At 30.8% G+C, this 144,179-nt stretch overlaps 13 protein-coding genes, 2 long non-coding RNA genes, 1 other non-coding gene and 1 pseudogene across 17 annotated transcripts; 9 read left to right on the forward strand and 8 right to left on the reverse strand.

Moving 5' to 3' along the window:
* The first annotated feature begins 2,160 nt into the window (after positions 1 to 2,160).
* Positions 2,161 to 4,159, forward strand: LOC108831356 (NAC transcription factor 29-like). The gene is made up of 4 exons (XM_057008418.1): positions 2,161 to 2,413; positions 2,855 to 3,123; positions 3,219 to 3,961; positions 4,129 to 4,159. The coding sequence occupies exons 1-4, from the start codon at positions 2,161 to 2,163 to the stop codon at positions 4,157 to 4,159; spliced, it is 1,296 nt and encodes a 431-aa protein (XP_056864398.1).
* Positions 4,160 to 14,269: 10,110 nt separating this feature from the next.
* Positions 14,270 to 16,005, forward strand: LOC108831358 (uncharacterized). Its single transcript, XM_018604908.2, has 2 exons — positions 14,270 to 14,300; positions 14,950 to 16,005. Exon 2 carries the CDS (start codon positions 14,955 to 14,957, stop codon positions 15,948 to 15,950), a length of 996 nt encoding a protein of 331 aa, XP_018460410.1. The 5' UTR covers positions 14,270 to 14,300; positions 14,950 to 14,954; the 3' UTR covers positions 15,951 to 16,005.
* Positions 16,006 to 21,686: 5,681 nt separating this feature from the next.
* Positions 21,687 to 22,587, reverse strand: LOC108831359 (uncharacterized). The gene has a single exon (XM_018604909.2). The coding sequence runs from the start codon at positions 22,170 to 22,172 to the stop codon at positions 21,837 to 21,839; it is 336 nt and encodes a 111-aa protein (XP_018460411.1). The 5' UTR covers positions 22,173 to 22,587; the 3' UTR covers positions 21,687 to 21,836.
* A 133-nt stretch (positions 22,588 to 22,720) lies between these two features.
* On the reverse strand, positions 22,721 to 24,491 carry LOC108831354 (14 kDa zinc-binding protein). The gene is made up of 5 exons (XM_018604904.1): positions 24,333 to 24,491; positions 23,873 to 23,930; positions 23,405 to 23,494; positions 23,146 to 23,263; positions 22,721 to 23,044 (listed from the first exon to the last, which is right to left on the reverse strand). Exons 1-5 carry the CDS (start codon positions 24,446 to 24,448, stop codon positions 22,977 to 22,979), a joined length of 450 nt encoding a protein of 149 aa, XP_018460406.1. The 5' UTR covers positions 24,449 to 24,491; the 3' UTR covers positions 22,721 to 22,976.
* Positions 24,492 to 41,485: 16,994 nt separating this feature from the next.
* Positions 41,486 to 43,012, forward strand: LOC108838749 (probable WRKY transcription factor 70). Its single transcript, XM_018611629.2, has 3 exons — positions 41,486 to 41,993; positions 42,258 to 42,359; positions 42,535 to 43,012. The coding sequence occupies exons 1-3, from the start codon at positions 41,662 to 41,664 to the stop codon at positions 42,905 to 42,907; spliced, it is 807 nt and encodes a 268-aa protein (XP_018467131.1). The 5' UTR covers positions 41,486 to 41,661; the 3' UTR covers positions 42,908 to 43,012.
* A 7,213-nt stretch (positions 43,013 to 50,225) lies between these two features.
* LOC130510813 (uncharacterized) lies at positions 50,226 to 51,729 on the reverse strand. Its single transcript, XR_008944576.1, has 2 exons — positions 50,660 to 51,729; positions 50,226 to 50,418 (listed from the first exon to the last, which is right to left on the reverse strand). It is a non-coding gene; the product is annotated as an uncharacterized LOC130510813 (long non-coding RNA).
* Positions 51,730 to 56,166: 4,437 nt separating this feature from the next.
* Positions 56,167 to 60,849, reverse strand: LOC108830124 (WRKY transcription factor 55-like). Its single transcript, XM_018603726.2, has 3 exons — positions 60,392 to 60,849; positions 57,147 to 57,278; positions 56,167 to 56,819 (listed from the first exon to the last, which is right to left on the reverse strand). Exons 1-3 carry the CDS (start codon positions 60,745 to 60,747, stop codon positions 56,513 to 56,515), a joined length of 795 nt encoding a protein of 264 aa, XP_018459228.1. The 5' UTR covers positions 60,748 to 60,849; the 3' UTR covers positions 56,167 to 56,512.
* A 7,360-nt stretch (positions 60,850 to 68,209) lies between these two features.
* Positions 68,210 to 68,281, forward strand: TRNAG-UCC (transfer RNA glycine (anticodon UCC)). The gene has a single exon. It is a non-coding gene; the product is annotated as a tRNA-Gly (tRNA).
* Positions 68,282 to 71,205: 2,924 nt separating this feature from the next.
* Positions 71,206 to 72,529, reverse strand: LOC108830125 (two-component response regulator ARR17). 2 transcript variants are annotated; one of them, XM_018603729.2, is made up of 5 exons: positions 72,098 to 72,529; positions 71,925 to 72,010; positions 71,739 to 71,816; positions 71,541 to 71,611; positions 71,206 to 71,443 (listed from the first exon to the last, which is right to left on the reverse strand). In XM_018603729.2, the coding sequence occupies exons 1-5, from the start codon at positions 72,186 to 72,188 to the stop codon at positions 71,347 to 71,349; spliced, it is 423 nt and encodes a 140-aa protein (XP_018459231.1). In that variant the 5' UTR covers positions 72,189 to 72,529; the 3' UTR covers positions 71,206 to 71,346. The 2 variants fall into 2 exon arrangements, with proteins under 2 accessions (XP_018459231.1, XP_018459230.1); XM_018603728.2 differs by having other exon boundaries at positions 71,541 to 71,614; positions 72,098 to 72,527.
* A 2,892-nt stretch (positions 72,530 to 75,421) lies between these two features.
* Positions 75,422 to 76,430, reverse strand: LOC108830127 (uncharacterized). Its single transcript, XM_018603731.2, has one exon. The coding sequence runs from the start codon at positions 76,264 to 76,266 to the stop codon at positions 75,583 to 75,585; it is 684 nt and encodes a 227-aa protein (XP_018459233.2). The 5' UTR covers positions 76,267 to 76,430; the 3' UTR covers positions 75,422 to 75,582.
* A 368-nt stretch (positions 76,431 to 76,798) lies between these two features.
* On the forward strand, positions 76,799 to 78,068 carry LOC108830128 (40S ribosomal protein S26-3). Its single transcript, XM_018603732.2, has 5 exons — positions 76,799 to 76,936; positions 77,018 to 77,110; positions 77,185 to 77,269; positions 77,358 to 77,491; positions 77,818 to 78,068. The coding sequence occupies exons 1-5, from the start codon at positions 76,934 to 76,936 to the stop codon at positions 77,893 to 77,895; spliced, it is 393 nt and encodes a 130-aa protein (XP_018459234.2). The 5' UTR covers positions 76,799 to 76,933; the 3' UTR covers positions 77,896 to 78,068.
* Positions 78,069 to 85,536: 7,468 nt separating this feature from the next.
* Positions 85,537 to 89,317, forward strand: LOC108830120 (protein HESO1-like). The gene is made up of 10 exons (XM_057007664.1): positions 85,537 to 85,660; positions 86,342 to 86,413; positions 86,861 to 87,164; positions 87,264 to 87,443; positions 87,526 to 87,618; positions 87,721 to 87,903; positions 87,995 to 88,097; positions 88,188 to 88,373; positions 88,463 to 88,818; positions 88,910 to 89,317. The coding sequence occupies exons 3-10, from the start codon at positions 86,943 to 86,945 to the stop codon at positions 89,198 to 89,200; spliced, it is 1,614 nt and encodes a 537-aa protein (XP_056863644.1). The 5' UTR covers positions 85,537 to 85,660; positions 86,342 to 86,413; positions 86,861 to 86,942; the 3' UTR covers positions 89,201 to 89,317.
* A 5,410-nt stretch (positions 89,318 to 94,727) lies between these two features.
* Positions 94,728 to 95,713, reverse strand: LOC108830126 (mitogen-activated protein kinase kinase kinase 20-like). Its single transcript, XM_057007841.1, has one exon. The coding sequence runs from the start codon at positions 95,598 to 95,600 to the stop codon at positions 94,728 to 94,730; it is 873 nt and encodes a 290-aa protein (XP_056863821.1). The 5' UTR covers positions 95,601 to 95,713.
* Positions 95,714 to 102,854: 7,141 nt separating this feature from the next.
* Positions 102,855 to 103,765, forward strand: LOC108830122 (mitogen-activated protein kinase kinase kinase 3-like; annotated as a pseudogene).
* An 18,755-nt stretch (positions 103,766 to 122,520) lies between these two features.
* On the forward strand, positions 122,521 to 123,877 carry LOC130511040 (copper transport protein CCH-like). The gene is made up of 3 exons (XM_057007825.1): positions 122,521 to 122,681; positions 123,099 to 123,174; positions 123,349 to 123,877. Exons 1-3 carry the CDS (start codon positions 122,673 to 122,675, stop codon positions 123,744 to 123,746), a joined length of 483 nt encoding a protein of 160 aa, XP_056863805.1. The 5' UTR covers positions 122,521 to 122,672; the 3' UTR covers positions 123,747 to 123,877.
* A 4,667-nt stretch (positions 123,878 to 128,544) lies between these two features.
* On the forward strand, positions 128,545 to 130,036 carry LOC108834523 (uncharacterized). Its single transcript, XR_001946846.2, has 3 exons — positions 128,545 to 128,672; positions 128,780 to 128,845; positions 129,768 to 130,036. It is a non-coding gene; the product is annotated as an uncharacterized LOC108834523 (long non-coding RNA).
* A 7,074-nt stretch (positions 130,037 to 137,110) lies between these two features.
* On the reverse strand, positions 137,111 to 140,566 carry LOC108839262 (uncharacterized). The gene is made up of 5 exons (XM_057008799.1): positions 140,336 to 140,566; positions 139,784 to 139,906; positions 139,520 to 139,693; positions 139,324 to 139,415; positions 137,111 to 137,472 (listed from the first exon to the last, which is right to left on the reverse strand). Exons 1-5 carry the CDS (start codon positions 140,411 to 140,413, stop codon positions 137,379 to 137,381), a joined length of 561 nt encoding a protein of 186 aa, XP_056864779.1. The 5' UTR covers positions 140,414 to 140,566; the 3' UTR covers positions 137,111 to 137,378.
* Between the last annotated feature and the right edge of the window lie 3,613 nt (positions 140,567 to 144,179).

Below are 144,179 nucleotides of genomic sequence, written 5' to 3' on the forward strand. Positions count from 1 at the left end.
TTACATTAATAAATACAACAGACTAAACCCTATCATTAACCAAATTGTTTAACAAACCAGTAGTAATTAATAAAGTTTAAGTAATCATTATAGCAAAAAACAAAAATAATGAATACTTAGCTAAAATAAACAACATGGTAAGGCGCATGCGCAGGAGCAGCAGCAAAAACAACAAGATCTTCTTCGTCCTTCTCCATTCGGTGAGTTATCTGAAATTTTTCATCTTCCAAAGCAAGAAACATCAAGACTTGGTGGTGGTTCCACACGAGGTCACTTTCTCAAGTCCAATGTGTTCTCAGAAGGGTCGTAGGGTCGAATAGTATCAAGGTTGGAATTCCATTATGAGAGTTAAAAAGCTACGTCGAGATCCTCGATTATTATAAACTTATTCTTCTTTTTTCACTTTTTGAGACATTTTTTCTTGAAATTAAAAGAGAGTTTTACAGTAGTCTAAAAATAAACAAGGCCAACTCATCAATAAGAAAATATCTTACGGAACAAAGTCAGCGTTAAATTTTGTTTTTTGTACAACTAAATTTTCTCCAAAAACAAAACCCTTTAAAAAAGAAGTAGTCATGAACTAAAACAGAACTAATACAATTTACTTAAAATGAAAGAATACCTTGTTAAAATGCAAAACCTCAAAAACAACATGGTGAAGCACATGTGCAGGAGAAGCAGCAAAACCAACATGGTATGGCACAGGTGCACCAGCAAAAACAACAACAATATCTTTGTAGTCCTTCTCCACTCAACAATTTGTCTCTAATTTTTCATCCTCCAAAGCGAGAAATCTTTCCCAAGTCCAATATGCTCTCAGAAGGGTCGAGAGCAATACCGGTTTATTAGAAGAGATCTTAAAGGAAAGAATGAGAGTGTAGAAAAACATTTGATTATCTATGTAATTTTGGTGTAATTGTTGTTTTTACCTTTTCATTATAAACAAATAAATGAGATGATATTTTTAGTATCAGAAGAATTTGATTATCTATCATAACGAATTTATTTTTATATTTTTATTATAAGAAAATAAGATGAAATTTGTAATATCATAAGCTTTTGATTATCTATCGTAACAATTCGATCTTGAAAAAAAAAATCTAGTTTCGATTGATTAGTTAACCTAGTTGAGAATCTTGTATATTTTATCGTCGAGGTTGGAATTCCGCTATGAGGGTTAAAATGCCACGTTGAAACCCTTGATTATTATAAAGTGTTTCCTTGTTATACACTAATTAATTTTCAAAAACATGCCAAACACTGTTATACTTAATACGACCGAATAATAGTTTTTCAATGACACCTGTTTCATTTTCTTAGTCAATATTTATGTAGAGAAATTAAATTTAAATACACAACTATAACATATTTAAATATTAGTTTTTTATTTTTAAAAACCTTAAATTAGTATCCCCACGAATGGGGTTGCTCTAAGGCAATCATTATTGGTGTGTTTTACACAAATCCTTAGGTGGTGGGAGGTGGTGAGGTCCCACATTATTGGCAAAACCAAAGTTAAATGTTATAGAGAGTTGTTTGCACTATTCGCGGGCTCCACCGATGCGTAACGGCCCGCAAATGGTTGACTTTTTTTTACAGACAAAAAAATTAAAAAAAAAAAAAAATTTAAAGACATCTACCGATAATGATGCCCTAAGGCGCTGGAGATGATACACGTGTCAAAAGCATTCAACCAACAGATTACTGTTAGAGATAAGAGTTACTGTTAAGTGAGTGAGACTGCTCTTTCTCAGGTGTGGTAAATAGTTTCAGGTTCTAAGTTGTACATGGTTTGCTCTCTCTCTGAATGAAAAATATTTTTTTAAGCTTTAATTTAGATAAGAATGAAACTGTTAAGGAAAATTTCCTTTCTTTCTTTATACAACCGTCTCAAGAATATTATTTGGAAAAGAAAACACTATTCAGATGATAATGTAATAAAAACTAACATAAACTCAATTGTAACAGGTTCATAAACTCAATTGTAACAGGTTCATAAACTCAATTTTAAATCAATTTTAACAAAGAAAATCATATCCATTCACACGTATTTGGCATCCGTATAAATAACAAAGTCACTAACCATTGAGATTAATCAAAGCTTTCGTTGATAAAAGTGAAGACAGTATAAGTTGCTACTCTAGACCACTCTCCGTGAAGATGACTCCTCAGAGAAACAAGTGCAGAGAAACGCAACAACCCTGTCCACAACACGACCCAAACATGCAGCCCTCTTCTTCTTCTTCGGCCTCTTCGTCTTTAGCGTATCCACCGGGTTATAGGTTTGTACCTACCGACGCAGAACTCATATATTATTACTTGAAACCCTTCTCACGAGACAAAAACAAATCATGCCCAAATTTTCCCATTCATCACGCCAACATCTACGAATCGAATCCACAACAACTTACAGGTATGTCTCAGTCAGTGCTGGTACACTTCTTTTAGACGCCCTATATATAAAATATATTCTTCTATATAATTCTACATAATATCAATACTACAACCGGAGTAAAAGCAAACCCTTCAATGCTTGGTTTGACTCTTGGTAAGAACTTAATTGCTATTGTCAAGCTAGAAGAACATAAAGGGTCCACAATATTATTGAGAATATAGTTAATCAATATATTCTTTGATAAAAAGTTCAAAAAAAACAGTCATAATAACTCTTCAAATATAATTTTATAAACTGTTCGTTAAGATATAAATAAAATTTTATATGAAAAGTTTAATTAAAAAAACTATGTATATTTGATGTTCTAATCATTAGTTGAACTCTCTTTATTTACAAAATATAGTTGCTTTAATTTGTTTCTTTTATGTGTGAATCAATCTTTCTTTTGATTTGAAACAGCGGAATACAAGAAGGGTAATCTTACGGAATGGTTCTTTATATCCGAGAGGACAAAGATTAAAAGAAATGGCACGAAACAAAAACGTGGTGATCATAATGGAGGATACTGGCATGCAAAAGCAGCTACCAAGACGATTAAAGCTAAAAAACAAGGCATAGTTGGCTACAAAACAACACTGAATTACTACGTTGGGAAACAACCAAACGGAGTAAGGACGAACTGGTTAATGAAAGAATACTGGCTTGAGTCTTCTGACCATAACAATACGGTATGTATGGTTTCTTGTCTCTCAAGTTATTCAGATTGTGATAGTTTTATATTTTCTTAACCTTGTTTTTTTTTTTTTTTGGTATGTGTATGAAGGTGGATTATGCTATATGTAAGATTTATCTGAAACCAACAGCAAAAGGGAACATGGAAGAAGAAGACGTTGAGGATTTAGAAGAGGAGTTTGTGCAGCCAAGTAATGTTGAGTATCAGCAACCGCAACCGCAGTTTAGGCAACCCGAACTGGATTCACATCAACCGCAACGTCATGATATTGCGTATCAAGAACCGCTCCAACCACAGCCTCTTAATACTATCTACCATCATCAATCTCATAATACTGAGTCAGAGTTTGAAGAACTGCACCAACCACAGCCTCTTAATACTATCCATCATCATCATCAACAGCAACGTCATGGTAGTGCCTATCAAGAACCGCACCAACCACATCCTCTTGATAGTATCATCCCTCATCAATCACAACGTCATGGAATTGCAAATCAAGAACCGCACCAACCACAGCCTCTTGTTACTACAGATCATCATCGACCGCAACTTCATGATATTGCCTATCAAGAGCCGGACCAGTCACAGTCACTTGATATTATCGTTCATCATCAATCGCATCAGGTGCAGTTGTGGCAAGCAACACTTGGGTCACATCAAACGCAGCCTCATGATATTGCGTATTATGAACCGCACCAACCGCATCCTATTGATACAGTTCAGAATCAGCTCCCACGGTTTTGGCCAACCCCTTTGGATTCATATCCACCGCATTGTCATGATATTCAGTACCCACAACCGCAGCCTCTTGATGTTACTGAGTATCAATTCCTGTATCAATCAGGTCCATTAACAACGTATGAAAACATGATTGGGTCTTGTACTAAAGAAAATTCAAATGGTGATATCAAGAAGGTATGTATGTTTAAATAGGGTTTTCAAAGTTATCAATTCTGGAGTCCTGAACTAATTAAATTCTTGTGTTTATAATGTGTAATAGGTGGATCATGATGCTCTCAAGAGTCATTTGACGCCAAGGGGAATAAAGAGAGAAGCAGAGGAAGAAGAGGATGAGAAGCGGAAGAGGAAGAAGAAAGAAGGAGGCGTTGAAGCATCAAAAGAGGAGCTTGAGCAGCCGATCAACTCTCATCAGAACTCAGGCGATGGTGATTCTTTTTTTACTGGCTTCATTGATACACACCTACTAGATATAGACATAGAGTCGTCCATCGATCGCTATCGTTTGAAGAAATCTTCAGACAAGGACTGAAGAACATTACACACTCATCTCATCTGTCTATGGAGATCTGCTCAGTTCTTTCTATTTTTGTTAACTCTTTATCAAGCTTTTTGGATAACAATGGTTTATTTATGGTTTTTGTTATCAGTTGATCTGTGTTTTCTTTATCACACTGTTCTCCAGAACCAAAAGATATGTACTCTTCCCATCTTCATTGCTTTTCTAAACTTGATATTACACTAACTACACTAGTGTCACATGAGAAAAACATTAGCTTTGACTGTCATTAGTTGAGCAGCAAAACATATAGTGAAAAAAATTTAGTTAACAAAAGAAAACATATAATGGAAAATCGCATTTTAAATCATCAAATTAGCAAAAATTTGCATTTTAAATATTCGAGTTCAACAGTTAGCACTTTAAACAATAAAGCAGTTGTAGTAAAATATTAAAATTTATGTGTCTAACAAGAAAATTAATTTCACTGTTTAATATATTACTCAAAATAATTTTCACTGTTTAAAGTGTTGGCTGTTAAATTTGAAAGTTTAATATATAAGCTTTTGCCAACTTAATATTTTTAAGTGCAATTTTCTAAACATATACTATAGCTACATAACATACAAATGTACCTAGACATTGGCATTTGTAAATAACCAAATCCAAGCTGAATCTAAGGTATTATTAAGGGAAAATGGCTTATTTCCCTACGAACTAGTTGTTTCCGGATTTTTCACACACGAACTTTTAAGCCATGCCAAAAACTATACGAACAACAGAAATATTGCTTATTCCCTTATGAACTAATCATTTCCAGCTTTTTCACACACAAATCTTTAAACTTTGCCAAAAACCACATGAACTACGCTATATTTTGAATTACATACACAAACTATCAATTTTAAGCTAATTCCCCTAAAATCGTAAATTGTGTTATTCAAACATTAACTTAGTTTATGACAGATGTATAGCCGGTTTAATTTGGGTTGATAAAAAAAGATAATACATCATTTTGTTCTTTTTTTTCTTTTTGTCAACTGCTCTTCTTCTTCAAAAATCGTCTTACTCTTCATCATCAATTGGGAATAAAATTTATTATTTTGTAGAAGATTAAATGTTTTACATGATGCATAAAGAAAGACGAGCAGTAAAGAAAGAAAAGCAGTAACACAGCGGATTGGTAAACTATTAGTTGCTACTCTTCTTTTTTATGTATCATGTAAAACATTTAATCTTCTACAAAATAACAAATTTTATTCCCAATTGATGATGAAGTGTAAAACGATTTTTGAAGAAGAAGAGCAGTTGACAAAAAGAAAAAAAAAAGAACAAAATGATGTATTATCCTTTTCTATCAATCCAAATTAAACTGGCTATACACCTGTCATAAACTAAGTTAATGTTTGAATAACACAATTTATGATTTTAGGGAAATTAGCTTAAAATTGATAGGTTGTGTATGTAATTAAAAAAATAGCGTAGTTTATGTAGTTTTTGGCAAAGTTTAAAGATTTGTGTGTGAAAAAAGCTGGAAATAATTAGTTCATAAGGGAATAAGCAATATTTATGTTGTTCGTGTGGTTTTTGGCATGGCTTAAAAGTTCGTGTGTGAAAAAATCGGGAACAACTAGTTTGTAGGGGAATAAGCCATTTTCCCGTATTATTAACGAAAACTCAAAGTGAATTTATATGCAAAATAGATGCCAACCCCAAAATAGATCTTAGACAAAGTTACAACATATTTATTGGTGGTGCTTCAATAAAGATGTAAGTTTTTTATTGTATGTTTTATAACAGTTGAAAATCGACTGATTCATTTACTAGCTCTTTTAAGAGAATCAATAAATTGGATTCTCTAGCAAAGATTACTTATAGATCATATTTTGAATCTGATCAATGTTATACAATAAAACCTAAAAATACAAGTGTAAAATAACTCCTTAATGAAATATTTTGGTCATTTTCTTCTTGTGTACTATATTTGTGACAAAAACTTTTTTAGTATTATCCTAGGTTAGGTAATTTCTCTATAAAAATGGTACAGCAAAAAAAATTAAAGCTACAGTTAAAAAATTCATTGCCTAATTTCTAAATCAGAAAACATAAAACCCACAACACTTCTCAACCAACCCCGTAAACTCCTAATAATGTTTAGAAGGTTGAAACCTGAAAACTCGATCCACCCGAATGCTCAACAAGAATTTTAACAACCGTCACCGAATAGTTAAAACCGGAATCATATTAATTACGGTTTACAAGAACCGGATCTATTTGAAAAGAAAGGACCGAAACTTCTTTACCAAAACCTAAGCAAAGTTTGGTAACACTCGTCGACGTCACTAGCAGTAGCTCCTCCTTCTTTTTACAGTAAGCTTTCCTTGATTCCCTTCAGACAATGCAGACAAAGGAGACACTTTGGGGTTAAGATTGGTCTTGTTTCTTCGCACTTCCTTCTACCTCGAGTCTCTTTGAAATGTCTGATTTGGTTTTAAATCTGAAGTTTTCGTTGCCTGGGGTTTAGGGTCCTTATCATCTGCAAGCTAAGAATTGAATGTCCACACCTTTATGCAATTGATTAGATAAATTTCAGATTTTTTTCTTCAGTCTTATTGCTTAAAGTTTGCTTCTTTCTGTAGTTGGTGAAGAAAATGCAGAGTGAGGACTTTTATCTATCTGAAGTAGAGAAGTCGCGCGCCATGGCCGAGATGAATGAACGAATGAATAAGGTGCTTTACTCTTTAGTCTTTTCTAGTACTTTTAATTCAAAAATGCTCTTTTTCTTTCCATCTTGGTGAATGTCTGCTTGCCTGAACGTTTTGTAGCTTTGTGGTCTCTTCTTAAATTCACTGGTCTAGTGCGATTGATATTTGGTTTTCTATTGTTCTGTTTTTTTTTTGCGGTGTGCAGAAGCGAAAGATTGAGGAGGTTCTGTACCCTGCTGAGATTGTTGAACAGCTGAAGAACAAAGATGTTCAGATCAAAGCGTTGGAAAACGAAAATGCTAGGATGTTGGCTCAATTGGCCGAAGGCCGAAGGTTAATGGCTGAAAGGCAAAGGTTACTGGCTGAGATGGAAAAGAAGTTCGGCAATGACTTTCTCTAAATTTAGCTTTTTAATGAAAACTTTAATGTATTTGCTACTTTATCTATGAATTCTAAGTAGTTGTATTTTATAAATATTTTAAATTTAGCTTCTTAAATTTGTCAAAAAAATAATTTTCACCGAAATAACGATGGAAAATTTCTTGACCAAAATTATTTGTTGGTAATTTCCTGACAGTAATTATCGACATTATATGGATCACTATTATTGGGAATTTTTACGACGAGTCTGGTCTGACGAACATAATTTTGACGATGATGTGTTTGTACAAATTTAATCTCATGATGATTTTGGCGGCTATCTAACCCCTAAATAAGAGAAGCAAAAAAAAAAGAATAACCTTCTAAAGATAAATTATTTACGAGTGCACCATTTTGCATATGTGTCACAATGACAATCTTTCTCAACCTCTTTTGATCTTTGCCCTTTCATAATTAGACTATTTACTAAATTTACCATTGGACTAACATATCGTATTTAATGTTTTTTTGTTTTGAAAAAGTATTTAATGATTATTTTGTAACGATTTTGCTTAATGACTATGGAATCTTTCACATCTAATTAATAGTAACATTTCTTTTACACATACACTAGGATAAGACCCGTGCTTTGCGCGGAGTGAACTTATAATTACGTTATTTTTATAAATGTAGTTTGTAATTTAAAAGTAATAGAGGAATAGAAAAATTGACATTACTAAACATGCGTTATAAAATACAAAAATAAACTGATCTATTGTTTAAATATATATGGGTCTAAATAGCAAGAAAGTTTCGTCAGACATCCGCTTCCCGTTTCAGAACCGAAATCAGAATCAAGAACTTGTGGAAGCTTTTCGAATCTCTTTATTAATATATTAATACACTTCCAGAAATATTTTTTTAAAAGTGTGATGTAAGCTTACACTTCCTTTTTGGAATTACTTTTAATTTTCAATAAGTAAAAAAATATAATTTTTTTACATTTTACATAAAATTCAAAATTAACAATATTGAAATAGAGAGAATACAAATTATGCAAATATCAAAACTAATACTATATATGATATTTGTGCATAATAATTAGTTTTATAATAGATATTGCATATATATATTCAAATATATTGTAACATATATTTGGAACTATTAAAAATAATTAATCTGAAAATATTTTTATAAGCTTAATTTTTTAGTATTTTTATAACTAAAATTCGAAGTCAAGTAAATGAAATAAAATTATTAAAAATGAATAAGATATTTTTATTTTGAATAAAATATGTTTAGTCATGATTTTTATGTTATGTTATACTCTTTCATATTAAATGTTGTTATATAGAAATTTTTTTGTTGCAAAATAAGTGTCGTTTTAGCATTTCAGTGTAGCATTTATTAACTTTATTCTCGTGTTTATTTTTGTATTGGTTGAAATATGAGTACGTATATGAGTAATGATGTTTTTATCTTGAAAATATACAAAATCAATTGTTTTCTTAATCCGTGTGTGGAAATCTAAAACGATATTTAATATTTAATATATATATATATATATATAAGCATATACGTTTCTAACACATAATTGCTTCCTAATGTTTTAAAAATATCTTACTTCTATGCTTTTCTATGATTCCGTTTTGAGGTATTCACTTTCGATTCCATCATTATGGACGTTGACAGTAATTGTATAAAATCACCAATGAATTTTATAAATTTTACATATATAACACTATCATAATTTTTTTAAAGTGGCTTATGAAATAAATCATTGAAGCCCATATTCAGTTTTTTTGTTGGGTGGGTTTATTTAAAGGTCCATTCTTTCAGATTCAGCCTATATGCATGTCCGTTTCTAACGTATAAAATTGTTAACTAAGCCTCAAAATGTTGACAAAAAATAAACTAATGGGGTGTATTCAACTAAGAGTTTAAGGTGATTTGTATTAAAATGACAAATCCACTGTTATTCAAACGTGGATTTTAAAAAACACTTTAAAATCCAGTGTTATTGAACTTGACATTTTATAAAACACTCTGTAATCCACTGTTATTGAACAAAATTTAAGTTAGAGATTTTAGAGTGCTTTAAGTATTTTTAGAGTGTTTGAGGGTAGTTTTTTAGTTATAAAAATAAAAATACAAATCTCACTGTTTTAAATGAGATTCTAGAGTGTTTTAACAAAAATCACACAAAATTCTCTAATTCTCCTGCAATCATCTAAAAACTCATTGAAAATCAAATCACTTCAAATTTCAGATTCAATACACCCCCCTTAGCTTTTCTCGCTAAAATCGAAAAGTTTAGAATGTTGTATAACGTATAACGTGATGATGTATAAAAAAAGATTTAGGTGATTGATGCAATAGGTCTTCAAGGAATGATAATATATGTAACTAAATGTATACAAAACAATTGCGAAGAACTTTCCTATACTAACAAAAAATAATAGTAACGAAGAACTTTGGAGGGATTAGAAGATGTGATGCAAATATATTCATTGTATAGGAATTAGGATTTGCCTTAATCATTGCCCGCACATGCGGACATAAATTTCTTATAAATAATTATTAGTTTATGTCTTATTAATCTAAAATCAGCATAATAAATTATTATTTATGTTTTTAAATAGTTAAATCAAACATCAAAATATTTATATATGTCAAATACTTTTAATCAAAATATATACTTATTATTGTGTTAATTTTTTTTAAAACACTCATATCTTAGAGATAGTTTAGAAAATATATTTAATTTTTTTGGTTGACTAATATTTAATAATAAATTATTTTGTATCTTAATTTTTTTTACCTTAATCATTGCCCGCACATGCGGGCATAAATTTCTTATAAATAATTATTAGTTTATGTCTTATTAATCTAAATCAGCATAATAAATTATTATTTATGTTTTTAAATAGTTAAATCAAACATCAAAATATTTATATATGTCAAATACTTTTAATCAAAATATATACTTATTATTGTGTTAATTTTTTTAAAACACTCATATCTTAGAGATAGTTTAGAAAATATATTTATATTTTTTGGTTGACTAATATTTAATAATAAATTGTTTTGTATCTTAATTTTTTTTTTAACTTTTATAATAAAATATTGTTTTCAGATAGGCACAAAAAAAATAATATATATAGAAGAAATTTTTTTTTTTGATAATTCTAAAATATTATTTTGTACTCAATTATTTAATATAGCATATAACATATAAACTTTATATCATTAAAATAAATTAGTGAATAGTTAGAAACTAATAATAAATTAATAACCTATCTAAAAGTCTAAAACCTAATAAAAATATGACAAATAAGAAAAGCTAATATAACATATAAATTTAATATTAATAAAATAAAATTTTGTTTTTATTTATATAGAATATTCATCAAAGCTATTATTTTAAATTAATGATTTAGTGACTCAGCTCAAAACAAATAATACATCAATGATAATTTAGCTTAAATTTAATAATATGACAAATAAGCAAAATTAGCTAAAATCATGGAGAACATGACAAATAAGCAAAATCACTTCATAAATAATAGTATAGATTAGGATTTTCCTTAATCATACTGAACTATATTATGGGGAAAAAACGAATCCAATAACATCTTTGACGGATAGATTACCATATATTTCGTTGGTAGATATTTGCATTGAATCTTAGATTTGCGTGTTCACAAAGCTCATTTTAAAAATATTGTATAAGTCTTAATGAAAATTTATCTTAGTTTCTTAACTTTGATATCTTTGCATTGAATATTAAATTTAATTTGCGTTTTTGACCAATCACAGTCTTAAAATATTGCACAATTTTATGAGTTCTTTTTGTTTCCTAATTGAGTTATTTATTTTTGGAGAATTAAATGTTAATAACTTTTTTTTTGAACTATGGTGTCGAAACCTTTTGGTGAGTTGTTAGACTTTGTAAGTTTGGAATTTGGATAACTCATGGTAAAAAATTCTATATCATTTGATAAAATAAATTTAAATTTGGAATTACATAAACACGAAAGAAAAAATTCCATAAAAGTTTGCGTTTTGACCAATCTCAACCTAGAACATTGCTCTTTGTTTTCTAATTTTGAGTTATTTATTTTTCAAGAATTAGGTGAAATTAACTTTAAGTTCTTTTAATTTATATTATCGAAATCAGTTGGTGAATTGTTATATAATGTAATGCAGCCGAGGGGATTTTTTTAAAAAACGATGGATTTATTAGTTTTGGTCTTTGAACTCATTTCAATGGAATATGAGTTTGTACTCATGTGTAAAAGACCCCATGGAAATATAGGTTTATATTCATGTGTGAATGTGCGTACGGTAATTATTATAAAACTATAAGATATGATGTCGTTCAACATGTATTATTTAAAGTTGTACTAATGGCATTGTTTGTAAATAATCTAGATATGAATGGGTATTTTTAATAAGAGGTGGAGAAGAACTGTGGTGCCGACACATCACCAAAATGACATCATTGTAAATATATTACAATCTAAAGGTTAGTTTTTCAAATTGATCCTCTTTTAATAGTAAGGGGATGTTTTTTTACATTCTGTAGCTGTCATTAAAAGAAGAATTGGACGACGAAGTAAACTAAAAAAAGGAATATGTATGTGTTATATTTACATTTATTGTGATGTCGATTATAGGAAGTCTTGCTCATCAAGATTTACTTGTACTTGGTCTCCAAGCTAAACCCTCTCATTGTATCACTATATAAGGAATACATTATTCATGGAATAAGACACACCAATTCCTCTCTTCTCTTCTCTTCTCTTCTTTACTTACAACACGTTATCAGCACAAAGCTCTAGCAAGCCAATAGGTATAGATTTTTCTTTTACAGTTTCAGTTTATTTCTAATCCTTCTTCAAATCATGTTTATTATCAATTCATGGTTTGTAAGAATGGATTCATATCCAGTATGAGCTTAGGAGCACATAAATGAAGAATATAGCCATGCTACAGTGATACCTTTTTGCTGGATAATCATAAGGAGCACATAAATGAAGAATATAGCCATGCTACAGTGATACCTTTTTGATGTGAAAGGTTATGTTTAAAATGGACAGTTCTCTCCTTTGTAACGCGTGCGCGTGGAAAAAATGTACAAAATGAAAAAATGCGAACCGTAAACTATACTATATTCAATATAGAATGGTCGCATTATCAGACACACAAATGGCTTCTAATTACAATATGTTTTAAACTCCCAATTTCTTGTTGCACAAGTTCCAACTGGTGTAGAGAAGTTTTTGTAAACCCTAAATCCTTAACCCAAACCATATACCCTAAACCCTAAACCCAAACCATATATCTTAAACCTAAATCTAAACCCTAAACCCAAACCATATATCCTAAACCCTAAACCCAAACCATATACCATATATCGTAAACCCTAAAACCAAATCCTAAACCCTAAACCCAACTCCTAAACCCTAAACCCAAACTATATACCCTAAACCCTAAACCCAAACACTAAACCCAAACTCTGAACCCTAAACCCAAACCATATACCTTAAACCCAAACTCTAAACCCAAACCATATACCCAAACCATATACTCTAAACCCAAACCCTAATCCTAAACCCTAAACCCAAACCCTTATCCATTATGTGACTATGCTATACATATTATAGTATGGAATACTTGAACACACCCACAAACTTTGTATATATGAAATTCTCTAAAATTTCATTATATAGAGAGAGATGATGAACAGCGACGGTGTTAGAGGACAAAACAGTGTAACTGATGAAGTAGAGAGTAAGAAAGACCAGGAGGTAGAGAAAGAGATACAAATTACAAAAGAAGAGAAAATAAATGTATCATACTATACTATAATTTAAAACAGTATAGATAACTTAATACATAGAAATATCACGATGTAAATCAGCTATAGATTCAGAATAAATGACAGCGATATCCTACCACGATAAATGAAAATGAGGGGGGAGAAACACTGCAAAAGAAGAGAGGGGGAGAGGAAAGAGGAGGAAACACTAAGAAATTATTTATATTCTATGTTATCAAATAGAATAGTACAACACAATAGTAACTGTTTATCTTCTCCAAAAGTTTTCTTCTCTAGCCGTCGTCATTTCTACTTTTTCTTAATGACTCTTGCTCATAATTTTATTCTTCAGATAAATTATATATGATGTGATACAGTTCTGTTCCATTTGTAATTCTTACCACAACAAACAGACTACTAAAAAATACTGTCTATGAACAAAAAAAATCATTTGTGCAATGAAACACACGCGCAGAATAATTTTGTCATTAATACATAATATACAGAGAATATTATAGCCATCAGCTTCTTATGGATATAGAGTTAATATTTTTTCTACTATGTACATGGCTCCAAATTTCCCTTATTTAAAGTTGTACTAATTGCATTGTTTGTAAATAATCTAGATATGAATGGGTATTTTTAATAAGAGGTGGAGAAGAACTGTGGTGCCGACACATCACCAAAATGACATCATTGTAAATATATTACAATCTAAAGGTTAGTTTTTCAAATTGATCCTCTTTTAATAGTAAGGGGATGTTTTTTTACATTCTGTAGCTGTCATTAAAAGAAGAATTGGACGACGAAGTAAACTAAAAAAGGAATATGTATGTGTTATATTTACATTTATTGTGATGTCGATTATAGGAAGTCTTGCTCATCAAGATTTACTTGTACTTGGTCTCCAAGCTAAACCCTCTCATTGTATCACTATATAAGGAATACATTATTCATGGAATAAGACACACCAATTCCTCTCTTCTCTTCTCTTCTCTTCTTTACTTACAACACGTTATCAGCACGAAGCTCTAGCAAGCCAATAGGTATAGATTTTTCTTTTACAGTTTCAGTTTATTTCTAATCCTTCTTCAAATCATGTTTATTATCAATTCATGGTTTGTAAGAATGGATTCATATCCAGTATGAGCTTAGGAGCTTTAGTCGACAATATTGATCTACCCTTGTTTCAAGGAAAGAAAATCGTTTGATTTAAAGAGATCTTGTCGATGTTTATAACTAATGCTTAATATGATTATATTTTACACTCGCATGTATTTTCTTTACACCTTTACGCAATTGTTCTTGTTTCAATAATTATTTTCTTCACCCTCGATGTCACACCTTTTATTCACATGCATACGGCTTCATATTGGTAGCATTAGTGTTAATATTAAAACGGCTGCATCAGTCCTTGCGTATAAAAGTCAAGCATATAAATTAATATTTTCATAGTTTCATCTTTACAGCTGTGACTTAGATTAAATCATGTTTAGATTAAACCATGTTTAAATCATGCTTTATCTTATTTCATCTTCTCGGCCGCATACCATACTTTGCACATTGATTAAATCATGTTTATATCCTACACGTGAGTCTATTTTCCACATTAACACATATAGAAGTATATATTTATATTTTCTTCTTTTCTTTTGTTTCTATTTAAGAAATTTGATTATTATTTTATTGTTTCAGTGAACATGTCAAAGTTTACTAGTCTTGAATTTGAAGTTCTTGATATCACTGGAAACAATTACTTGGCTTGGGCATTAGATGCCGAATTTTCCCTTAGTGCAAAGGGACTTGAAGCTACAATCCTAGAAGGAAATAAAGCTGAAAGCCAAGATAAAGCAAAAGTTATGATACTCTTTCGTCATCACCTCCATGTAGATCTCAAGAATGAGTACTTGACGGTGAAAGATCCGCAAATCCTTTGGAACAACTTAAAGGAAAGGTATGACCACCAGAAAACTGTGATTTTACCTAAAGCTCGGTATGAATGGACACATCTGAGATTACAAGACTTTAAGTCCGTAAGTGAGTACAACTCAGCCTTGTTCAAAATTACCTCCAAGTTGGAGTTATGTGGAGAGAAAATCACGGAAGCTGATAAGTTAGAGAAGACTTTCTCTACTTTTCATGCAAATAATCTTGTCCTGCAGACACAATACCGTGAAAAGGGATTCCAGAAGTATTCCCAACTTATATCTTGTCTCCTTGTGGCTGAGCAAAACAATGAGCTTTTGATGAAAAATCATGGACTATGTCAAACTGGTTCTGCTCCATTCCCTGAAGTGAATGTGACTAAACAGAACAACACGGGCCGCAGAAATGGCTACACTCGTGGACGCGGTCGTGGTCGTGGACATGGTCGTGGAGATACACGTGGACGTGGATATGGTCAAATTCGAGTCCGAGGAGTTTCTTTTAAGAACTCTAACTCTCACCAGAAGTGGGAAAACAAGGATGGTAACAAACAAGCAACTGAATGCTACCGATGTGGAAGTAAAGACCATTGGGCTCGTACGTGCCGTACACCAAAGCATCTTGTTGACCTGTATCAAAAATCAGTGAAACAAAAGGGAAAGAATGTGGAAACAAATATGGTGTACGAAGGTGGAGAGGGAGACTTTGATATGGTTGATGCCACCCACCTTGACATTTCCGATTTTCTCATTGACGAAGAGAAAAAGTGATCAAGCAATAACTATTAAAGAGATGCTTTGTTTTTATTTATTTATGAGCTTTTAATTATTTGGCTTTTGATTTTTATTTATTATGGTGTTGTTTCTTTTGCATTAATGAATTTAATATATTTTATTATTTTATGAGATTATAATTTATTTTATTTATTTACTTGAATAGAAATGGATGGTGGAGATTTATGCTTGGCAGATAGTGCAACTAGTCACACAATTTTGAAAAATAAGAAATATTTCTCTCATTTGATAAATAGAGAAGCAAGTGTGAGCACTATAACAGGAAGTGCAAAAATAATTGAAGGTTCTGGAAAAGCAAATATAATACTTCCTATGGGAGCACAACTTGAAATAGTTGATGCATTGTATTCCCCTAAGTCTCAAAGAAACTTATTGAGTTTCAAAGATATTCGCCGAAATGGATATCATATTGAGACAATGAATGAAGAAAATATTGAATTTCTTCATATTACAAGTATTATCCATGGCTCTAAGAAAGTAGTAGAAAGACTACCAGCATTCTCCACTGGATTGTATTACACTAAGATTAGTACAATTGAGGCTAATGCCATTGTAAACCAGAAGTTTACTGAAAACATTACTGTTTGGCATGACCGGTTAGGCCATCCCGGTTCAACAATGATGCGAAAAATAATCACAAATTCATGTGGGCATCCACTGAAGAACCAGAAGATTCTTCCCAATGATTTTTCATGTGCTGCTTGTTCTCAAGGAAAATTGATCATAAGGCCTTCACCAGCCAAGATAATTCATGAATCAATAAACTTTCTGGAACGTATTCAAGGAGACATTTGTGGGCCGATTCACCCACCATGTGGAACCTTCAGATATTTTATGGTTCTTATTGACGCATCAACAAGATGGTCACATGTTTCTTTGCTATCAACTCGCAACCTGGCGTTTGCGAGACTGCTTGCTCAGTTGATCAAATTACGAGCACACTTTCCAGATTTTCCCTTAAAGGCAATTCGCCTAGACAATGCTGGTGAATTCATGTCTCAGGCTTTTAATGATTATTGCATGTCTATTGGAATAAGTGTTGAATATCCTGTAGCACATGTTCACACACAAAATGGTTTAGCTGAATCGTTAATTAAACGTCTTCAGTTGATTGCTAGACCATTGCTTATGAAATCAAAACTCCCAGTCTCTGCATGGGGGCATGCTATATTACATGCAGCAGCATTGATTCGCATAAGGCCAACGAGTAATCATCAGTTCTCCCCATCACAATTGATTATGGGTCATGAGCCAAATATTTCCCATCTTAAGATATTTGGATGTGCAGTGTATGTTCCAATTGCTCCACCACAGCGAACTAAAATGGGACCTCAAAGGAGGTTAGGAATATATGTTGGATATGATTCTGCATCAATCATTAAGTATTTAGAGCCATCCACAGGGGATTTATTTAAGGCCCGATTCGCAGATTGTCATTTTAATGAGTCTGTTTTTCCAACATTAGGGGAAGAGAATAAACAGTTGGGAAAAGATATTAACTGGAATGAATTATCATTATCTTATCTTGATCCTCGAACTAAAGAATGTGACTTAGAAGTCCAAAAGATAATTCATTTATAAAGCTTAGCTAACCAGTTGCCAGATGCATTTACTGACCCAAAGAAAGTGACCATGTCACATATCCCAGCTGTAAATGCTCCAGTGAGAATGAATGTCCAAGAAGGACAAAATCAACCTGCTAATGAGTCTAAGACACGCCTGAAGCGTGGTAGACATGTCTGTTCTAAAGATAAAAATCCTCGAAAAAGAAAAGGAGCAGAAATTGGCAATAATGAAACCGAGGTAATAACTACGAATGAAAAATCTCCAGAAGAGAACATGACACCCAAGGAAATTCAGGTACCTGATAATGAAGAGATCTCAACCAACTTTGTCATGTCTGGAATAAAATGGAACCGAAATCAAATCGACGTCGATGATATTTTTGCATACAAAGTAGCAGTTGATCTTATGGATGAGGATTATGAACCAAAATCTATTGAAGAGTGTACACGAAGAAGTGATTGGCCAAAATGGAAAGAAGCAATAGATGCTGAATTAAAATCTCTTGCAAAGAGAGCAGTTTTTGGACCTGTAGTCCGTACACCTAAAGGTGTGAAACCAGTGGGTTATAAATGGGTTTTTGTACGAAAGAGAAATGAAAACGGTAAGGTTGTGAGATACAAAGCACGTTTAGTTGCTCAAGGATTTTCACAAATACCCGGAATTGATTATGAGGAAACATACTCTCCTGTGGTGGATGCTACTACATTCAGGTTCCTTATCAGTCTGGCGATAAAGGAAGGACTTGATTTACGCTTAATGGATGTAGTCACAGCTTACTTATATGGCCCACTGGATACTGATATTTACATGAAAGTCCCTGAAGGATTTAAACTGCCTGAAGCAGAAAATTCTAATTCTCGAGAAAGTTATAGCATAAAGTTAAATCGATCTCTTTATGGACTGAAACAGTCAGGACGTATGTGGTATAATCGTCTAAGTGAGTATTTGTTGAAAGAAGGCTATAAAAACGATCCCATCAGTCCATGCATCTTTATAAAGAGATTTGAAAAAGGATACGTTATCATTGCAGTGTATGTTGATGATTTGAACATCTTTGGAACTCCTGAAGAGATCTCACATACAATGGAATACTTGAAGAAAGAATTTGAGATGAAAGATCTAGGAAAAACAAGATTTTGTTTGGGACTACAAATTGAGCACCTCAAGAATGGAATCTTAGTGCATCAAGAAACTTACACAGAAAAGGTGGCTGAACGATTTTCTATGGATCAAGCACATCCTTTGAGTAGTCCAATGGTTGTAAGATCACTCGATGTGAATAAAGATCCCTTCCGCCCTAGAGAAAATGATGAAGAAGTTCTTGGTCCTGAAGTACCATACTTAAGTGCAATAGGGGCATTAATGTACCTTGCCAGTTATACAAGACCTGATATATCATTTGCAGTGAATCTATTGGCAAGGTTTAGTTCATGCCCAACTCGTAGGCATTGGAATGGGATAAAACATATACTTCGTTACCTTCAACGTACGAAAGACATGGGTATATTCTTTCCTAATCCATCAACAGAAGATTTGATTGGTTTTGCAGATGCTGGGTACATGTCTGATCCCCACAATGCTAGATCACAAACATGATATGTGTTTACTTGTGGTGGAACTGCTATCTCTTGACGTTCGATGAAGCAAACCATTGCAGCTACTTCTTCCAATCACGCAGAGATTTTAGCCATTCATGAAGCTAGTCGCGAGTGTGTATGGTTAAGATCAGTCATTCAACATATACGAGAAGATTGTGGTCTATCTACGGGGAAAGAAGACCCTACAGTCATGTATGAGGACAATGCTGCATGTATCGCTCAACTCAAAGATGGATATATCAAAGGAGACAGGACAAAGCACATTCTACCAAAATTCTTTTTCACTCATGATCTGCAGAAGAATGGTGATGTTCGTGTTGTTCAAGTTCGTTCAAGCGACAATCTGGCTGACTTATTCACCAAGGCGCTACCCACTGCTACGTTCAAGAAGTTGGTTCATCTTATCGGATTACGTCGTCTCAAGGATCTTGACGTCTGTACACATGAGGGGAAGTAATTGCGCGCTGCACTCTTTTTCCCTTAACCATGGTTTTTCCCATTGGGTTTTCCTGGTGAGGTTTTTAATGAGGCAGCATCTTACGCGCATAATAGACATCAAGGGGAAGTGTTATATTTACATTTATTGTGATGTCGATTATAGGAAGTTTTGCTCACCAAGATTTACTTGTACTTGGTCTCCAAGCTGAACCCTCTCATTGTATCACTATATAAGGAGTACATTATTCATGGAATAAGACACACTAATTCCTCTCTTCTCTTCTCTTCTCTTCTTTACTTACACAATGTAAAAGATTTTGGAGCATCAACTATGATTTTTGTTTTATAACCAGAACATGTGCATGCTCTTGGTTACATTACTGACTCAACAATATATACATGGCATCGTCGTCGTTAATATGTCGATTGAAAAACTGACTAAAAAAAATTATATAACTTAACTGACTCAAAAGAGACATGTGATTTATAAATTTATGGCGTATTTTTATTAGTTTCCAACTTTGTTATGTTATCTAATTACATTATTTTTTTCTTTATTAATATTGAAAAATATCTACGTAAGTGAAGAAATCCAATTTGAGTTAAGAAAACATAATCATATTACTAATGAACACTATATTCTCTGTATGAAATTAATGTTTATCAAATATAATTTTTGATGTTATAAAATATAATATAACAACTTATATTTCATGAATTGTTAATAATTTTTGTTATTTTAATAATAGTCTCATCCTTCGCAAAGCGCATGTCTTAATCTAGTATAAAACTAAAATGTTATATCTAGGGCTGGGCAAATAATCCGAACCCGAAAAACCGAACCAAACCCGATCCGAAAAAGTAGCACCGAACCCGAACCAAAATTGATTAAATATCCGAACGGGTTCAAAATTTCGGTATTTAAAGAACCGAAACCGAATCCGATCCGAACCGAAGTATTTTGGGTACCCAAATGTATCTGAAATAAATTTATATACTTAAATATATAAATTATTTTTATATATAATGTATATTAAAATATTAAAAATATATAAGATATCTTTAAGTTTTCCAAAATACTCGAAAAATATATGCAAATAATCAAAAATAAATGTTTAAAATAGTTAAAGTATACTGAAAATACAAAAAATAATTAAATATCTATTGATTATTTATCCAAATATTCAAAGAAAACCAATTTATATGTTAAATTAAGGTATTTTGACATATATGTTATGAAAATTTATATGTAATATATTATCTTTCTTATAGATTTTGAAAATTTAAAGTATATAATGAATTTTGAAAATTTAAAAACATTTTAAATGGGTTATCCGAACCCGAACCGAACCCGCAAAGATCCGAACCAAACCCGAACCGAAATTTAGAAATATCCGAATGGGGCTGAAATCTTTGACTCCGAAAACCCGAAACCCGAATGAACTGAACCGAAACCCGAATGGGTACCCGAACGCCCAGCCCTAGTTATATCAGTACTTCAAAGAGTACTTTAAAAAAGGTACCAACTCTTGTAAACGCAAAACTAACTATTTGAAGCTAAAATAATGTTATATCAGTACTTTCAAGAGTTTGCTTACATACACGTCCTGTTTGGTTTTGTATTGTTCTCTGTTTTTGCGGTGGATAGAAGCGAAAGATTCAGGAAGAATCAGGTAGCACTGCTGAAGCAGCACCAGTTTCCGCCTAGGGTGATTCGTAAGTTTAAGACAGAAGAAATCAATTAAAAACGAGATATCTCAGAGCAAACCTGGACTCTCCACTGATGTCCTTGCATCCGTTAGTACTTTCATTCATCTTATTTCTTGAAATTACAACATGTCTTTATTTTGTATTTTATGGTTTGGTATATCTATTATCCTCATTCAAGTATTCGGTGGTTCTTAAAGATTAAGAAGTGACATGTGAAGATACTGGGATTTGATTTAGCAGATGATAAATGTTTGATTGTGAAATGTACCATTAGTTTCTACATGTAAACAAATCTTGATACTTTTGTTTTCTTTCTCTTTAGCAATCTTGTTCTACTTATCTTATTAATTGATCAAACCAAATCAACCAAGCAAAATAAAAAAAAAGCAGCATTAACATACACAATAGATGCCCAAACACATGAGTTACAATGTGTACCACATGTATAAAAATATACCACACCATTTTGTTTTTTGCGAATAACAAAAAAAACAGTAACAATCTTAAATCAGACCATATTGATTTTCATGATGTGAACAACACAAAAAGACTAGTAGTCACTGAGACGACTAGAAGGAAGCAAGGGCTTTGGTAGATGAAGTTGCGTAGCAGCTGTTGCACCTTGGCTTGTGGCAGATGTGCGGTGAAGCCTGCAACGGAAGGACCCTTCGTGCTTTGTTGGAGCACAGATGCATGTCTTCCCCAACGTGTTGCTGTTACCGAGCAGGCCAAGCGAGTCCGTGGACCATGACTTCCTCATTGACAATCCTGTCTTGCTTTTGTTCTGGTCTTCTTCATTCAGCACACGGCTAAACGGATTCTTGGTCTTCAATGACTCTCTGCTGCTGCTGCCTGTCAAACTCTTCCTCGGTTTCGCCTCCTCCATCAATCAGATCGTTAACTTGGAACGGGAACCTATGATGAGAGATGAATTTGTTTGAGATGACTTGATCAGATGGAAAGAAACATTTCTTTACCATATAAAAAGAGCAAAGACGTGACTACCAAGTTCTTGTATAATAATTATTATGTGTAGATGTTCATTAACACGTAGTGGAATGTTTACAAGGTCAGTTCATGCGTGTTTTGTATTCCTCAAAGATGGCTCTCTGTTTTTCTCAATACAATATATTCACAATTTACAAACTCATACAATAACCACAAAAAGGTTTTCTACGATCAAAGTGTATATGCAGTACAAGAGTATTTAGAGAAAGGCAACTACATATATGAAAGAAGGAAAACTTCATTTTATTAAGAACATTCAAAAAATTATAAAGAATTTGAAAAAAACTCTTACGCTTATAAAACACTTTAGGCTTGGTTTACAACTTTCACCAAACTTTATTATTTATAAAAAAAAATACAAGGCCTAAAGAATATTACAAGGCATATTCTTTAGTTAATTTTCTACAAGTAGTTATTATACCAAGATTCTCCATTATTGACTCATTTATTCAAAGCTTTTTTACCATTGAAATGTTTTACAAAGTCAACAATAAAAAAGAGGATTCTACAAAAGAGAACAGTCGAATATTCTCTTCATACCATAGACTAAGGTTTAGATTTCAATCATAAAAAGTTATGTCCCAAGCCTTTTATTCATAAAGACAGAAGAAGACAATAGCAACTCAGGGTAGGGTTCCTCTTATAACCAGGACAAGAATCACTAGTAGATGATGATATCTTTTTAGCCAGGAGGCCAGTTCATTTGGCGTCCTCCGATGAGATGAACATGAATGTGATACACCGACTGACCTGCAAACCCCAGAAGAAGGTGATTAGCATCAATATTGATGTCCCTTGGTTTTATCTGAATATATGCTTATGTAAGTAGATATATATTAAATAATACATACAGCCTTGAGGACCATCATTGATCACAATTCTGAAACCCTCATCTAGGCCTTCTTGTTTTGCTACAAGCTTGGCAGTGTATAGAAGGCGGCCCAAGATGTCGATGTGCCTCTCCTCAGCCTGCAAGTAGCATTGCAATACGTTATTAGCTTGTGTTTTTTAATGAGATCAAAGTTCATCAATTCTCATGCTTTCTAGCTTTAATTCTGTCTGGATTGGTTTGAGTGGTTCAACTTGGAGAGGTGTAAGTGAATCAGGTACCTTAGAGAGGCCAGTTAAGCCATCCCTCACTTTTGGAATGAGGAGGATGTGAACAGGACCCTGGGGAGTTATGTCCCTAAAAGCCAAGACCTGCATAATCATTCAAATAATTTGAGAAAAACAAGCCAGGACCAGTGCTAATGAAGTATGTACAGCTACTGAAAAGGTCTAACAGTGGTGAGAATCTATTCAGAGATTAATTGAAACCATGGCAAACAAAGTTAAACAAAGTAATGTCCAAAGACTAAAAAGCAAATACAAGATCCGGTTGCTGAGAATAGAGAGTAGTGGCATGAGGATACTGGAACAAACACTAAGTTCCTTAAGAGGCAATCAAATCTCAATTACTCTGATCCTAACAGTCAAGAAGAGACCACCTTTTACTTGAAATGCATAACATACAAAAACTTATGCCAGAAGCTGAGGAAGTATATACAGAAAAAGAGTTAAGAGAATATTAAAAGGCACCTTGTCATCCTCAAAAACAACGGTGGATGGAATGTCTTTACTGATGATCTTGTCAAATCTGAATGTTCCAATAACATAACCAAGAAAATAAATGTTAACATCAACTCAGCACAACAAAAGACAGTTCAAATCAAGTCTTCCAAGAAAGATGATAAAAGCAGAGAGAATCTCTATCTCTATCTATGACTTGTGCAAAACAGTTTCACTCTCTCTATGCACAAAACGACAACTAGTCTACTCAATCATTTACATCAGCTAATAGAAAGTGTTCGGTCGGAAATAACTAACTTTCACAAACTACAATACACTCAAAAGATTCAATTTTTTTTACTCTATCGTTATTAGATTGCATCCCAAACAATCTCAGTTTCAATCTACGATCCACGACTAAGTCTAAGATACGCGTAATCAAAACAAAATCGACCAGAGGAAGAAGAAGGAAGAGAAAAAAGGGCTTTACATGGTGGGGGAATCATCGGAAGGAGTGGCGGCTAAAGCAGCCTCTTTCTCTGAAGCCATGACGGGTGGTGATATATGAGAAGAGAGAATCGCTACTCGGTTTTGGTGTTGGTTCATGTGAACCCTAAATTTCTTTATACCGTATCCCTCTTCGACTGTGCAAACAACTTCATCACGACGATCTGTTTCTTCTAACCAATGATATCTCGCCACGTCATAGAGGCTTTTTGTCTGAATCTCATTTTTGATCGTGTGCAACTGTGCTTAGTGGGTTCCCGAAGCCCACCAGACATGGATAATTGAATAATAGATGTTACAACCGATGGTCCAATTTGATCATTGGTTGGTATAGTATTTCGGGTATCGGTTCGGTTTGGTTCGTTTATTTTGGGTATCGGGTAATTCGGTAGGGACTACAAAATCCATTTACTACTTGATTTTTTCGGTTTGGTTCGGTTCGGATAGTAAAAGTAAGAACCCAAAAATACCCAAAAAATCTGGTTTTCATTCGGTTCTGGTTTCGGTTCGGTTATTTCGGATAGTTCATATAATTCGGGTTAAATATCGGGTATTTTAGATAAAATATCAAATAATTAGGATAATTATAATAAAAATCTTGGATATTTCAGATTACTTTGGGTGTTTTAGATAAAAGTATATGGATGCTTTCGCGTAATTCAGATATTTTGTAATAGTTTAATTTTCTTAAAATATTTTTGGATACTTTTAATATATTTTTAAATTATAGATACATATTTACTATTTAGTTATGTTATATGTATACAATTAATATTTTTATATATTCGGGTACCCGTTCGATTCTCGATTCGGTTCCGGTTCGGTTATTTCGGATATAAAAATATAGGAGCTATTTAGATATTTGAAGGTTTCGGTCCGGTTCTGATTTTGGGTCTTTCGGTTTGGTTCCGATTCGGTTCTTTGGTTCTGGTTACAAAAACTATAGACGTTTACTAACATTTTAAGTACGAAAATAATAAGTAAATCTCACAGTTAGTTTAGCATATGGAGTTGCATTGAGTTTATGTTCCACTAGGCTGAACATTTCAAAATATTCTTCAGGTGGTTATATTACAGATAAATGGACAAGACAGTCAAGACTATGCATCCCGATCTCATGTCTTTACCATTGGACGAGGATAAACTGTCTAGAGGATGGATCAGAAAGGCTAGAGAAATATATTCAATGTGTATATAAGTTTTTGGGTGTGTTTATCATTCATCTCTGCGGAGTTAGAGGCATTATTAAGTCTCTTGCCAACTAGCAGATGCAGGTGAAGACCTACATGCCCGGTCTTGAAATTTTGGAGACTATATACGATTTAATAAAAATTTCAATAAAATAATATTTTTATAAATTTAAAAGTTTATTTCTATGTAATTTTTTCAAAAAATTTTGGTGACCAGCCAATGTTTGTAACCAAAGTCAAGTTTGCAAACGCCACCACATTTCGCCTAGAATAGCGTTTGGACCTGCATAGGAACACATCCAACTCACACTGCCATAGAAATACAAACAAACCCTTATGACACTGGGATGTGCTTATTGGCCAAGTGTAGACACCAAAGGCCAAGAGTGCACTCTTGAAACCGTATCGACACTTTATGCAATCGAGAACCGATAGCAGAACCTATGACTCGCAAGATCACTTTCCAGTGTAAAACGAGAGAGCATGAACATGAAGCACACAGACACACCATTGATGAAGATGACTGTCACCATCCACCAGATGGACCAGAACGAAACCAAGCAAGGAGATCCACAATGATGAGTCTGTGAGAAGCAGCAAAGAAAGCCATAGACGACTCCTTCTGAACTAACCACAGAACTTGCACAAGTCTGAACAAGATTAAAGAACATCATCTCCTACTGGATAATTCACATTTTTCACAAAAGATAATTAATTGATTATATTAAGTTAAATGGGATAATAGAGTCCTCATTAATTTTAAGTAGAACCCAATTTATTAAATAGGTCTTAATAAAACAACTCATTTAAAACCTATTAAACTAAATAGGTGTAAACATTACTATCAGTATCTTTACTTGAAAGCATTTTTTACGGCAAAAAAAAATATTCTAAAGCATTCCTTAGCTTTAAATCAATATTTATTTTTTGGGTATTTTCCACTGAATTTCCTTTTTAGCCTTTTTCTCACTTATTTATCATGTTCCCCGACCCATTTTTTTTCTAATGAGAATTTTATCCTTGTAGATATGAATCATATGATATATATGAAGCTTCCCCCTAATTTTCCTTGTTTATATTTTCCTTCTGATCGCAACACAAACTTATTTGGTGAAAAACGGATCTTTGAACGATTATTGGTCCCGGCCGCACACATACGATACCCCACTGTCCACTTCTGTTATTATATAATTCTTTAAAATATGTAATATTTAATATGAATTGTCACATTCATTCTTCAAAAAATCATATTAGATGTTCAAACCAAATCATCATTTGTTTATATTTATTTTACTATTATTTAAATTATATCAGCTGTTTTTAATGTATATTAATTCAATTGATAATGTCAAAATCTCCAAAAAGACTTTATAATTTCAAATATAGAGTTTTTACTCTTTAAAAAAGTATTCCAAAACTTCAAATTGAAGTTTCACTACTTGAAACTTTTACTTGGAATTTTATATTTTAATATTTGAAGTTTTACTACTTGAAAATCTTTTTATTTTCACTTTGGTTCTTATAATTAATTACACATCATATTTATGATTTTTAAATATTTTATATTTTATTGTTTTAATCTTTAAAATTTTTATATCTCATAAATATTTTAGATTTACTTTTATAAATTCAGCATACTAAATGAAATAGAAAACTCTAAAATAAAATTTATATTATTTTAAAACTAGAAATAGACAACATGATTACAAAAATAAAATTAATATTTTTTTGAAAAGGTACATGAAAACATAATTATTACACAACTTTAAATATTAGGTAAATTTGCTCCAAATCCCCCAAAATCTCTAAAATATTGTTCAAATTTTTTTGTATAACCGAAGATGGAGCATTAAGAAAATAATTTTTGAAATAATGTGGTATCGTGCTTGTAGTTTGATATTTAATTATGTATTATATATTATATATTTTATAATTTTAATTTATATGTTATTGTAAGATTTTATTAATTAATATTTTGTAATATTTTATATATGTGCTAGTTAATTGTAAAAGTTTTATAGATTTACATTAATTACGACAAATATAAAGAAATAGAGTAAAATACAAATAATTTTAAAATTAAGTTTAAAGTTTTGTTTTGGAATAAAAACACTTTAAAACTTCAAATATAGAGTTTTGTAAACTTTAAAATAGATATTTGTTTGGAGATGCTCTAAAAATATCCTTATTGATAGTATCTTAAAAAGTCTCTTGCCAATTAAAAATGAGATAAGTACAAAAATATGAGGAACGTTGACGGCTGGTCTTGTGGTTTACCTTGTCTTTTTTTTTTTTTTTTTAAAAAGAGAAAAAATATGAGGTGTGCACAAAAAGGAGCAGAAAAAAATATGAGAAAGAAGAAAAAGAATGAATTGGAGAGATACGTATCTCATGTGACAAACTCTAGAAAAATAGAAAGATTTGTTCAACATGTATCTTTTTTTAATTGATCTAATTTTATATTTTAAATTAAACTAAAGTATTATAGTATCTTGTATTATTTCTATACGTATGAGAGACTGTGGAATCAGCCCTTTTATTTTGCTCTAAATCAAGTAGTACGCGTTACTATATATATGAAATAGGTAATGACATTATTACTGGTAAGTCGTAAAAGTATAGTGCAAGCGGCAACATGCAGAAACAACGTCTCATTAGCTGGGGGTGTTGTCTTGTAGTGATTAATCCATCGATGTAGCTATCTATATATAGCCCCCCTCATTAAATTATTTTTGCGTACATATATACAGACACAATAGTTGTCTACACAACTTGATGACGAGTTTTATTTTATTTTTTCTTGAGAAAGGGCAGAACGAGTTTTATATTTCAACGAATTTAAGATGCAGTCCTAAAATAATACTATGTTGACAATTAAATTAATAGGTGGGGCATACTCAAAACTGTCACTGTTAAAATGTTTATAAACACCTTCTCTTATTGACTTTTCTCCCGTCATCATCCCTTTGAAGAACAGTATATACCTTGTCAATTATACAGAACTTTAGTCAACAATATTCCCTCCGTTTCTATATAATTATCACTTTGACATTTTTCACATATATTAAAAAGCGACAGAAATATATGTAAGTTGTTATTAATTACACTTCTATAATCAATAGTATTTGAGATAAATAAAATTATTTATAAAATCAATGTAATTTGCAATTTATTTTCAGCTGAAAATAAGTATAATTTTCGTTGAAATTATAAAGTGACATTTTTTGTTTAATAAAAAAAAATATTAAAATGACATTTATAATGAAACAGAGTGAGTATTACTGACTGATAATACAAAAGCTAATATTATAAAATATACAAGATTTGGGTTTTGATATTAAAAAAACATATCGTTAACGAACATATTACTATAGTTTAATTTCTTTTCCAACAACATAAAAAGTTCAATTAAGATTATATACACTAACTTGATAATTTTGTATTTATGAGGATGACAAAAAACGGTTATTGTCGCGCACTGCATGTAATATAATCCGCCTGTTTGTTGTGCGTTGCATAGATGAATCCTGAATGATTGAAGCTCTTCTTCAGAAGCTTAATCTTCTAGGTGTTTTGCAAAGATATGTTATCTGATTCTGAAACCATTTTCCCGAATTAAAAATAATTCGTTGCAAATGTTACATGAGATTATGCTACATTTCTCATATTTTCTATTGTCCAGATGAGAGATTTTATTTTCGAATAAAGGGGTGGAGAATAGCCTTCATATTTCTTGCCCACATTAATACATCAAAACTTTATAATATACTATACCACGCTTGTTCCTAGAAATTTTTTCATGTCTTTTCATGAACCATCAATGGAAGCACCATTTGCCTACTATTTTAGGTAAAATTACCATCTTGTCAACTGGATAATCCTTTGTACTTTGCTACATGTGTCTTATGCCAAAGTGTTGATTCTGCTTCTACCAGCTGAAGAATATCTTTGGGATTAGTATTTTTATTATTGAAAACCATATTATTCTTTTATTTCTAGATGTACCACTATATCCAAACAAATTAATGATTTTCCATGGTAGTTCTCCAAAATAGATAGTCTATATTTGCAAAGATTGATGGCAAGGAGAAGTTTTCTCGGTTTGAAGGGATCTTTAAGATAGTTTAGATTTGGATCGCTGTTGGACTTTCAAAAATCACATAGTTTATTAAATTCATCCACTACTCCACGTCTTGCACAATGAGTGTTACATTAAATATCTCTTTCCCGTAGGTTTTGTCTTAACCGAAATACATTATGGAACTATTTTCCAAATGAAGTGCTTTATCTTGGGTTGACAACGAACTTTCTAAGAAAAACTTTCGAAATATTAACATATGTCCCATACACTGAAGGTGGCCCCTTAGTCCGGATACACCTTTTAACTTGATAGCCATATTTAACCGAGTACTTTCCATTATTAGTAAAGTGTCATCAATCCTTGTATGTTATTTGAGTCCAGATTAATGGAATGATTTCTATGATTTTTGCATTGCATGAGTCCACCAATGCTCAATGTTATATTGACTAGAGAATCCACTATTAGGTTATCAGATCCTTTCATAATTTAGTTTATCGGATCCTTTCACAATTTAGTTTATCAGATCCTTTAACAATTTAATGCTGTGAGATTTCAAACAAAGTCATACATTGAAAATTTAGACAAGGAGTATCTAATATATAAAGAGAAGTCCAACTTTAATTAGTATAAAGATTTTGGGAAGGAATCCAAAAGTAAATCAATGTGAACTTGCTTTTAAGGCCCAAAGTGGATAAGATCATATTAATCAGACAATCAAAAGTTGGACATGGACTTTAACAATCTCAACAAGTGGTATCAGAGCGGTTTGACGAGAAATCTACAAAAGACCAAAAATAGCCTTCGAGATATGAATGTTACCCTTCGAGTTAGGAATGAGAGGTATCTGGCAGATATCAAGTCGGAGGATCCTAGAAATTCAGTTGTGGGACCGGAGATGAATGTGGTCTTTAGTTTGAGAGGGAGAATGTGAGATATCAAACAAAATCTCACATTGAAAATTTAGACTAAGAGTGTCTAATATATAAAGAGAAGTCTAACTCTAATTAGTATGATGCCTTTTGGAAATGAATCCAAAAATATATCTATGCAGGTTTGCCTTTAAAGCCAAAAATAGACAATATCGTATTAATCGAACAAAACAAAGTTAGATATGGACATTAACAATCCCAACAAATGCATTATGAGAACTTTTTCAAAATAGAAAATGCTCGTCTAAGAGAATATCCAAAAATTAACTATATATTTAAATTTCCAAAACTTCATATTTAAAATTTAAAGATGTTCTTCTGAAAGATGAAAATTTTAAACTAAACTACAAAACTCTTTTATATTTTATATTATGGTCTTTATACTTATAATAATTAATTTATTTTTTAATTATATAAATAAATAGCACATATATAAAACACTACATTAATGTTAATTAATAAAAAATACACTAAAATATAAAAACTGAAACACTTTATATCTGAAGGTTCACTATTTAAAATTTCAAATTTGAAGTTTCGAAGTTCTTTTTTGGAAAGCCAAAAAAAACTTCATATTTAGTGTTTTATAGTGTTTTATTTTTAGATGTTCTAATAAATTAATGTTGTATACATCACATCGACTTAAAATATGTAGTTTAAAATGATGAATTTTCCAACTGTTTTATGTTACACTGAACTTTGGCTTGACAACCAAAAAGAAAGTTGACACACAACAACTACACTTTAAGAGCATTTATAATGGATCTAATTTTATGAATCTGCGCACCAATCTGGATAGAAGTTATTGGCTTTTGGAGGGGTACTATATGGTAGCTATCCCTCAACGTTATTTCCTAAATTTGTCATTTTATACAATAAATTTCTTTTTCTTTTACAATAATTTGTTCTTTTAACGATATTCTTACATCATTACATTATTGTAGCTATTGCTCGATAGTTACTATTATAGTTGCTTTGTATTCTGAATTTGTAGATCGGTGATCAAAAGTTTGCAGCTCAGTTAGTGTACTAGACGTCACAATAACAAAAAAAAATCTAAAAATCAAAGTAGAATTTTGGCGGAAAAATGTAGCAACTAAAAAAAAATTGAGAATGATCATATGCTCGTATACTCTGAAACGAATACAAACCTTAATTAAGATCAAATGACAAAACATGAGGATATTTTTTCCAAAAAGAAAACAAAAAATATAGATATATATATATATATAGCACACAGTATTTAGCAACTAAACTTTGAATAGTAAAAATATATATAATAATGGAAAATAAATTTCTTAACAAATTTATTTTTTGGTAGAAGTTATGTTTATAGTGGCAGATTGATAAAGAAACAAAATATCTGACTTTCTTCAAAAAAAAAAAATCTGAAAACCAAAAAAACTCCTTTTGGATTTTTGATATTGAATTTGCATAGCAACTTGTTGTCACGTGGCTAAATTTTTTGTGGACTTCTAAAAAAAACTACAGTAATGAAATATTCTCGAACAGTACGGTGTTAAAAAGAAAAATGAAATTTCATGTTTACGTAATTATAATATAAAACTCTATTGAAATACCTACATAAGTGAAAGTGGCATTTATGTCAATTTTATTTCAAAATCATTGTGTTAAGTGTTAACTCATGCGAATTTACAACACAGCTAAGCATAACATATGTGCCTGCATAACCTTTTTTTTTATCAGCAAATACAGACTCATATAGACTCTGTGAACCAAACTGGAGGATCCGCATCCATGTGAACGACATAAGACGATTGATTTTTTGCACTACGTGTTAGACTGTCCGCCTTTTTGTTATTCGTCCTTGGTATATGAACAACCTCTGAAGCAGTGAAACTACTCCGTAGACTCCTTATATCTTCCAAATAATTTGCAAAAGCTGACCATTTATCAGGTTCCGAAACCATCTTCACCAACTGCGAGCAATCCGTTGCAAAAGTAACACTAAACTGCCTTAAATTCCGCCTACATTCCATTGACCAGATAAGGGCTTCAATCTCTGAGTGTAGGGGAGAAAGACTCGCCCTTGTATTCCTTGCACCCATCAAACCCTCAAAACCTGCCAGAGTACTATACCACCCCTGACCGGAGAACCTGTCATTTTCCTTCCATGATCCGTCCGAAAAACAACAGCGACCTGGAATAGCCGGCATTTGTTGTACCACTAACTCAGTAGTTTGCACCGTTGATTGATTAACAGTATTTTGCGCATCAAGCCAGAAACGGGATTCTGTTTCGGCTAACTTAAGGGTTTCCCGTGGATCAATATCCAAGTCGCTAAACACCTTATTGTTTTTCGCCTTCCATATGTACCATAAGACCCAAACAAAATGATGATCTTCAATAACTGGAGGGACACGCCAGAATAAATAATCCATATTCGCAAATAAAGAGTTTCTCGGAAAATTCGTTGGATTTGATGGAATCCTCGATAGAGCCCAAACTTGTACTGCTGGTGGACATTCAAAGAATACATGGTTGATTGATTCTTCCTGATCTCCACATCTAATACATCTATTATCGCCTTTTATACCTCTTGCTGAAAGGTTCTTCATAACCGGTAAACAATAACATCTGCCATAAGAAGTGTCTCATTTTTGGCGGGCATCATATTTTCTAACAGTGAGCCTTTAATGGAGTGATAGATGGGCCTAATTGAGGTAAGACTCTTTCCCTATCTGGATACACACGTTCAATCTGATAATCTGATTTAACAGTGTATCTCCCATTCTTAGTGAAATGCCATCCATCCCGATCTGTTACCAAAGTTCTGCTGAGTGGAATACTTAAAATCATCTCTACGTCCTCAGGGTCTACCAGACTCTGTATAGCTTGAATATTCCATGTCCTCGAATGCTCATTGATGAGTGAATCAACCATTAGATCCGGAAAAAGATTGTGATTATTTTTATTTGCTGGTCTCGGGCGGGTGGATGGGAGCCAAGGATCATTCCATACTGAAATGGAAGATCCTGATCCCACCCTTTTGATAAGTCCTTTGCTAACCAGAGATCTAGCTGAAACAATACTTCCCCAGCCGTGAGACGACGAGTATGAACGTATAGGTTCCAAAGGCGAGGCATTCCTGAAATATCGTCCTTTGAAATATCGTGCATGCATAACCCTAAAATTGAAAAACGTCTGCGAAGTATAAACTTATTTTACTATTTTGTTATCATAATTAAGGACTAGATTATGACCCGCCCTTAAAAGGGCGGGTTTATTTTTTGTTTTAATATTTTTTAAAAAATTTAATTTTTATATTTATGTTTTAATCATATTTTTTGTTTTTTGTATTATATTTCTTTTATAAAATATTTTAATAGTTTTATTCAAATATTTGGATCACACCTATATCAATAGGTCATGTTCCTGTTTTAATAGTATTGATTGATGCATATATATATAAATACTTAATTTCAAATTAGATTAAAATTTGAAACCCGGTTGAACTGGTTGGAATGGTTGGACCAGTCTGACCACTGATCCAAATTTAACCGAGTCAATGTCTGGTTTGATTCTCAAAACATAGATAAATATTTTATGTTGAGTTAAAGTTATATTAAAAAAAATTCTTGTATGATTTAAATATATGATTAATATTATATTATTAGTATATAATGTTGTTTTGAGTTATATTTTGAATCAGTTAAATAAGTGATGGGCTAACAAATTAATATTGTATTCAACTGATAGATTTGGGGAGATTGTAACCTTAATATATTTAATAATGGTAATTGGAAATATTTCTTTATATACTTAAAATTGATAGCACTGTTTTACAAAATTATAAAGAATGGTGGTTTTTTTGGCACAAGAATGGTGGTTTTTAAAAGTGAATCACGCATATCATATTCAAAATCTTTCCTTTATTAGTTAGAGAATATTTAGGTAGATAAATTATTAATGATAATTTTCAATAAATAGTTATTAAAATTCAGTGGCATGTAGTTGTAATTATTTAGGAAGAATTAAGGTTAATTACTAAATGTACTTTAGTTTTAATAGTTTAGATGGACACAAAACAAATATCCAGCAGAATTTTAAAAATATATGTGATTCGTTCTGTTCCGTATTAATTTTTTGATTTGATTCGTTTAGTAACCTTTTAGATATTCAGTGGACAGATATCCGAAAAATAGGTTTTTTTATCGGATATCCTATACGAACCGTCGATCAGATAAAAAGAAATAAAAATATTTTTTCCTTTTAAAATTTCATATTATATATTCCAAAAAATGCCGGCCTATTACAAAAAGGAATCAGATATCCTGTACGAACCGTCGATCAGATAAAAAGTAATAAAAAAAAAATTTTCTTTTAAAATTCCATATTATATATTCCAAAAAATGCCGGCCTATTACAAAAAGGAATAAGGGCGTCCATAGAGGGAGGCCTAGACAGAGCCCAATTAGAGTAGCAATCAAACCCAAAAAATTACAAGATTGCTAGTTAGAAAGAAGGGAAAGGACAACCTTCTCAAAACACCTGAAACCATGACGAGAAGAGAGTGAGCCTGGGGAGGTGCTGCTGGTTCCGGGAGAGAGGATCAAGCCGAAGCTGAAGGAGCTGCTTGATCTCCACAATGATGGCATCAGATTGACGTGCTGGCCCTTGATGAAGCCTTGAGTTGCGTTCTTTCCAAATATGATAAATGGAAGCTTGAAAGAGGAGCCGTATGATGAGCAAGATGTTTTTGTCCTTTGTGGGGTCTTGCAACCATCTCAATGCATCCTCAAAGAGAGTCGGCGGAAAGAGATGGAGCCTGTTACAAAAGAAAGACTACACAGCAGAAGAAAAGGAGCAGTCGAAGAACAAATGTTGTCTGGTTTCATCCCCCGCATTACAGAGAATGCAGGTTGGCGGTACCAGGAGACCCCAAGCTATCATTCTATCCCTGGTGACAAGTCTGTCACGGGCAGTGATCCAAGTGATGAAAGCGTGCTTAGGAATATGTCCAGTGAACCAGACCTGCTTACACCAAAACACTGAGTTACTTTGTGGTTGAAGAGTCTTCCACGTTTCTGATGTAGAGAAAGTATCCTTTGGAGACCCCGAAGCTGTCTTCCATAGATACCGATCATCTTCACTCGAGTTTATTATGGCAGAAGGATTTGGCAGACAACGTTTAAGAAAGAGAATGATTGGTTTCGACTTCGGAAGCGAGAAACCACCACTCTGCTCCTCTTATAGCCTATGCAACGGAAGCATCAATAGACAAGCCCGACATAGCTGGAGCCGTTGGACCGAGAAGATCAATCAAAGGACCCATCCCCAGCCAGTTATCATATCAAAAGCTTGCTGATATTCCTAAGGCAACCTCACACACAATGAAAGGCCGAACAATAATTTTCAACTTACATAGGCTTTTCCATATCCAACTCCCACCAGCAGAGGTGTCAACCTCCCAGAAATTAGTGTCACCTATATTTTAAAACATTTAATAACCAAATAATTAATTTAGTGAATAAAAATACTAAAAACTTACAAAGAAATATAAACTATATATAATTATATATATGTGCATATATATATTATAAATCAGATCGGATATCTATTTTTAAAAATATAAGTATTTGTAATTTGTTTTGTCTTTGACAGATATTAAATTTTCGTATTTACTTTATTTCATAAAGTAACGGATATCTAGATTTTTGGATCGAATCGAAACGAATAACGGATTGAACAAAATTTACGGATATTTTGCTCACCCCTAAAATAAATTACCAATCAACTTAATAAAACTATCACCAATCCTTTGTTAAAATGTGGTTAGAGGACAGCGAGGGGCCACTAGAGCAACCAGACATCACTAAGAGCATTATTAACGGTTGAAACACCACTAAAATTCTAAAACAAAAAATAATAATTCTGTTTTAAGGGTTTGGTTCTGTGAAATCAATTGAAACATTATTAGATTGACATGTGTTATTTAAGAGTTGCTATGGGTTCTTAAAAATCATGGGTTTAGAAAATTAGCTTTCTCTCTCCAATTTTATTCATTTATTTTTTCTTTTAATGATAGGAATTTCATTAGCATCTTCGATGTTCTAAGCGAAGAGAAACTCTATGATAATTCATTGAGATAGTGAAAGAGTCTTTTTTTTTTGTTTGCCATCTGAAGAGTATTTCATTTATACTAAAGGGGTACAACCATAAATATATCACTAATGTTTGATCCGCACACCCGTGCGAATGTTATTTTTTTGGCATAGATATTAAATCTTAGTTGTATAATCTATTTTTTTTTTTTTTTTTCTTCTTGTTAACTTCAAAAATAAAATTTTGATGTTTATTGATCAATGACACGTAAAAGTTTTTCATTTTAGGATATCTATGTCTTTGTCGCTTACTGAGACTATGATTTTTAAATTTACTTCCAAAATTATTTTGTCATGTTTATATATTTAAATTACTCATTTAAGAAAAAAGATTTTAGATAAAATACCATAAATACCAAAATTACCGAAGAAAGATGTATCATAATTTTGTTTCTAAATATTTGTTCATATTTGTCATGTCTCCATTTTCTTTCATCTCCAAATTTCATATGATTTGAAAATAAAGGGATTAAAAATAAATTTAAAAGTTGTTAACAATGACACATCTGTTTTTGATTGAATTAAAATATTAAAGACACACTTCTAAATATTTTGATAAACATTTAACATTTTTAATTCTTATCAAATTAATATTTTGGAAAACATATATTTCAAGCCAACTCAAGCTATAAAAATCAGAAAAAATCACCCCAAAATTAAAGTAAGTACTATTTACTAAAAAAATAATATCTTCGAAAACATATCCTACGACATAATTTTGTCACAAATTTTTGCTTTTATGATTTATATTTGTTTAGGAAATGAAAATTTTCAATCTTTTATGTTTGCTAAATATTAAGTAATTTAATGTAGCACATATAATTTTTTTAAAGAAACAATATTTATTATCTATTTTCTAATTTCATTTATTAAAACTATTTATGGTTAAGAAAATGAGTGGCATTCCCTTGTAATTTTTTGGAAAAGTTTGGGTTTTTTTAAATTTGTATTCATGTTTTTGTAGTCTACACGATAGTACGACAAAATGTATTAAAAACCATGCTAAATAAAATAGTATGCCTTTTCATGAAATCAGCAGATTTTTTTATTTTACTTAATCAGTCTAATAAATCTAGATAAACTGTGCCGACAAACAAACGCTTTTAAAAATATGAAAAGTCCAAAATTCAGTTATGTCATATCACAACAATTTTCATATCGATGCCAAAAAAAAAGAGAACAATTTTCATATAGGAATAATTGATCGTAAACTTTTGTCCATATATCTATCTGAACTAGTTAGATAAAATTATCTCGTATACGATTGAGTAAGAGCAAATAGCAATGAGTAGTTGTTATACATAGAAGTACTATTCAAGATACGACAAAAAAGGAAGGTGCTATATAATTTATTATATTATCCTTACTATTATCTAAGTGATTTTTTCGCAACGTTACTCCCACAATAAAAATTAGAACGGTTAATATTGATATTATATTTAATGAAAAAAATATAAATTAGCTCAAAATTAAAAGCAAAATTTAATTTATTTGATTAGGAAATTAATTAAAATTAATAATAGTAAGAATTATCAAAAAACTAAAAATATATTTTAAAATAAAAATATAATTTCTATATATATTATGTAATCAATTATAGAATAAAAAGTTATCAATAATATTAAGTTTTAAAAAAATTCTTATGTATTGTGTTGTATTGTCTTAAAATATTTTTTCAATTATAAAAGTTAAAAATAAGATATAAAACAACGTTAAAAGTTAGAATGATCAAAGTCGATGATACCCTTAATGAATTTTATATGTAATTAATTATATAATCAAAACAAATTTTTATTAATAATATTATTTTAAAAAAAAGATAATTCTTATGTATTATGTTGTATCTTAAATAGTTCAAATTATAAAATTTAAAAATAATATATAAAACAATTTATAATAACATATAATAATTAAGTGGCTAAATTCAATATTGCCTTTAATGAATTTTTTATATAATTAAAAACTATTTAGTTAAAATAAGATATAAAACAAGGTTGAAAATTATAGAATAAGATATCCTTAATTAATTTTATATGTAATTAATTATATAGTCATAAAAAAAATATAATAATATTTTTAAAAAAATAAGATAATTCTTATGTATTGTGTTGTTATCTTAATATATTTTCAATTATAAAATTTAAAAATAAGATCTAAAACAATTTATAATATTTAAGTGGCTAAATTCAATATTACCTTTAATGAATACTATATATAATTAAAACTATGTTTTATTAAAAATATTAGATTTTTTAAATAATATAATTATTATATATTGTGTTGTTATCTTAAATTTTATTTTTTCAATTATAAATGATTTTGACCACTCTAACTTTTAACATGAAAGCTCGATTGCGAAAATCATTTCACAAAGAATAGTATAGATAAAGTAATTAATATTTGTAAGATTAATTCGCACATGCGGGCAAAACACCTCGTTATACTATTATTTGCGGAGTAATTTTTCGCAACGAATCTCTCACGTTAAAAGTTAGAGTTGTTAATATCAAGAGTACCCTTAATGAATTTGTATATATAATAAAAAAACAAATTTATATTAATCAGATTATTTTTTAAAAAATAAGATAATTCTTATATATTGTGTTGTTATCTTAAAATCATTATTTCTGTTATAAAAATTATAAAGTAAGATATAGAACAATTTATTTATCTGTACTATTATTTGAGAACTGAATTTGCTTATTTGTCATGCTCTCTATAATTATAGGTTTAGTCATATTTTTGCTTAATTATTAATATTAATTAATAAATAATTTTAGTGATTTAACTGATAATTTATTATTATCTTGAAAATAGTTAAAATATCCTAAAGACAATATCATAGCCAAAATAATACACTATAATTTAGTAATATTAAACCGACTCAATATATATATATATATATATATCACATAAGATAAAATAATCATTTATCTTTTAAGATAATTTTTTTAGGACAATCAAAATCACTTATTGTTATCACTTTTGAAAAAAAGTTGGCAGAAGATTCAAAATTATTTATACTATAATTTGCAAAATATTTTGTTCGCTCTCAAGTTTAAGTTTAGAGCGTTGAAAATCTTTATTATTCTTAATAAATAATTAAAATTAAAAATAAATTTCATTAGTTTGGTATTCATCATTATCTAAAAGATTCTATATTATATTATATAAAATTACTTTACATCATTTATTTTATAAATAAATATAATTTAGGTATAATATGAATATTTTTAGTTTATTTTACGTAACAAAAAGATATTTTATTAAAATAAAAAATATTGAATATAAAAATTAATATTTAATTAATTATTAGATATTTCAAAAGCATGAGAATAATTTTATTTTAAGGTTTTTGAATTTATAGTATATTTGTTTATAATTTTTAGAAACTATTAAGCCCGCAAGTGCAGGCAAAACACCTAGTATATATATATATATATCATATAAGTGTTGGATCATATAAGAGTTGGATCATTTGGCATATATTACTCAAATTTACATGTTATATATTATTTCTATTTTTAGATTTTGAAAAATTTAAATTATATATAAAATTTTAAAATAATTTAAACGAGTTATTTGAACTCAAACCGAACCCAGAAAAATCCAAACCGAATCATAACTAAAATTTATAAATATCCGAATATGGCTGGAATTTTTTACCCAAAAAATCCGAAACCTCCAAAACCTGAATAGAACCGAAGTGAACCCAAATAGGTATCCGAACGTTCATCCCTATACAATTAGTAATAGCAAATAGAGTAATTGTTACAAATAAAAATACTATTCGAAATGTGACAGAAAAAAGGAAGGTACTATACAATACATATACACTCAAGTAATGTAGTCAATTACTATATCATATAAGAGTTGGATCATTTAGAAATGATAGGAAATCCTTGATTAATACAAATTTCGATACAAGGCTTAGAGCATCTCCAACGTATTACTCCAAATTTTACTCCAAAATGGTGCAACTCCAAAATGGGGTAAGGTTTTACTCCAATGTATTACTCCATGTTTTACTCCAAAAATAGTTAATAATTGTTAATAATATCTTATACTTATTAAAATTTACCAATTAACCCCAACTATTTTATGTTTGCAAAAATGATTTAAATATAATTTATTTAAATTAAAATTTATTATTAAAAGGTACAAGAAATCATAAAAATAGAATAAAACATAATATATAAGTTGGTTCAATAATAAGCATTAGAATTTTTCTCCGACAAATGACCGATTAATGCATTTTGTAATGGAAAAAATGAGTTTCTTTATCTTTGATATTCCTAAATCGAGTAAGAAAATTTTGAAATCGGACATTTAAATAACTTATTTTATTTTATGTTATTTTTATTTTATATTATTTATGTTGTTTAATTATGTTATGCATTTTATGTCAAATTATTAAATAATGAAATATCTTATTTTTAATGTTATAGTATCATTTTAAAATATTATTTAAGTAAGAAATAAAAACATTAAAATTTTAAAAGACCATTTCATAAATAAAAAAAAGTTCAACTCCAAAATGGAGTAATATGTAAGATTACTCCATTTTAGAGTTGAAAATGGAATGGGTTGGAGAAGATTTTACTTCAAAATATTGTTTAGAGTAGAAAATGGAGTAGGGTTAGAGATGCCCTCATAGAAATGATTGAATGACTCTTTATCCCATTCTCATCAAGGAATGAGTGATGTCATCGCCCGGACGTCACTCGAGCAGACGTCACGATGCTCCTCTAAGCAAATTAAAAGAGTGGATAAGCTTATCCCACACTCTCTGTCTTTGCCCATCTCTCTCATCCTTCACATTTCCTCACATTTTCCTCTCTCTAAAAACTATCAAAGAATAATATTGCACAATTACAAGTATCCCTCTCCATTATATTTAAACACACTTATCTTCCCTTCAGTCATACAACCGACACCAAGAGAGGAAAAAATAAAACCCACCAAAACTCCCTCATATCCACCAAAAATGGATATTGCTAGTAATAACAAAGCAATAATGCTTGAAGTTATAGATCAACTCGTTCAAGGCCATGAGTTGGCCACTAAGCTTCAGCAACTCCTCTCTCAACACGGGTCAGGTCTTGGTCCAGCGGAGGATCTCGTGGCTAAAATCTCGGGGTCTTTTAGTGACTCAATCTCTGCTCTTGATTCCATCGAACACATCCCCTCCTCTCTCTTCACCGCCGTTGAAGGCTCTCAAAATGCTTCCTGCAACAACGACGGCAAGCTTGAGGACTCCGTTGATAGTCGGAAAAGATTGGGACCCGTCAAGAATAAAAGAGGATGCTACAAGAGAAAGTAAGTTATAACGTCTCTCGCTTACTTTTTGTTACTTTAAAATTCACAAACGCAAGAACTAGAATCCTAGCTAACTATAACACGGCGTGGTATTAGTAAAACCCAAAGTTTTCAGCGCACGTCTCCTTTTTTTTTCTTTTTTTTTTTACCATAGTGATAGATTCTTATATAACCCTTTGTGATTCTATTTTGTTTATTTTGATCATACAATTATTACATAAAACGCCAAATATTTTTATTTATATTTTACTACGTTGTGAACAGGAAGAGAGCTGACACGTGGACTGTAGAGTCAACTCTACTTGAAGACGCATTTTCTTGGAGGAAATATGGAAAAAAGGAGATTCTTAATGCCAAATTCCCAAGGTTGTTTTTAGAGATTTTACCCTTATATATGAATATACATGTGTATGTATAATATCTATATGTGACATGTCCACGAGAATTATAACACATGGAGACATTTATTTCTACAATTGTCTGGATTATTATTTGTGATAGACATTTGATCTAAAAAAATTTTCTCATTAATATTTTGCAGAAGTTACTTTAGGTGCACACACAAATACACTCAAGGGTGTAAGGCGACAAAGCAAGTGCAGAAGCTAGAGCTCGAATCCAAGATGTTCAGCATCACATACATCGGAAACCACACGTGCAACTCGGACGAAGTAACACCCAAGTGTCCTAGTTTGACGACCTCGGTGAATGAAGAGGAAAACAACCATCATAATGGTTCGTCCACGGAAAGTGACTTGCAATTGGTGTGGCAAGAAATGTTGGTGTTTGAAGAGGAACATAATCATCATCATCATGAGGCTATTTATGGTTGTGGTGAAAATAGTGCATCTATTAATGGTTTGGATACCACGGATCTTTGGAGTTGGCAGCAATTATCTGTTCAACCACAATGAGCAGCTCTCTTACTTAGAACCACGTTCGAATCTAGCTTAATTTTACGTTATTATTGTCTACAGAATGGAACATTTATATTTTCATTATATAGCTCTTTTCTTATATTCTCACTTCTTAAATTAATTTATCCTTCTTCCAATTTTCTCTGAACACCATTATCATTCTTCGTGTTATTCAAAATAACCGAGTATACGAGAATTTATGGGGTACCACTCTACCAATGTTACTCTCTAATTAGTGCATGCATCAATAGAAGTATTTGAACACTAGGATAGGATAAGACAATTTATATGGAAATTATTTTAGAAATATTGTATGAAAAATAAAATTTATATTCTTGATCAAATTAATATTTTGGCCCTTAAGCAATTTTTTAGCTTTTGTTAATTACATAATCTGTTTATTGATAAACTGATCCAATTTTTTAAAAAAAATATTTTAGGTCCAAAAATAACTTATCGCATAAGAACCTAACATTTAGACTGAAAATCTTAGACCTACTATTTGGTTACAATAAAACTAAGTCAGCTCGGTTTTATATATAAAAAAAAAATCAATCTTATCTATGTATATGATGTATAATTAAATTTAAATGATATTAACGTAGATATATAGTATACTTTTAATAAGGATATTTATTAAATGAGGTTTTCAATCATATGATTTATGATTATTTGCATATTTGTGTAACAAAATTTTACACCAAAGAATTGTTTTTAATATGAGATATTTAGTGGTTTCAATAATTTGTAATCATTTAGAAAAATGAAGATTTCAAAATTAAAGTATTAAATTTTCAATAAATGTTCAATGCAAATATCAAAATATAAGTATGAATTTTCATATGATGTATAGTTTAACTTAAACGATATGAGATATATATATATAAACCTATTAAAATAAATTATTTATTCTTATGGTTTTATAATCATTGTATCTTATTACATAAAAAATTTAAACCTTGATCACAAAAGTCTATGTGAGACTTTTAACAGTTTTAGTAATTCATACTCGTTTTGAAAAATTCAAAATACAACATATACAAAAAATCTAAAATTTTATTATATGTTTAATGTAATTGTGTAATTTATTTTAATAATAAAGAATTAAAATGATAGAATGTATACATTTTTAGCAAATATTATCTAATCATTGGTTGCCATATATATATTTTAATCATTTATTTAAGGAAAAATAGATAAAAAATTCAATTTGATATATGAATGGTCTATAATGGCACTACAAAAAAAGAGTGGTTTAACATCATTTAATTTCAATTTTTGCATTACTTATAAGTGATATAAAAGAAATTTACATCGGTTAAATAAATGACTCTAAATGTGGTGATGCAAATAATATACATCATTTTTCTAATAACTGATGTAAAAATACCAAATATTTTCATCAATTATTATAAGTGATGTCAAGATATATCAGTTGTAAAAAATGATTTTAACAGTTAAATCAGTTCTTTAAACTGATGATAATATTAACATCAATTCAAATAATTGATTTAAAGGTTTATATCATTTAATGATAACTGAAGTAAATTTTTTATTTTTAAAAGTAATTTTAATAATTATATCGTTTACAGTTATTAATTAAAATATTAATATTATTTTTTTAATTAATTTTAAATTAATATCGATCTATACATTTATGTCAATGAATAAATAAATAAAAAGATTTTTCATTATTTTTTTTCTTTTTCTTCATTTTAAAGAAGATACAATATGGAAAAAAAATATATAGCAAGCCTCCAAAAACATGAATAGGATGAATTCAGCAAAAGAAAACGATAAAAAGTTAAATTTTCCACATGAGAATTCTTCAGTCAATATTTTTCTTCTCCTTCAATGTATGTTCTTCTGTTGATGGTGTTCTTAAATTGATAACTGCTCCTGAAACAAAAACAAAAAGAGAATATCAGATGATCTGGTAAGAATCACTACTAAATAAAAAAAGATTTAAAATTGTAAATGGAGAAAGAAGAAATACATGTATTAGTACAATGGAATCGTGGGGGTAGTAGACAGTGCGGAGTCGAATGTGAAAATCACATAGTTTCAGAATTGTAAGGTGTCATCATTTGCTTTTGCATATATAGAAGACATGAGGCTGTGAAATTGAGAAAGAACTTTTTGTCTTAAGTGGTCATTTAGTTTTTGACTTATAAGAAATATAGAGATATGAAAAACAAGAAGAACACTTATAAATTGTTACACTGGGAGATGAACGAGAGTTTGAAAAAGAAGAAGAAGAAAAAAAGATTTGTTGAGATTATAAAAGAAAAAACTTCTTTTTAGCAAAACGGTTATAAATAAGATCCACTAAGTTAAAGAAACAAAACAAAAACTAAATAAAAAAATCGTAACTTCTTTTCCTAATATTGGATTCTTTGAAATTTCAGCTAATTTGTATTGATTTAAATTAAGTAAATATTATATAATCTTTCTACCTGATAAATTCAGATAACATAACATCACTTTTATTAAACTGATGTTAAACAAAAATATGGCTATATAATTTTTATTAGCATCAGTTTTTTATTGATGTAAATTTTGTATCATCTTCATAAGTGATGTTAACCAAAATAATAAAGGCATCAATTGCTTAACTGATATAAATTTATAGAATAAAATCATTTTTATCTAAATGATATAAACTAATAAATATTACATCATTTTACTGAACTGATGTAAAATTAACTAATATTAACATCATTTACAAATAAGTAATTTAAAATTATATCACTTATTTTTGTGATACAATTTAACTGATGCAATTCAATTGTTTTTTTGTAGTGTGGACATATTATATAATATAACATTCTCTAGTAATTTAATTTTGGACTAACAAAATTCTCAATTGATTCTCGAGCTGCCACATAAGCAAAATTAGCATTTCACTTATGTGACAACTAAGCCTGACATTTTTTTAATTAGTACAAACTGCAGATTATAACTTTTTAATATTTCTCCTTTAGTATATAGGGGATTATGATAAATACATATATGAGATTATATATATATATGTAAACAATCATGGATATATTCAAATAATAATAATATTATTATTAATATTAATGGAACTTTACTAACATAGATGTGTTATGTTAAGCATAGAGCTTTACTGCTTAAGCTGGGATGTTTGATTGCTAAAAGGATTCATGAAACAAGAGAAATGCATATATATATATATATATGTTTAACTACAGTCATGGTTATATTGTAAGTGTAATTGTAGTACAAATAAAAAAACTAGATTTTGACCCGCGTTTGGGAAGCGCGGGTTTGTTTTCAAAATTAAATAATTTATTTTTAATTAAATATTTTTATAAGTTTGTGTATAGGTTTGACACATTTATCTGAAATCGCGACATGAATCATACGAAAATTAAAAAAACGAAAAGTAAAATAGAACTGAACATTACGATTCATAAGTAACTGAAAATATCATATATCTCTCACACAAAATGTTTTTACACCGAACCGAAAATCAAATGAGTACCTAAATTTAAAATTATTTGAATGATTAAATATTTTAATCTGAACACCCGATTTAAACTGAAAACCCCAAATTATCATATAAAAGTTATAAAATGAGGTAAAGCTATTGTTATTGAAAATATTATTGGCAAATTTATTTATATGTATATTAACTATCAAGCTATACAAATAAAAAACCAAGTATATAATTTTTTCTTATATGTTATTAGTTAAGAATCTATACTAATAAAAACATATCATTGTTTCTAAAAAAATATATTATATATCCAAAATAAAATTAAGTTTGAGACATATGATTCATTATTAAAATATATTATAAAGACACATAAAACCAAAGCATATTAAAAAACAGAAGTCTGATCAATGGCAAGATGGAGATGGAGCTAGGTTCGCGGGTCAACCCGCTTCGCCAACCCGTGGGTCAGATATTTTTTTGACTCAAAATTTTTGACCCGAATGACCCGCTAAAAAAGATTTAAAAACCCGCACCCATCCCGTCTAGATTTGTGGGTAACCTATGGGACCCGCATGTTATATAAATTTTAATAAAATAATTATTTTAATTATATTTTTGTAATAAAATAATTAAAATTATATATTTATAATTAAAAATAGATATTTATAATAAAATTATATAGTTTTCCAATATTTCATATATTTTACAAAAAATTTATTTATTTTTTTGAAAAAAAATTACAGATTAACGAGTACTCGCAATTCAAATTCGTTCGACCGATACCCGCACCGCTTAAAACCGACTCAATCCACACCCGGATACGCATGTTCAATTTTTCAAACCGACTGATCCGCATCCGGCAGCGGGTCAAACGCGGCGGGACCCGTTGGTAAACACTCAAATTCCCAGCTTTAGATAGAATGTAATGTTTCGTAGTTTGTAGGTCAGTAAAATGATATAATTTTTGTATATTGGGATATATCAGCCACGTTATAATCTTTTGATTAATGGGACATGTTTAGACGTCATTGGTGGCCATTAGGATTGATATAAGTTTTGATATAATGTTTTAATAGTTTGTAAATATACGGTGTAATGTAATTGTTTTATAGTTAGAGTAAAAACCGGGTATAATATATATGGTATAATGTAGTTAACGTAACGTTACAAAATATATGGTAAGACTAAAAAATGGTAAGTCTAATGAAAAGGTGCAATAATCTTATGTAAGTAGATTTCTTAACATTTTTTCTCTTTTAATAGTATAGATAAGTTATTATTTAAAAATTTAAAGTATAAAAATTATTTGATATTTTTAACTGTGATGGGTTGAGTAAATAAAACACAAATTTAAATTTGAAGTATTAGTAGTCTGTATATGCAGATATTAATTCATTGGACTAATTAGTGTATATTATATATAAGTAAACATATGTCGGTGATAAAGGTTGTGAGGATCCCATATGAATGTGTAGTAGAATTAAAACTGAGCGACTCAGATACATTTTTAATTTTATTACGAACAATAAATTTCAGTATAACCGTATTTGGTAACAAAAAAAGAAAATAAGATGTAACTAGAGATTGACCCGCCCTCAAAAGGGCGGGTATATGTTTCGTTTTTAATTTTTTCATCTCATATAATATGTTTGTGTGTTTGTATAATCATATTTTCGTATGATATGCATTTAATAGAATATATAATTTTGTAAGTATATTAAATAAATCAATTTTCATAAGCATGTATTTGTGTCATATACGTTTGGGAAATTATTTTTAATTGTTATTCATAAAGTTTGCAAGATGTGATATTTTTTGTAGTTTCATATACGTCAGAATTTTTAATTTCCCACATTTTATTTCTAAACTTAAGTAGGTGTTTTATTAAAAGATATAACAAATTATATAACTTTTTTCTTTAGAAAGGCTAGTATATTTTTTGTTTTATTGATTCCATTTAAAAGGTGGTTATAAAACGTATATTAGAAGTTATATAGCGATAATTATGGATTCCATTTAAAAGGTGGTTATAAAACGTATATTAGAAGTTGATAGGGATAATTATGGATTTCATTTAAAGGGTGGTTATAAAACATATATTAGGATGCAGTTAGAAAAATATATGTTTAAGTATGTAACATAGAAAAATAATTATTGGACACAACTTCATATCAATTGGACATGTTGAAGAATTAATAGAATAGATACTCACATCAAACACCCGTATATCAATTCGAGAGTGTGGGCCCTGCACGTTCTGTTTTATTCTGTAGAAGCGCATAATCAATATAGAATCTTGGTTCATTAGAATTATATGCAAGACCAACCATTAACTAAATTACTATTATACCATTAACGAGAGTGCAATAATCTTTCATAAGTATTTCCTCCGTCCCACTTTAAGTGATGTTTTAGGATTTTTTATTTTGTTACATTTTAAGTGATGTTCTCACTAATCTAGGTAGAATTTAATATGATTTGAATTTTATGACCAATTATAAAATACTGTACTTTTTTATTATTAGTTAAACTAGTTTTATTTAATGTATTTTTACGTTATCAAGATATACTACATAAAAATATGTGTTTTCTTAATCTATGTGCAATAACCTAAAACATCACATAAAGTGGGACAGAGGGAGTAGATTTTTTCAGAATGAATATATTCAAATAATAATAATATTATTATTAATATTAATGGAACATTACTAACATATATGTGTTATGTTAAGCATAGAGCTTTACTGCTTAAGCTGGGATGTTTGATTGCTAAAAGGATTCATGAAACAAGAGAAATATATATATACATATATATATATATATATATATATATATATATAATATATATACAAATATGTTTAACTACAGTCATGGTTATATTGTAAGTGTAATTGTAGTACAAATAAAAAAATAAAGAAAATGAATAGCTAATTCGGGAATAAACCAGTATTGGTTAAATAAAAAAAATATATACAAAATCTAAACAAAATCTAAACAAAATCCAGTGATCTCCTAAACTTCTATCAGATACAATAGCTAAACAAATACAGTGATAATTATTGCCTAAACCTTTATCAGATACAAAAATACAATATGTAAACTACCACTACCAGAAATAGTTTTAATTTCTAACCTTAAATTTCGTTGAAAAATGGTCAGAGACACTCTATTTTGACCAATTTTTGATCACATAAAATCGTCCAAAAAGTTGTGTCAAAAATTGATTATGGTCAGAAAATAGTCATAAAATGTTTGACCGTATCAGTTGGTCAGAAATGTTATCAAAAATAAATGTCAGAAAATTGTCAAAAAAATAATTATCCATTTTCTGATGAGTTTTTTTATCACTTTTGTGTTGATTTTTGTTATTATTTAATAATGTATCAGATTATTAATTCAATAAATAGTTATATGAAAACAGTAAAATTTATTGAAATTTTGAATAAACATGAATAAATGTTATTTGAAACAAAAAAAAAAACATTTTAGCAGCAGAAGAAAACATACTTTAAAAACTATACAAAAAACAAAATATAGAGCATTCGTCTTGTCCGCCATTACTTATTTCCTTGGCTCTTCTTAGTCTGGTTTTCTTCATGGCCTCGAGACTTAACATATCCATCCTTAGTTATGCTTAGACAAAAGATAATAAATTAATTAAAAAGATTAAAAAGTTACACTTAAGAGTATTCTTGCTCGAGCTAGCTACTCCAATTAAAAAGCTAAATCAATTTTTGTGAGGTAAGAAAGAAAACTTTTTTTTAAAAATAAAAAAAAGGACTCGAACCCGGGCTAAGCGAAGGAAGTCTTAATCCAGCGAAATGAACCACTAGACTAAGGATACAAGAAAGAAAACTTGAAAATCCAGATTTTGGTATACTGATCAAGTTCGGATCTATATTCCATTACAAGTTATGAATTCTTTTCCATAAAATATCAGTCCTTTAAACACAAAACATGGATCTAACTTTGCAAAGAATAGATGAATAATGGCAGAAGCAAGACTGACGATGACAGCAGCAATCCTGAAGGTTCTAAATCTGACCTGCAAGGAAGGAAAAAGATGTATTGATGATGGAGTAGCAGTGAAAAAAAAAAAATATATAATATATTTGATAGTGCCGCTTGAGGAGAAAGGTGAATAAATGAGAATGAAAAAAATAAAATTTGAGATCTAGGTTAAACTAAATATCGTCAGAAAATGGTAAGAATTTGGTCAAAATTTCTGTTCATTTTTCGACTATTTTTTCTTTTTTCCAACTGAGTTTTCATTGATAACCTTGTACCTTACAAGGGTGGAATACTAATGCTGGTGGAATACATGAACTTCGCCGGAAACCAAGCCCAAAAAAGGGAGACAAGAGTCTAAAGAACATACAACGAATGATAAACTGAAACATCAATTGTATTCATTAAATAGCCGGAAGTCTTGCAAGACACAAAGCAAGAGAGTATGATACGATGAAAAGCAGGAACCTTCAATCGAACCACCCGTTCACGATGACCACAAACACCCTCTAAGACAAACTCATGCGAAAACCATAAAGAACCAAAACCCGGGAGAAATCACTACTCAACCACACCTTTAACTGTACACTTAAAGCCTCAACCTCATTCTAATGCTTCACCACGAAGAAGCTACCGAGGAAAACCAGAGACCAATGCCAAACAAGAAACCACACTTACTCACAGGGAAATAGGAGGACTCTTCTGAAACTGGGAGATGAAATGATTACCTGAAACCAACACTTCTTCTCGACAAACCTTCGACTGCTCTCCACACGCCACTACTCTCATACTACACCGTTGCTAGAACAAAGACAAACTAAGCCAATCTCTGAACTCCGTGACAGATTAGTCGAGATCAATCTCAACAGACAAGCAAGGAAATCTCAACAAAGAACGACTACGAAGGTGAGGAAGAATCTGAGACTCCATAGAGGTTATAAACACACAACCAGAAAAAGCAGAGGACACATACTCCTTAGGCACAAGGCCAGCGACAGAACAAGTAGATCTAGAAATCAAACGAGAAGTAAACTCTGAAGCCGGCTAGAAACAACCAGCACACGTCTTCATCATCTAGAAAAGAACCGCCTTTAGCCACTGGATTCTGAAAACAAACTTCACGCGCAACCACACTCCTCTAGGCTGAGCCCTTGACACCCATCAACCAAGTCGGATCTTTACCACCTCTTCAGAGAGCATCAAGAACACCCAACAATAGAACTAAGAAATTCGACGCCGGTGCTGTGAGAGCCACTGAAATCTACTTTTTCTAGAGAGAGGACACAGATTTTTATAGAAAGAGGATGTGTGGTTTATTATTTTTTGACTATATGTTTTGGTTGAAAAGTTCTAACCATTTTCTGACTATTTTTCTTACTCATCACAAAATAATTAAAAATTGGTCATAACAATTTTTGACCAGTTTTGGTGGTCAGAAATGTGGTCAAAATATAATATATTTTCTGACCATTTTTTGATTATATGGTTTGGTTAAAATATTCTAACTAATTTCTAACCATTCTTCGAATTCATCCCAAAATTGTTAGAATATGTCCATAATTATTTTTGGCCATTTTTGTTGGTTAGAAATATGGCCAAAATGTGATATGTTTTCTTGTAATGTGCTATCAGTTTTCTTGCTCTCATCAATTAGCGAGTATATATATTCATCAAGTCGTCAACATGTTTTCACCCAATTTAGCATCTAAAGAAATAAGTACTCTGAAAGTTTGTTTATGATAACTTCAACACCTTAAGTAACCACAATGTATGTACAACTGGATGAATTAGTCATTTTCTAAATTTTTTTTAGAAAACTAATTTTTTTTTAAGATCACTAAAATTTTTGTAAGTTGGTTAAGATACTCTCTTGTTATGTAAAGAATAAACATTTTGAAATATTTTACCATTTTACATTTATAAAAAACACTATATAGAGAAAATATCTTAATACACTATTAGTATGGCATTACTTTTTTCCCTTAATATTACTAAAATTAAAAATCTCATTTTGAAAAAGAAAAAAATAATGTTATAGCTACATTCATCAAATACTAATCTTAAACCCAAAATAACTCCTCATTTTTATTCCTCTTAGTCGTACAATTGCATCTCTAATCATGATGGTATGTAAATACAGTTGAATCTATATATGCATTTCTTTTGTTTCCTGGTTCTCTTTAGCAATTAAATATCATCACATAAAGATCCATGATTATCTACATATATACTTATGAACTTATGATCATAACAAGCAACTATTTTTGTTGATGCATTAAATAGGGAGTAACATTGGTACTACTAAGGAAACAACAACATCCATTAGTAGACAAAACTATAATTAATTTTACTATGAAAAGTTTGTTCTGTCTTTTTTCTTGATTTTTCACATTTGGATCAAGGTAGAAACTCGATTTGAAACCTGAAAGTTGTAGTTAATCAATTTTTAACTACATATATATTTAGTATGAAATTTATAGTGGGAAATCAAACATATTTATTCTTCATAGTAAATATATACATTTTATCAGTTAAAAACTGTCAATATTCTTCTGTTTTGATAATATCTTTGTACATAAAAGGCATATAAAACCAGTTAAATATTTATTTTTCAGATATACTTTAGTTTTTCATCTAATTTTATTATTAATCGATTTGACTTGTATTAATTATCAAGTAAAATTTGTTAACAAAAACGGTCAACAACTCAAATTCATATAATATATATGTTGAAAGTAAAGTCATATATACACTCATAGAAAACTTAAATTCAAGTTTTAATGTAGAACTAGATTTTGACCGGCATTTTGAAACGCATAATTGTTTTTCTGTTAGTAATACTATTAATCAGCTTGTTAGTGCATAATAGACATGAAAAATCTATCTGTCAACCCATTTGTACTTGCTAAATATATTTTGACCTATAGTAAATGAACACATTACATGAAAGTTAACATTTTCCCGCATATATAACCAATGGATTTGTGACATGTACATTATATAGCAAATAAAAAATTAGACATGTATATATATTAAACTTAATTTACTGTTTAATTTTTATCATAGTAGAAAACAAAATATGACTCATATATATATATATATAGAGTAAAGGAAATATATATAGAGTATATATATAAAGTATATCCCAAAACATATGGTAAAATGAGAATTTAGTTTTCAAAAAATGTATAAATAAAGCAGTGCTGAATACATGTAATTATAGTTAGATATGATATGCGAAATATTGATTTGGAATGTATAAACCAAACAATGTTTTGTTTATATTTATTTTTTGTTTCAAACTAAAAGACAATATTCATTTAAATCAATATGAAAAAACAATTAAATTTTGTTACCATTTTGAAATATCTTCATAATCCGAGCAATATTTATTTTAAAATTATATACTTAACATCACCGATTTTGTTCCGATAAGATTAAGAATATTTCCATATTTATTTGGGTTCAAATCTCGTCATAATGAAAAGGATAGTTGATAAAAAGAAGAAATATTTTTAAATCTATAATATTATGAAGGAATATTCTTAATGAGTTACCTAGTTGTAGAGTTTATCTCAATATTTATTTATTTGTTATATTTCTAACAAAAGTATTTTTAAATTTTTTTATCTGTTTATAATTATTTTTAAAAATATTTTTTAAATTTCTTATAAAAATTAAGTTATATATATTTTATTACATATTTATTATATAAATAAAACGAAAGTTCTATAACTTTTAATTTTGTATTTGGTGAACTATTATAAGAACTATATTTAAAATTTAAGTTTATGATGTGATATTTTATATATATATATATTATTTCACATGTTTGTTTTATAATATAAAATGAAAGTCCTACTGCACGATATTTACATGAAAGATAAGTTATTAATAAAAATGTTGTCTTCTTTAAAGATTTTGAATGCAAAGTTGTATGTATGTTATGTTGGGTTCATGATTTTATGACCCATTATATAATAGCAAATTACTATATAACATTAAGTACTTTCATATTTGCTTAAAACTATTTTTGTATAATATTAGCAATAATTACTTTTATTACATAGTCAAATGAAAATAATAAATAAAAAGTTGAAAATATATTAATGTAATTGATAAACACGATATTGCCATAGTTAGGCATGGGCAAAATTAACCAGAACCGGAAAACCGTACCGTACTGAAGCAAAATTATCCGATCCGAAACCGAAATAAAAAACATAATAGCCGAACGGTTCCCTATCTTAAAATATTGCGGGTATCCGTACCGAACCGAAACCGAATTGATAACCGAATGGGTATTTTTGGGTACCTGAAATATAATACATATTTAAAAATATTACTTATACTTAGATGTTGAATAAATAAATATTTAAATTATGCTATAAATCCAAAAAAATATTTAGTTACATTTGAATTAAATACTAAAATATTCAGATTTCATTAGGTATAATTTTAAAATTAAAAAATATTTTATAAACTTTAACGTATTTTTAATTAAGTTTTCAAGTATTTTTGGGTAATTCAGATACTTTTTATTTGGGTAATTCAGATACCTTTTTATTTGGGTAATTCCGATAGATTGGTTACTTTTGGGTAGATTGAGTACAAAAGTAACCAAAACCAAACCGGACCCGGTAATTTTTGGGTGGTTAATAGGCGTAAGTATCCGATCTGAACCGAAACCGAACCGATTTTTGGGTGGTTTCTATTTGGTTACCTGAATTCCAAAACCGAAAAAATCTGAAATCCAAATTAACCGAACCGAAAACCGAACGCACCTAGCCATAATTACCACCATAAGTGGCAACATTAATGAATATTCATTTGGTAGTTTCAAATAATTACCGTAATATTGTTATTGGAATTAAAAGGAAGAGATAATAAGGAAATATATATATTTTGTTGGAAAAAAGGATTTCGTGGCAAACTTTAATTAATAAAAAAACAGAGGTTTAAATAAAACAGTGGCAAAGATCTGTAAATATTTTCAAAACATAAAGATACTTAAAAAAGAATATTATATTTTAATAGTATAGATTGTTACTTTCAGCCATAGAACTCATGTTGAAACTTAATACTCTTTTTGTTTTTGAATAATCGTCACTTTGACATTTTCATACAGATTAAGAAAGTGACGAAAATATATGCAATTTGTTATTAATTACACATCTCTGACCAATAGTTTGAGATAAATAAAATTATTTATAAAATCAATGCATTTTACAATTAATTTTAGCTGAAGGTAAGTATAATTTGTATTAGAATTGTAAGATGATACTTTTTGTGTAACAAGAAAAAAATGTTAGAACGACACTTATTATGAAACAGAGAAAATACTATTCAATCTTCAACTATGAATCACATTTTGTTAGTACTGTTAATATTTTTGATCCTAAAAACTGTAATAGTCAAACTTTTGATTTCTCTTTGTAAGAAGGTTTTCATATTAAATTGCAGAAAGGAAATAAAAATTTACAAACCTAAAATAAGCTAGTTAATCTTGGCCCAGTTAAGGCCAATGAATATTTTTAAAGAGACACATATCATTGGAACTAAGACTTTAAAAGCCCAGATGGTTGATGGGTTAGCCTAGAGAGGGATTGATAGCAGCGTTCCTTGAAACCCAGTGTAGAGACAGAGTTGTTCGTCAGTTTTGAGGCAGAGAGTACCGAAGTTGAAGTCAAAAACTTAAACTTCTCGATTTAGAAGAACGGTTGAGTGCTGAAAAAAAAAGAAATAATAGAGAGAAGAAAAAGAAGAAGCTTTTCTAACTTTGAAGACATCACTTTGTTCTTTAGAAAAATTCACATTTGAAGAGTCACTAGCTAATCTTATTAAAGACCAGAGATCGTTTGCCAGTCACCAATGGAAGTAACCAGCAACAACAATCAAATATTTTGTTTATATTGTTGCCACTACAATTAATCATTTTGATACTTGTTATATGTTGTTGACCGGGTTTTGTTATCGTATGCAAATAACATATTACTCGGTAGCTAATTTACACAATGATAACCCTAACTCGATAGATACTAGGAAAAAAAAGAACTTTGAACCATCTAAAAATTAAAATTAATTATTTTAACACAATGCGCATGCCTAACTCGTAAAACCTTGTGTTTGTATCACGTATCCCAATCGCTGCCGCTTCCGTTAAAGAGGCTACGGTAGTCAAAGTAGGATTCGTCGAAAGGAACAACCGAGTCCACGTTGCCGAACAAAGCTTCGGCCATGTTAACTACGGTGGAACCGTAATGACCGTCTGTTGTTGCGGTGGCGGCTGTTGATGAGATAGGGGAAGTGGTGAAGAAGTGACACGTGTGTGAACTTCGGTAAGTGACGCAGAACGTGTAAGGATCTTCGTCGAGCCGTTGCACTTGCTTCTTCGCCGGACACTTGTATAGTTTCTCGTGGGTGCACCTATAGTACGCCCTAAATTTTGTTCTATATTGGTTAAACTGATTTATTTTAAAAAAATTAAAAAGAGAATAAAACTAAGCAACTAAACGAAGTGTAAGCCCACGTCCTAAGAAAATGTGATTTTTTTTCTTTAGTTAACTAACCAGTAACCAAAAGTTCCCATGTTCAAGTTCCCTCCATATTTGATTAAATGGATTCAAAAGTATACTAACAAAACCATTTTTAAAAGATAAATAAACGAATGTACTACAGTATTAGTGTATTACGTAAATAACGAATCATTTTGTAATTAGTGGATATATTTACCGAGGAAACTTAAACTCTTTTGAGAAAATTTACCGAGGAAACTTAAAACCGAGAATTTCCTTCTGGCCATATTTACGCCAAGTGTGATTGTCGTCCGGTGGAGTGTCCATGTTCCCCATCCTTGCCGCCGCCACAAACACCTTTTCTTCTTCTACATCCTTCTGCCTATATATACATCCACATTGCATAACATATATGTCAATATTCACATGTCCGTAATTCATATCGAAAACACTATCTAGGGAAAAGATGAAAACTATTAGCGTAATATGAGTTTTAGGGGTTGAACCTAATCAATGGTATTTTATTATAATATTTTGTTATTTCATATTTCATATCTTTTAAAAAATGAAACAAAATAATAAGTCTTCGCCAATTTTAACATAAAAAGTAATAAAAGTAGTAGTTATTGCTAAAAAGAAAATTATTTTTAAATATTTTTAACAATTTCAACAATATACTAAATCACTAACTTTAAACACTAAACCATAAATTTTTAGATAAATCTTAAACAATAAATCATAAACATTAAACGCTAAATCTTAAAAACACTAAACCCTTAATCATAAATCCAAAATCTTCGAATAAATCTTAAATTCTAGGGATGAACGAAAAAAAAAACTCTTTTATTAATTTCAAAAAGTTACTATTGACATAAATGAAATGAAATATTCATTCCATCAATTCTATAAAAGAAAATAGATAAAATGTAAAGAGGAAAGATTCCATAACAAATTTGTTATGAATAAACAGAATGAATTTTATTCCATTTTTAATGTATTTCATTTGTATCATCTCCTATATATTAAAGGAGAAACATTTAAAAATTATAATCTATAGTTTGTACTAATTAAAAAATGCTCTGCTGAATTGTCACGTAATTGAACTGTTAATTTTGCTTACGTGGCGGTTTAAGAATCAATTAAGTTAGTTCAAAATTAAATTGATAGGGAATATTATATTATATAGTATGTCTATTATAGATCATTCATTTATCACATTTAAATTTATTATCTATTCTTTCTTTAAATAAAACTTGTGAAAGTACCTAATGCGATTAATATATATATATATATGACAATTAAAATTTTTAAAATAATAAATATTTGCTAACAATCTGTATATTTTTTATCATTTTTGTTTATTCTTTATTAATAAATAATTACACAATATAATAAAAATTAGATTTTTGTATATGTTGTATTTTGAATTTTTCAAAACCAGTATAAATTACTAAAACTATAAAAGACTCACATAAACTATTGTTATCAAGGTATAATTTTTAATGTAATAAGATACAATGATAATAAAAATATATGAATAAATATTTTATTTTAATAGATGTTTATATTAATATATATATATATATCATATGAATAAAACCATGTGAATATATATATATATATATACTAATATATATATATACTAATATTTTGATATTTGCATTGAACATATATTGAAAAGGTAAGATTTAATTTTAAAATCTTCATTGTTTTAAGTGATTATAAAATATTGAAACTACTAAACATCCCATATTACAAAAAACGTTGAAGTAAAATTTTGTTACACAAATATACAAATAATCATGAAATCATATGAGTGAAACCTCATTTAATAAATATACATATTAAAAGTATATTATATATCTATGTTAATATCATTTTTATTTAATTATACATCATATACATATATAAAATTGATTATTTTGATATACTAATTTACCCTAAAATGATTGTGAACAAACAAGAGTGAATGTTTAGTTTATATGCGCACGCCAATTTATTACATAATACTAACTGATTTCTTAGTTATTTAATATATAATTATTATTTTATAATTTCATAATATGCAGAAAACATAAAATAAGTAATAATATAAAAATTTTGTTCTGCACAAGATGCAGATCTTAACGTATGTATCTTTTTAATAATTTTAAATATTAAATATTTCTAGATTCCATGCCAAAAAGAACAAAATGAGAATAAACTCCAAAATCAAAATTTATATTGAGCAATAGCCAAAACTAAAAAAAAACGACATAAAAATAGAAAAATATTGAAGATATATAGGATTAACACGTAAATGTAAACTTCTTATAATTATAATTAACTTTTAAATTTCTAAATCATGATATAAAATCGAGGTGACATAGTTTCATTATAACCAAATAGTAGGTCTGAGATTCTTTGGCCTAAACCCTAGGTTTTTATGCGATAAGTGATTTTTTGACTTAAAATATTTTAAAAATGGAATCATGTCATCAGTAAACAAATTATGTAATTAACAAAAAAATTAAAAAAAATTGTTTAAGGGCCAAAAATATTAATTCAATCAAGAATATAAATTTTATTTTTTATACAATATTTCTTAAATAATTTTCATATAAATTCATCATGCGTAAGTCGCATATTTTATCCTAGTTTCATTTATTCTAAGTCTACCAATTCCTTATTAGTTTACTAGTTAGAGATATACTACGTACACTTATTCATTTTAACATTTACACCCCACAAAACAAAGACTTATTCTACGTGTTTAGTACTTAGAGCATTTTCAAAAACAACTTGAAGTTTAAGGGTGTTGCTCTCCAAAAAACAATCTTCGAACTCAACTTATTTTACAACTCAATCATTCTTATTAACAAAAGTTAACAAAAATCATAATTTTTTTACTAACACATTATTAATTGGTAAGATAATACATTTTAATAGCATATTACATCCATTTCGAAATAATAACTGAGTTCTTTTATTTTTATATGCATATTACGAGCTTAAAGTTGTTAAATATTGTAATTTAGTTGATATAATAATTTTGTTTTCATATAATTTTATATTTTTTATTTTCTCTTTATAATTTATATTAAATGTAATTTTGTGATTGTATTGTTGTGTTTAATATTTCACTTACTGTAATTAATATATTTGTATTTTTCTTAAGATAAAAGAAATTAAAGGACTAAAATGATAACTGTTAAAGTTAGTAAAATAATTTGAAAACATATAACTGTATAAAGACTTAAAAGTAAGGAGTTCCAAATTTGAAGTTTTGAAATTGCATTTGGAGCTTACAAAACTTCATATTAAAAGTTGTGAAATTGTTTCTGAAGATGCTCTTAAGCGGTTAAGAACTAGATATATACAATCAACAACAAAGAAACTAGTATGAATTTTATATGCTCATTTCTACTCTGTTGCGTACCAAGTAGAAGTCTTAGAATGTTATATGTGTTTCTTCCATTACAACGTAAAAGATTTGATGCTTAATCTTTTACGTACCTTCTTCGAGGCCTTGGAGTCGAAAATGAGCAACCAGGACCTGAATCTATATTCTTCACGCCTTGCATCACTCCTTCCCTTAAACTGTAGTCCTGCATCAGACCATGTTCAATCTGCTGCATCATAATCTGGTCCAAATCGGACATTGAAACTGGTTTTGGTTCAGGCTGATTCAGTACCAAAGAGTTCCTCCTCGCAAGAAGGATTTTTAATCGCTCGTTGGCGTCTCCGAACAGAGTGGAGACTGAACCGAGAGAAGTAGAGAGAGATTCTGGCGACTCTTGTGCTGATAAACTGAACTCGAGCTCCTTAACCAGATTGATTCCGTTGAAGATCATTGACATTATCTCCTCCATCGTTCGATTATATTTTTTTTTGTAGTTCGACCCTTTTATATACTTATTGACATATATGTATGTGTAATACTTATTTCTTTTTTACCTAAATTAGGTTTTTGCTTTTCCTTGTGGCCTCTGAGATGTTTATGGGACATCCACATATATAGACACTGGGGACACATATACACAGCAAAAGTTAGATTATATGTTGATTCCACAATCTTCGTTGAAAAAATCAAAGATTATAAAATATTTTTGAATGCGACGTACGTAATGCAATCTCCAATTACAAAACTGAAGCTCGTCTCAGTTTTTGTTTGTGTTGACAAATGGCAAAATCACAGATTAAGCTAAACATCTCTCCATGACAAACACGTTTCTAATCACTTTCTAGATAGTTGATCGATATGATACGAATATAATAAGACTATAAGAACATGTTAAACGATGGTGCATGCACTGACAGTATGTTTCTTATCGTCCGACAATTTACTAAACCTTTTTAGAGGATAAGTTTTTTGATTAACGCGGTTACGCGGAAGAAAAAGAAGCAGTCACATTGACTAAGTCACGGTTTTCTTTTGAATTTCCACAGACTTCCTGTATAAGTTTTCATTTTTCAACGTTAAAAAGGCATTCGTGGAAGTCTAAGAATAGATTTGGGATTTGAATGTTGAAATAATTGCGTGATCAACATTGGCTATTATAATAAATTTTTTTTTCAAGCCTAATATACTCTTGTTCTTTAACTAAATCATTACTATTTCATTTATGTTATCTGTAACTTATATTGACAAATTAGAAAACGTAATACAAACTTTTTCCCTGCCGAGACCGAATGCCCCACTGCTGAATGCAAGTGCCTTGCTCTTTGCAACTGGAGGGATTCTCATGACCCACTATTTTTTCAATTTCAGCTACAAATACGTGTTCTAAAAGCAGTGTATGATCGTTAAACACATCAGTGGCTTTACATAATATAGGTCAATGATAATATCATATATAAATATACTAGCTAGGTTCCACTACTTAACAGACGAAATTTGTTTCTAAATTGCGCCAAAGTTAATTGAGCTTACTTAGAGCATGCCCATCAGCAAACTCTTCTTTCCCGAATTCTAATGATTTCTTTTTATTATTTTAATTTTTTTTTTCGTTTGACTTTTCTAAAAAAGAAAAAAATATATATATATATATAATAAAACTTATCGCGGACCGCCACATGGCGTGAGGTCCGTAGAATAGTCAAGACTCGGGTTCACTGCGATGAACTTCTCTCACCCAAGTTCTTCACTCCTTCATTATTATACTATTTTTTTTTTCGAAAAACGTGTGACCCCCTCTCTAAATCTTCTAATGGGGGTGCTCTTACATCCCTGTGGACTAGGTAGGTGGAGGCGGATCTACATGGACGAAAGGAATGTCAATTGACACAGGTTAAATATAATTAAATGATTTGTAAGCTATATGTTGTAGTATGAAACAGCTCCGTTGGTCAATTTGACCTTCCCCTGCCACCCCTAACCTGAGTTTGAATCTCTTTTCTGCACCTTATGTTGTTTTTTTAGTTTAAATTAATTATAGTTTGGGTTTTTTGTTAGACTATGAGTTTAAGTATAAATTATGATCCATCTAGCTCCCTCCGTTTCACTAGAGTGTTGTAAAGTGTTGCGCATTCATTACACAACTATTACAGTAAATAAATTACCTCCAAAATTAATTTTATATTTAAGGTTAGAAGAACCTAAAAATAACTTTAAAATATCTATATTTGCATTTTAATTCTCGATATTAACCAAAACTGATAAAAGTTATCAAAACATTTATATAATAAAATATACATTAAAGTAATACTAGTGACAACATTGACTAATAAAACCGATGCTAAAATAAATAATAACTCAAAAACTTAAATTAAATCATTAATTACAAATAAAGTATCAAATTACTCAATATAACCACTTTGTAATGCTTTTATATATAAATCAATTAATAAAATTTAAAATAATATATTAATTTATTTAACAGTTATATATCAGTTATAAACTAAATCAGTATTTACATCTGAAATATTAATGAAATGTAAAAAGTTATAAGGTAAAGTGATAGATATTAAAGTTTTAAAAATTCAAGTAAAAGGTTTTGAACAAAAACCTCAAATATAAATTAAATAATGAAACCTCAAATATAAGATATTACTATTTAAAACCTTAAAATTTGAGATTTAAAGCTGTTTTTAGAATACATGAAATCTTATATTTGAAGTTTTAAAGTTGTTGTAGATGCTCTAAATATGAAAAAAATAATAAGAATTTTTTCTTTTGTTTTTCTCAAATGATTTTTTTTGGCTCTCTTGGTAAAAAGTGAGTTCAGTGGTTGGTTGGCCTGATTAAAAGGTATTTCCTTACATAAAATGTCACAAGTGTGGAAAAGGATCGGTGCGAGAGAGAAAACCTTAGCCGTCAAGAGAGAAAAAAATAGATTTTTTAATAGTTTCAAGCCGATGGCAGGAGGCTTCAACAACTCTGTCATCGGCTTGCTTGATTCGTTCTGTTTCTCTTTCTTTGATCTGATTTACTTCTGGTTGTTTAGTTTATTCGATTGCCAATTTATTTTAAATCTGGCAAAGTTTTTTATTCTTCTTTTGTATGTTTCTTCCAATAGAATTGGAAAAACAAAGGTTTCGGTTCAATTGAACCGTTTAGAAAAAGTAATTGACAGATCTACTGCGGATGGTGGCTACGGGTCTTACCGGCTTCAATCGTTGATGGTTTCTCATGTGATGGTGATGGAGTTTTTGCTGCAAATTATGGTTACTTCAAAAAGCAGTATCAAATTCTATGGAACGGTAATCTCTTTGACTTTATTATCAGCAATAGAGCAATATAAAGAGTTGTCTTATCTCAGTGGCTCCTACTGGAGTATTAAAAAGAGAGTGACAATCGTTCTCAATTCAGTCTGAAGCGTGGTGTTTTTGGATCAATACGAAGATAGTCTCCCTTGAGATTCAGCTATTCCAAGAGTTTTTTATGTGAAAATCTTTAGTCATCCATACGCAAGATGTGTGTTATTTTACTTTGGATCCCTACTGGTGTATCCTTTTTCTACTTTTGTTTTGATAGTTTTCATTGTTTAGAACAATTTGCCTTAAAGGCTTAATAATAAAATCCAGCGTTAAAAAAAAAAATGTCAAAGTGCTAATATCTTGTAGAATATGAGTGGATTTTGCGGGAAGGAGGCATTTGATGTAAGATTAAGTCAAGATACGAAAAAAAGTTTGATGTAAGATTAAGTCAAGATAGTATGGATTATCTGTTATGGAGATAGCTAACCAGATCCATTAGAATAATATGTATATATGTTATAAAAAATTGTCCATTAGAATAATATTGATATATATGTTAAAAAGAATTGACGAGTTAGATTGGTTGGGCGGCCACAAGTAAAAAAGAAATATTGTAAGTAGAGTTATACTTACAAAGATGTGCCTATATATCGGAATTTTTAAATCGGACCAGAAGTTAACCTGGAAAAGTTTTGGGTGCTGGTTCAATATAGTTCGATCGGATCAAATCTAGTTTAATAATCTGGTTTAATATATTTTAGAGTCAATTGGGTGAATATACCCAAATCACCAGCAAATTAAGAAACTACCCTAAATAGAGAAAAACTCGGATTTACTGTAGATATTTTCATCCTCTTTTCCATTTTACCCCTGCCCTAAAGTTTCATATGTTTCTCTTTCTTTCCCAGATACATATATCTTTCATATATCTCTCATTTATCTCTTCTCCCAATTTTCTCAACCCTATTAAAATAAAAACTTCTCCTAAATCAATTGATCTTCTTAATATCCCATCTACTCCATTTTCTCCACTCTACATCTTCGTCACTGTCATATCAATAATGTCGATGTTGAATATACCTGATAAAGAGAAGAGAGAAAATACAATATAAAATAATGATAACATTTTTTATAACAGCTAACCTGACATGTATCAGTTAATGGAAGCATATTATATAAAATGTAACTGCTAAGTTTTGGCGTGCAATGTTATATGACTTGTTAGACCAGAAACAAATTTCGTATCATTTAACAAACCATGTATGTTAACAATAGACATTTAACACTAACCTGAAACATTTAACGTTAACTGTTAAAAATATATTAGTTCAATAGATAATGATTAAGTTAACACGATAATATTTTTCTTACCATTTAACAAAATATATACCAGGTGTCAATATATACTTTTAAGATCTTGGCAACCAATTTAAAACAACGATAACATGTTTTATAGCAGCTAACAAAGCATGTATCAGTTAACGGAAGCATATTATATAAAATGTAACTGGTAAGTTTTGACGTGCAATGTTATGTGACTTGTTAGACCGGTAACCAATTTCGTATCATTTTATTAAATTATGTATAGACAATGTCAGCTACTTATTAATATCTTATAAATCATTGTAATTTTTTAACATGTTTTGTAACAGCTAACCAAAAAATTTACCTGCTCACTATACTCACCTCCATCATTTTCGTCGTGGTCTTCACCAAACCATCAACTTCCGAGATTTGATTCCCGAGTTCTGAAAAAAACCATCTATGTTTCGACTGGAAAAATGGATGAACAAGAAAAAGGAGTCTCCAATATAGTTAATTTCCTCACCAATTGAATTAATCCAGCAAGTAACTGAAGAGCCAGAAAATGCTTTGGAAAAATCTTAATCAATTAGAATCTGTCTAATTGGAGACTCTTAATTTTTAGTAGAGATGGAGATGAAATGGAAGAAGAATAAGAGAAGAGAGAAGAAGAAGAAGAAGAAAAATATTGTTTGGTGAAGAGACACGAAAGAGGGAAGGAGAGAGAATGATGAGATCATTTGGGCAGGGGTAATATTGAGTTATAGATTTGTCAATAATAGTGTTAGGGTAGTTAGCTAATATTAGTTTTTTGTAGGTATATGGAGCCTAATATCTCTATATTTTAAGCATATAAATTTAAAAGTAATGTTAATAAATTTGATATATTAAAATATAAATATATTTTAAACATAAAAGATTATAAATATAAACTAATTTTATGTTCATATGGATGATTTATTGATTCTTCATAATTTTGGTGGTCTTATCAGTTTAATAATTTTGAGATTCAATCCAATTATAACCGATTCATGATCAAACCAGTTAATAGATTCAACCTAGTTATATAGTCGGTTCATGGTCAAATCCGGTTCAACCATGTGGGTCAGTCCGATTTTAAAAACACTTGCTATATATACGTATCTTATATTTTGAGATTTGGGCAGATGAGGCCTTAATCCCCACGAAATAGGCTTTTCATATTAACAGTAAAATCTATCGCTGAGTTAGACTTTGGAGACCAATGTTTCATTGTTTTTAATGAAACACCCTTCGTTTATTCATTGGCTTCTCTATTTAAGGATTTTGGACATCTAGCCCTTATATTACAGATATAACATATGGTTGAAGCAACTTCTTTCATTATGTTGATATATCATTATTCTTTTATTTTGCAACACACATTTAATTGATAGAAAGGGTTAGAGAGGAGCATTAAAGCTCTCCTCAACTACTACAGGTTCACCTACAAGCAGTGAGTTCTTTGCCAACAACCAAGTTTTTATCCCTAGGGATCCAAGCAAAAGAAAAAAATTCAGACACAGCATAAAGAGATACAATATCCGCAACCACACTAAGTATCTCGGCAATGACCATCTCGGAGTTGATGCACTTTATAAGCTGAACGGAGTCCGCTTCAAATCTCAGAGCCTTTTGATCCAGTCTCCTGCAAGTCCGGATAGCTTCTCGCATTGCAAGACCCTATGCCATCAGAAGGTAGGTCACAAACTGGCGTCGCTCCTGGAACTCCTGGTTTTGGGGCGTGGAGAGTAGCTTCCATCCTAAACCTGCAACATTGTTGGTCGAGCACCAAGCTGCGTCAGACCTCACAACCAAAACATTAGCCGGTCATGGAATGATCTGGTTTGTAGTTTTCCTAGCAGCAGAAACCTCTGTTTTGCTGTTAACATTCCATTCTCGTGCATGTTATCATTATTCATTTCAGGGTTCTTGCAAACATTTCAGGTTATGGAAAACAAAATGATTAAATTTGTGATATGGTCAAACCAGTTAATTGGTTTATGGTCAAACCAGTTAATAGATTCATGGTTATTCACTGGTTAACCATGAATATGGTCAAACCAGTTAACCAGGTTATTAACTGGTTCATGATCAAACCAGTTAATAGATTCAACCTAGTTATATAGTCGGTTTATGGTCAAATCCGGTTCAACCATGTGGGTCAGTCCGATTTTAAAAACACTTGTTATATATATGGATCTTATATTTTAAGATTTGGGCAGATGAGGCCTTAATCCCCAGGAAATAGGCTTTTCATATTAACAGTAAAACCTATCGCTGAGTTAGACTTTGGAGGCTAATGTTTCATTGTTTTTTATGAAACACCCTTCGTTTATTCATTGGCTTCTCTCTTTAAGGATTTTGGGCATCTAGCCTTATATTACAGATATAACATATGGTTGAAGCAACTTCTTTCATTCTGTTGACATATCATTATTCATTTCAGGGTTCTTGCGAACATTTCAGATTATGGATAAAAAATAATTAAATTTGTGATACAAAAAAGTTGTTTCTGCATAAGCATAGTTTAGAAACTATTTAATAAAAGACTGTCGTTCTTAAGGATGATGGGAGAGTAGGTTCAAGCATGGCAAGTCTGTTCTTCTTATGGGCAACATTTCAGCAGATCTTCCCTGATCACCTCAAGATTGCAATCAAACGTTGTTTTTTTGTCCGAGCGGATCATCGACTTCTTCTCTCCTTATGTTGCCATTAATTTCCCAGAGCAGTCATCGACGTTTACCTTGGGTCCAAAGCAACCTACAAAGCACAAAAGCTTAGGGCAAGTCAAGTTAAAGAGAGCAAAGGTCTAGTCTTGAAACGTGACGAGATTAAAGTCAGAGACATATTCAAAGATTTAATTAATGTCTGGTGGGAGATTATGGCTGGTATTGATGGAGACAGAAGCCACAAGCTTACTTTCCATAGACACACATGGATTGGAGATTGTAACCGCAACTTATATCATGTGATGGAAGAAGGGAAAAAATCGAGGCCAAGAACAAGAAGATGAGGCTATTCACCAAAAAAATTGTGATTCTAACAAGTAAAGCTTGTGGAGACATATTTGATTTTGAGCACCCTGCGAATTTTCAGACATTGTCTATTGATCCGAAGAGGAAATTTTGAATGATCTTGAGGCATTTAAATATAGGAAAGAGTATTATAAGAAGATTGGAAAATCTTGGTAAATGGGCCACCTATTGTATGAACCACTAGAGACTTGTAAAATCTACCATGACTGCGGCTATGGTGATTTAACTATAGTATTGTTATTTGACTTTAGTGTTCTGTAGACTTAATTTTCAAAAAGCGTCTGTAGTCCAACGGTTAGGATAATTGCCTTCCAAGCAATAGACCCGGGTTCGACGACCGGCAGATGCATTATTACACTTTTTTCTTTCAAAAAAAAAAGACCTAACGTGTAAGAAAAGGAAGACAAAAAGAGACTTGTTCAGAAAGAAAGATGATGGAGAGAAAGGACAAGAAGATCAAAATTCCAGTAGAGTCACACTCTCTGGGCTTTTGAACTTCACAGATGGAATATGGTTGACTTGCGTTGAGGCATATTGCCTTTTTTAAAATTATTTCTTTTTCCCCTGAAGGACTTTGTTCTGAGTTTGGAGAGGAGGAAGACATATCAGAGAGGTCACAGTGATGATCACAAGAAGAAATCTGGCGGCAAGAAACTTAGAATATTTCGTGGATTGTTTTAGGCTGTCTGATTTATCTATCTATCTTCAAATCTTTTAATTTTGTATTGTTCTCAGTAGTCTGATGGATTCTTAATGTCGTCAGCAAGTTACTACCTGACTTCAACCTTTTCGAATGTAATACATAAGCATAAGCTGTAAGAAATTTCAGTTGCATGATAAAAAGACAACATATATTATTTAATGAACAATAATTTTAATACTTTATATACAAATTGCGGACATATAACCTAATTGAAAATTCACATCCAAATGTAGTAATAATTATTATGTTCCAACTTGTTTATTTGGTTAACTTTTTGATCCGAGTTATTCTTGGGTTCACCAATAGAAAATTATTATTTTAGATTCAATATCTTTTAATTAAGGAAACAAATAACTTGTCAAATTATATTATTTTTTTAAATAAAATTTAAAAATAAATAAAATAGTATATAAAAACGAATTAAAAAAAAATTAATGTTGTCAACAAAACATTAAACCCCAAACTCTAATACTAAACTCTAAATTCTAATCCTAAACCCTAAAACCCTTGGATAAATCCTAAACCTTGGAAAAACACTAAACATGTATTCAACAAAACACTAAACCCTAAACTCTAATCCTAAACCCTAAACATTTGGGTAAACCCTAAACCCTTGGATAAACCCTAACCCTTGGAAAAACACTAAACATTTGGATAAATTCTAAACTAATAATCTTAAACACTAAATCTTATAAATAAATATTTTTTTAAAATAATATTTTTTGAGAATTATTGTTATTTTTATTTATTTAATCTTTTTATTTATTTTAAAAGCATAATATAATTTGGTAAGTTATTTTGTTTCCTTAATTAAATGATACTAGATTTAAAATGACAAATTTCTATTGGTCGGTGAACCTAAAGGTTCACCTTTGGAGATGAACACAAAAAAAAATTCTTTTGATCTTGTCCGAAAAAAAAAGGTTAACTTTTTGATCTTCACTTCAGACTCTATTTATTGTTGCACTTGCTTCGTTGAATTATAGACGTTTCTTGCGGTCTAAGATTCCTCACAATATGATGACATTTATAATTCATAAAACTAATTAAATCATAGAGATCCTTATTATTTGGTTTTTATATGAATTTTTCACAAATCCCATAGATTATATTTGAGAATTGATTTTGACATGTGTCGTCACCACATTCATTCTCACTAAATAAAAACGACATGACACGAAAAATAGATAACTTGGTTCTTAAAAAAAAGTGACATTACATTAGTCAGACTATTTTTGAAATGTATAATTTCCTTATAAAGATTTATATTTTTGGTAAAAAATTTAAATATAGTAATCACTAATAACTCATATATCGTCACTAATATAAATTTTCATATTAATACTTATTTGTTAAAACTATTAAATTTATTAATAACTCAAATATCACTATTAAAATTATATATATATATATATCAAATAATATATATATATATCAAATAATGAAAGCAAACTAAATAAGATTCAAAATATATTTTTTCATTATCTTATATATATAATATATATATATACTATTATTTGCGAAGTGATTTTTCGCAAAGGAGCTCTCAAGTTAAAAGTTAGAGCGGTTAATATCAATATTACCCTTAATGAATAATTAAATTTATTTATTAGATTAGATTATTGATTATAAATTAATATTATAAAAATTAGCCATAATTTCGCTCTCACGTTTAAATTTAGAGCGTTGAAAATCTTTATTATTCTTAATAAATAATTAGGTTATATTTGTTAATATATAATTACCCATAAATTAAAAAATCATTAGTTTGGTATACATCATTATCTACAAGATTTTATATTATATTATCTAAAATATTTAACATCATATATTTTAAAGTAAATATATTTTATGTATATATAGATATTTTAAGTTTATTTTACGTAACAAAGGATATTTTATTAGAATAAAAGATATTGAATATGAATTAATATTTAGTTAGTTACTAAATATTTTTAAAACATGAGAAAAATTATTTTAAGGTTTTTGAATTTATAGTATATTTTTTTTAAAAACTATTAAGCCCGTAAGTGCGGGCGAAACACCTAGTATATATATATTTACCAAAATTAATTGTAAATGGGCCTCAACAAATACAAAACTAAAATAGCACTAATTATTTTTTGATAGTTAAATGATTAAAATTTTATTTATTTTTCTCTTTCATCAGGTTAATTAATAAATAGATTTCTAAATTTAATATATTTTTAACCAAAACAAACAAAATCTCATAATTATTAGAATTTATATTTATATATATGCATATATTTAAAACAAGAGGATAAGATATATTTTAAAAATAACTAATCATTAAAAATAATATAATATACTTAAAATAGTTTTATAAAATCTAACTTAAATTATTTAAATTTAAATAAAATAAAATTAAAATTGTTAAACTAAATCAAGAGAAATAAGACTACAAAAATAAGTTTATTATTTTTTCAAATCGTTAAAATTAAAATATGTAAATAGAAATGTCAAAACATAAATTAAATATTATATTTAAAATTAAAATATAATATTATAATTAAAATTATTAATTCTGTGCATGACGTAGAGAAACTCCTAGTACGTTAAAAAAACAGGAAGTGTTTTCAGATAACCAAGACGGTCTTTGTCATTCTTTAGAAACACAATTTTAAAAAATTTCTCATATATTAAAAAGAAGTCGACAAGAATTCTATGAGCTTTTGAGATTAAGCAGATCTTCAGCTCCTGCAGTTTAGGACATGACCCTTGAGTTTCTCTACATCCGATAGTTTCAGTGGCTTCTGCATAAACATCTGAGCCCCGCTGGCTAAACATCTGTAAACATCACCAAGAAAATAACAGATCTCATTGACCATCGAATCAATTTTATAAAAAACGCAATATGTCTCATCATGAGAAATAATATGTTTACTTGTTGATGCGAGTAGGAATGTTCTCTGATGACAATATAACGACAGGTACTTCCTTAAAATTCGAAGATTCCTGCTGTCAATAACAAAAACAAAGAAAACGTAGAAACCAGCAGAAAAAATGTTAGTCTCTAAATCTTCTCAGGAGGAATCTTGATTCCTATAATAAGAAAAATCTTTAAACTGTTTAAATTAAACACCTTTACTATCTTGAGAAGCTCAAAACCTGTCATCCCTGGCATACAGTAATCAGTGATGATAAGATTCACCTTCATAACCTGTAAAAAAATATAACAAACTCATTGGATTTACACAATTAAATTCTCTCTGAACCAATGAAAATGTTGTGTTCTCTGAGGATTAAATAACTAGAAGGTTAAGCTTACACTGTTGGTAGTTAATGACTCAGTCTGTTGTGAATTTCCCAAGCCTAAGTACTCCAATGCTCTAAGCCCATTTTCTGCTGTTGTCACTGCAAAAAAAAAGAATCAATTATTACTTTTCAGAGGCAATCTTGGTTCTAGAATTTTAAAAGGTAACAAAAAATGATATAACTTGCCTTTGCAGGAAGAGATCTTGAGAATTCTCTCCACGAGTTTACGGTCAATGAGATTGTCATCTACTGCTAAAACATGAAACTCTTCCTCCATTGATGCTATGCGCAGTGAAGTAACTGAGAAACCTAAAGAAAACAGAGACAAACGTACAGATGATGAAGAAAGGGACAATTAATAAATCGAAAAGACTTGAATATGAATATATGAAGAATATATAATATTTTAAATTTATATTTTTAATTTATATATGGATAGATAAGATAACGAAATATCAAGAGCTGATTTGATATGATTTTATTTTGCTCATATTTTAAGAAACAAGTTGTGTGTTCGTTGATTCTCTGGAAACTGGTAAGAAACTTGGTGTGTTGTGTCAGTGACAGTGCTTTCGGGATCTTGTACGATGATAACGAAAATCTAAATATTAATTTTTATTTTCCATTTGTATGGTTTTTCTAATCGTTGAAATAATGATGCAAATTTCTAATCATTTTTATTTTATTTTCAAAATTGATCAAAAATGTGAATCCGAATCTTGGATACGACACTACGACGTCCCCACGATTCTTATTTTTGAATTTTAATATATGGGATTGTTCGATGTATATAACTTTAATTCATGATCTTTGGCCGATATGTTACTTGCATAGCCCTTCGAAGTTGTGAGCTGCATTTCTAAGTCCAACTTTTTGTTTTTGTCTTTGTTGATTGAAATAATGAACTCAACTCATATACCACTATAATGATATGTCACTATAAGCATGAACTTTAGTTATGTACACATAGGTTAATTACATCCTACAAAATATCATAATATATGCATATTGTAATAGTTGGGTAAACCGATTGCTCTTATTTTTTTTCTCAACCATTATGTTAAAACGTTAAATAGAAGACTACACAGGACAGACATATGAAACAAAGTGATAATCATAACCAAGACAACTCGTATGTTTTAACAGCCCAATTTATGGGGAATATTGGTCTTATTTTTTAATTTTTTTTTGTAACTGATTATTGGTCTTTTTGACCAGCTTGCTAAAAATTTCTTATAAATTTATTGGATTTTTACTAAACCTGATATGATTACAGTGTTATATTTTTTTTTCTTGACGTGAAAATTATTTTCTTATTCACCGGAATTATCATCATCATCATCATCACCATCATCATCATCTGCCTTCTCTATGAAGAGTGTTTATCTCTTAGGAAAATAGTCTATTTAACATGAATTTTGGTGTGTCGTACATTTTCTTTTCAGAATTTTTTTCATACTGAAATAAACAAAAATTCAAGATTACTATATGAAATTTACGTGTTTTCATGCTACTCTAGAATATCACCTAAAACAATGAGATTTAAGTTTTATTTTTTTTAACTAAGAAACTCCACCCAAACATCCTAAAATCACCTCAAAACTTTAAAATTCCACAACTTAAAATATTTTCAATAACAGTGGATTTCATAGTACTTTACGAAATGTCAAGTTCAATAATAGTAAATTTTAAATGAGTTTTTAAAATTCATGTTTGAATAACAGTGGATTTTTTATTTTAATACAAATCACCTGAAACTCTCGGTTGAATACATCCCTCTTATATTTTTAAATTTAAATCATTATTTTATAAATAAATATATAAATATTTAATTTATATTTGTCCACCCGTGTAAGAGTTCGAACCTGCCAAAAATTAATTTTAAATTTTACAGAATTTATCCAAAATGCCGTTGTTCTAATAAATTAACTGATGATTAACACCTTCGACTGTCAACCAATATTTCTAAAACTGGACCGGAAGATAAATATTTAGGTCATGGTTTAATATAGCTCTGACAGGGTCAAACATGATTCAATAATTTTGTACAATATATTTTAATACTATGAAAATTTTAAAGTAATGTTAATAAATATGATACACAATTAAAATATAAATAAATGTCAAATATAAAACATTGTAAATATAAACTGATTTTTTTTGTTTATATAGTTGGTTTATGAACTTTTGATGGGTTTAGTGGGTTTTATTAAGTTCAATAGTTTTGAGACCCAATCCGACTATGTGAGCGGTCAATGATCGAACCAGTTATTAGATCCAATCTGGCTATATGACCAGTTCATGGTTGAACCTTGTCCAACTATCGGGTCCGTCCATGTTTAAAAACACTACTGTCAAAATATATATAAGAGCACGATTTTGAGAATTAGTGTATTATTTTTAAACTGTTTATTTTACAGATTTTATCCAAAAGGATGTCGTTTTAATAAATTAACGGATGACTAACAAGTTTGATGGTTAATATATATATATATATATATTCATGTAGTATTTTTTTTTTAATTCTATATGGAATATGCACTAATATAAAGTTTAATAATGAAATAATTACAGTTGTACAAGTGTTTTGTAGAACCAAATATCCACAAATTGTTTTTTGGGTTTTCCACGATAAACAAATTTATATTCATTTAAGTTTCATTTATAAACAATAAACCACTGTTTTAAGCTCACATAATTATTTTTTAAAGAAAAATCATTTTGTACTATTAACATATTTTTAGAGATTATAATAACCCATCATTTGAAAATTTGTGGAGTTACATTTTTATTTCTTCAATAAATATGAGTTATTATAAAACTTATTTTGTATTTTAAAATCTTGTATGTATATTGTATTAATCTATAATTAAATTAATTATGTTTCATTTTTAAGAGTCCAACTAAATTCTACGGTCAAAATTTTATACCAATAAAATCTAAAACTAGATCAAAAACTCTGCATATTTTTTCTACGGCGAAAATTTGAAAACTACAGTTGTTACTAATCAGATCTTATATCTTTTACTTTGCCAGAGTAGAAAGATAACTCATCATGATCACTATATTTTTGTCCAAAAAAAAACTTCACTATATCCACTTTATAAAAAACATCTAGTTTTCCCTTTACCTATCTATGCGGAAAGATTCGAGTGATTAGCATCACCTTTGGCTAGTAACAAGTTATGTTGTCGTATTGGAGACAAAGCATTGATGTTGGAGATCCATTGACGTTGCCGTTACGTACCGGAGCAAAGTGATGGAGAACGTGCATGGTAGAGCCACCTGCCGTCTACGGCTAATGAGGCTTTCATGTCAACTCATTTGGCTTGTGGACGCCATCAACAGATTTTAATGTTTTGAAGTTTTAAAGTGCTCCTTTACATCTATGCGGAAAGCATCACGATCTAGTGACTTGCATCACCTTCGGCTAGTAACAGAGAATAAAATTGTTCTTAATCAAGCAACCGTATTCCATTACCTAAAAAGTTGACATTTACACCAATCCAATAACAAAACCCATGTATTAAACTGTAACAATAATAACAAAGGTATGATGATCATCCGTAAGGGTTTCACAATTCAAACCCAAAGAGAATTAAATAATTTACAGATCACAATGGCCTTTGACCACCATAAGAATAAATCAACCATTTGACCCTATCCATGTTTCATTGACCAGTCTGCACCAACCACGAGTTATTCAACTGCGACACAGCCGTCTCCCTAAAACTCTTCACCTTCACCAAACTGAAATGCGTACAAACCGTCCCCACACCCGACCCAACCCGGGTCGTTTTCAACAAGTAACAAACCGGTCCACTATCCGTCCCCCTCCCCTGCGCCACTATCCCCCACGCGCTCGTTTTACCTTCCCCACACGCGCCTCCATCGTAATCATCATCTCTCTCCGCTACTCCCTCGTCAGCTAACTTCTCCACCAACACCACTCCCTCCGGCGTCCTCTCTTCTCCCCTCCCCCACCTCCCTTCCATCGCCGCCCAATCCTCCGCCGCCGGATTCGTCGCCGTCGTCGTCAAGCCACCGTTCCCTTCCGCGTACAAGTTCACCATCAACGACGATTCTCTCAGATTCCTCACGATCTCCACGACCGAATCCCTCAACCACTCGTCCAGCTTCTCCCGCGACACGACGGATCCGCCACGTTTCCGCTCAGTCCTCACCGGTGCAAAATCCGCCATCGTCGCCGTCGTCGAAACTCTCCCCTTCTCAGTCCGATTCCGTCGATTAATCACCGGAACCGCCACACACGAAGCTCGAGCCGTAACCGTTAGCCGCCGATCGCAACGAACGGCGCACGCGCTTCCTCCTCCTCGGCAACATATACTCGCCATCTCCTCCAATCCAATGCAGAGAGAGAATCAATCGGAGAAAGAAATAAGATCGACGGCGGAGATTGCTTCAAGCTTTTGGTTTCTTGATTCTTTATAGAATCCGATAACCAACGGTATGCTTCTTCTCTCTTATACGTTACAGAGACTCAGCCACACGCAACATCGACGGGGACGATGGGTTAGTTATTATTAATTATTGCTTTCTCCACTTGTCTGATCGGACGGTTGCGATTCAATACATCATACTTCCCTGGATTCGCTTCACAAAAGAGACCGAATACAGATTTACTAATAACCGTTGATTAAATTTAAACGGTTGTGATTAAGAGATGTCAATAATGGGCGAGGAGAACGTGGCGACGCGGTTTAGTTGTGTGCATGGCTTGCGCAGGCACGCGCTGGTTCGGCGTTTTTGTTGCGGTGACCACGTGTCATCCACGTCATTTATTATTCTCGGTCTTCGGATGGTACACGTCGGATTCCTCGCTGGACTGGGCCTTTCCCGGTTTAAGGCCCAAATGTTTAAGTAAATGTAAATCCATCAAATAATAAACCCTAAAGTGGCTTCATATATTAAGATAGATTTTTAGGATTTAATTCATTTTTCAGTGTCGCCGCAAAGAAGAGGGAGAAAGCAAAACAGGCTTGAGAAACTCTTTCCTGCAACATGGCAAGTCTTCTTGTCTTTGATTGATTAATTGTTTAAGAACATAGTATCAAAGCTTGTGTATTGAATTTTGTGTTTCTGTAGACTTTCAAGCGCAGGAACGGTGGTAGGAACAAGCACAACCGTGGTCACGTGAACCCAATCAGGTGTTCCAACTGCGGGAAATGCTGTCCTAAGGTATTTGTTCGATGTCCTGTTTAATCGTTGTCCAAAGCGTTTGATCTGATCTTCGATACCTTTTGTTGTAATAGGATAAGGCGATTAAGAGATTCATCGTCAGGAACATCGTTGAGCAAGCTGCCATCAGAGATGTTCAAGAAGCTAGTGTCTACGATGGTATGTTGTTGAATGATTCTCATTTGGAGATGAGAGTGTTTTTTTTTAGATTGTTGTTGATATGTGTATTTGTTTTGGTGATTCGTAGGTTACACTCTCCCAAAGTTGTACGCCAAGACGCAGTACTGTGTTTCGTGTGCTATCCACTCTCACGTTGTGAGAGTTCGATCCCGCACCAACCGTAGAGTTCGTACCCCTCCTCCCCGTTTTGTGAGACGCAAGGTAATCTCTCAATACTGTGTATTCGCTTTTGATTGATGCTGCCTTAGGCATTCAGTTCTGGTTGATAAGTCTTTAGAAACATAATGGGTTAGTTTAAGTTCTTGATTATGGTTAGAAAGTACAATTCTTAGTTGCATTTGCTGTATAGTTAGGCTCTTCTTGATGAGTTGATTAAAATGTGAAGCTCTGCACAATCTTATTGCTATCATTGCTTAATTTGTTCTTGAACTTGTTCAAATGCTTTACATTTGTATATACATGTAATGTTGATTATTAATTTTTTTGTGCTTTAACTGAATGGTTTTGGAAATGATAATTTTTTTCAGGAGGATGCTCCCAAGCCTGGACAGCCTGGCCAGGCTCCTCGCCCTGCTGGTGGTGCTCCAGCTGCTCCTCGTACCTGAAGACTGCAAGAAGCTGGCTATCAAAAACTTTCTATATTATAGTCTCAGTCTTGTCTAGAGTTTTTGAAGATTTTTTTGGTGTTTGGTTAAAGATAATTTTGAATGCTTTAAGACTTTTTTTATTTTTGACATTGGAATTTCCTCCCTGTTCTATTCAATTTTTGTGCGTCTTACCATCTGATAACAACATTTTTAGTTCTTCTCATGTAACCGTGATTGAATGCATTTTTCTCATCACCATGCAAGTGAATTATGGTTGTATATTCAATCACTATGCTGAGAAGTTTCTCCATATTCATGCTGGTGATTTCACTAATAAATTTCTACTAGGTGATTTTTTTGTGCATGAAATATTTACAAAACAAAAAAGATATATTATAATAATTTATTAATATTTTATTTTAATTTTAATTATTTTAACATATATATTGTAATTAATATTTAAAACTTATTTTAAATATTATTTCCTTTATATTGTTTTAAAATATAAGATGTTTTCAAATTTTTAATGTTAATATTAACTTTACTGAAAACTCTTCAACTAATAAGATTTTACAGTTTTTTTTATAATTGGTTGAATGACGTTAAAACTATATCTTTAGAAATACTTTTAGAATAATGTAAATTTTTTAATTTTTGTGTATTCAACCAAAACGTTATATACTATATTAAGAAACCGAAGGAGTATTAATTTCTGATTCAACTATGTTAATATTTGTTTTCAGATTAATAATTTTATTTGCATTGATTTGATTCATGTCTTAGAATTCTAATATATTCTGACAAGGTTATATATAATTCAATATATGTTGTTTTGAAAACCAGATAATAAAGTAAATACAAATTAAAGTGTTTATTGATTCAAAGTTACATAAATGAATACAACAATAATACTCTTTTGAAACCTGATATATATTATATATAAATTTATACAAAAAAACTTAATTGTAATAGTTAGTTGATACCACTATAATATTATTTGAGAATATCATATTTATTTATTAATATGTTGAGATTTTCTATAGTTTGTACATATAAAAATATTATTGTAAAATTAAAAATTTTATTTAAATTACTGATTTTGATATAAAGAATTTGGATCGGCCTAGTTAGTAAATTTTTTGTCACCAACTTAAACAAACTAATATAAACTCTCCAAACCAAACTCGTAGCTCCACATCTATATGAACAATAAACGAATGTTGTTTTCTTGCACTACTTAGTCATTTTGTGGCATATTTTGGTACATATATTTTTTTCAATTAGAGTATAACTATTTTAGTCTAATTTAGACAAATCGAATTAATTGTATTTAGTATATTATTTATTTTTAATCTCAGATGTGTAGGTATACTTTCTTATTTTCTTAAAAAAAATAATTTGTTATTTGTTGATTTTCAAAAAAAAAACCAAAAAAGCAAAGTAATGATTGGTACAAAGTTTCATAAAAATAACTGATAAATTTTTAAAAAGGTAGATTATATACACCTTAATATCAATATTATTTTTGTAAACTTTCATTTTATGAAATCACATTATATAAAAGGAATATTTTTGTTTTAAATTTTACAAATCTTTTCCTTATTATATCTGTTATTTGTATAAAATATAAATATAAAAATGAAACTTAAATAAAAAGAAGAAATATTCATTAAAGATATATTAGTTTATGTTATTTAAATTATTGTAATAGTTTGTAAAATAGGTTGATTTAAAAAAAATATTTGTTACTTATAAAATATATATTATGTTGTTTAAGATTACTTTTTAAAATAGAATATTATTTATTTAATTTAAAATCAAGATTATTTACGAACTTTTCTTTTTATCAGTCACATCATATATAAATATGTTTTCATTTTGAAAATTTTATTACTGTTCTATATAATATGCTAGGTGATAACTCGCGCTCTGCGTGAAGTGAGTGACTAAAAGAGATTATTACTTTTAATCTATATATATTAGAAACTTAAAAGTTATAGTCACAAGTATTAGATATAATGAAATATCGAACGAAATTGTGTATGTTTATATAATGTAAGATTGTTAATTTTTCTTTTTGAAAAAAGTTTGTGTAATTGGTTAGGTGTAATCAAAATATAATTTATGGAAAATAATCTATTAAGAGTAAGCAAAAACTTATATAAGTTTATTATGAATTTAAGATAAACAAAATATAGGCAATACAATTATTGCTTTCATAATAAAAATTACAATTATAATATTAAAAGAAACATGGGTAAAAGAAAAAATAAAATACAAAAGAAACAAATTATAAAAATAAATACTCACCCTCACTTTCCATATTGTCTTAAAAGGTTTCAAATCAACTACGGAGTTAAAACCCACAATGAGTGTTTTGGTTGCGAGACTGTTTCGGTAATGATGATTTGAGAAGCAGACTCAGGTGAGGAGTTGTGCTTTCGGCTATGTATTTATATATTCTCATTCAAATCGCCATAATAATTTCCATAATTATATAAAATATGCACTAATTAATACTCCCTCCATTTCAGAATGATCCATGTTTTAGAAAAAAAAAATGTTTCTAAAAGATTCAGATTTTATATTTTTAATATATGTAATACTGACAAATTGTAAACTTCAAAAACATTAATTGTGTTTACTGAATTTAAATATGTTAAAATCATAGGAAATAACTAAACACGGAAAAATGCTTTTATTATCAAAGTTTTACGTTTTTTCTTAATTAAGTGTGAAAACTCTAAAATATATATTACTAGGATATGACTTGCGCTTTGCGCAGAGTGAAAACAAAATCAAATATTTAAAATTACAGCATATTTTGATTATATACCATAAAATCTAGAAGTATAAACGGAAATTTTTTTTATATACCATCATTAAAATAACATATCTATCTTATATATATTGTTTGCAGAAATAAAATATTATAAAAATAAAAAATGACAATACAAAAACATGCATTACAAATTACAGATATTTAATATTCTGTTATTTGTTGAAAACTTGTGGGTGAAAAAAAATTGTATAAAATCATATTAGTATGGGTTGGATTCATTTAAAATTGTATATCAATCAATCATCATGGCAGAGTAATTATAGGAAACAGAGAGTAAGGACAAATAGTATTTATAGAAAATAACATTTTATAGGTAACAACTTAACACTTTGGAGCTTCGTACGTAGAACCAAAATAATTCTTACGTGGAACACAAATATTTATGGAAAAGTGATTGTTGACTACATGATTTATTGACCATCACATACCTAACCATTCAAACTAATATATATTTAGCTACACGAAATATATGTTATACATGAAAACATCCCTCAACTTTATGAATTACAACATCTCTCAAATTTATGATATTATGTAGTTAACATCTAACATCACGAGTTTAATTTCATTCATCCAAAAAATGATGTGTATATTAGAGACCGTTTAAATCTATCGTTTCGTCAATTAAAATATGATGAACCTGATTGTAATTTATCTAAATTAGATTTGATCCGTTTTAAAAGCATAAGAATATTTTTAACAAAAACTAATTTACAAAATAAATATGTTTAATTTTTTGATAAGTAGTGTTTTTAAATTTTTAGTTTAGTGAATTTTAAAAATATATTATAATATTTTTGTTAATCTTAATATATAAAAGTTATATAAGATATTATTTAAATATTTTAATCTGTTTTTATGAACTTTTAATAAAATTTATGTAATTCGTTTGATTAGTTGTGTCATATATACTTATTTGATATATACTTATTTGATAAAAAATAATTAAAACTTTATTTGATATCAATTTACTAACTCTAACATTTAATTTGTTTAATATCGAATTAATTAAGTTAATGAATTATTTAATATATTTTTTCATAAACAAAAATTGCATTCATTAAACTTAGTAAAAAATTCATATTAGATTTTTATTCTTTGATTATTTTTATTCTTATAATTATATAATTTATAATTATTATGCAATATTATGTTTGTTTTAACTTGACATCACATAAGTTTTAAAAAAATGCTAGAGTCAGTAATTTGACAACAAATAAGTTTTAATAAAAAATTAAGTATATATAACACAATTAATCAAACGAATTACAATTTTTTATTAAAAGTTCGTAACAAAAGATTAAAATAATTTAAAAAACAAAATTCAATAAGTTACATATACTTACTTTTATAATTCGTTTGATTAGTTTTGTGGTATATACTTATTTGATAAAAAATATTTATTACAAGATAATTTGATGTCGACTAACTAACTCTAATGTTTTATTTGTTTAATATAAATTAATTAAGTTAATGAATTATTTTATATATTTTCATAAACAAAAATTGCATTCATTTAAACTTAGTAAAAATTTCATATCAGATTTTTATTTTTGATTATTTTTATTCTTAAAAGTATATAATTTATAATTATTTACGCAATATATGTTTGTTTTAAGTTGACATCACATAAGTTTTTTAAAAAGGCTAGAGTCAGTAATTTGACAACAAATAAGTTTTAATAAAATTTAAGTATATGTCAATTAAAATTTTTTTATTAAAAGTTCGTAACAAAACAGATTAAAATAATTAAAAAAAAAAACAAAATTCAATAATATCTTATATAACTTTCATATATATTATATATATATATAAATAAATAATAAAATTATATAGTTTAAAATACACTAAAATAAAAATGTTAAAACAACACTTATCAAAAATGTTAAAACATATTGATTTTGTAAATTATATTTTGTTAAAAATATTCTTACGCTTTTAAATACAGGTCAAAATCTAATTTAGTTAAATAATGGTTGGGTCTATCACATTTTAATTGATGAAATGAGATATTTAACAGTCTCTGATATTAACATCAGTTTTTTGGATTCATGAAATTAAACTCGTGATGTTAACTACATAACATCATAAATTTGAAGAATGTTTTCATGCATAACATATACTTTGTGTGGCTAGGTATACATTAGTTTAGTTTACATGGTTAGCCATGTAATTACCGATACTTCATGTAGTCAGCAATCATTTTTTCCAATATTAATACTAAACACTGATATACTTAGTTAAGATATCATTTTATTTGTTTGTTTGACGTATAAAAAATTATATAAAATATTTATACTACACAAAGATATATTTAGTTAAGATTATTTTAAATATTAGTTAACCGGTTTGAATGTGTAATATAGTACCATGACCGGGCTTATATTTTTGCACTTGTGTAGTAATGGCATCGTATATTTCAACATCACTCTCACACATAATTAGTTGGATTGTTAGGAAACATAAAGTATATTATGTTAAGCTACAATTTAATGAAAAAAATTGGCAGAATATGTAATTAGTATATTAAGAAGAGGGTATTAAATTATATAGTGTAAGAATGAATAATTAAATGTCATCTTAAAATTTAATGTGAATGTGGCACATAAAGAAGCTAATTTTTCAAATAATATTATAAAGATTCTTTACCAAATATCAACAATTCAATAACATATAATGCCACATTGGTCCTGACCGGTACCAGCTAGCTTTAAGTTGCGCTAGGAGTGCCAAAATGCTAGCTCAGCTCAATTTTTCATGAGATTGAACTCTATTTTTATGCTCATTTAGTAAATGAGCTTAACGATCGAATTTAAATTATATCATGAATTATATGAAAGGTTTTTAATGAACATGAACTAACTCATGAGTTTGGTCGTTTATACTTTATATATATATGAATTCTATTTTTCTTATGTAAGAAAATATAGTTTTTATATTAATCATATTTATCTTTTAAAACTAAAATGTAAAACCAAAAAGTTTGAAATTGTGGAGAAGAATAGTGACATTGATCCACAAAAGGCTCAGCAAAATGAAAAACGATATTGATACCATTCCTTATACCATACATCTTTAAAATTAAAATATAAAACAAAATATTTCTTAGTCTCTTATGCGAAATATATATCCTTCCAATTTGGATATTGAAACTCATATAAAAAATTGAGCTTGAAAGATCCGAGCTCAATATGAGATGAGCTGAGTTGAGTGATCTAACTTATTTTTACATCCCTGAATTGCGCTGAAATTACAAATGCACATGATCCCACCATTTAATTAAAATTTCTCAATCATTTTAATATACTAATTTTCATTTTTTCTGGTTCTGAATGGTAAAAGCAGTTCAAGCTAGGCTAGGACATTTCGAGTATCGGTTCGGTTATTTTGGGTATCAGCTAGTTCGGGTATGAGGCTAGATGATCCATTTACTACTTGACTTATTTTTTATTTGGTTCTGTTCAGATAGTTTTGAGTTCGGTTCGGTTAGGATAGTAAAAGTAGGAACCGGGAAATACCCGGAAAAAATCAGTTCTCACTCGGTTCTCATTAGGTTCAAGTATGATTATTTCTGGTAATTGGAATTAAATATCGGATATTTTGGGTAAAATATAAAATAATTACGATAAAAATCTTGGATATTTCAGATTAATTTGGATATTTCGGATAAAATATCTGGATACTTTTAGATACTTTCGGGTAGTTCAGACACTTTGTAATAATTTAGCTTTTTATTAAAATATTTTTGGATACTTCTAATAGATTTTTTTAGTTATAAATATATATTTAGCTATGTTATATTGATAAATATATATTTAGCTATGTTATATAGATTAAGTAGAATAAGTACATATCAAAAAGAATAAATGCATTTTAATCGGATTACAGAAGAGAAATAAATAGACCAGGCTAATTTTAAAACACATATTATATAAATATAATAATTTAAATAATGTAAAAACTATATGACGAACATAAAAAGAGAAATAAGGAGACCATGCTAATTTTTATATTGTTACTGTTATAAGTAAAATATAATTAAAATATTTTATTTATAAAAACAGATAAATATATTTAAAAATAAAATGTTTGTAACAAAATTAATTATTGCCAAGAAAATAAAAAATGTATGAATAACACCAAATGTATAACGGATAAGATCTGCATTTAGTGCGGAAAAACTGCATGTGCGGATGAAGTGCACTTCTCCCACTATAAAACAAGGTTTGGATTCTAACAATAAATTCACTAATTTATAATATTAAGAAGGCATATCATGGGTCATCTATTTATTAAATAATACTAGATTCTGACCAATTTTCAAAAATGGATATATTTTCTTGTTTTATAACTTTTTATAAATTTAATTTTTATATTTTTTAGAAATTTAATTTCAAATGAGAAAATGGTTAATTAGGAGAAAACGCTTACATATAAGTGATATATACATTTTAATTTATCTGTAAATAAAGAAAAATAATATTTGGACTAAATCTATATTATCAGGTCATCTTTTTAATTTTTAATAAAATAGATTAAGACGGCACATCATGGGCCACCCTATTTTTAGCTGGGCCTAGTTCTGACACTACTAGTGAGGAAGAAGCCTCTGTAATCACCGAGGGGACATTCTATAATTGACAAAAAAAGTGTTAAGCCACGTCATGAAGTTAACCTCGTATCGGCACCCATGTGTTAAGCCAAGTCACCAACCTTATGATTGGTGGGTCCCACTTTTAAACTCGTAATATCGTCTACGCTCGATACCACGTAAGAATAAGATACGCATTTTTTTTTCCCTTTGGTGGAAATTGAGTTTCTGTTTCTGGGTTAATGGACTCTGGAGAAACTAGGGTTTTGTCGAATCACAAACGTTTTGTCTTGAGCATTGACCATGAATATGAAACAAAATTGGAGTCTCCTTCAATGATGAAGAAGAAGGTAAAAAAATAAAGCTCTATCTCTTTGAAAGAGGCGGTGAAGTTTAATTCTTTTTGGTCATGACACAAAAATGGTAGATTGATTAAGGTCTCACACTTTTAAAATGTTTCCATAATTTATTTTCTATAAATCTTTATCCACCAAACTTCTTTGTTTTTAATTATCGTTTCGGTTTCTCTTGAGACAAACAAAAGATAATTGCTTTCCGTTTTATACCATTCATCTCTGCTTTATCTGAATTTTTTACCCCGTGTAAGATTTTTGTGGGTTTGAATAAAGTTGGTGAAACGGTGGTGTATGCTTGTGTCTTATCCATAAGATCTAAAAAACAAAACGCTGGCAAATTTATCTCGAGGTGAATTAATAATTTGCTTAATCTTATTCAATTCCAATGAACGGAAACATAGTTTGCCTCGAAATTGTCTTTCGCAATAGAATTGGTCTATTTCTGATGATTTGTACGTGTTGTTGATTCTCGTTTTTTTGGGTCTTATTTTGTTTGTTTGTGTGGGGTTTGACTTTTGTTTTAAGCTATTTTCGTTGTCCTTTTGTTAAAGCTTTAAGACTATACCAAAACGAAAAGTTGAGTTTTTCCCAAAATGCCATAAGTTTTTCATATCAAATGTCATGTACAATCATAAACCCTGTTCGAAAGTTCTGATTTTTATATATTTGTTGCAGGAATTAAAGCCTATTGAATACTCGCAGATTAGCCCCAATAATCTCCAGACAAATGGACTAAGTTCGCAGCAGGTACACTTTTCGATACTTAAACCTCGTTTTATATAAAGTTTTCTGCTTTTAGCGTTGTGGACGAACAAAAATATGTTGACTTTGTAAGATAGGACTAAGAACTCTGAGCTCATTTTTTGCCGTATAGTTAATCATCACGCAACTGAAGTATCATGGTTTTGCCCATTCTCTTTTTTTCTTTTCAATTAATAGATAATTCTAGTCTTCTATTTTGCTTTGAAAAGCTATATTGACATGCTTTGTTTCGACTTTTCTTCTCTTTGCTTAGAATGTATGTGATCACCCACTCTCTTTTTGCTACTAATCACTAATTTTCTTCTTCGTGTTCTCTAATATGTTGGGCTCCTAATCTCGGAGCTTAAGTAATTAGACAACCGTCTTCATTTCTTTGCTTTAGTATCTTTTCCTTTGTCTAATGTGATTCCATTATTTGAAACTTCTTTGTAGATATCACACTCATACAAGTGTCTCTATGAGTTTGAGGATTCCTTCTAGTATCCATCTGAAGATTTAGTTTGAAGTTATACTTATGGGTAGCAATCAAGAAAGATTGTCAGTTTCATCATTGTCAATGACAACAGCCCAACCTAGAGGGGATTCACTAGCGATAGATGTTGAATCTTGGATGATTGCAGAAGAGAGAGCTCATGAGATACTAAGCGTTATCCAACCTTTCTTGGTTTCAGATAGAAATAGGCATGAGATCATCGATTACGTACGAGCTCTAATCCAGAGTCATGATGGAATTGAGGTTTGAACCCCCCCCCCCCCCCCCCCCCCATTACTCTAACAACCTTACTTGTTTTTTTTTATGTTCATTAGCTTTCAAAATTGCAATTTGTATCTACAGGTATTTTCATTTGGTTCAGTGCCACTGAAAACCTATCTCCCAGATGGAGATATCGATTTGACGGTCATAACTAAGCAAAATATGGAGGATAAATTCTTTGAAAAATTGTACAATACACTTAAGAGTGAGGAAGGAAAATCTGAATTCGATGTAACTGATGTTAAGTTTATCCCTGCACAGGTTTGTTTCCTTTTTGTTTCGGCTTTGTACTAAGAATGATTCAAAAAACATTCTCATGAACGTTTGCCCTTATGGATTGTAGGTCAAGGTCATAAAATGTAACATCAGGAACATTGCTGTTGATATCTCCTTTAATCAAATGGCGGGTCTCTATGCTTTATGTTTTCTGGAACAGGTACCATCAGCCATTCAAGAATAGACTCTAAAAGTCTACTAAACATATCATTACTCAGCTTTGATTCGTAGTCACTTGGTTCTAATGTATTTTATTTTTCAGGTTGACCAACTCTTTGGGAGAGATCATCTTTTAAAGCGTAGCATCATCTTAATTAAAGCTTGGTGTTATTACGAGAGCAGAATTCTTGGTGCCAACACAGGATTGTTCTCAACATATGCATTGTCGATACTAGTCTTGTATATCATCAACCTATTTCATTCATCATTGTCCGGCCCTTTATCGGTAATCACTTTAATATTTCTCTGAAGCTTTTGCATTGTCTACAATTTGATATATGAAAAAAATATGAGATTAAAGTCATATTCTTCAACAGGTTATGTATAAGTTTTTGGATTACTATGGTTCATTTGATTGGAGCAAGTACTGTATCAGTCTCAGTGGTCCTGTGCCAATATCTTCCCTTCCAAAAATTATCGGTAATGATGATGTCAAAAATCACATAAACTTTCTTATTTGATGTTTTGGGTTGACACTCTATCTCTCTCTATTTATCTTTTCTTTTACAGCAGTTTCTCCCGAAAATGGACATCAACTATTTCTTGACGAGAAGGCTTTAAAAACGTGTGTAGAGTTATATTTTGCATCTCCAACCAAAGCTGTGGAAACAAATGGTCTTGAGTTTCCTATCAGACATCTCAACATAATTGATCCTCTTAAACACAGCAACAACCTCGGAAGAAGTGTTACAATAGGTACGTTATTAATTTGATAAAGTTCCATAACCACTAACTATACCAGTATACAAAAATGTTTCATTTAAAAAAAAAAAACATTTTGTTAGGAAATGTCCAACGAGTAAAACATGCTTTTACACTGGGAGCTCGAAAGCTCAGAGATGTTCTTTCACAACCTTATGAGACCATTGGATGGAGGCTGGAGAAATTCTTTGGCAGTTCCTTGGAGAGGAATGGTAAGGGACAAAGACAAGATGTCTATGATCCAGTTACTGCGTTTGGTACTGGAAGGTCAGAACTATCTGAACTCAGTGGAGACTTCCAAGGTTACTATGGAAGACTTGTGAGCTACCAAAACAACGAGTTTTATCTAAGAGGCCTGAATGGATCAACCTGGATGCAGCCTAACGGCTATCAAAACATGGGAAAGAGGAGAGGAACAGGAACCTATATTCCTGATATGGTATGCAATTTCTCGCGTCTTTATTATTATTGGCTTAGAATTTAACTTGTTGCTGCAATCTTCTAAAATTCTTGCTCACTGGTTGTTGCAGAGTCAACAGTTGTACCATGACAGGTTCAGAGGTTCGGGTGCTGGAAACTCAGCAGCTCATCATAGAGACGCTTCCACTGCGGCAAATGGAGCCAGTAGTCGCTGCAATCTTTCTGGTGAAGTGTCTACTTCTTCTGCCAGTATCAAAGGAAAAGAACGTGTGAAATCAGAGACTTGTCAGTCTTCACCACCAGAAAACTTAGGAGATTCTATATCTTCAAGCATACCGGAAAAGGAGAATGGCAAAGAAGAAGAAGAGAGCAAAACCTCCCAAACCTTGAAGAGTTCTTGACTTTAGTGATTGTAACAGAATCTTTGGTTGGTTTGTTGGTAATACCTTCAGGATAATTATGTTGTTGTATCTTTAACCGCATGGAAAAACTCTTTTTAGCATTTAAAAGATTCATAAGGAACTCATTACTTTTTGTTGACCAATGTTTCGTGAGAGATCTCTTCTTATTCATTGTTTTTTTTTTGAGAAAAGGCTTTCAAATTTAAAAAAATGAGTTTACAAGATAGGATGATGAAACCCTATAGTGAAATAAAGCTTGCATGAACATATAGTGATAGATAACATCTCATACCTATGAAACAACTTAGGTAGAACTAAGAAAACAACATCTCTTATTCATCGTTGGTAGACAGAACATACACTAGTGGTATATATAGATTGTTGATTTGCCATTTGTCTTTTGCTCGGAGTATACTTTTTTTGGACTGTCGATCAATTTTTATACAAGATCTCTTGCCATTCTTAGCCGTTTTAGAAACAAATGACCTAACAGCATTTCTTTACTGAGTAGTTTAAACATTAACACACATGTTCTAGGTATTGTTTAACGAGACCTATATAAGTTGTCTGGGTAACAACAGCTTTCATGTATTGCCAAAATAAACAACAAGCTGTTCACAATCACATAGGGGAAATCTTTGGATTTGAGTGCCTCACAAGAAGGGACTATAGATCAGTGTGTAATATTGCATGGGTAGTGAGAATACATGTGGCAGTCATGGTGTGTCTACTTGAGCTTCAAAAGGAGACGGATGCATTGTCGGTTACATCTTTGTGCTGCCAGAAATCTCGAACCAAGACGCTAATGGTTGGTAGATTCATTTGGTCCAGCATAACAACCACCAGGTCCAGCATAAGCAGCTCACTTGTTATGCAAATCATCAACTGTAGACATAATTTGTAAACAACAAAAAAAAGAGAGAATAAAGCAGTAAGATAATTTAAACAAAACCAATCCATCTCCAAGCAACTCAATGTTCATAAACTACTCAAATCTTATTAAAGAGCAAATGAAACGCCAAGTGCCAAGAGATTTTCACCTTGCCAATGTGTCGTTGATATCATCAGGTGTGCGCTAACTGCTTCCAACACCCATCAAACAAGAAAAAGGGGTAAATGAATGTGACTAACCTGAAAAGTCTGAATAAGAAACGTCAACATTTGCTCTTATGCATGTTTGATTGTTTCAGTATTGCTCTCTGCGTCTTTGAGAATGACCAAGGGATGGAATTTGCATAGACTTGTTGACCAATGAAACCTTTTTTCCTAGCTTTAGCAGAGCTGTTCGTCCCATACTACGACAAAACATGTGAAGAGGATAAGCTTTGCTTGTGACTTGTGAGCTACGACATCTCCAAGGTATCTTTTGGCTTTCAACAATGGCAACTTTTTTTTTTTGCTAAAAAATTTGTGACAATGGCAACTTCCTGATGCCATGCGCTGTTTCTCTATTGTTCTGAAACGATATTAACAGAAACTGGCAACATATATCAGAACATCAGAAGACTATATTTTAGCCTAATGACATCAATGAAGACCAATAAATCAAAAGAAATACAACTTTTCTGGAGAAGACAAAATCAAGGTTTACAGAAAGCAAAATCTTTAAAGCAGATATTAAATTGTAAAATCAATCATTTCCTAATCAGCTCCATCACGCAGAACAAAGCCTAGGAAACAGTACCAACACACTAAATATATGATAAGTAGGTAAATACCAAAGACAAGAAAAAAAAACAGAGCATTTCTCTTGGTGGAGAGCAAAGTCTACTAGAAAATTAGAAAAAAAAGCAGCAGCAAATCAGCAACATTTTTGTTCAGCTTCTGTTTCTTATTTATAGACGTGAAACTAAAAAAAAATTCTTGTATTTGTAATTTAGCAAAAAAAAGTTACAGGGAACTACACTGCAACTTTAAGAGTTTAACTAGATTTTGACCCGCCCTTTAAAAGGGCGGGTATATTTTTGTTTTTTTTTTAAATTCAGTTTTCATATTTATATATTTTTTTGTAATCATATCCGTGTATAAATATTAATCAAAATCGCTTTTATAAAATAATAGCAATTTTATAGTTGACTCGATATACGCTCGGTTTTTTGTATTGTAATCTTATGCCTGTTTCTTTGTAATTATATTTGTCTATTCTATATCTTGACCCGTAGGTATAATGTTGGTTTGTAACTTTTTCTGTAAATATAAAATATTTTCTATAATTTGTTCTCATATAATAATGAAATTTAATTTATATGTTTGTGTATAACATTTTTTAAAATCTATGTAATAACTTGTTCCATCATATAAATACATATTAATAATAGCTAGCTATTAATATTTATTTTATCAAATATATATATTTTAAAATTATAAATTCTATGCATAGTATTTTTATAAAATATTTTTTTATGAAAATAAGATAATTCATTTACATAACCGGCTGATATTAATTTTACTTATATTTTAAAGCTTCAATTTAAATACAAATTTATTAATTTATATTGGTCAAATTTGTTTTTTTATTATATAAATTTACTATATGTCATTCAATATGTCCCATACTTGATATATATATATATTGAATTATTTTTAATATTATAATTTAAATGTGTATACTATAATATGAAATTTTTTGATTACTTTATATATCTTACTTTAATATTTAGCTTTAATAAGTTGATATATGTTGTACAAATCATGAATATATGTTATTATTTAATTTAATAATTTATAATATAGTTAATAAATAGATTAAGTTACTTTACATTTATTAACTGGTGGAGTAATTTAATTATGAATATAAATTATATAAAAATTATAGAAATTTTATTTCTTATTCTATATATAAAAATGAATTAATATTTGTTTATAATTCTAGTTAATATTAATTACGAATTTTAATATTTTAAAAGTAAATATTAAAAAGAAATATATATTTACATTTTAAATTAAAAAAATATTATTAAAATGAAATCTTAAAGAGATACTTAATAATATCTTTTAGAGATCTTATTTGAAAAATATTAAAATAATAGATTATATATGGTATATACTAATAACAACTAAGTAAGAGAAATAATAGGAAATTAACTAAATTTTATGGTCCAACCTAGAATACTTGCAAGTAGATAAAAAGTTCTCGTGTTATAATAGTATTGATGATACGTAACTAAAAATACATATAAGTAAATTATACAATTTTTTGTTCAAAGAAAAAAAATTGTTACTCGGACATACAATAGATACATATGTACATCCAAAGAAAAAAAGAATCATATACGTATATCTATTTAGTTAGGGAATTTAAAATTTATAATATATTGATATTTAGTTATTTAAGAAAAACAAATTAAAGATATTTCTAAAAAGATATTCTCTTTTAATAATTTTTTTCCGTGTGGAGTAGTTATAGGAAATTTAGTTGTTAGTTTAAATAAATAATAAATACAATTTTAAATTTAAAACAATGGCAGTCCTGTAAATATTTTAAAAATTTATGGGAATGTCAAAAAAAAGGCTGCTGTTTTAATTGTATTGATTAACGATCCTATGCAAGAACTCTATCTAGGAATAAAAAATAATCACATCATCAACCAATCAAGTACCATGCCAAAATGACATTGATGAAGTACTATAGACCTGAAGAAAGTTACAGGAACTACATTGCAATCTTATGAGTTTATTAACGATCCTATGCACGAGCTCTAATCTAGGAGAAAGTAACCAGATCAACCAATCGAGTACCACATCAAAATGACAATTATTAAGTGACTTTACTATAAATTAACCAATATAAACACAAAATCTGATAAGAAACCCGTTTTCACTATGATGCGCCGCCGCCAACATTGCAAGTACAACTCTTTTCCGGTTGAGATCATGAACAGTGATGAATGGTGGAGAGAGTATCCACGCGTCATTCACTCATTCGACGACAGGGCAAAAAGCTGTAGATTGTTTTTGTCTTCTCTAATTGTTCCACGTCGGATTCTTGAATTAAGGGGAAAAAATATTCATAAACTTTTTCGAAAAGAAAATAAACTTGTTTTTACAATTTCATATTTTTTTAAAAAATATTGTCAACAGCAGTACAAGGAAAGAAATAATGCTAGATAATTCTAGTTGACCTTATTATTTTGTTAATAAGGAAAAATATCACACAGTATATACTATTTAACAAAATAAACACAAGAAAATTTGCAAAAAAAAAAAAAAAAATACAAGAAAATGAAATTCGACGCCTCAAAAATTACCATATCACTAAACTCCCACGTAACCACATTAATCACAGCTGTATTTTATTCATGTGTTGACGCTTGTCCACACATAAACACCACATGAATAATGCACCACGATATGCAGTTTCCTTGACTTGAAACTAGAGCGAAAACCAAAAGATATGGGTCTAAGAGGACTGCCTCTTCAACACAACGGTAGGTTCATCTCCACGACTAAAGTCCCCCATGTCAAGAAACTTGGCGAGAATAAGCCGGAACCCTAGGTGGTTTCGTGTAGGCGAAGAAGGAAGAGGAGACTTCATTGTTCACTAGACTAATGGATCGATGCGTTGGATTTCTCACATGTTCGATCGGTCGGAGAAAGGCGCCGAACTTCTCTTCGAGGCCCGTGAAGCCACCAATTAAACAAATCCGGTGGCAAGATGAGCAAAGAACAGGTCGGTCTTCTTACTTGACCACACCACTTTCCAACTTTTTGGTGCAACTATAGTTAGTACTCTACTCATGAAATAAATCCAAAATTCTACTAGACAGAAGTCACACAACTAATTAACAATACCGATCCTTTACTCTCTTCTTTTTGTTGTAATTAAACCATGTTTGGTGCTCGAGTAAGAACCATGGATTAGAAAATATACTTATGATGAACATTCGATTACCATTAAATTATGTTTGATATATTCGAATTACAGTAGTAAATGGAGCATTAAGAAGAAAAATAGGAGGAACGTACAAGGACTTTTTAAAATCCTACGTTGAAGGTAAACTTTAGAGAACTATTGAACTTGGAAAACTGAAGATTGTATTATTTACAATGAATATTTGGAATGACTCTAAGTTGTTGTTTATATCAATGTTGTAATGGATGGATGATAAGTGGAGGAAGGATATGGGTGGGCAAAACATGTAAGATATGAAAAAAGAACATAAATGGTGAGGCAAAACAAGAGGACAAGTTAGGGGGATGTGTTGTCTCATGTCTTCAAAATCCCTCCAAATCTTTTGGAAATTTCTTCACCACGTCTTGGAGGTTTGTTACAAGAACACAACCATATATTGATAAAAACACGGATTACAATGCTATAATCAAGAACATAGTTTAACTTTGTATTAATAAGAAACAAAATGCTTTTTTTGACAGAAACAAAATGCTAGATATGCAAATTAAACGACAATAACTTTTTTTTAAAACGACAATAACTTCTTGACACCAACGAAAATGAAAACCATTCCTATCCAGCTCATCTCCACCATCAATCTCACGGCCTTCTCCATCACATTCCCACATTTAACCTCTAGAAAAACCTTCCTTGAACCACTCCATTACTTAAGCAAGAAGGAACTGGAAGCAGCTCAAGCGGTGGAACCTCAAGACTTTGGTTAACAAAAGAATGACTCATGAGCTCCTCCGCGGTGGCTCTAGCCTCCGGATTCCGCTCTCTACATCTCCTCACAAAATCCCAAGTCATCGGCGATAGAGTCCCCGGCACGTAATCACTCCTTCCTCTTATAGTAACCCCCATCATCTCCATTACCATGGTACCTAAGGACCAGATATCAACCGCCGACGAGATCACTCCACGTGGCCCGACCGCCTCAGGAGCCAAATACTCCGGATTGTCCTCGAACAAAGACCCGTTCACTGGATCAGGTCCATTGGGCTCCTTAGCCAAACCGAAGTCACCAAGTTTGAGATTGCAAAGCTCGTCACGAGCATAACTCGGGAAGATGAGTATGTTCTCTGGCTTGAGATCACAATGGACATAACCGTGTTGGTGAAGATCCCTGAGCCCTTCAAGAACCTGGAAAATGCAATAACCGATGACGTTCTCCGGTAATGTCCCACCGGCTTTGGTTAACATGTCTTTGAGTGAACCATGTGGTGCGACTTCCATGTGAATGGAACAGACTTTGACATTCACCGGCATAGTTTCTTGGGAAACAGCGGGGCTCGTCGCTCTCACGGTGTTGAAATCGAATGAAAAGAAGTGCTCCATGATCCTTACTTCTTTCTCGAGATCCTCTGAGTATTTGAGGAGACATGTTTTCTTAGCCATGAGTAGTCCATCGCCGTTTCGAACCAGGGTGACATAGCCGTAGGTGCCTTGGCCGAGAAAGCCTAGTTTTGGTAATGGAGTCTCGTCTAAAAACCACGAACCATATGACATGTTGACGTTACAGAATTAGGATTTATTTTTATTATTTTTATTTTTTGTTTTGCTTGAGAGACTTTCGAGATTGTGAAGATTACTTCTTAAGCAGACATGTATATATTAGAAAATCTGATTGGTAAGTAATTAGCTAGGTTTGACTTCAGTTGTAATTAAGAGTTAATTTGCATATATGTAAATATGAAACACAATTATATGTTGACCGGGAATTAAGTTGTATGTTCAAAGTCAAATAGTTTTCTGGCCCATTATTAATTTTTGATATTCAGTCAAATTCTTTTTTTTTGGCATATATTTATGTTTCAGATATGTGTTGCTATTAGTCAATTTAAAAATTTGGCACACTATTTAATTTTTGTTGATAAATTATTCTAGTGTTTTATTTATTTTTGATATGAGTTTTTGTTATGTTTACTTGTTTAGTATTCAATTTTTGAAAATTAAAACCAAGTATATATTCTTTTCCAAAAAAGTTATATTCTTTTCCAAAAATCCATTTTTAAGTTCATCTTTACACTTAAATCTGGTCACATTAATATCAATATAAATAATTTTATATACTCCATCTGTTTCTAAAAGATCTGTATTCTAGGATTTTCATAGATATTAAGAAAATACATTAAATTTGCATAGTTTTTTGAAATTATTTTTTTCCATAGTTTTAAGCCAATAAAAATTTAATAAGTACAATTAAGTTTTTTGAAATTTACAATTATTTAATAATATATGCATTGAAAATGCAAAAAATAGATATTTTAGAAACAAATTTTTTTTTCTAAAATATAGATCTTTTAGGAACGGAAAGAGTGATAAATATCTATAATATTTTAGCTAAATATTTGAACACTACTTTGTTTTCTGATAAAGGGGTTTCAAAATATTTGACACTACATATTGACTTATTTTATTTTTACGGAATATTTTTAGTAATAGCGAAGTTGCTGGCCTACTTTACACCATAAAATTAAAAACACATCACTTTATACCTATAGCTAGGAACAAACCATTACCATCAGTCCATACTTCGTTACAAACAAATGATAAATTAGAAAGGAAAAACATAGTGGTAAAAGTAATCGATACTGCATTATATTAATTGATAGCCAGAAAAAATGACTTGCCTTTTGACACACCTTTAGAGAAGTAATGCCGCATTTTGTAATGCGGGATGAACGAAACATAGATGGACCAATATTCTAATACATTTGATGCTTTTGCTTTATACTACTACCCCCAACTATATATTGATACAAGATTGCAATACCAGCCCCACAGGTGAGAACTATCCACCTGAGCAAAACTTATATCGAAAATATGCTTTTAATATATGTATATTCCATGTTTATACTGAAAATCCCAGCGATGGCTAGAGACATCTCCTGATCCTTCCCTTCTCCATATTCTTTACCCTGACATTACATTTACCTTTTAGAAAAAAAATTACATTTAGCTTTATCATATAAAAGCTCCATGACTATAAGAAGAAATCAAAGAACGAGATCAGAATGATTGCATAAAAGTACGATGGCTTACGGTGAGTCGAACTCTCAGTCCAGAAGCACGGCGGCCCAGCCGCCATACATGGACGACAAATTTTTCTAAAGATCAGTCTGCTGATTAAGGAACTATTGAGTTAAGGAGATCTTCGTTTTTTCTTTCTTTCTCATGAGCTTGATCTGCATCTCTATGGACATTCTTTCCTTTTTATAAACAAAGCAGAAGGTATTATAACATTTTAAAAGATGATAAAGTAGCTAGCACTATTTAAAAAAATAAACTAATAAATACGAGAAAGACGTTGTCTTTTAGATTATTGACACGAGACGAGTAAACCAAACCTAATTTTAAAGTACGAACGTACCGTCGGATAGTCGTCACGGAAAAAATCTAGACCACGTGTTTGGCATTGAAACAGTTTTAGTATGAGACAATGATTTTGCTAACCCACGCCGCTCTTCTTGTTCCACTTTTGGATTTCGTTTTCAGTGTATCCTCGACCCTACACTCTAGCCAATAGGAAGAAAACACGATGATATCTATGTTGTAAACACTATGACAGTGACGTATTGCTTATTAAAGATTTTTTTTTTTTATTAAAGATATTATTATATTAAGATTGTCTTACGAGACTTGGCCACTACATCGTTCTGAATCTGATATCGACGTCATCTTAAAACTTGTATAGAGAGAATGTTTTTTCTATCAACAATCTGAGTTAATATATAACGATAACTCATTCCAGAGTGTTACAAGGTCAATATATAAAGATAACAAAAGATGTTTCTAGGTTTACCAACAAAAAGTATATAAAAAGATACGTAGTCTAGTTGAGTTATTCATTACGGATCACCTAATCAATTAGACAGTTAATCTAATCCTTAAATACATTGATTATTAAATAATGAAACAGTTCACCACTTAAATTCATAGAATGAGCAATGCCCTTCACTAACTCCTATAATTAATTATCATTACAACAAGCTTTAGTTTTTCATAATGATTTTTCTCTTGGTAACATTTTGAGTCAAAATGACACATTCACTCTAATCATCATGGTTTGTTTACGAAAGAAGCAAACAACACCCATCAATGATCAAACCAATTATGCCAAAGACGAAAAAAAACAAGACAAAAGAAAAACCCTTAACGTTAATGAACAAAAGATGTTCAGGGCTTTCCATGCATCTCATTCGCTGTTGCTGCAGGTCCATCTTCAAAACTTTGACAATCTTTTTCGTTGATCCAAGAACTTCTAGAAAATGTAGAGTTTATAACTCTTTCTTTTTTTTCTTTTACTCTTTCATAATCGGATCGATCTTAAGTTTTGTTGTAGTTTCTTCCATTATTATGGCAAATTCTCCCACACCGTCATAGAGAATGAGAAACCAACAAAAACATGTGATAAATCTTGTTCACGTGCCAAATGGTCCTGAATGTAACATAGCATCTATCATAATTCTCATGCTTAGAGCTAATGATGAACCCTCTACAATAGAATAAAACGGTACATTTCATACGCTATAGCCTCAACAGCTTGCTAATTCTAAAAGCAACCACTGAACCACATCATATATACCTTTCTTTTTGAACAAACCACATCATATATACTTAAACATGGAATTCAGACATGTGATAGATAAGAGTAAACAATAAAGTATTAAATTTTGTAAAATTGGACAAAAATTAATGTATATTACATAGAATATGAACTTTATATATCCGCTTAAAATACAGTTGCATATTGCATAGACATATTGTTTCTACAACGTGGACTAGCCATCGGTGGGATTTTCGGTTTAAAGATGTAATATACACATATATATATATATATTCGGATTAAAGTTTTGATAAGTGGATTGTTCTCATCTAAGTTGTGTGTTGTTCTAATCGTGTATCAATATGTATACATATGGGGTTAGTAGTATAAAGCAAAAGCATCAATTGTAAATGCGGCGTTACTTCTCTAAAGGTGTGTCAAAAGGCAAGTCATTTTTTCTGGCTATCAGTTAATATAATGCAGTATTGATTACTTTTACCACTATGTTTTAACTTTCTAATTTATCATTTGTTTGTAACGAAATAAGGACTGATAGTACGGGCGGATCCACGGGCACGTGCCCCTTACTAACTATATATTGGTTCGGGTTTAGGAAGAACATGATATATTAAACTGGTTCAATGGCTTCAAAGTTCCCTTCATCTTTCAACCAACTGATGTTCGAAACCCTGAATCCATTCATTTTTTTTCCTTTAATCTAATTTGCTCTTTTATTTTATTTTATACTTTTACTGGGTCCCATATATGGCCGCCATATATTCTTGTGATTTTCAGTGACTTATTTTACTTAAAACGACCCAAGTATTTTCTTTCTATTTATGTTAAATAACCTATTTCATGATGCCGCAAACAATAAAATTACATATATTTAGTTTATATAACTGGATAAAATTTAGGTATATGCATTGAAATAATTGTTTTCGTTATTGGAAGGACTAATGTAATTATAAAAAAAAATTCATGATAAAAAATTAGTTGATAAATCTAAAACACTTTAAAAAGTCACAATATAAAAAAAATCACGATATATTTTTTGCAATATTAAGAACTAAAATATTTATAGTTAACTTCTATTATGTATATATTAAAATAATATTTTAAAAAGATTAATATATTCTCCAGATTCAAAAAAATTCTGGATCCGCCATTATTGATAGTAATGGTTTGTTCCTAGTTATAGGTATACAAATGGTGTGTTTTTATGTTGCAAAGTAGGCTAGCAACTTCGCTATTACCAAAAAATATTCTGATTGATGGTAAAAATAAACCTGAGTCAATATGTAGTGTCAAATATTTTGAAAACCCTTTATCCGAGAAAGTAGTGTCAAATATTTAGCTAAAATACTATAGATATTTGTTATATAAAATTATGTATACTAGATTTTGATCTGTGCTTAGAAAGCGCGGATTTGTTTTCAAAATTAAACAAATCATTTAAAATGAATTTCTTTATAAGATGGTTTATAGGTTTGAGCACATTTATCAAAAAAGATGAATCGAATAACACAAAAACTGAAAAAATGAAACTCAATTTAACTGAATTTCATAAATAACCAAGCATATCATATATTTTTGAAACCAATAAATTGCTTTCAAAGATTAATAATTTCAATTACAGCTTAAACTATAAGTAAAAAGATATTGAAATTGAGTTTACTTGGAGATGAACAAAGATTTATTTCTTATTCTTCTTTACTTTAGGTACCCAATAATGATCATTAATTGTCTCTCTAGCCACAGGTAAGTGAACTAAAATTCAGAATGACAAAAGATCAAACATATGTTGCATTACACATCATAGTTATAATCAGACGTTTACATAAGTTTCTGCTTTCATTACTTTAAGACCTTTTTTGAACCTATTAACTGTAGCTTTGATATCTATCGTCTTCAAAGGTCATGTTGATCACCTCTCACAAAGTATTCCTAGTTGCAAGCTATTTTCTGCTTCCGCTTTAGCTTTCATTTGCTTTAGCACTTTCGTAAATCTATACAAAATAGCTTGGACATGTATTTTCTTCAAAAGCTCAGGTTGACTTCTTATGTCTGGATTCCGAAGGGTTACTCTAACTGTTCCATCTGATGTTCTATTTCGTGTGAAGAAGAGCGTGTATAACTATCTTCTCTCACAACAACACATGTCTGGGTTATCTTCCAACATCGGTTCAAACCCGATCCTAGGTAGCCTTTTTTTCCTCTCGTTCTTTTTGGGTAGACACGGCTAGAGATTCAAAGCAAGACCTGGTTTTTCCTACTTGAGATACATACGAAACCGTTGCTTTTTGATGTTTCTCGATGTGGTGTAACTGATAATTTTGTTTCTTATCTTGTTGCTCAAAATTTCTTGTCTCTCCTCTTGTTTATGTAACTCTTCAAGCAACCCCAGTCAATCTATCAGACTATTCATTCTTTGTCACTCTGAATCCGTCAAAGTATTCTACTGAACTTGGAGATTAGGTAGAGAGTGACTGTGAACAGGTTTGAACCTATGAATGTTCTTCGATAAGATGAGTTTTCTCTCCCACGAAATCATCATTCGCTAACTCCCATAGTCCATTGCTGATCAGGATTAGCTTTTCTAAAATCCTACAAATATAAGTCCAACTATACTTAAACCACAAGAATATAAATCACCTAAATCACAGAAAAAAGAAGAAGTCAATATTTCCAAATTCGTATTAAAAACAAAAAGTAAAAAGAAAAAAACTAAATTCAATTAGAAAGGGGGGAAATCCCTCAAATCTATTAGAATATAATACAATGATCTTCTCCTGATGTAAAGGCAATTCAATATGATTGATTTAGGTCGGGCTTTAGATTTGAAACTTTCATGGGATATTTTGTGAAAAGGATTAACCCTATTTAGTTAATGATATGGATTTTTGATGTGCATTTTGATCTCTTCAAAGCATGAACTTTTGATTTCTGATGACTATTTTTGCTCATATTTTACTCATAAGTCATATAATCTGGAAAGATCTTTGCTTGTTCTTGAAATTTGGTACCAAAAAAAACACAAGACTTCATAAAATGTTAGTTTAATAATATGGGCCTTCTATTCCGTTATGGAATCTCTTTGGTATGTCACATGATTTTTTCGAGTGATAAATGAGTTTAGTTAAACTATTTAAAATATAGTTACAGAAAATAAATGTAAGACCATAAAATATCAATGAGTAGGTGCAACAACTTTGCATAAGTAGATTTTTCAGAATGTTTCTCTTTTAATAACACAGATTTAGATTAATGTGGATGGATTTAAGTGTAAAGGTGAAAATTAAAAATGATTTTTGGAAGAGAATATAACTTTCGGAAACGAATATACACTTGGTTTTAGGTTTCAAAATCGAACACTAAACAAGTAAACATAACGAAAACTCATATCAAAAATAAATAAAACACTAGAATAATTTATCAACAAAAAATAAATAGTGTGCCAAAAGTTTAAATTGACTAACACATATCTGAAACATAAATAAATGCCAAAAGAAAAATTTGACTGAATATCAAAAATTAATAATGGGCCAGAAAATATTTGACTTTGATCATACAACTTAATTTCCAGTCAACATACAGTAGAACTTCTATAAATTAATAATCGATAAATTAATAATTTCTATAAATTAATAAATTTGGTCGGTCCCAACTTGGGCCGGTTCAAAATTTGACACAAATCGATAAAATAGTAAGATAATACTTCTTTATGTATATATATTTTATATAAGTAAAAAAATATTATTATCTAAAAACTACATTTAAGTTCTATGCAATATATATTATATACACCAAATAATATAATAAGAATGTCATTTTTTAAATAACAATTAATTTCTATTAGCTGACATAAATTTTTTTTTTTTATTTTAGAATAAATTTATCTTAAAATAAGAAATCTAAATAAAGAAACTTTGGTAAATTAATATCTCCATAAATTAAGAAAATTACAAAGTCCCAACATTATTAATTTATAGAGGTTTTACTGTATATAATTTTGTTTCATATTTACATATATGCAAATAAACTGTTAATTAAAAAAAAAACTGTTAATTACAACTGAAGTCAAACCTAGCTTAAATACTTACCAATCAAATTGCTTAATATATACATGCAATTCTTTAGAAGTAATCTTCACAATATCTAAAGTCTCTCAAGCAAAATAAAAATAAAATAAACCCTAATTCTGTAACTTCAACATGTGATATGGTTCGTGGTTTCTAGACGAGACTCCATTACCAAAACTAGGCTTTCTCGGCCAAGGCACCTACGGCTATGTCACTCTGGTTCAAAACCGCGATGGACTACTAATGGCTAAGAAAACATGTCTCCTCAAATACTCAAAGGATCTCGAGAAAGAAGTAAGGATCATGGAGCACTTCTTTTCATTCGATTTCAACACCGTGAGAGCGACGAGCCCCGCTGTTTCCCAAGAAACTATGCCGGTGAATGTCAAAGTCTGTTCCATTCACATGGAAGTCGCACCACATGGTTCACTCAAAGACATGTTAACCAAGGCCGGTGGAACATTACCGGAGAACGTCATCGGTTATTGCATTTTCCAGGTTCTTGAAGGCCTCAGGGATCTTCACCAACACGGTTATGTCCATTGTGATCTCAAGCCAGAGAACATACTCATCTTCCCGGGCTATGCTCATGATGACGAGCTTTGCAATCTCAAACTTGGTGACTTCGGTTCGGCTAAGGAGCCCAATGGACCTGATCCAGTGAACGGGTCTTTGTTCGAGGACAATCCGGAGTATTTGGCTCCTGAGGCGGTCGGGCCACGTGGAGTGATCTCGTCGGCGGTTGATATCTGGTCCTTAGGTACCATGGTAATGGAGATGATGGGGGTTACTATAAGAGGAAGGAGTGATTACGTGCCGGGGACTCTATCGCCGATGACTTGGGATTTTGTGAGGAGATGTAGAGAGCGGAATCCGGAGGCTAGAGCCACCGCGGAGGAGCTAATGAGTCATTCTTTTGTTAACCAAAGTCTTGAGGTTGTGTTACAAAAAAAAAAAAAAAAAGTCTTGAGGTTCCACCGCTTGAGCTGCTTCCCGTTCCTTCTTGCTTAAGTAATGGAGTGGTTCAAGGAAGGTTTTTCTAGAGGTTAAATGTGGGAATGTAATGGAGAAGGCCGTGAGATTGATGGTGGAGATGAGCTAGAATGAATGGTTTTTATTTTCGTTGGTGTCAAGTTATTCTCGTTTTAAAAAAGTTATTGTCGTTTAATTTGCATTTCTAGCATTTTGTTATTGTTAAAAAAAAAGCATTTTGTTTCGTTTTAATATAAAGTTAAACTAGTGTTCAAAAAAAAAAAAAGTTAAACTATGTTCTTGAGTATAGCATTGTAATCCGTGTTTTTATATTGTTGTGTTCTTGTAACAAACCTCCAAGAAGTGGACTTTTCATTACTAACCTGATGACCGGAACACTTTCTAAACCGTTGGTAATCTTCACACCTTCGAGGTTCCAACGTATCGCATCAGGTAATTATAACAATTGTTTTAGACAAAATGGATTATAAATTACAAATTGAGATGAAAAGAACTGTGTTTTAGGACAAATTAGCTTAGTCAACAAATAAAATTGCGGTATATTTGTAAATAATTTGAAGTCTGTTTTTATCCTTTTGTTTCTCAGGATCTTAATAAACATTATTTTTGTTTTCGTGTGTAAATGAATTTTGATTTCTATGAGCCACAAAAATGTAAGAATAATGAGCCACAAAAATGTTTTAAAAGAACATAAACAAACACATTTATATATATAATTTGGGAAATTGATCACCTGGAGAACGGTGTGGTGAATTCCAGAAGATTTGGAGGGATTTTGAAGACATGAAATAACACATCCCTAACTTGTTCTCTTCTTTTTGCCTCACCATTTATGTCCTTTTTGGATATCTTACATGTTTTGTCCACATATCCTATCCATCCACTGTAATATTTATATAAACAACAATTTAGAATTATTTCAAATGTTCATAAAATAAAATCATCTTCATCTTCGCATATTAAATAGTTCCATTTACCTTTAACCTAGGATTTTATAAAGAATAAAGTCCTTATAAGTTCCTCCTATTTTCCTCTTGATGCACCATATACTGCACTATTTCGAACATAATAGGCGTCGTTTTTTTTTCTTTTGTTTTTTTTTGCTAATAGTATATGAGATTTTATAAGGTCAACTAGAATAATATTTCTTTCCTTGTTAGTAATGTTCACAAAATAAAATTATAAGCTGTAACAATTTATTTCTTTTCGAAAAAGATTAGGAATCTTTTTTTCCCTTAATTCCAGAATCAGACGTGGAGCATTCAGACAAGGAAAAAAACAATTTACAGCTTTTTGCCAGGTCATCAAATGAGTGATGACACGTCGATAAAAAGCTAGAAATTAAATAGACTCCCCACCATTCATTACTGACTACGTCAGAGTGAGGTCTTTGAACGAGAAACATGGTTTTAGGGAAGAAACCCTTGGTGGGTTTTTGGTGACTTTCATGAGTGATTCTGATGTTGGTCACAATGCCTCTATCTCTGATAGGTGAACCATACATCAGACTCTCGATATTGTAGGCTTCTTTTCTTGTTGAGTAAATATATATGTTGTTTGAATTCAAATACGATTTCTTCATATATTCAAAAAAAAAAAATACGATTTCTTCAGATCCAGAAGTTGACATAATATTATATACTACATTATAATGTAGAGTAAATGTATGAGTGAGACATGATTTCTTAAAAATTAGCTTCTAGTTTTAAGACAAATTAGCATGAAAATAAAATAAAATTGAAGAGTGAGACATGAACTAGATGTAAGCTCAAGAAAAGAGCTGTGATCGTGAAGAAGAGAGGAAGACTGTGTCACACATGTGATCGATGTGTGACACAATGGAAAGAGTCGGTTATGGAAACTATGACGTGGCATAACGTGGTTATCAAGCAAAGAAGATATGGAAGATTAGATTGCATCGAGATATTAGGAAATATAGTATATTCGATGAGGGCTACTTAACTAGATTGTCTAGGGCAAATCTAGGTTAAGCACGCTAATTGAAAAGCTTGAGCAAGGGTTTGTCTTGTCAAGCAAAAGAGGTGATCGAGTTCAGAGTTGTTGAAGCTCGATCTACTGAGTTAAGAGATTAGAAATTGGTCCGTCTCTAGTCGTGTGTGACTGAGAATAATTCGGATTAAACAGATCTAGGTGATTGTTTAAGTGATTTCTAATATACAAGAAAGAGTGTTCTTGGATTCTTGTTGTGCTCTGTTTATTGGTTGTCCCTGAACTTTCATTTGGTATCAGAGCGGGAAACCTCTGTGGTATCAATTACTACTAACAGGTTGAGATCCTGCGGATTTCATGGACACCATGAAGGAGCTTGTTACGTTACACAAGCCTATCATGCTAGACGGATGCAACTTTGGACACTGGAAAGCACGAATGAGACATGTGATCAGAGGGATCGACGAGGATGCCTGGACTGCTGTTGAGGATGGGTGGTCTCCACCCACTGTGATGATGGAAGATAAGACCTTGGGTCCGAAACCTAAGGATCAGTGGACAGATTCAGAAAAATCAGCATCAAAATTCAACTCTAAGGCGTTAACTGTCATCTTCTCTGCTGTCGATTTGGAACAATTCAAAATTATTCAAGGATGTGAGTCGGCAAAAGAAGCTTGGGATACATTGATCAATCACTTTGAAGGAAACACAAGTGTACGACGAACCAGAATTGATCACTTAGCCTCAAGGTTTGAGAACTTGCGCATGGGAGATGATGAACCTATCGATGGGTTTATCTCTAAAATCAGTGAACTGGCTAGTGAATCTTCAGTCTTGGGCAAGAAGTATGAAGAAAAGGATCTGGTAAAGAAACTCCTGAGATGTTTACCTCCTCGGTTTGAAGCATACAAGGCAGTTCTCAATATAGCCGTTGACACTGATGAGATGAAGTTTGACCAACTCTCTGGTATCCTGAAGGTTCATGACCTCGAGAAATCTGATCGACAGGAGAACACTCAGAAGAGTATTGCCTTCACTGCTAATTCTAAAGATGATGACAGAGTCTCTAAAATTGAAGATAATCTGAGTTTAATGGCAAAGAACTTTAACAAGTTTATGAGACGAGTTGAAAAAGGTGGTAGCAGATCAAACAGTCGGTTTCAGAGGAATGAATCAGATCGTGGTAATACACAGTCATCAAGGTCAGATGCTTCAAAAAGGAAGAAGGAGCTTCAGTGTCATGAATGTGAAGGATATGGACACTTTCGGAATGAATGTCCACTCACTAAAAGGAAAGAACTCAAGTGCATAGAGTGCAAAGGATATGGTCACACTCGCAGTGAATGTCCAAATAACTTTAAGAAAGACAAGTCACTTATGAGCTTCAGCGACACAGACTCGGATAGTGAGAGCGATGATGGGGAATTACATCTGAATTTTATGGCACTCGTAGCACATGAAGGTGTGACTTCAGTTTCTGACAAAGTGGAAGAAGTAATGGAGGAGGAAGACGACGAGCTCAATCATGATCTGGAAACAGAGTACAAGACACTGTTCAATCAGTTTACTGAGCTTAGCCATGAAAACCTTCAGCTCATAAAGGATAGAGCGATGTTGAAAGCACAAGTAAACATCCTGGAACTTGAGAAACCCATAACACAACCTGCTGATCTTTCAATCTTAAAAGAATCTGATCAAGAAGTTCTGGCATTAAAACGAGCCATGACTGAGCAGGAACGATCTCATAAGGAGTTTGAGGCTAAATTCAATCAGTTGAGCGAACTATTTCTTCAAGAAAAAGATAAGAGTAAGCTGTTGGAAAGTCAGTTGGCTGAAAACCTCAAAAAGATCAAGATGCTATCAACCGGCACCAAGTCTTTAGACCATCTGCTGACTTTGGGACAATGCCCCAGCACAAGCCGAGGGCTTGGATTTCATGGATCTACCTCCAAGTCGGATCAAGAAGGACATCAAGTTGTGTTCGTAAAAGAAGTCTCCAAGGAGGAAAAGGTTGCTGAACCCCGTCCTCCTCAAGCTCAGCCTACTCTCCAGAACACTGGGAAATACGAGTCTAACTCTCGTGCAAGACGTCGTAGGAATGGATGTCACTTCTGTGGAAAACGAGGACATCATGTCAGTTTCTGTTACTTTCGAAGACACCAATATGAGCGAGCCTGGAGGTTAAACTTGTGTTTCATGGAACCTTCTATGTATGGACATGTCTGGATTGCTAAAAGAGACTTATATCCAACCTACAAAGATCGTGTCATCAACAGGTCACACAAGGAACTTCCTGAGTCACACACCAAACCAGAGTTGAATCTGGCATGTAACTTCACGAGTATATCAGAGAAGGTCAACTTTGTAAGTCACGTTGCATACACCAGTGCAGATGGGGGTTCTCAAATAGATTCTCCTTGGTACTTTGACAGTGGTTGCTCAAAACATATGACAGGAAGCTATGAACATCTTGAGAAACTTCAACCTATCAAGGGTGGAAAAGTGACTTTTGGTGATGGAGGACAAGGAAAGATACGAGGCGTAGGAGTAACTGATAGACCGGATCTACCTCGTCTTATAAATGTATACTATGTTGATGGCCTCAAAGCAAATCTTATCAGTGTAAGTCAACTATGTGATGAAGGTCTAGAAGTGATCTTTAATAGCAAGGAATGTCGTGCTGTGGATCCACAAGGGAACATCGTGCTGTGTGGAATTCGATCTGGTAATAACTGCTATATGTGGAAGCCTACAAACGTGTGCTTCTCAGCGACCACGTCTAAGCTTGATCTGTGGCATAAGAAACTAGGCCACATGAACATCAATGGGCTGACCCGACTTGTTAATGCGGAAGTCGTCAGAGGAGTTCCAGACTTAGAGTCTCAGACAAGTACCGTATGTGGAGCGTGCTGTCAGGGAAAACAAGTTAAGGTGCAACACAAGCGAATCCCTGAGATTAGATCCAAGCAGTTGCTGGAGCTTGTTCACATGGATCTCATGGGTCCAATAACTCCTGAGAGCGTTGCAGGAAAAAAGTACATTCTGGTCATGGTAGATGACTTCTCAAGATATACATGGGTGGACTTTCTACGAAACAAGTCAGATGCCATTGATAGTTTCAAAATTCTTGCATTACAACTGAAGCAGAAAGGTGGAATCATGGAAATTAAGAGTGACCATGGTGGTGAGTTTCAGAACGAACAGTTCGATAGTTTCTGCCAAAGTCAAGGAATTCGACATCAATATGCATCACCCAGAACTCCACAGCAGAATGGTGTTGTTGAGAGAAAGAATCGCACACTACAAGAGATGGCTAGAGCAATGCTATGTGGAAACAATGTCCCACCAGGGTTTTGGGCAGAGGCAGTGAGCACCACATGTTATGTTATCAATCGGGTGTATGTCAAACCTAAGACTAAGACTACACCGTATGAGATACTAAAAGGTAAGACTCCCAACCTAAGCCACATGCAAGTGTTTGGGTGTTTATGTTACATCCTGAATGACAAAGATCACTTGGGAAAGTTTGATGCCAGAAGTGATGTAGGAATGTTCCTGGGTTATTCGACTAACAGCTCTGCATATCGAGTCTTTAACCACCGTACCAAATTCATTGGAGATAAGGTGAATGTGGTTTTTGATGACAGTGTAGGATTCTATCAGACCAGGGTCACACAAACAGTTGAATGTGTTACACCTAGTAGCTCTGCTCCGGAAGCAATGATCAAAGAGGAATCTGAGGGAGAGGAAGATACTAATGAAGTACGCGTTGACCTGGATCAAGGAAAAGTGCATAAAAATCATTCCTCGGCCGATGTCATTGGAGGCTTGTTTGATGAAAGGGTTACACGGAAGAAACAAATCAACTTCAAGGAGATGGTCAAGTTGGCATCGTTCATGGCTAAGATGAACAACGTGGAGTGCTACGTCTCTCAGATAGAACCGAAGAATCTTCAGGAAGCCTTGGAAGATGAATACTGGACAGACTCTATGCATCAGGAGCGGGAACAGTTTGAACGATTAGATGTGTGGGAACTGGTTCCTAGACCTGAAGGGGTGAATGTCATTGGAACTAAATGGATTCACAAGAACAAGATAGATGAAGAAGGAAACGTGACTCGCAACAAGTCAAGACTGGTTGGACAAGGTTACACCCAGATTGAAGGAGTGGATTTCGATGAAACATTTGCTCCTGTAGCACGTCTTGAATCGATCAGGTTACTCTTTGGAATGGCATGTGGTTTCAGAATTAAACTTTATCAAATGGATGTCAAGAGTGCTTTTCTGAATGGTGTTCTACAAGAAGAAGTCTATGTGACACAACCAAAAGGGTTTGAGGATCCACACTTCCCTGACTATGTCTACAAACTCAAGAAAGCTCTCTATGGACTTAAACAAGCTCCACGAGCCTGGTATGAAAGACTGACCGATTTTCTCATCAAGGTTGGGTTTCAGAGAGGAGGAGTTGATAAGACTCTATTCATAGGAGAAAATGTAAAAGATGTTATCATTATCCAAGTGTATGTGGATGATATAATCTTTGGGAGCACATCAAAAGAAATGGTGGATGATTTTGTTCGGACGATGACAAAAGAATTTGAGATGAGCATGGTTGGGGAGCTCAGTTACTTTCTTGGACTACAAATCAAACAGCTTGCGGATGGAATCACTGTTTCTCAAAGCACGTATGCCAAAAACCTTATCAAGAGATTTGGAATGGAAACCAGCAAAGTCGCCAACACACCAATGAGCACCACTACCAAACTGTCTCGTGATGATGATGGCAAGCCAGTTGATGAGAAACTCTACAGAGCTATGATTGGGAGCCTCTTGTATCTCACCGCAAGTCGACCTGATCTCTGTCTGAGTGTGGGTATCTGTGCTCGTTATCAAGCATCTCCTAAGGAGTCGCACATGAATGTTGTTAAGCGTATCATTAAATATGTGAAAGGAACTCTGGATTTTGGTCTTCACTATACCTTTGAAACTAATGTGAATCTTGCAGGTTTTTGTGATGCAGATTGGGCTGGTTGCTTAGATGACAGACATAGCACTTCTGGAGGTTGTTTCTTTCTTGGGAACAACATGGTAGCCTGGCACAGCAAGAAGCAGAACTGTGTCTCTCTCTCGACTGTTGAGGCTGAGTACATTGCATTGGGAAGCTGTTGCACACAATTACTTTGGATGCGACAAATGCTAGTTGATTATGGTATCATATCTGATCCCATGCTTGTTCATTGTGATAACATGAGTGCCATAAACTTGTCTAAGAATCCTGTTCAGCATTCACGTACCAAGCATGTGGATATACGACATCACTTTGTGAGAGAGCTAGTTGAGATGAGAATTGTGATTCTAGAGCATGTATCAACCGAGAAACAGCTTGCTGATCTATTTACCAAACCGTTGGACTACAATACCTTCCTAGGGCTTCGTAAGGCCTTGGGAATTGTTAATCTCTGAATAAGTCATGTCAGAAGAGGAAGGTCACTGCTGGTTCATCGCACTGACTAAGTCATTGTACTACTACACCATCAAAACCTTGAGTCAATAAGTTCACTTCTGCAAGTCATCCCCCACGAGTTTATCACTTCTCTCTTAGGTTCACTGAAGAAAGACACTCATCTCGGATCAGGATGCTATCACATTTTAGTTCTGAGTACTGATCACTGTCTGGATTGAACGAGGAAACACTTGAGGAGCTGAGTGTATAAGTAAGGAGAAGAAGTTGTGTTAAACAAAGAAAAGTCTGAGTTACTCAGTTACAGAAAGTTAAGCAAAAGGCCTGGAATGATAGATACTCGAGTTGGAACTGGATGCTATCACATTTTGTTTTTGACTACGATCACTGTCTTGACTGGGCAGAGAAGATCACAATTCTTAGAGATGGCCCGATCTGGATCAGGGTGTTATCCCACTTTGTGTCTAGATTCGGATACCATCTCATTGCACTGAATTGTCGATTGTACTCTTGGAGTCAAAGTTAATCAAAATTCTTGTCGAGTAGAAGAGACAAGCACAAGATGCTTAACATGTGTTTCCAGACATTACTAATGAGTGTGAGTGTGAACTTGAGGAAGGATGATTGGCTAAAGTGAATCTTGTGTGTGACAGCTACTCGGCTGAGAAAAAGCTACTAACTTGGGTTGACTCATTGATTTCATTAAAGTTCTTTGTGGTAGTTGACTGAGTTGGTGCAATGACTTCTGTGTCTTTCCTCTGGACAAAAAGGCATCTTGAGCATGTCTTAAATGGTTACATGTATATAAAGGTTGTCTTGATACTTGCTTTGTGAATTTCGGATCTCTCTCACATGCTCTCACATGGCGGTAAGTGGTGTCAAAGTCACTTGGTTATAATTTGTCTTGTGATGCTATGGTTTATAAATTACTCTTCTTTGTTTGGGCCTCATTTCACTTTGGGCCTTTTCTATGTGACTAATGAATTGTGGAGTTGTTAAAGTTGTTTAGGAACTTTGGTATTGTCGCCACCCTCAAACAAATCTCCTAGCTCGTCTCTCTCTCCTCTCACCGTTGACATGCAACCGCGAAGAAGCTCCCGTCTAAACCGAGGCTCATCTGGTGCTGGAAGTTCATCTCAGCCTCCCTCGTCGCAGCCGCAGTCTCCTCCATCTACGCGGAAGCGAGTTCGTCGGCGTCCGTCTCGCGATGTCTCACCGGAGCTTGTAGAGCTAGAGAACGAGTCATTCTCGGAGACAGACTCCGATAATGGCGTTGAGAATCCTATGGGTGAAGCTGAGACCTTTGCGAATCGAGCTAAGGAGGAGCGATATCATGAAAATCGCCTCATGTATCGGACCAAGCTCGATCTGTACCCCGAGCTAATGCAACCACACAAGACGCCTCTTACTTCCCGATTCTTCTCTATGGCGGCTACAGAGCGATTCCAAGGACTCAAGACGAGGAAATTCATCAATCAACATCGCGTCTCTCTTACCGATGCGAACCTTGCCGATGTTCGGAGTATTGTGGAGAATGCAGGACTACTTCATACTCTCACCGACGTTGATGCCTATCAACCAACTGTGGTAAGAGAATTCATAGCTAATCTCTTGGAGGCCTCTGAACGCGATGTTGGTGTAGCTGTGTATCTTAGGGGGTCTATGATAGATTTCTCACCAAGCTTGATTAATGCCATCTACTGCATCCCTGGGTTTGAGGATGATCCTAACTGGTTGGGTGAAGGTATTGATGAAGTGTGTGGGTTCCTCACTGATGGGCAGATAAACCGATGGGAAAACATGAGCTCAAAGTTTCTCACCCCGACGAATCAGGTGCTGTACAAGCTTGTTTGCACCAACTGGATTCCGACAATGAACTACACCAACATGAATCAAGCTCGTTTGAAGTTTGTGTATATGCTTCATCACAATGAAGATGGTTTCAACTTTGGGAAGCTGGTATATGATCAGATCATGAGGATGGCTGAAAACACTAAGAAGAAAAAGTCTCGAAGGATCATGTTTCCTACTCTGATTCAGCAAGTCATCAACTTCCAGAGGATTGTCCCCATTGACTATCCGACTGATGAGTTTACTGGTTTTCCTAAGCTGGTGGTGAAAGACATCAAAGCAGGGCATGGCACTGGAGCAGACACACGATCTGCAACCCTTGAGGAAGACATCGAACGCACCATCGCTGATCTCAAAGCCATTCACATTCGTCTGAGGAGTAAGCGTATCATGTTTGTGGATTGTTTTTATCCTAGACTAACTTGTGCCTGTTTGTTTTTATCTGAATGTGCATCTAAGCAGGGGGAGAATACCCTCGATATGCCCCACCTCCCACGGGGAATCAAGAGGATGAAGTAGCTGGAAATACCGAAGAGCTGAGTCACGCTGGTGACACTGAGGAGCTTAGTCGAAGCTTATCTTTCTGAGCATGAAACTATGTCGTGTTGTGTTTTCTTGTTTTTAAAAATAAGATGTGTGTAGTAAGACTAAGGATCATGTTGCTTTAACTAATGGTGTGCTCTGATGATGTAGACTTTGGAATCCTATCTATGCGTTATGGTTATTAAAGTGATCTCAGTGTGCTTGTTTCGATATCTTGTGTCTGGTGCTTTCGGTGTGGATTTGCAGGTTGCTTAGGATGTCACATTAAGATAAAAAGGGGGAGAATGTAAGCTCAAGAAAAGAGCTGTGATCGTGAAGAAGAGAGGAAGACCTGTGTCACACATGTGATCGATGTGTGACACAATGGAAAGAGTCGGTTATGGAAACTATGACGTGGCATAACGTGGTTATCAAGCAAAGAAGATATGGAAGATTAGATTGCATCGAGATATTAGGAAATATAGTATATTCGATGAGGGCTACTTAACTAGATTGTCTAGGGCAGATCTAGGTTAAGCACGCTAATTGAAAAGCTTGAGCAAGGGTTTGTCTTGTCAAGCAAAAAAGGTGATCGAGTTCAGAGTTGTTGAAACTCGATCTACTGAGTTAAGAGATTAGAAATTGGTCCGTCTCTAGTCGTGTGTGACTGAGAGTAATTCGGATTAAACAGATCTAGATGATTGTTTAAGTGATTTCTAATATACAAGAAAGAGTGTTCTTGGATTCTTGTTGTGCTCTGTTTATTGGTTGTCCCTGAACTTTCACTAGATTACCAAATAGACCATCTGATTAGGCTTCGTCTGCCTAGTACTCCTTGACACTGTCAGCTCTGGTGTGCATTATATATACACAAATCAAATATATATATATACACAACACACATGCACCATCCAGTAACTAATTTGTCATCGGGTTTCATAAAGAGAAACTAATATCCTTAGATACATGCACCCATGCATGTCTGTTGGATGAAAAAGATACACAAACTTTTGGTCTAACATATTACGAGAAAGAGTGTTTTCAAATATTGGTAGGTGTGAAATTTCATGTATTCTTTAGCCCAAGAGTGTATATTAGCTAGTCCAATAAGTATTCCCTTATTAATAAGAACACCAAAGGCAACGTTAATGGAGGGGAATTCTATATAAGGTAACATTAAAGCTTAACTTAGCAGTGTTAGTCTATCGCCAACAATGTGATCTCCGGGACTGTCTCATAACTAATGGAATCTTATATACGTAATATGCTCTTCCATATGATATTTTTTCATACACAAAACCCCAAATGATTTAAAATAGAAAAACAGGATAAATACCCACACTTCAATGCAAAGAAGACTCGTCTAAGAATAGATCCACACTTTGTCTCTCTTTTTGTGTTCGTGTGAGAACTTATCAGCTCTCGGTAACCATCTAACCTTGCACTTCGACAAAAATCCGTCGTATTACTCATCATCGGGGATTTTGACAACACCAAAGAGGCAGAACAAGGTGAGAACAAAACTAACTAGAATCCTGTCAATGTTTTGATGTTTCGGTTCTCTGATCTCAAGAAGAGCAGTAACTGTACCAAGAAGACGACCAACTATGTCTGTGTCGTCTACGTTTTATTAATGTTCCTTTCCTCCTCGTCGCTACATTCTTTGCGAGTGGTAAGAAATCACTGTTCTGTACGCTAGTTACAAAGAGCATGAGCTTACGTCATCACCGACCTCGACTCTGTGTTACTCCAATGGTGGAAGAGCTTTGTTCTATTTTCCTAGACATGGATATGATCTACTTGTAAAGCTCTCACCAAAACCGACATGAACAAAGCTTGATTATGTGAATTTATTGTACTCTTGTCTTCTATGAGCTGCTTTGCCTCATCGAATATAAAGAGTGTTACAGTGCTTTGATGTGTGAATGTAACTATATGATGTATATATCTAGAACCAAGAAAGTTTTCCAGTAAAACAAAATAAACGATTATAATAAACTGATAGTCTTTTGTATACACATATTTGTGTATTCAGGGATCAGTGAAATATTCCGTGTGAGAAGAAGCCATAGCCATACAGTGATATGAACGGGTTATGGTGTGTTATTAATATCCTTAAAGATAGTTCTAACTTTTTACTTAGTCTACGTCGCTACTAGATACCTCTTATTCTGCCAGCTCGAATGCATCGACCTCAGAAAAGTAAGCTCTATGCTGCTCGATATAATCCTGAGAAACTCCATTAGCCACATTATCTTCCTCATGCTTTACCGTTCTCTGCCTCTGTAATGTAACCATAGGTACATAACTAAACTGGGATAACACTTTGAAGGCTCGTCAAATAGACACAAGTTCAATATCTCATAAAACAGCAAGAGCAGAGTAATCTATTGAGAATATCTAAATAATATCCATCTTTGAAATATGTTTAGCACATGTTTTCATATATGACTAGGATATGATCCGCGCCTTGTGCGGGGTGAAAAAATTAATAAATTATTTTACGTACGTAATATTTTTTAAATTGTTAATATACATGTATAGTATGAGTATGTAAAATATGATAAAAGTGAGACAATGATAACACGAATATATGCATTAGAGGATACAAATAACAAACATCATGTCTTATGTTGAAAAGTTGAGGATCGACATATTGGATTAAAATAAGATTATTTTATGGATTTGTATTTGTTTTAAAATATAAGAATCTATCTCAAGTTTGAAATGAGTCATTCACTTGAAACTTATAAGACATAATTGTTGACATAAAATAAATGCTGAATAATATTTTTAAAAACATAAATAAGACATTAAAGTACTATTAATAATAAAGCAGAAAAGGAGCGCAAAAAAATTAAAAAAACATTAAAAAAAAAAGAATCGCCACTTATAGAAATTAAACTCCATTGTCTGCAATCCTATAAAGAGAACAAACAAAGGTTAGTAGTATAACTATTTACAAATTTAATTAAGAAAGGCATAGAAATTAAATATAATACCTCTTCTTGAAAGCATCGATTTCTGGAACACCGTTTGGTTCAAAAACAACTTTTGAAAATCCATCAATGTTAGTAAGCTTCTTGAAGCGACCTTGCAAAAAATACAAAAATGTGTTATTATAATTAAAGTATATATAGGGTTGAAATATTATTTTATACAATAAGTATTAAATATTACCATCTCTTCAATTAATTTGCCAATACTGCTAGGATAAGACCTGCGCTTCCTGAATGTTTAATTCAATAAAATGAACAATTACGTGTTTAAGTATTTGTGTGGTGTAATCCAATAATATGATTCCTGAATGTTTAATTCAATAAAATTATGATCTTCTAAAATCCCGAAAATACTAATATACATTACTCTCACTTGAGAAAACCGGTAAATTAAATTAAGATGTAAACCACTGATCTAACATTTTAATATTGATTTTTTATTTTTTATTATAGAATACAAATTGTGGACCAGAACCAAAAGACTTCTAGATGATGGAATATTAATTGCATTTTCGTATTGTAAAAATTTAAACCAAAAAACGTTAACATTTTAGAGAGAGAGCGAGACACATTAACATTTACATTTTGAATAAGTCATGGTCGTAATTATAAAAATAGTTAGCTATCAATCATTAATTTGGTTTCAGTTACCACTACGTTCCATAGATTAGGTCATCAAGAACAAAAATCAGTAATTATAGTCAAAATGTAATGAAAAATCATGCTGTAAATTTGTGACATACCAATGGCAATTGATGTAAATAATCTAGTAATTTAAGGATTAATGCATAGGAAGGCTGAGGTGTATTGTGAGGAAGACACCTATGCAAAATGGCAACATGGTAATAATTCTACTCTTTAAAGGTTGTTCTTTTTAATTGCTCCTGTATTAATACTAAGGGGATGGCAGATAGTGTTAGAAACATATGATACAATTTGCTAGGAACAAACAACCAATAGACCTTAATAATGACTATTCTTTTCACAGGAAGATGAGAGTAACACAGAACAATTACACTTCTAAGTATATATAACTAGAGCGTTAATAAATTAACCTTTTTAGGAGCCACTTTTGAGGGCTTCGGCTTATTTTCATCTGCTTCATGTCTTTTCTTCGTATGAAACGAATTTCAAAAGGATTTTACTAAAACAACATCAAGCTTGAATTTAACACATGCCAAATGCTAAACAAAATTGATTGTCATGATAGGTTCAACACCAACAACACCGGTTTTCTTATCTAGATTCTTAACAGAACAAGTCACAAGATAGAACCATCATGTTAAGTAGCATTTACTTATACCAGATTTGATAGGCATTTACTTATACCAGATTTAACCATCATGTTAAATCTGGAATAAGTAGCATTTACTTATACCAGATTTAACCATCATGTTAAATCTGTTGTTAACCATCATGTTAAGTAGCATTTACTTATACCAGATTTAACAAGTCACAAGATAGAACAAGTCTACCCTAATTCCACATGTCCATACCTAACACTACTTATACCAGATTTGATAGGCACTATGATAGGTTAAACGCTAACAACAGTTATCTGACCTAGATTCTTAACAGAACAAGCCTAAAGACAGCATCAAAATGTTAAGTAGCATACCCAGGGATTGATATCAAGTTAAGACGAAGCCGAACCACTGCACTAGAGGAGGATGTTTCTTTGTCACCAACCCCTAAGCATATAAGACATTTCTTAAATATATGACAGCTATTTTTCTTCCATTATAACACCAAACGTGATCAGCAAGTATGAATCTAACAACTCTCTTCTCTTTAATTCCGTGAAGAGCACGTCTAACAAAGTATCACGAACCCTATAAACAAAAAACCCTAGAGTTGCGTCACAAACTCAATTCAACTGAAATTCAATTCAACTCGGTAGAATATAACAAAACTCGACCAATTGCCCTCAGCAGAACGCGAGTTTCGAGGCGTAGGGGACGGAAACACCAGATCGGCGGAGATGCGGCGAGTTACGGGAAGATTTACGTTGGGAGGTTCTGGAGACGGTGCTGGTGCGATCTCCGAGGAATTTTCTCCTAATCTTCCTGCGACGAAGCGATGAGCTTCCATATTTCTCTCGCGAGTTAATCTTCAGATTCACTTGAGGTTTAGTTGGCGGGAAACTGGGAAGAAGAAGAGTTGTGAAGAAGGATCCCGAGTGGATCAAATGCTGGGATAGACCACATGGGGTCAAAAAATTCTGGAATGGACCTGTTTTGTTTTTATTTAAAAATGAATTAAAAATAAATCATAAATAGAAGGAAAAGACCATGAAACCTAAAAAGTTCTACTTATTTACTAACCCACCCACTTACTATCCTAATCCACTAACCCGATCCAATTCAATTTGGATTTTTTTCCAAATCCCTTCTTCTCAAACATCACTCTCACGTTCTCTATCTTTTATAATTTTTTTTTTGTAATACTCCATTTTTCATAACTTTTTTTAACACTCCATGTTTCATAACTATTTCTCAAAAATCAAACTAAGAATTATGTGATATCCAGGTGATCTATGTTACTCCATTTTCATTTGTTCTATAACAAAATCCAGATTCATAATCTTAAAAACCCAGATTTTAAATTTTTCATTTTTATCAAAATTTCTTCATCTCATCATCCAAATCAAAATCGAAAAAATTCTTCGGACCTTACAAAATTTCATTCTTATTCCAAATAGATCAATTCCTCATCATTCTCAATCTATTTTCTCTCTTATAAAATCGAATCTCGTCTTCAATATACAAAATTTCCGACAATGAAGAACACCGAGTATTACTAGTATAACTAGTACAACTAGAACTAGTATAACTGGTACAACTAGAACATGTATAACTAGTACAATTACAACAAATATAACTAGTATAACTAGTATAATTAGAACTTGTAGTTATTTTACAATAGTTATTTGTATAGTTATTTACTTACAATTTGTACCAGTTGTATATTTACGAAAAAATTATCTTTATTTTTTTGCTTTCGAAATCAAAGAAGTCGATTGACGAACCGAAAAGGTTGCAATAGAAAAAAATTGGAAAAGTATACTTCAAAAGATGATGCAAAAGCCATCATGCATTCAAAATGATACATAACTGTTCATGTTTGGTGTTTGAATTATGATAATAATAGTCCAACTAATTTAACCACAGTAGTAGTATTAATAGTTTGATTGTAGAAACACGTCGAGCTTTCTTGGCTGGTACATCAAGCATATCAGTATATTGTTTCTCAGTGAGTTTTGTTGTTTTAGCATTGAGTGGTAGGGTTTCTGTCCAAAGTCTTTTTTTTCTTCACATGGACACAAAATATGATAAGAAATAGACCAATTGTAAACACATATACAAAAATAACCTGATGCAACTTGCATTTTTTTTATATGAAAAGATGGCATATCAGTGTTTTGTTGTATTCTTATAATATGATTTCAAATAGCTTTTTATTCTTATTTTTTTCAAATAAACAAGGTCCACTCGGTAATATCTATAACAGTTGATTAAAAATAATATTTCCATACACAAATAATAACAAATGATAATGATATATATGAATGGTGGTACAACTAGTTCAACTACTCGATATTAATGTTTAACCACAATACTTATAACATGATACATATTTAAAATGTGATGCACATTTAAAACAATATTGTATAAAACAACAAGTAGTTGTACCAGTTTTCTAGTTGTACCGACTGTACATAGTTGCACTAGTTTTTGAGTTGTACAATTTTGTGCATAGTTGTACATTGGTAGTGAAATAAATAAATATTAGTTGTACCACATAATAAATACAATTATCTTAGTGGTACCATTTGTGTATGTTTACATGTCATTGCCCCGTTACAATGAAATCATCAATTTCGTAAATATACATTTCATGTACGTTTTCCAAAAATAATGTGGACAAACAAGTTAACAAACGTTAAAAGTATAAGGTATATCATGTAAACTTATGGAGTTGTGTAATAATTTTCAATCTTTTTTCCAAAACTTCAAATAAATTAAGAGAAACTATTTGAGTACATACCAGCTGAGATATATGAGTGTTTTTTCTTATATAGAATACCAATTTTTTTTTTCAATTTCTGAAATATCAAAGTTGTACCAGTTGTACTAGTAATACTCGTTTAATATATAATAAAAAAATTATATCAATTTTTAATATGTCTAGTTATAGGGTTGTATTTATATTATCATCATAGCTTTGTAAAAATATGCTTTATGTTTGTTTATCATAATAATATGGCTAATATATTAATAAACCTTAAAAATTTAAAGTAAATAGTGTAAAATTAAGAGTGTAATGTAATAACTTAACAAAAAGTTGAAAAAACTCAAATAAAATAGATGAAGTTTTTTCATCATGTATCAATTAGAATATTTATTTTTTTATTTCATGTGTAAATTATAACATTTAATATACTAGTTATACAATTTTTTAAGATGTTGAGTTATACGAGTTATACTAGTTGTATCAGTTGAATGAGAGAATGAGATAAAGAAAATTGTGTGGTTGTCAATGGTTAGTATTAAATAAAGAAAAAATAAAATAAAAGAGATATCATGTGGTCAAAATTTAAAAATAAAATGAAGTTGAGATGAAATAAAAAAAAGAAATATATTAATTTTTTGTGGGACCCAGGCGAGAGAGAGATGGAGAGAGATTTTGATGAGAAATCCGACGGTTCACATTAGAAGGAAGATGATCTGATCTAGTGGTTGATATTGAACTATCATTAAAGGTAAAATGGTAATTTTACACTCCTTGGTCCATGTAGATTTTTTTTGGATGTTGTAGATTTCTTTTTGGCCATTTGGTCCATCCTAGATTTTAGTCCATCCCGAGTGGGGTGAAAATTTGATTAGGGGAATATACGAGCCCGGATCGGTAAATATTGTTGTCAGTGGGCCTATATTGTGTAAGGATGATACAAGTTATTTGGGTCTGGCCTTAGATGATTTGAGGATTATCAAAAGAGTAATGATCTAATATAAGAAACATTTATGTATTAATATTTTTTTAACATAATGGTTTTAGTAAATTAATTTCATTTTTAGTACTGTAAACAGTAAAAAGAATAGATAAATCATGTGTTTAAAAATGTGATATCGATGACAGAAAGAAAAACAAACTATTCATCGCACTTTTTCATCAATCACAAATATTCTTATTTTTCTCCACACCATCTAAGATTTACTTAATTAAATACAATTTCACAAAAATCATTTTATCAATAATTTTTGTTTTAGAAAACATATCATGAAAGTATTGCAAACGAGTTCGTGAAATAATAATATGCGGCCTATTCAAGTTAACAGAGCACTTACCATTTTAGCAAAAAAAAAAAAACAGAGCATTTACAAAATAAAACGTTTAACCATTCCATCAGCCGTTACCATTACATCAGCCGTTACCATTCAAAACTTATGTATAATAAAAGTATATGTAAGTTAGTTGGTTTACACTATGTAAACTATATAGATAATTAGTCTGGTTTAGTAGATTAATATTATATATTCTATGTTTTTATTCTTCGTGATATTCGTTAGAAACCTTTTTTTAAACACCTTCTTTAGAAACCTTAACAAGGAAACATTTGGCATAAAACTGATTTTGACTAAATATTCTAACTTTCAATATATAGGTAAACTTAGAATGATCCAACAGAAATTGTAAATATCATATGTTTAAAAAAAATGTAAATATTATAGGTAGTTAGGTACACTAAGTCAGCAATATAGAAAATGAAAAATAAATAAACAGAAGGTACTACAAATAGGCAAGTGTAGTACACCAAGACCACATAATGAATGCTTCATTCCTTTGTCCTTATATACTTTCGGTTAATGGAATTAAAAGTTGGTAGTCTTTTTTCCACGTTAGGTGTTAGTAACGTTCCTAAAGCTTTTTTTTTTATTCTATTGGAATTAGTATCGGTAATGCACTAACTTTCATTGCTCTCATTTGCTTTACGCTAACTCCATCTTCTCATCTTCCTCCTCCCCATCTATGCTTTTGGTGTTACTATAAATCATCAAGAAACACACCATACTACTTCTCATTCTAAAAACAAACATCTTCTCATTTTTCATTTTATCTAATTCGGATCACCGATCTCAAAGCTTTCGGTTCGTTTTATCTAAAGTTGTAGCCATGTCTCAGGTAGTTTTGACTTTAATCTCTCCTTCTTCTTCTATATTTTATCTCTGCTTTCTTTTGATTTTACGTCTGCTTATTGACCACACAAGCGATGACTTCAAGCAATAGATGTCTTTCATGTTCGTTGCCAAAAGATGCTAACAATTCTTTAGGATTAACGTTCATCAAATTTTTAGTAAACTGCCGATTCAACCGATACATCTGAAAGATTAATAATTTGAAACTAATTGATATTAATTCATGAAATATAAGAAACAGATCTCGAGATTAATTGGTCTAAGGTACCACCTGTATTTTAAACGTTTGAGTGTCAGTTTAAGGTCTTTTAAAATATTGGAGTTTATTTGTTAAAGTACAAATAAGCTTAAAACGTAAAGTTAATTGTTAATTAATGAAAAACCGTTGATCCTATACATGCAGACCGTTGTCCTCAAAGTTGGTATGTCATGCCAAGGTTGCGTTGGTGCCGTCAATAGAGTCCTAGGCAAAATGGAAGGTATTTTCCCTAAATTTATACTACTTTTTTGGTAAAATCTCTAAATTTATACTTCATGTGCATTTTATATTAATCCTTCTTATATATAATACGCACGTATATATATATATATATATACATATATATATTGTGTGCTTTATACTAAGCCTTCTAGAATCTATAAAACAATTTCAGGCGTTGAGTCATTTGACATTGATATCAAGGAACAAAAGGTGACAGTGAAAGGAAAAGTTGAGCCTGAGGGAGTTTTTCAAACAGTTTCTAAGACTGGAAAGAAGACTTCTTACTGGCCCGTGGAGGCTGAGGTTGAGCCTAAGGACGAGACTGAGACAAGACCTGAAGGTGAGACTAAGACTGAGGGTAAGGTTGATGCTGAGGTACCGGAGGTTAAGGTTGATGCTAAGGTCGAGCCTAAGGCTGATGTTGAACCGAAACACGCAGAAACGGAGACTAAGACCAAGGGTAAGGTTGATGATGAGATACTTGATGCCAAGGTTGATACTAAGGTCGATGCTAAGGCTGATGTTGAACCGAAACTCGTTGAAGCCGAGACTAAGCCACCACAAGTTTAAGTACCAAAGAAATATTGTAATGATGATTTTAATCCATATTTGCAATGCTTCTTATTATCCTATGTTTATCTGTTGTTGTAAGAACTAAAAAATGTATCCGATTTACTAAAAAATGTTTTCTCTAAACAGAATGCTGGACCCATGTAGTACCGACTTTCTACAAGCTTCAATTTAACTAAATATAGACATCGGAAATCTTAAGTTTGGACTTAATTCATTCAAGTATCATTTGATATATGGAAAATAGGACGGTTAAAGAAGGTGCAAGAACTTAGGATTCTTCTGAACGAGAAATGAAAAAGAGAACAGAATAATATTAAAGAAGGTGTAATAATATCTTCATCCCCACTCTATAATTTACTCCATTTACAGAATAAATGGAATGAAAAATTGAGTAATGAACAAAAAATAAAAACATTAATCTATAAATGGAATAATGCTTTTATTTTTTTGTTCAATACTCCATTTTCCACTTTATTTACTCTATAAATGGAATAAATTATACAGTGGGGATGAAAATGCCTTAAGAACTTAGGATTCTTCTGAACAAGAAATGAAAAAGAGAACGGAATTTGGGACAAGGGAAAAGTTACTTTGTCGCTTAAAAACATTTTGTTGAAGTTAGATGTTATTAAGGAGGGGTTCATGGATTTTAAGTTGGACTCACTTCCCCTTCCTATCGATGTCAAAGTACAAGCCCAAAAGCCACTATACTAATGGATTCTTTTGCTCTTTATGTGGAACTGCAACTACATAATAGTATGTGGCTATGAGCTAGATAATATATGCAAGATGTTCAGGTCTGAGGCCACATAAATGTTACGGTATTTATTAATACTGTGTCAACAAAATAAAATAATAGATGTATGTTTTGGTGTGGTCGATGGGTTACCAGCATTTATGCGTCCAAACTACTAGAGCGTTGTGGAAACGAGAAGCACTAGACGTAACCAAGGGCCTCGTTTTTTCGCTACCACCCGCAAACGTAGCTTTTGCGGTTATGAATAGTTGATAGCATTTCAAAACAATCATACAAACCGTTACAAATTATTTTAAACCATTCCAAACCTCTTAAAATCAAAATATAGTTCCAGCTATCGTTTGCGGATGGATAAAAAAATATAAATTTTTTTTTCTAAATATTTTAAAATTTAAAATGGAAATATTGTAAATAAAAATATCCACACATTTTATATATTATTTTAAATTCACAAACAATATCAAAATTTGTTTTATAAAAATTTTAAACTAATTATTCATTAGAATTTTTTAAAAACTAACATACATACATATAAAAAGATATACACATATATAAAACGAAACAAAATATTCTTTTGAAACTTTTAATATAAATCTTCAGACAAATATATTAAAATTATAACTTTCAACTAACTAAAAAATGAAATAAATAAATATAATATTATTATTAATCACATTATATTAATAATTATTATATTTTATCACAATAGTATGTTTTTATATTTTATAATGTTATAATATGTTTATATTAGTAATTTATTATTAAACCGCTGCAATATCTCATAATTAACAAGTCATAAATATCCTGCAAACGCCATAATTTTCAAACGTTATGCCAGTCATACAAAACGCTACATAACGACTGAAACCGCAACCATCCGCATTCGCAAACTCTCGCACCCGCAACCACAATTGCTGCGTTTCAATCAGTCAAGCCCTAAGGGCTTTACTGGTTTCCCGCTACCACCCGCAAACGCAGTTTTCGCGGTTGGTAGCGGTTGATAGCTTTTCAAAATAATCATACAAATTGCTACAAGTCGCTTCAAACCGTTCCGAACCTCTTAAAATCAAAATTTGGTTCCAGTTAGTGTTTGCGGTTGCGGGCGGTTGCGTTTGGATAAATAAATATAAAATTAATTTTAAAATTATTTTAATTTTTTTTAAAAAAATGGAAATATTATAAATACAAACATATACACCTTTTATATATTAATTTAAATTCAAAAACAGTATTATAAATGTTTTTATAAAAAAAATTTAAACTAGCTATACATTAGAATTTTTAAAACTTAATATACATAAAAATATAAAGATATACACATATAAAAAGAAACAAAATATTATTTTTAAAGTTTTAATAAATCTTCAAAAATAAATTATTAAAATTATAACTTTCAACTAATTAAAAATAAATAAATAAATAAACAAACAAAAATATTATTATTATTAATGATATTATATTAATAATTACTTTATTTTATCACAATTGTATGTTTATATTTTTATAATGTTATAATATGTTTATATTGATAATTTATTATTAAACCGCTGCAATATTTCATTATCAACCAGTCACAAAAATTCCGCAAACGCAACAATTTTCAAACGTTGTGCCAGTCATACAAAACGCTAAATAACGCTTGAAACTACAACCACCCGCATCCGCAAATTCCGGCGATGCAACCGCAACCGCTGTGTTTGAACCAGTCGGCTCTTAAATTAGTATTCCCTCCGTTTGGATATATATGAAGTTTTAGAACTTTTCAAAAAGATGAAGCCAGTTGATATAATATCTTTTTTATTTTTTTCTTTATATTATTATTTTTTTTTATGATCGTGGGGACTTCCAGACGGTAAACCCAGACTAATCTTCACGAAGTTTTTCATCCGAGTACGCACAGTTTAGGCGGGAAGGTGGCCAAGACGACAACCCAGGGCGGGTGAAAAATACTTTTTCGTAATATTTTTAATGCTGAGAATTGAATATAGATCACTATTATCATCACTATTTGGTCAAATGTAACTGATTTCAATTTCTATTTTTTTTTAATTATTTCGTGGGTTGAAAGAACAAAAATAGCAACTGTGCTAATACGATTAATTCTCTTTTTCAATTATTAAATTTTTTAATTGTTTGGAAATTTTCATATTTCATAAAACAAATAGAATATGTGTTATTATATTTGAAACTTAGAGCACCTTCTATGGAGATTCTTCTCATTGGAGCTTTTAAAAATGTACTAGATCTTGATCCGCTCTTTCTTTGACAAATTTATTTTTGTAACAAATGTGTTACAACGTAAAATGTATATCAAGTGTCTTAATGATTTTTGTTAGGAGTTGTTTTTAGGTTTATGTTCTTTTTCATCTATACAAAATGTTAGTATTGTGATAATAATTTTTTTTATTGGAAACTACATTAAGAAATTAAACTTAAAATTATTTTCATACAAATTAATTTGTACATTTACTTGTAAAATTATACAAAAGTCTAAATGAATTGTAATATTATTTAGATTAATATTGGCTATTGATATGATCCACTATATTCATAATCAGGCTTTTAAATGGATACTGGAAAATATAATATATTCAAAATGTCTAATATCCATTGTGAGAACTCCTGCAAATCTAGATTTTAATCCGCGTTTAAAAGTGGCGGGTATATTTTTTGTTGGAAAACTTATTTTATGTAGTAAAATTACGATTTTTGATATATTATATATTTTAACTTTTTATGAAATTTATTTTAAATTTACTTATATGATTTATTTTTGTTATTTTAAATATGACTAAAATTTTGAAGACTCTAAATAATTCTAACCCGTAATATGATTTTATTCATTTAACCCGAAGTTAAGCTTATTTTACACTGATTTTTTTCTAATTTAAATAAAATATTTTATATCCTCAACATTCTCTGTATTGAAAATTTTATTTGTGCGTTTCAAAAAAATTTCTATAATTTTATTAAATTCAGTTTATGTGATTTAGTTTTTATTTTAAATGGAACTGTTTTTTAAAGAGGTGAGATAATTTAGACTTGTATTTATGATTTTGTTGACTTAATCATTTGTTATTTCAATTTTTTGAGGTTTCATTTAATAAATACTTTCAAATCATTAATAATGTGAAATATTTTTTTGGAAAGACATGGTGCAAATATTTAGGAAACAAAATTTTCAAAAAGGCTAAGAAATCAATTATATTAAATACTCTTTAATGTAATTGCAAAATAATAACTTTTGATTGGTTGCAAATACTGCTGGCAAAAAGATTCAGACAATTTTTGTAATTAATTTGAAAAGTCAGGGGCATATTCATAGGAAGTATTATGCTTTAATAGTATAGAATATAAAATTTTGAAAATTTCGAAAATTTGAAATAGCATGTCGATAATATATTTTAAATGGGTTACTAAACAGAATCGAAAATTTCAAACCCATTGATTTGAAATTTTCAAGCCCATTTCGTTTTAATAATACACTGAACAAAAAAAAATGGGTTGTCAATTTATTTTAAGACTATGTTGGGCCTTTAATGGCCGAATTTTCCTTTTAATTACACGATTTCATTTTAAAAAAGAAAAGAAAATGAGATGTTTTATAATTTCCTTGAAAATTTAGGGGCATATTCATAAGCAATCATCTACTTTAATAGTATAGATAGTACATATATCATATTTATGTTTTTAAGTATAACTTATGAATAATGTGAGATTATATTTTTTTTTAGGTTATAGGATAACATATTCTTATCTTAATCGTAAAATTGTTCATATTTTTTATAATCCATATATAGCATTACTTTATAATGTTTATATATATTTTTTAAAAAATATACTATATGATTTAAATTATTAAGATTGAACTGATTAATGGGCCAGAAAAATATTTGAAAATAATTTTTATCAATATAAACCAAGATGAGATGTTTTTTTTTTGATCTAAAGATGAGATGTTATTAAGGTTCCAACCCCTTTAGAAAAACCCAAAAAAGAAATGGCCCAAAACGATTTTGATCTTCATCGAAAGACTAATTGCTTTCTTTTTTTTTTTTTTCAAGTGACTTATTGCTTTCTTCCTTGTTTATTTTCATACAGATGCATCTGTTTACAAAAAAAATAACCTTCAAATGGCGATTAAAGAAACCAATCGGCATCCCAAGGTAAATCCGTTCCTGTAATTCCTTCATTGTTGATACTCCATTGAACTCAAAGACCCAAGTTTAACCAATTTTTTTGGTGTTTTGATTAATTTTGCATGTGCTCCCAGATGGCTTAAATGGAATGAAAACAGATGAAATAGATTTGAATCTGAGGCATGTACAGTCGGATATTGGTGAGCTCTATCGATTTGCATGTTCATGATATATGTATTCTTTTAGTCATTTTTTATATATATGACATTGGCGACTTTGAGATACTAAAACTACTATAAAGTACGTTTGTTACATTATTTAAGACCCTGCCAAAAATAGCTGGTTGCTTGGGGGTGTTTGAATTATTGAGTTAAGAGTGCAAGACATATCTTGAGTCTGGGATGGTATTATTCCTACTCTCGGTAATTGAACATGAGCTGCATCGATATGAAAAAATAATGTCAAGCGCTGGTATCACAAACAACATTTATAATTTCGAACTGAAAGGGTTGAACCTTTACCTTCGTAAGTATTCAAATTATTAGTTCCCATGTTGTTAGGGGGTAGATCAGTAAGATAGAACCAAATGTTCTTGTTTTAGTCTGACTTGATAGGCTGAATTGTGTATCGCCTTGCGCACTGCTGCTTGTGGGTTTCTTGCTCTTTGCCTTATTGTATTCTTAAGCATCCAAGGCACATAGCTGTAAAGCAACAATTGAAAGAGTTTCATTATAGGATGTCATATGAATAGGTAACAGCAAGTTAAGAATTTATATAAAACCAACGTTTAGTTGGTAACTCACAACCAACTTTTGTGTTTACTCTGTTCTTCTTAGTAGGAGGAAATTGTTGTCCACACTCATTGTCTGAGATAAATTAGGATCTTACTCACAGATAGACAATATAATTTAGGAACTGAGATCAAAACTATTATAATATAAGAATAGAGATAAAACGTTTTTGTACCTAAGTTAAACTATTTACTTAATTGCAGGAACACATATATATGTAAATGTCGATCTATATAGAGAGTAGGATGATGAATAACATATACTTTTTATCAGAAAAGATGATTTCCATACTCTCACCAAACCTGGTAAATTATGGTTTCCATGTGTGCAGGACTTTCACTTGGATCAACCAAGTCCATCTCCACGACTGAGCTCATCAAGGTACACACTTCTTCTTGGAAGTGGAAGACATGCTAGCTATTATTCGCAGAAAAGAACGTTGATTTTTTTGAGGTCTAGAATATAGTATATATAATATTGAAGGCCGATATAATAGAATATTCCCATTTTAAACAGTTAGAGAATATTTTGCGATAAATACATATCTTGAATATCAAGTTAGTTTAAGTTACGGAAATAGAGATATCGTGGATTGGCATATTCGATAGTTGGTTAGAAACTTCTGATTTCTTTTGTTTTAGTTTAACGCAAAATAGATTTGTGGAAGATTTGATATATAACAATAGGCTCTTAGTTTTGTGTTTAGTAAATCAATGTTCACAAACTTTTTTAAAAAAAATTAATAATAAAATATCTGAAACTGTATCAAAAACCCACACGATGATCTGTTTTTTTTTTTTTAACGTCTGAATCGATTATTATCGATTAATTATGCTATTACAACGATGAGAATATTACAAAGACGATTTTACAGCCGACAATTCTACCACCATGTAAGAATACACGCCTGACCGCACAACTCTGAGCCGTCCTATGAGATCTATGTTCGATGGTATCGCCCTGCACCAAGCTGAAGATCTCATGTAACATGTTTCTCCATAATCTGCATAATTTGGTATTTTCTGGGGTTTGAACTCCAGACCTCCGGGTGTAGAAGCAATTGAACCCTTAGTCAAACCACTGATCTGTTTAAATATTGTTTTTTAATGTTTAGAGAAATAAAATAGCTGAAACTAATTAGTTATTTTCCGATAGTTTTTAAAACCCACATAAGTCTGTTTTTTTAGTTGAAAGGGATAAAAGAGTTAAGGAAATAAATTTGTTGTTTAAGAAAATAATTTTCGTAGACATAATTAGAATTTAATTAAGTTATGGAAATATAGATATCGTGGATCGGCATATTCGATAGTTGGTTAGAAACTTCTGATTTCTTTTGTTTTAGTTTAATGCAGAATAGATTTGTGGAATTTAAAAAAAAAAATAAAAAAAAAGTTGAAACTGCACTGTGAATAGCTGTAAAAGAAATCAGTTACTTCCAAAGTTGTAATTGTGAAAAAAAAATTAATTGTGAATATGGTTGGGTATTTTATTTATGTTTATTTGCATGTAATATGAAGGAAAAAAATAGAACAATAGATTTGGGGTTTAGGGTTTGTGAATTAGGGCTGTTTAGGTTATGGTCATGTATGTTAGGAAATAACGATTATGAAAACCGAAATCATTCTCGTAAATCATGCTTTATGTATATATATTACATGTCAATTTGAAAAGTTATAATGTTGTCTCCGATATGTTATTAGACAAAGATGTGTAGTTACCATTCATAAATCCCAGAGAATACCATATAGTTTTCGATTTTCTATCTCAATACACCATTTCAATAAATCAAAAACTCACACGATGATCTGTTTTAATAGAGAAAAGAAATCTTGTTTTTTTTAATGTATAGAGAAATAATTAATAAGTTACTATTCGATAGTTTTGAAAACCCACATAAATCTATGTTTAGTTGAAAGCGATAAAAGAGTTAAAGAAATAAATTGTTTGTTTAAATAAATAATTTTTTCGTAGATTTAATTAGAATTAAATGAAAAGCATATGTTTAAATATATCAGTGGCATAGATCTGTAAATACTTTTGAAACGGAGGGCACCTCAAAAAAAGGCCTTATGTTTTAATAGTATTGATTATGTATATAACTATGTATTTATGAGATTTTAAGAACCTTTGTTTATGGAATTCTACAAAAAATATGGATCTCACAAATACTTACACATATATAAGAGCATCTCCAATGGAGTTTCTTCCTATTAAAGCTCTTAAGAACATATTATGTATATATACATACATAGATATATACATAATATATTTTTAAAAGCTACAATGGAAAGAACTTTTATTGAAGATGGTTTTAGGATTGTTGATCGAAACGTGTAATTATAATGCAAGGTCAGTAAAGTTGTTTACCATTATATTTTGCGTTGGTTTTAAAAAAAACGTCAACTATTCCAAAACAAAAAGAAAAAGAAGTTCTAAAACATCATGTAAAACAAAATGGAGGGAGTATAATAAAACTATTGAGGTTATAACTGTGGAATTTTGGCGACCGAGATCAACCGACTAGTATCACAAAACTCACGGATTCCACGTATTTTTGCTATTCAACGCTAATCCGGGTGGCCCAGGTACTTAATCCTAAGGTTTATGCTAAGGCTAATGCTGAAACGAAACTCGCTGAAGCCGAGACTAAGCCATCACAAGTTTAACTACTAAATATTGTAATGAGGCTTCCAATTCATATTTGCAATGTTTTTTATCTTTCGTTTGTATTAAAACACACACAGAGAGTCGAAAAAGTAAAGTGATTGATGTTATGATTTTTTTTTCGTTTGTGTTGTTGCAAGAACTAAAGAAATGTATCCAGTGTTAAAAAAGAAAAAAGAACTGTTTTCTCTAAGTCTAAGCAATATGTTGGGCCCGTGTCGTCCCGATTTTCGTTATGTGGCCATGAGCTATGTACTATAAGATGCTCATTTTTGGGCCACATAAACATAATGTATTTTTTTTTTGTAACCAAAAACATAATGTATTTTATATTAACAGTATCTTAACAAAATAAATAAGAGTCGTTTATTGTATAATAGATACTAGATTTTGATCCGCGCTTTGGAAGCGCGGAATATTTTACGATGAAAAATTTCACTAATAATTTAACAAATATTTTGGTAATTTTTAAAGAGTGTGTATTTAAAATATTTTTGCATTTAAATCAGTGTTTTTAAATTCAACCCGATTGTGATTATACCGGTTAATCCGGAGATCTGACAATTCAATTTAGGTTTTTAAAATATACATATTAAAAAAAAATCACTAAAACCCGAGACTAACCGATTGAACTGATGGATAACCGATATGTAATCTAATTGGATTTAAATTGTAATAGTTTCATAATTTGTAATCTTATAATCCAAATTTTAAAGTTTATTATTTTGTAATTTATGAAATTATAACGTTTCTACAAAATTTTAAAGAGAAAATGATATATATAAAATAACTAAGATTAATTATTGTATTGTTTGGAAACATTAATAGTAGTATAAAAATATATGGTTTGGAAACATTGATAGTAGTATAAAGAAATAAGTATATTGTTTGGAAACATAGATAGTAGTATAAAGAAAGGAACATTAGTGATTTAATATAGGTTTAACTATAAAGTATAAATGTGTATTTAATTTAAAAACTTACAAAATGAATGTTAGGTTCAACATAATGTTTCTGTTTTAGTGTAATATTTTACGATGAAAAATTTCACTAATAATTTAACAAATATTTTGGTAATTTTTAAAGAGTGTGTATTTAAAATATTTTTGCATTTAAATCAGTGTTTTTAAATTCAACCCGATTGTGATTATACCGGTTAATCCGGAGATCTGACAATTCAATTTAGGTTTTTAAAATATACATATTAAAAAATCACTAAAACCCGACACTAACCGATTGAACTGATGGATAACCGATATGTAATCTAATTGGATTTAAATTGTAATAGTTTCATAATTTGTAATCTTATAATCCAAGTTTTAAAGTTTATTATTTTGCAATTTATGAAATTATAACGTTTCTACAAAATTTTAAAGAGAAAATGATATATATAAAATAACTAAGATTAATTATTGTATTGTTTGGAAACATTGATAATAGTATAAAATATATTGTTTGGAAACATTGATAGTAGTATAAAGAAATAAGTATATTGTTTGGAAACATGGATAGTAGTATAAAGAAAGGAACATTAGTGATTTAATGTAGGTTTAACTATAAAGTTTAAATGTGTATTTAATTTAAAAACTTACAAAATAAATGTTATGTCCAAAATAATGTTTCTGTTTTAATAAGATAGACTAGATTTTGACCCGCGCTTTTGAAGCGCGGAATATTTTACGATGAAAAATTTCACTAATAATTTAACAAATATTTGGGTTATTTTTAAAGAGTGTGTATTTAAAATATTTTTGCATTTAAATCAGTATTTTTAAATTCAACCCGATTGTGATTATACCGGTTAATCCGGAGATCTGACAATTCAATTTATGTTTTTAAAATATTCATATTAAAAAATCACTAAAACCCGAGACTAACCGATTGAATTGATGGATGACCGATATGTAATCTAATTGGATTTAAATTGTAATAGTTTCATAATTTGTAATCTTATAATCGAAATTTTAAAGTTCACTATTTTGCAATTTATGAAATTATGACGTTTCTACAAAATTTTAAAGAGAAAATGATAGATATAAAATAATTAAGATTAATTATTGTATTATTTGGAAACATTGATAGTGGTATAAAAAAATATATTGTTTGGAAACATTGATAGTAGTATAAAGAAATAAGTATATTGTTTGGAAACATGAATAGTAGTATAAAAAAGGAACATTAGTGACTTAATGTATGTTTAACTATAAAGTATAAAGGTGTATTTAATTTAAAAACTTACAAAATAAATATTAGGTCCAACAGAATGTTTCTGTTTTAATAAGATAGATGTGTTAGTGTCATCGATGGGTTATCAAATTCACATATTGTATAATGTTTATTACGTCTTGATTAGCTGTTCTTGGTTAGAAAGTATTTTTTTCTTTTTCCCAACTTTTAGTAGCTTCCGAAGCTATCATATCCCAAATCTCTAAATGTTTTATTTTCCTCTCTGATAAATTTTTAATTAATCAATTTTGTTGGAATTGAATCTGGATTCGGTCTTAAGCAATGAAGTCGAAGTCGATGGACCAAAACAAATTAACCAGAAAATATCCAAACAGTTCTGATGATTAGCCCTACTGATGATCATGAGAGTGAAGATGTGAACAACCCAAGATTGCCGGATATATTGGAGTATTGAAACGCTTAGGCCCTCTTCATTGTACATCCGAAAGATGCATCCAGATGCTCCACGTAGGTGTTGTTCGTCTCTCCATTTCGTTTATCCGTCCAGATGAATCATCTGAATGCAACTATGTTTGTTTGATTTTTTCAACTTACATCTATATCGAGATGAACTTTTTACTAAAAAAAATAAAATAGACTTATTACAAATTTTTTGGCGGGAAATTGCATTTTTCCGGTTTTGACGGGAAATTGAAATTTCAATTTTGCCGGGAAATTGTGTTTTCCGGCGAGAACTTGTATTTCTCGGTTTTGGCGGGACATTGCGTTTTCCCGGTTTTGACCAGAAATTGAGTTTTTCCGGTTTCCACGAGAAATTTCGTTTTTCGGTTTTGGCGGAAAATTACGTTTTCTGGTTTTGGCGGAAAATTATTTTTTCGGTTTTGACGAAAATTTGTGTTTTTCCAGTTTTGACGGGAAATTGCGTTTTCAGTTTTGCCGGGAAATTGCGTTTTTCGGTGAGAAATTGAGTTTTCTCGGTTTTGTTGGGAAAGTGTGTTTTCCAGTTTTGGCGAGAAATTGTGTTTTTTCGATTTTGGCGGAAAATTGTGTTTTTTCAGTTTGACAAGAGATGACATTTTCGGTTTTGGCGGGAAATGACGTTTTTCGGTTTTAGCGGGAAATTACGTTTTTCTGGTTTTGGCAGGAAATTGCGGTTTCTCAGTTTTGGTGTGAAAGTGTGTGTTCATCGGTTTTGGCGAAAAATTGCGTTTTCCGGTTTTGGCGGGAAATTGTCTTTTTCCGATTTTGACGAACGATTTTGGCGGGATATTGCGTTTTTCCGATTTTGGCGGAAAATAACGTTTTCTGGTTTTGGCGAAATTATGTTTTTCCGATTTTGACGAGAAATTATGTTTTCCGATTTTGACCGGAAATTGCATTTTTCGGTTTGGCGGAAATTTTCTTGTTTTGACGAAAATTTTATCAAATTTTTTATGAATACTCACCTTCATCGAGATGCTCCGTGAAGACTCACTCTCATTTAAATAGAATTTGAGGTGAGTTTTCATAAATGCAGTTGAATAATCCATTTGGATGTAGTATTTTAATGTACAAAACGAACATCAATTTGGATCTTCATTCAGATGGATCAGGCAGGTGAGCAAACAAACAGCACCTAAGAGAAGTATAAAAGAAGAGGAGTACGAGAGAGATTCACATCTGCATACACACATATACAACTCGACCTCGAGCTCTCTCCTCAAACTCATCCACCTCATTTTACCTTTTGTTGTTTAGCTATTTTTCATTCTTGTTAACGTTCATCGATCATGTAAACACAATCATTATCAATGTACAATTTTTTTTTTCAATTTAAACTTGATTAAATTATATCCTTGTGTTTTACACAAATTCTTTCTTTCTTAATTTACAAATGCAAATATCAAATTCCTAGTGTGGGTTTTAAGAATCACAAATTTTCTCAATATTTATGTTTAACGCATCCTCGATCATATACGTACGAAGCATATCCAACATACAAATACAATTGTGATTTTATTCGAGTTCTTAGGTCATGTTGACTAACTATATATCAACATTTTAATATATCTCAATTGTTTGCTTGTTTCTTATTAAGAAACCAGACCAGCAAAGGACCGTGGATTTTATAAATGATGGTACTGAAGTTCTTGATAGAACATATTTTACAAACTACGGATTACTGAATATTGTAAATAATAAAAATGATAAAATTATATCAAAGAGTAAGAAAATGATGATCCAACTGCAGAAACGAGATATTATCTCTTTCCTTAACTCAAAATACGTCCCGTAGTACGACGGTTCGATAACGTAATGAGTCCCAGGATATAACTGCAAACAATCTTCTGAATTTGCATCACTCTATCAGAAACTTGGCGAAACTAGTTTTGTGTTGTACTCTCAGACACTAAATAAAAATACAAACACATCTATTCTAAGTGGGAGAGAATAACTTCTCTTTTTGAGAATTGTTCGTGTGTAATTCTTTGTACATAGAATGAGAAGACCAATGACTATTATATAGTCCACAAACCAACCTTACGTTTTTCATAAACCAAACCGTAAACGTTGGCAATAAAAATTGGAGATTCTCATCATAATTATATGGATGTGCATTTAGATGTAGGTTACAAAATCAGAATCAATTTTGCATTCATACCTCCACTAATTCACATTGACCAATTTAATCACCAAAGATATTTTTCTTTATTTTATTCAAACTTTATTTACCACAAAGTTTTAAAATAAAAACAAATAAATTAAGTAAAGATCAGACTAACAAGTCTAATTTCTTTATTAATTTCTAGACCCATATACCAAATTCAAAATCCGAAATTTCGGTTTGGTCCAAATATCTTTCTTTCTCAGTGTAAACAAAGTTTTAAACTTTGCTCTATTTCTCCATTTTATATACAAGAGCATATTTCTAATATGGATATTTTACACATACTTTCATATCAGACATTTATTTCTCATTCAAACAGAATTTGTTTTTGACATATAAATACACTATTTCATAGTGTTTGTCAAACATTCGGTTATTCCGACGAACGTCTTTGTCCGCAAACTTACCGAAAAATGGTCTAAAACCATCTCGTCAAACAGTTCTTTAGATAGAATGGCACCCGATATACTGTGATTGGCTGGAAATGATGATCACGAAAGCTCTATCCTTTATGGGGTAGCCGATTCTTAGCATGATACTGAATTCAAAGAAATATAGTAATTTTAGTATCAGCTAAGAATCAGCCAACCACAGTATATCTGGTGCCATTCTATGTAAAGAACTTCAGTATACCATCATTTATAAAACATTGCATGACTACCTAATTTTTCTCTATAATTTGTATATTGAGTTCATTGAGCCTAAATATTAAGTAAAAGCAAAATCTGTAGGAATATGTAGAAAACGCGTTGCTGATGAAACTATGAAACTTAAAGTAATGCGGAAGTTCGAGAAGGAAATAACAGTACTTGGGCCACATACCATTGATGTTATTGTCAACGATGATTCCTTCTAAATTATTTGAAAATTGATTTTTCATGTTTTATCACCACATTGATTTTAAAAGAAAAATAATGATATGATTTGAAACTAATTATAACATAAATATTTATAATTAATATTAATTAATATTTTTTTATAAATTTGTAAAAAATATGGTTATAACTTATCGATTATCATTAATATAACAATATAATATAATAGTAGAAATAGAAATATAGTAAGTTACAAAAAAAAAGAAATAGAAATATAGCAATATTTTACAATTTTGATCTATTATTTAATTACATACTGTTTATTACTAAAAAATCTTCAAATTTTAAGCAGTTTTTTTTAATTTGCAATTTTCTAATCCTAATACAATTCAACAATCTTTAGAAATTTAATTTAGTTTTATGGTTTGATAATTATATACCTAACAAAAAAATTCTTAATTTTATAGAATTTGATTTAATATATTTTAACAAAAATAAATGGATAAGAATATTTTCAGGATTATGAAATTTAAATGTATACATGTATATTATTAAATATAAATTTAAAGATATACATATATTATTAAATATAAATCAAATATATATTTTATCTTAATTTTTGTATATAATTAAATTAAAATTTAAAACTAAAATTTTGTAAACAAATAATAAAATTGTAAAATAACAAAATTTTAAAACTTTTTATTTTGAAAATAGTGCAGGAAAACACCTAGTATTTGAGAAATTGAAATGCTAAACTTTCTTGATGATGAGAAAAATATGAATATACTAGCCCTGCGAGTTTTGGTTTATTTGGATCCGGTATTTTCGGTTTTATTTTATTTCGTTCGGCCACAATCCTACCGAAGTGAACCGAAAAAATCGGTTCGGTTCAGTTTGATTCAGTCCGGTTTTCGGTTATTTTTGGTTTTTAATTTTATTTCCGAATTAACCGATTATTTTTGTTTTGGTTAGATTTTGGTATTATTTTCTTACAAACTCGGATAGTTCCTGTTAAATTCGATTATTTCGGGTAATTCGGTTTGGGTTTTTGGTTAATTTTGGGCATTTTTGGATATTTTTGTTTTTTCATATTTTTTTTTCAAAAAAAAGTTTCAAAAACCGAACCAAAAGTCGAACTAATCTTTAAAACCATAGCCGAACCGAAAACCGAAAATTTCGGTTCGGTTCGGTTCGGCTTAATCGTTCGGTTTTAAACCGCAGGCCTAGAATATATGATCATCAAATTAATGTGGGAAATATTCTTAATGATGAGGGAGGAGATATCGAGACCAAAAGAAGTTAGTTTAGTTACAACTAGTTCCATTATATTTAGAGACAGAAAATTGTTCTTCGGAGATCTGAATGTCTCTATACAATGTTTCACAAATTAATGATGGATTTTAATTATTTATTTGGTGCCAAAGAAATTCACTAATACATTTGATTAATTAGAGAGACATACAGTAGATTTTCTCCTTAATTATATGTCTAACTAAGTACCCCTTTTAGGTCAAACAAATGTATAAATATATATAAAGAGAGGATCCAGAGTAATCTGGTCTTGTCTTTACCATTTTGGATCATGTCCATCACTCCAGGTCCTGACTGCTACTTCAACTGCCTGTTTCACTGCTTCAGCATCCATTCTTTCACCATCATCATTCTGGATTAATTCAATAGATAGAAATTAATATGTATAAATCGTTTGTGATAATTTTGAAGTATGGACTAGTATATAATGATGGCGAGGTAGATCAGTGTGTTTACATTTGATGAACCAACAGCATGCATGCTAAATGAGTCTGTACATGAAACCGTAGCTTCAACAACCTCAAGTCCAAGATCTTCAAAGGCTTCAAGAAGACAAACCAACATACCTCCATCATTCTTCCTTGACGTTATATTTATCAAGAATCCATTCTCTAGGGTTTCCACTATTACCTATCGTCAGTTAAAAACCCCAAAATCAATTGAAGCTTCTTAATGTAAATGCTTCAAAGACCCAAGGGGTACATATATATGTTTATATACCATGGGATCGGTAGGATCACAGAAGTATTGCTCAGACGTGGTCCCATTGTTGATTTCTTTGACTTTCTTCTTAAGCTTTTTGATATACTTTGATGCATCCGCTATGATCGATGTTTCGCTCTCCTGTAAAATACTATGAGATATCATTGGTATGGTCGAGTTTAGATTTCCAAGAAATTTTCGCATTTCATAGGATCATATTTGGCTCTTTTATATATATATATATATATATATATATATATATGTGTGTGTGTTCATTACGGCTTCTAACGAATAAAGAAACTATTAGTTGAAGATTGACAAAGAATAAAATTCCAATAACAGAATCTGTTAGTCAATATCTAAGTTTAATCAATGTATAAATGAAAAATAAAAGATATAGAATCACCCTAGGTTGGTGTGTGTTTCTGAAAATATGATTAATGGAATATCTATGATTTATGGTACATTTATAAATAGTATGACTGAATTGGTCTATGAATAGAGAAGAGATCGAACCATATCAATATAAAGAAATAAAGCTAAAAATAGAGAATGGTGGAATCTAATTACAGCATGTGAGTTAGTGACTGAACGAAGTAATTGAAACTTCTCACGCATAGAGGAATCATTCTTGTTCCGCGAAACCATTCTTCAATGCTTTAGCTTCTCCTCCTCCTCTTTGGATTCTCTTCTATATAGAGTAAGAAAGAGGAACTAGATATCTGAGTTCATTCAATGTTTATAGGATCCTCTCGTCTCTCACATGTCAGCCTTGTATTCTGATATGATCTCTTCATCGCTATTCGCTACAAACTGTGATATATAGGGACAAATTCGTTTGTTATCTCGTGAGTTGCTTGATTGCCTCTGTGTCCAGTTACACATTATTCTATGTAATACTATAATATTATATAACTATGCAAGAATTAATCTGTTACAAAAAAAAACTACGCAAGAATCAATATTCGCGAACGTGAATATAACTATGCAAGTGCACGTGTAAGGGTAGTTTTCGATGAACGATCTTGCACATTTACATCTAGAAACAATCATTGATAAACTTTGTATAACTAAATGGGAGCGCATAAAGTAAAGATAGGAATAAACTCAGACAACATGACCTTCAAGATCTAACACAGTTTTTTTGTTCCTTTACAAGAAAAGAAAACCATCTCGCATATATAAAATTTGAAATCCTCGTTAAGATTAGTCTGGTTAAGTGAAAAAGCATCTCCAATGTTCAAAACATATACTATCTTCGTTCATGAAAATAAGATTTTCTAAAGTTTTCATTTATTAAGAATATCCACCAATAAAATTTAATCAATTCAAATATTTACAATTAATATTTCTCAAAAGTATACAAAAGTACCTTAAATATATAGAAAATCTATCTTTGTGTAACAAGAATAAAATCTAAAAAATCTTATTTTCGGAAACAGATGGAGTATATAAACTAAGACCTATTAATTATTGAGATCAGACCTCGCTCTTAGAATCTATCTCGCTCTTAGAATCTTTAGTGGATATATATATATATTGCAATCTAAGGAAAGTATTATATTTTATATGGATTCAAATGGTATACCTATTTAGAGTTTAGGAAGCGGGTTAAACTCGCCCGCTTGATCAAGACCCTGGAGTTAAATCAATTTTTGGTTTAAAAATCCAATATGTATAATCTGCAAAGAAAAACTATTATCTACATATATATCTTTTGCCTAAAGTTTGTAGAGAAATTGCGGAACATGCAGATAATAGTTATAATAAAACTTAATATTTAATTATATAAATGATTTATTAAAAATATGAATAAAATATTTATAATTAAAATAATAAAAATATTTTATATATTTTTGAAAATAAATTATTATTACGGTTTGGTGGATACCGTAATTCAAATTCAATTGACCTATACTATACCCATTCCATAGTGGATCAAACAGGGCAGGACCACAGATAATGACTCATATTTCCAACACTATACCTATCTAACATATAATAGATAATATATAGTTCTATTTTTCTTTCTTCCATGTTTCTAACAGAGTAATCTGCAATAAATGAATTCTCAATATCTTTTTCTAACTGGTGATAAGCTAGTGGAGACCATTAACTAGTTCATCCATTCATAACTAATAGTCAGAGCCGTGCTGACCCTTATAGTAAAAAGGCAACCGCCTCAGGCCTCGAGTTTTCAACTAGAATTTAGGGCCCCAAGTTTATAAATACGTTACCTTAGGTTTATTGTTAGTTTATATGGGACTAACTGATATTTAAATGTATTTATGAAATATTGATTGGTTATATTCATTTTGTTTCATTTTACACAACAATTTTTTTTCCATGACATTTACCACAAAAAGGTAAACTCTTCTTGAACATTTTTATTGTTGTTTCTTAAAATGATTTTTACATCATGTTTTTCATTTATTTAAGAAAATTAATTTTCATAAAATTGTTTTATATAATTTACACTAATATCAAAGTAGGAAATTCAAACTAAAATATATTTATAAATGCTGTCCCAATAAATATATTTATAAATATATTTCAAAAATCCGATAATTCATTATAAACAAACAAAGCATGTCAACTTTATCTTTTAATAATATATTAAACACCCAAAATTTAGAAACTATGGTTATTCTTGTTTTAACACAATTTTTAAGCTTATAGTTCAATTTTATCTAAAATAACAGATATTTTTTTAAAAAATGTTAAATTGCCTTAGGCCCCGTAATCTGTAGGCACGGCACTGCTAATAGTGATACATTCATCACGTTTAAAGAGAGATCCCAATTGTGAACCTCAAAAGTTGAAGTGTGTCTTCGTTACTAGTCCGGGCATTGGACCCGAAAACCAAACAAAAACCGAACTAGAAAATCAAGACCAAAACCGGACTAAAAATTACAAAATCCGATCCTATATTTCTAAATCTAAAAAACCAAAACTGAACCGAAAATTGAATGGATACATGAATATTTTGAATATATTAAAAAAACAAATTACATTTAATTTTAATATATATAAATATAATTTATAAATAAAAAATAAAAAAATTCTAAAAAATGAACTACCCGAAATTTGTTTTGGTTTTTTCGGGTTTAACTCAGGTTTTTGAATTTTTTTTTGTTTTTTTTTGCTTTAAACATAAACTAACCCTGAATTATTTATAATTCGGTTTCACTTCGGGTTTAAAAGAAATGGAAACTCAAATCGAATCCAACATTATCCGAACCGATCAGAAAATTGTCTGGTTTCTAAACGGTTCCTAAACACCCCAATCTGTGAATAGACCGAACCAACCCGAACCAAAAATCCGAATACCCAACACTATTCATGACATTCCCTCTATTGTTTTTTTAACAAAATTTTATCATTAGTCGGTCCAATTTTTGTGACACTATTTCATATGCTCAAAATCTATATTTATCGCCATTGCCTCTGCCTCGTCTTAATTAATTGGTCTGGGCCAACTCTCTTCAAAGCTTTACAAACATTTGTGGGTGAGTGTATATATATATATATATGTAAAGCTTCACGAAATGAAGAAATGGCTCAAAATTCAAAAAAAGAAAAACCAAGAAGGAAGCCAAGACCTCTCTATGGAGGAAGAAAAGCATAGAAAGAAGTGAACGACGTGAATAAAAGCAAACAGAAGAATGTTTGTCTGTCATTTTGGAATGCCTCCAAACACACCTCACGGGGATCTTTATTATAGTTCCCTCATGCATCACTCCTCACTATCCACCATCTAATTGGTGTATAATATATATACTTAAATATAATAAATATGTATATATGCATGCATACATAAAACATACACACCGATGATCACGAACCTACTATTTTTTCCATCTTTTTTTTTTGTAAACAACTACCTTTTCCATCTTTTATTGTAAAATACTACCAAGACCATATATACACACATTCACAACGTAATAAACCTTTGGTCACACTGATTAGATGCAAGCACAAATCAATTTAATGATCAAAGGATATACGTACACAAAGTTTTCTTGATTTCTCCACTGCCATTTAAAAAAACATTCAAAATAGTATTGGAGGAATATGCGTATGCATCTGAGCGCATATATATATGTCATGAGAAATGTGATGAGTAGAAACTGTGGAATTGTCTATTTATTCCACGACATATAAGAGTATACCCATCAATTCACATGTGTGCTGGTTAATCATCATCACAAAATAACACTGCAGAATAGACAAGCCTTTCTTCTCACGTATAGCCTCATAGATATCCTACTATTTTCTACTTTTACAGTCTGCTTTCTCCTCTTTAATTAATTTTAATTAAAAACGATAGATAATATATGATTTTAATTGCTCGGAATTGCCAAAGAAATGACACTCACGTGATTTTCACTCCGGGAAATACATTCATATCCAC

The sequence above is a fragment of the Raphanus sativus genome, chromosome 4 (assembly GCF_000801105.2).
Source record: "Raphanus sativus cultivar WK10039 chromosome 4, ASM80110v3, whole genome shotgun sequence".
Lineage (NCBI taxonomy): Eukaryota > Viridiplantae > Streptophyta > Magnoliopsida > Brassicales > Brassicaceae > Raphanus > Raphanus sativus.

What these genes read in the sequence shown, in the direction of transcription:
- LOC108831356 (XM_057008418.1), top strand. Translation starts at nt 2,161, where the DNA reads ATGACTCCTCAGAGAAACAAGTGCAGAGAAACGCAACAACCCTGTCCA. An exon ending in CTTCTGACCATAACAATACG is followed by an intron (nt 3,124 to 3,218) that starts GTATGTATGGTT and finishes ATGTGTATGAAG; the next exon opens with GTGGATTATGCTATATGTAA. An exon ending in GTTACTGAGTATCAATTCCT is followed by an intron (nt 3,962 to 4,128) that starts GTATCAATCAGG and finishes AATGTGTAATAG; the next exon opens with GTGGATCATGATGCTCTCAA.
- LOC108831358 (XM_018604908.2), top strand. Translation starts at nt 14,955, where the DNA reads ATGTCAAAGTTTACTAGTCTTGAATTTGAAGTTCTTGATATCACTGGA.
- LOC108831359 (XM_018604909.2), bottom strand. Translation starts at nt 22,172, where the DNA reads ATGGAGGAGGCGAAACCGAGGAAGAGTTTGACAGGCAGCAGCAGCAGA.
- LOC108831354 (XM_018604904.1), bottom strand. Translation starts at nt 24,448, where the DNA reads ATGAACCAACACCAAAACCGAGTAGCGATTCTCTCTTCTCATATATCA. An exon ending in TCCGATGATTCCCCCACCAT is followed by an intron (nt 23,931 to 24,332) that starts GTAAAGCCCTTT and finishes TGGAACATTCAG; the next exon opens with ATTTGACAAGATCATCAGTA. An exon ending in TTGTTTTTGAGGATGACAAG is followed by an intron (nt 23,495 to 23,872) that starts GTGCCTTTTAAT and finishes ATGATTATGCAG; the next exon opens with GTCTTGGCTTTTAGGGACAT.
- LOC108838749 (XM_018611629.2), top strand. Translation starts at nt 41,662, where the DNA reads ATGGATATTGCTAGTAATAACAAAGCAATAATGCTTGAAGTTATAGAT. An exon ending in AGAGGATGCTACAAGAGAAA is followed by an intron (nt 41,994 to 42,257) that starts GTAAGTTATAAC and finishes CGTTGTGAACAG; the next exon opens with GAAGAGAGCTGACACGTGGA. An exon ending in CTTAATGCCAAATTCCCAAG is followed by an intron (nt 42,360 to 42,534) that starts GTTGTTTTTAGA and finishes AATATTTTGCAG; the next exon opens with AAGTTACTTTAGGTGCACAC.
- LOC108830124 (XM_018603726.2), bottom strand. Translation starts at nt 60,747, where the DNA reads ATGGAGGAGATAATGTCAATGATCTTCAACGGAATCAATCTGGTTAAG. An exon ending in ACTCCAAGGCCTCGAAGAAG is followed by an intron (nt 57,279 to 60,391) that starts GTACGTAAAAGA and finishes ATGTATATATAG; the next exon opens with GCAGAAGGATGTAGAAGAAG. An exon ending in CTCGGTTTTAAGTTTCCTCG is followed by an intron (nt 56,820 to 57,146) that starts GTAAATTTTCTC and finishes AACAAAATTTAG; the next exon opens with GGCGTACTATAGGTGCACCC.
- LOC108830125 (XM_018603728.2), bottom strand. Translation starts at nt 72,188, where the DNA reads ATGGAGGAAGAGTTTCATGTTTTAGCAGTAGATGACAATCTCATTGAC. An exon ending in CAAGATCTCTTCCTGCAAAG is followed by an intron (nt 72,011 to 72,097) that starts GCAAGTTATATC and finishes TTTTTTTTGCAG; the next exon opens with TGACAACAGCAGAAAATGGG. An exon ending in AGCTTCTCAAGATAGTAAAG is followed by an intron (nt 71,615 to 71,738) that starts GTGTTTAATTTA and finishes TGTTATTGACAG; the next exon opens with CAGGAATCTTCGAATTTTAA.
- LOC108830127 (XM_018603731.2), bottom strand. Translation starts at nt 76,266, where the DNA reads ATGGCGAGTATATGTTGCCGAGGAGGAGGAAGCGCGTGCGCCGTTCGT.
- LOC108830128 (XM_018603732.2), top strand. An exon ending in GCGGGAAATGCTGTCCTAAG is followed by an intron (nt 77,111 to 77,184) that starts GTATTTGTTCGA and finishes TTGTTGTAATAG; the next exon opens with GATAAGGCGATTAAGAGATT. An exon ending in CCCGTTTTGTGAGACGCAAG is followed by an intron (nt 77,492 to 77,817) that starts GTAATCTCTCAA and finishes AATTTTTTTCAG; the next exon opens with GAGGATGCTCCCAAGCCTGG.
- LOC108830120 (XM_057007664.1), top strand. Translation starts at nt 86,943, where the DNA reads ATGGGTAGCAATCAAGAAAGATTGTCAGTTTCATCATTGTCAATGACA. An exon ending in TTAAGTTTATCCCTGCACAG is followed by an intron (nt 87,444 to 87,525) that starts GTTTGTTTCCTT and finishes TATGGATTGTAG; the next exon opens with GTCAAGGTCATAAAATGTAA. An exon ending in GAACCTATATTCCTGATATG is followed by an intron (nt 88,819 to 88,909) that starts GTATGCAATTTC and finishes TGGTTGTTGCAG; the next exon opens with AGTCAACAGTTGTACCATGA.
- LOC108830126 (XM_057007841.1), bottom strand. Translation starts at nt 95,600, where the DNA reads ATGTCATATGGTTCGTGGTTTTTAGACGAGACTCCATTACCAAAACTA.
- LOC130511040 (XM_057007825.1), top strand. An exon ending in AGTCCTAGGCAAAATGGAAG is followed by an intron (nt 123,175 to 123,348) that starts GTATTTTCCCTA and finishes AAACAATTTCAG; the next exon opens with GCGTTGAGTCATTTGACATT.
- LOC108839262 (XM_057008799.1), bottom strand. Translation starts at nt 140,413, where the DNA reads ATGGTTTCGCGGAACAAGAATGATTCCTCTATGCGTGAGAAGTTTCAA. An exon ending in CAGTCACTAACTCACATGCT is followed by an intron (nt 139,907 to 140,335) that starts GTAATTAGATTC and finishes AGTATTTTACAG; the next exon opens with GAGAGCGAAACATCGATCAT. An exon ending in GTGATCCTACCGATCCCATG is followed by an intron (nt 139,694 to 139,783) that starts GTATATAAACAT and finishes AACTGACGATAG; the next exon opens with GTAATAGTGGAAACCCTAGA.